Genomic DNA, 132,237 nt, shown 5'->3' with positions numbered 1-132,237 from the left:
TACTTTCACTAAAAGAAAATGTAATGCAGCTGCTCATACATTAGCAAAATTTGGTTGTCAAAATGTTGATTATTATGTTGATTCTGTATCCAAACCTGTTTGGCTTATGGACCTTTGTAAATGACATTACTTAAAAATATATATAGTTTTTTTGCGTTTTAAAAAAAAAAAATTCATTGTTAAAAAGTTGAACGACGTGATAGTGTTTGAACTTTGAAGACACTAAAAAATTATAGGAACTTCCTGGTACCATAAAGTCGAATGCTGCTAATTTTGATTTGAATTATAATAAAATGTTGAGTAATCAAGGAAACACAAAGGGGGACGAAAAGATGTCTCGTCAACATCTAAATTTCTTTGCTTATTTCAAAGAAGATAAATAGATAGATTGTCCCTTCTCTGTATCATATTGTCCCTCAATTCCCACTTTCATCAAACGAACAAAACAAAACCCAAAACTTTTTGTTCTCTCGCCTCTTGATAGACACATATATACATCTATAATTATTTCCTCAAAAAAATTATATACATTTATATTTTGGTTGAAAGATATAAGATTGTTTTTTTTTTCTAAATCTACCTAATATAGTTTAGTATTTTTTACAATTAACAAAAAATGTCTACCTTAATAACAAAATAAGGTTTGTTATGTGTATCAGTCAGTGTATGTAAAGCATGTACGAGCACGTTGAGGACTAATGATCAACTAAATCATCTGCATATATTATTAATTATGTGACAATGAGACTAAAATATAGAAACATGACATTACTCCTTATAATAATAACTTTAAGCTGAACTTGCTAATTACTCAGATTTATTCTTTGGCCATATAAGTATGGACTAATTGCTTATGGCCCATTTGCATATATGGGAGATCCTACCCGTGGGATATCTTCTTCCCAGAAAGATTAGTCTCGGATCCCTCCATAGATCTGGTGATTTACTCTCAGAATTAACAAAAAAAAAACTTGCTAATCAGTGTACACAATTACACAAATCATTCACGTGGAGGAACAGCTAAACACATGCTATTAACCTGAAATCTAGATAGTAAACCATGTGCAACAAATCGAAATTATAAAAAGAGAGTCATCTCCCTTATGGGTTATCAAATAAATCAAATATAAAAAAAAATCATGGTAACTGTAATTTTTTTTATTAGGATTATATATCAAAAAGGAAGTTATGTGCATGCAGGGAATATACAGAACATGTTCTCTGTTCACTTACATGCCTTCTTTCTCTGTCTCCTTCTCCCATGTGCCTTCACATGCCCTTTTCTCTCTTCAAATAACCAAACCGGTCTCGATTCAAGTTCTTGGTGCTCATATCTCAAACCCTTTAAAACAGAAAATAAAAAGTGAATTTTAGTTTTTTTTTTCTTATTCAAAATTCTTGTGTTTGTCCAATGAGTTTTTGCTGGCTAACATGCAACCCATCCATAGTTTTTTTATTCTTCTGAATTTCATTAACTCCTAGAAAATTCTGAGTTTTACAAAAAAAAAAACAAATAAGGCTTGATTTAAATGCGAGGCGTTGTCTAGGATTTAATTATACATATTAAGTTCTTTTTTCAACTTTACTAAGATTATTAGTTTTCTTTTCCTTTTTGATTAATTTCACCAATCAAATATTTTATATAAAAAGATCGACTACGATATTATGTCAATTAAGATATTTTTTTGTCTTAAGATATTATGTCATTTAATATCATGAAACAGACAAGAGTTATCACCCATGTTAAATAAATTGAAAGAAACAAAGTCTTAAAGTAATCAATGGTCCAACCGTGACAAAGGGTGGTCCAATAAAGAAATCAAACGAAAACATTTCTTTGGTCAAATGAATGGAAAACATTTGATTAGAAAAATCGTAAACATCTTTCGTACGTATCATATTAAAGTAAAATCTATGTTAATAAATGGATTATGGATAAAACTGTGGAGGGCCAAAACTGAAAAATAAAGAAAATGATACTGCCAAAACATATGATCATGTGCCGTCACAGATGGAGATAGCTCAGCCTTTTACTGTCATAAGGCAAATGCGCACTCTTCGCCCACTTCTATCTTTGCTTACTTAACCGGCTTCTCACATCTTCAGAAATAACAGATATACCACTTTCTTCATATGTTAAGGCCTGTGATATCTTTTATACTGATCACCATTGTTGGTGTCTTGGTGATATATACATTGATACTATAACCAAAGATTTTGACTAACGACATGTTATTCGTTTCGTAATTGCTCCAACTGTCAACCTAACAATATGTAAATATTCGTAATGTCTCTCAAACATTCATATATTATGGGACGATATGGTTGATTAAATATGTTTCTATCAAATCAGTTTACTGAAAGAAGAAGGGTTAACGACTATTCCCCTGAAACAAGGAGCACGTGATAGTAAGATATTATCTGAGATATTTTATTTTACTTACAAAACCACAAGGGCCCAAGAAAAAGTATAAAACGACAAACGAAAGAATGAAACCACCATGAGTGTGGTACTATCGTAATAACATACTAACTTCAGGGTCGTATAGGAAAGAGCAATCGTACATAAACCCTGATCCTCTCTTTCTTTAGTTTCCTCTACAAACAAAAAAAGAAACAAAAAAATCTAATCCTCTCTTCTTCTATAATTAGCGATGAGAATCTTAAAGACTCAAAGATCCAGAGGAGGAGAAAAAAGAAGAAGAAGCAAGAAACTCGTAAACAAAAGACCGAATGTTTCATCACGTAGCGGAGAAATGTTCTCGGAGAAGCTTCAGGCGCTCAAGAGTCTTCTTCCTCCTCCATCAAAGACGACGGAGAAGAGTTGTCAAGATGCTGAAGTAGAGAATGATTCCGGCAGTGTAGAGACGGAACAGCTCTTTCAAGAAACTGCGGATTACATTGTCAGGCTTAGGACACAAGTCGTGGTGTTGCAAAAGCTAATTGAAATCTATGGATCATCTGGTCAGACCGAAGATAGTTTTGTTTTATAATGTTCATATTTTCAATTATGTAATTTATTTTTTCCTTGTTCTATGATCCAGTTTTTTTCTTCTTCTTGATAATACGTATTTTGAACCTATATGGTTTTAGGTAGTCGATGATGTATAATGTTTGATATTTGACGAAAGAAGAAATGAAATCGGTCACTATAATGCATGTATTTTCTTTTCTTTTGTTCTACGACATGTGAAAAAACTGTTTGTTTCGTTGTCATTAGCGTCATATTATTACTACTCCATACCGACACATTTTTTTGTTCGTTTTATTGTCGTTAGTTATGAACCAACAACGACTAAGTTATGTTCGTTTTATCATGTTGAACTACATATATATTCACAACTGATTGAATTGGTTATGTTAGTTTAAATTAGGCAGCTAAAATTTTCTTTTAGCGGTTGTGCAAAAGACGGATAGAAGTAACTCGGAAAAGTGAAGGATGTTAAACTAGTATAAACGGTTAAAAAACAATATTTAAACATATTTTGTAATTAACAAGACATTGGAATAGTAAAAGATAACATAAAATAAATTTATATATCGGTAACAATGAATATTTTTAGAGAATATATAATACTAACATTAAATTCTAAAAATTTTAAATAAATAAAAATTTCCATCCGCTATGGATTATTAAAACCGTCTTGTTGTTTGGGTGGTTGGCAAAATTGCCTACATTTTCCCTTACAACCAGTCTTTCCAATTATCTTTTCTAACCATATCTTTCCATCGCCTTTTCCAATTGTCATTTTGATTAATAATTATCAAGGCTGTTTATTTGCAAATGAGACAATTAGAGATTTGAATTGGTAATTATCAAGACTGTTTAAATGGTATGAAGGCAAAAAATCTTGCGAAAACAATTATAGATGTGATTTATAAATTAAATTTTTTGAAATAATATATTGGAAGGTAGCCATGTACAGTTTTCAGATTAAAAAATACCAATTAATAATGTCAATTGATATATATATATATATATATATATATATATGTGTGTGTGTGTGTGTGTGTTTCGTCATAAAATTGAGGGTTCTTGTCTTCTTCAAGTGGAGAATTTTTATTGATTTATTGATAGTATAATAATATTTTTATTTTTAAATCATTTGATTAGATTAGAAATTGTTTACATAGTAACAAAACACTCCTTTTAAAATGTTGAATTTTAAAATATGTAGTCGAGAACATTATTGCTTTTCATGTTCTTTTTGAAATTAATTTAAGTCTTTCTTTTACAAAAATTCCAGCAACCGGGAAAAAAAATCACAAAAGAACCTCAAAATCAAAGTAAAAAACATTTACATATTTATATACGAAGGGGACATAAAAGTAAAGAAGGAAGAGATACGTACACGTACATCAGTATGTTTCATATGTCACACAGGCTCACACATTTACATACTTATACACGAATGAGGCTACAACTACATTTATTTCGTCACATCCCCATGTAGATAACGATATAGGTATCATGTATGTATTACATGGTCATGATGATTGTGACTTGTTAGTCCTTTTGCTAATTCTACCATGTGATCTCTCTCTCTTTAAAACTTTCATTTTAATTTAAATATTTTGAAAATATATATTGAAATCCGTAGGTCACTCCCATTATACTACCATGCGCATGGTGCTTTTTCCTCTTTTAAATGTCGTCTTTTTTTTTTTTTTTTTTCTTGGAAAGAAATTATAGCTAAGTAAGAAGCAAGCAATACACGGAAATTAAAGCATGACGAGTTTAGTGTGAAAAATGTGAGTTAGTCATACAAACTTACAGTTCCAAGTTTGATTACTTCTTCTGTGTGCAAACGATCTGCATGCTCCCCCTTGGTCACTTAGCTTGAGTTTCTGCTCAGACGTTTCGTCCTAGTAAATTTTTATTGATGATCTTACTCACTCCAATATTAGTTAAACGATTTTGAGGAACTTTAATGTATAATGTATTACGCATATGTAATAATCACCAAAATCTGAATCTTCTATCTATAATATTTTCAACGATAACTTCTGCTTTTGTATGTATGTGATTCTAATAATAAAAAGAACCTCCCTCATATCTAACAAGTTGAGTTTTATGTCGGTCATATAAAACACCAACACATAGGAAATTAATGGTTGAAGGGACCATCCCAATATTAACATCAGTAGAATGATGGCATATACATGTGTTATTATTGATAAAAGAAAATGAATTAACATGTGCATGTACATGACTTTAACATAGAGCATGACTTAACATCAGTAGAATATATACTATGAAAGATGGCCAACTCTCTCCATTTAAGTATCAGCAGTGGAGAGAGTGCCTGTTTGTCCTCTTTTCTTTTTTTTTTATATCACAAACAGATTCAATATTTACCTAAGATATTTAGAGAGGTTTAGAACATGTCCCAAGAAAATAGATGTATCACCAACAGACAAAAGGGCATCAAGAATGAATCAAAGAGTCATTTCTTCCTCTTGGCGTAAACCATGAATGTATAGACATATAGTTTACACGTTACAATTTTGTCAATATTTTGAAGAATTACAGCAGTGATCGAGATATTGGTTAATATTGTAGAGAAATTCATTAAAGTTTGTCCCTTAAAAATTAAATTTTATATATGAAGAAGAGTAGAGTTTTGTTCACTATCAAATGGAAGATAGTTGAATAAACATGTAGAATGTTGGTTTAGAAAAATACAGAGACAAAAAGGAAGATAGTTGAATAAATTCATGAATATTGGTATCCATATTCTAATATTTATAAGTTGTCAAAAATAAAATTAAATGAAATTCTTATTAAAAAACAAATTCTAGAGTTATATTCAAGAAATTGAAAAGCTAACATGAAAAGAAGATATCTATCTTAATTATATCTAATAAAGAGTTAGCTAAGCTGCAAATCTTGATAAAAGAAAATGTTAAGCTTTAATTGAGAAGCTTAAGTATGAATATATCTAAATACTTAAGGTTTTTTTTAAAAAAAATGGATGTAAAACTTATTCAACCAAAAAACTCTTTGTTACAAAATATGAATCCTTAAATCAAGCTTTCATTTGATATATATTTTTGGAAGTTTTAGACAAGAATTGTAGAATATTTAAATCTCTCAAAAAAAGTTGTTCATGAATGTATCTAATAATTCAATTACAAAATGAGAAAACCTATGTGAAGTATTAAACAAAAATTAACGTCAAATTATATTTTTCAAGATTTATACAATTAAAAAAAAATTACATATATAAAAAACAAAGTAATAGCAAAATTGTTTAAAAAACGGTAAGCTATAAGCCTGCGCATAGCGATATTCGGCTAGTCTTATATAATAAAGAAAGGTTTTTCTAAAAACTTTCAACGAAAAAATGACACATGCCACTAAATTAAAACCATTCATTTTGTTTGAACAAACTTTTAAATGGGCCTTAAAAACACTTCAGTGGACCCAAATGATTATCTCTAGCCACACCAACAATCATGGAAAACAACCGGCGATCAATCAGTTGTCGATTACACTTATAAAATAGAATTCCGTGAGCAATGAACGTACAATCTTACGGTGAAGAGTGAGGAAATCAGCTATTCTTGTAATTTTATGTGGTCTAGACGATCGTCTAGGCGTCTGCTGAGCGCCTAGCACCTAGGCGGCTGCCTAGACCATTTTCTTAAACACTGACTATTCGTTTAGCATATGTAAATCCTCGTAAGACTAGAATAAGTCAATATATGTATATCTTATTATATAAAGCTTGATGTCAAAATTACTCATTAACAAGATCCCTTGTATATCTAAGATTTTTACATATGTCCAGATTACTGCTAAACATGATTGTGACATGTGTTAAATTAACATCTTAGATTTTGTCACATGTCAAATTAATCGCTATAAAAAAAGTTAAAAAGATATTTACCAAACAAAAATAAACTAATTCAAAAGCAAAAAAAAAAAATTTACCTATCACCGTAAGGAAATTGAACATATGTCTTATTATATAAAGATGTATATTAATTGGTATCCCATATCAAATCAAAATCTTAAGCAAGCTAGAAAATCATGATCAAAAAAGAGACAATTTCAAACATGAGGTTGGAAAACCTTGCTAGCAAAAAAAAAAATGGGATATCATGAGTGAATAACATAAGTTGGAAAGAATAACATAAGTTATTTAACATAATCTAAGTCGGATATAAATTGCATTTATCGTTGTATAATAAATTATCATGGTAAGTAAGTACACAAAACCTTGAAAGAATGATGAACTTTAAAAGAAAAAATTTCAATAGATGATGTTTATTAGTATAGTTTTACATGTTTTATTTTAAAGATTTTAATGCATGTAGTAATATGTGAAACTTGAAAAAATATAGAAAAAATGAGTTTGTAGGAATGAATTTTTGATTAATTGATGAAAATTGACAAAAGTATTACTTATGAAATTATGACATATAGAAGAATAATATTTAGGACATTTTTGGATTCCCAAAAATTTTGTGGATGTTAACTGATTATTTTTATTGTTAAATTTAAAACACTAACCAATATACATATTATCTTATATGATGCTCATATTATTTTTGTTATTAAATTTTTAACTCTAATCCATGAAGAAGTAAATTATGGTTTTACGATGAAATAGATAGTTAAATGTGATTACTAAAATAAATGTCTAAAAATTAAATTTATCTTAGATTAAAAAAATTTCAAATAAATCTGTATCATTTAAAAAAACTTCATTTAAGAATATTAGTAATTTTTTATGTTTTATTTTATAATTTCAACATATGTATTTTTGTAATGCATATGTTAAAACATAAGATAATTCGAAATAAATTATAATTTATAGGAATGAATCTTCAGTTATTTGATGAGAATGTCTCTATATCTCTATATATGTTTTTATTTTATAAATTTCGCTCATTTAAAATTGATTATGGCATGAGGTAAAATTAGTACTTATGAGATGACAACATAACAAATATATCTTAAATAATGTTGATTCAGTTTTTTTTTGTGAATTATATTTTGTTAATTTTTATTTGTAGTTTCAATTCTTACTAAGATATAGATTTGATATGACGTATTAATTGTGTTTGATATAAAACATTTAGTTCTATGCATTAAAAGAAATGTGTAATTAAACTTAAATAATGGTTTATTATGATGATATAGATATTTAAATTGTACTCCTTGTACTATAAGAGGTTTTGGATAAAAGCACAAAGATTAATAAACAATAAATATTATGTCATTTATAAAACTTCAACCAATAGGAAAATACACTGCATAGTTCAAATAGTCATAAAACTCTTATATAATGAAATTAAGAGAGTATTAAGATGAAATATGAGAAGTTGATATTCAATATTAAAATGTTACAAGATAAAATCTAAAAACATGTATATTACTATTTAATTATTCAATATATATATTTTGATGTTTACCCGCGTAATAACGCGGGCCTTATCTAGTATATATATATAAAGCTAACTTTTCTCCCTTCTCTTTCCTCTACATCAGCATCCACCTAACCAATGTTACATATTTCTTTTTGCATTAAAAATTACTATTTTTAACTATTCATTCATTGCATATTTATTAGTTATATTTAATAATAGTAAAAAATATATAAAAAATGAATTAAGTAAAATTAATTAAATTTTAAAATAGTAAAAAATAACATAAATTTGTTTTAGTAAATAATAAAAACAATAACTATATAAAAATGAATTAAGTAACATAAATAAAAATAGTAAAAATAATACTATGAATTTTTTTTAGTAATAGTGTTATTATGCAAATTTTAACCAATTTATCATATTCCAAAATTTAGAATGGGTTAATGAGTTTTAGAATGGAAGTAAGATTTTAATGTATGATGAAAGAAAAAAAATTTATGTAATTGTATTTATAAAATTCTAAACATAAAAATAAAATTGAAGTTAAACATTAGTTTCTAAGAAATATTTACTAGAAAGATTTAATAATAAATTTCACTTAAAAGAAAATAAAAGATTAATTAGTTAACTCAACTTAAAAGTTTCGATCTAAGACGAAGACACTATAAGGGTCAAACTTTTTTTGGAAAAACTATGAAAAGAATTTTGCAAAAACAATCCATCTTAAAAACAAAATCAATGGTCACTAAATATAGAAAAAATGATATGTAAGCCGTTACAAAAAGTGACATGCATGTGATTTGTGTACCATATCTCATAAGGCATATTGAAACGACATGACCCGTTTTTTTAAAATAATAAATAATAAATAATAGATAATAAACTACAGCTAGTGGTCCCATACCCACTAGCCACCTAACCACTATCACAACCAACAGCGGAAATTAACCAATAACGATATCCATTAAATAACCAATAAAACTCCAATAATCATAGCATAACAATATCCAAAATGCAACCAACAAGAATCATAGAACCAGCAACCTAGCAATGTTTCTAATGACCCAACTCTAGCATCCTAGCAATGCTAGACAACATCCAATCGAGTTCCTAGAACATCCTCCTCTTCATTGCCTTGATTCCACGATCACACTTTGCTTTTACCTGCACCACAAACACATATTGCAATGCATGAGTATTTTATAAACACTCAGTAAGGCAATCCTCCCATCTACTGGGCTATACACACAAGCAATAGAGACATTTCTAACCATCAATAAACAATCAACAATCAACAATAACAAACCAGGACTCAGCATCGACCGACACCAACATGCATCGACCGACACCAGTTGGAGGTTGCGTCGACCGACGCAAGATCAGCATCGACCGACGCAAGGCTAACTTGCATCGACCGATGCTCCCATTGCATCGACCGACGCATGCTCGACATAACACGAAAAACCCTAGAGTTCACGCGCCGTCCTCGCATTTGCATCGACCGACGCACAGAGTGCATCGAACGATGCAATGCAGAGTTTCGTTTTCCCCCGAAGCTTCTCGCCGGATTTTTGTTCCTGTAACCACAAAACACAATCCCAAGCCACAAGAAAGCTTCCAATCGTCCCAAATACCAATCTAACAAGTCTAACAACACATAACACGCAAATTAGAGAGATCTCTAGCTTAGATAAGCCATGGTCCTGCACTTACCTTTGCCAAGACGAATCTGAACCTCAAACAAGCAAAACAACGCTCCTAGGAAGCTCCTACAACGATCCCAGCTACAGATCTCTACAGGAACAGCCTCAAATCTCCAGAAAATCTCCAAGAACACCAAGAACACTCTTTCTCTCTTTTCTCTCTCTCCAACGCGGCCAAAACAACTCATGAGACAAAAGAAACGACCTAAGAGTTTTTCCCCTTTTCCTTTGCCCAAAACGCAGTGTTTCACTTAAACTCGTCTGTAGAAAACAACCTTGCATCGACCGATGCACATAGTGCATCGACCGATGCAATCCCTAAACCGGGATTTCGGTTTGCGGATGTTACAATTCTCCCCCACCAATTTAGATTCGTCCTCGAATCTCGAACAACCATCAGCCAAGGACTCCCGTGAAACCGTCTCCACGACCCGCACTCCTCCGACCAATCTACGAAAGGTCACCTCTAGGCGATAGACTCACGCTCCAGGCATTATTTGTTCTCGACTTTTGGACTTTCCTTTACTCATAGGCCTAAACCTTGAGTTTTTATTGGCTCCTCATCCGACCGAAGCCTGCATGCCATAATATTGGCTCCTCATCGGGCCTAAGCCCGCATGCCATAATATATAAGGAAAAATCCAATACTCGTCTCTCGGGTTGCCACCCTACAGCGCCCCCCCAGATCTTCATCCGAAGTCGATATACCAACCATACTCCCAAGCCACAAAGTCTCAGAATATGGCAGTACTAGGAGAACCTAAGTCCCCCAAGAGTCGCGAGCAAACAATTCTGAACACGTCTTAGTCCTATCCCTATCCATATTTCCTTCCCGTGGCTCGCGTAAGACAACACGATGCCCTACCAACCACATATCCCCTCACTGGGATACCTCATGACCACATAAGGATCATCTCACTGCCCAATGGGCCGCCACAAAGGCAAAACAAATGTCCTAAACAAGACCGCCACCAAGGCTAAACAAATGTCCTTAACAGGACCGCCACCAAGGCCAAACAAATGTCCTAAACAGGACCGCCACCAAGGCCAAACAAATGTCCTAAAAAGGACCGCCACCAAGGCCACTCGTCCTGAAGGACCGTCACAAAGACCATCTGTCCCGAAGGACCACCTCAACAGGCACTCTGGCTAAACAACCCACCACAAAGGCCACACTCTGGCTAAACAGCCCGCCACAAATGCCACACAATGGCTAAACAGCCCGCCACAAAGGTCACATGGCTAAACAGCCCGCCACAAAGGCCACACAATGTTCCGAAAGACCGCCACTAAGGCCACACAATGACTAAAAAGTCCGCCACTAAGGCCACATAAGCCCCTTCATAAAAATAAGATCTCCAAATCTTTAGGACAAAAACTACAGCACCCATCTCCAAGTCATGAGTAGGATATTTGTCCTCATGCTTCCGCAACTGCCGCAAAGCATAGGCAATCACCTTCCCATGTTGTATCAACACACATCCCAAACCCACTCTGGATGCATCTGTATAAACCACATAGGATTCTCCCTACTCAGGCAAAGCCAACACCGGAGTAGTAGTCAACATCTCCTTCAGGCTTGCAAAGCCCCCCTCACACTCATGTGAACAAACAAAAGGAACATCCTTCCCCGTCAACTTAGTCATAGGACGTGCTCTGCTCGCAAACCCCTGCACAAATCTCCTCTAATACCCTGCCAACCCTAGAAAACTCCTGATCTCCGTGGCATTCTGCGGTCTAGGCCAATCCCTGATAACCTGAATCTTCTCCGGATCTACCGAAACCCCATCTACAGATACAATGTGACCCAGAAAACCTATCTCACGCTGCCAGAAACTACACTTGCTCAGCTTAGCAAACAACTTCTGCTCCCACAGCTTCTCCAGAACTGCCCTCAAATGCATTGCATGCTCCTCAGGACTCTTAGAATAAACCAGGATGTCGTCGATGAAAATGATGACAGACACGTCCAGAAACTCCTGAAACATGCTGTTCATCAATCTCATAAACGCAGCTGGTGCGTTAGTCAACCCAAACGGCATCACCACAAACTCATAACGCCCATACCTCGTCCTGAAAGCAGTCTTCCTCACATCCGCCTCATCTATCGGGATCTGATGATAACCCGACGCCATATCTATCTTGGAGAACCATGTAGCACTCCTCAACTGATCCACAACTCATCGATCCTCGGCAGAGGGTACTTGTTTTTCACAGCGACCAGGTTGAGACCCCTGTAATCAATACACAAGCAAAAACTCCCATCCTTCTTCTTAACGAATAACACCGGCGCTCCTCACGGTGATACACTAGGACGGATGAATTCCTTGCTCAACAAATCCTCTAGCTGCTTCTTCAGCTCTGCCATCTCTGCTGGAGCCATCCTGTAAGGATCCTTGGATAAGGTGTCGTCCCTGGTTCCAGTTCAATCGTAAAAAGATCAGACCGAGAAGGTGGTAATCCCTACAATGACTGGAACACGTCCTCAAACTCCTCTACAACCTGAATACCGCTAACCGTAGACTTCCCCACTGACTCTGGCATAAATATAGTAACCAAATAAGCCTCACGGCCCTTCTCGATCATCTTCCCAGCCTGAATGGTCGAGATCACGAGACTCCCCGAAGTCGGTCTAGTCCCCTGATAAACCAACTTCCCTCCTGAGTGCTCAAACTCCACTCTACCCCGATGACAATCCAGATGAACCATATGCCGATGCAACCAGTCCATCCCTAAGATTACGTCATACAGCTCCACTGGGCTGATAAGCAAATCCGCAGGCCACGACTCCCATGTGATCTGAATATCAATTCCTCTGGCTCGTCCAATAACCCTCAGGAACTTGCCTCCCACAACTCTGACAACTCCTGTACGCTCCCCGGAATCCCCTCTGATTCTCGCGCTCTCTGCACACTCCGGAGTAATGAAGCTATGTGAATCTCCAGAATCAAACATAACATGAGACTTAAACCCTCCCACCAACAAGGTCCCTACACAAACCTAATGTGTTGAGAACCTAACACTTTATCACAAGACAACATAAAATCTGAACTTACTAAGAATTCACAAAGATTAAGTACGAGAAATTATACCTGTGATCGCCCCAGCACTGGTTCCACTAGTCTCTACAGTCGTGTAAACCCGTGGTGCCTGCTCAATCCGTGCCACCTAGCTGCATCTGCTGCAACGCTGCCACTGCTACCGGCTGCAACTTGGGACAATAGGGCCTGATGTGCCCTGGCTCCCTGCAATGATAGCACACACGATCTGCTGCCGTCGGAGCACTCTTCTTGGGACAGCTAGCAACCTTGTGATCCTTGCCTCCACACCCGAAGTAACTCGGACCACCCGGCCTCTATGTAGCCTCCCATCTCCTCTTGGTTCCCTGCGCAGGCTTATCGCCCCTGCTAGAACCTCCTTGATGCCGAGCCTTGCTAGGCTGGACTGTTGGGCTAGCCGCCACTGACTGTGCCCGGATATCCTCCTCAATCCCTGTTGCAGTCTCAACCAGCTCTGCACGCGTAGCATAACTCTGCCCTCTACAGTGAACCCTCAAATCGTCATGTAGGACCCTCAAAAACCTCATGATCTGAGCCTCCTCACACTCCATATCCCGACCCCCATACCTCAAAAGTCGACTGAACTCCAAGTCAAGCTCCCGCACTAACCGAGTTTCCTGAGCTAGCTGAAGGAACTGCACCTCCAACCTATCTTGTGCCTCTCTAGGGACATACTTGCGGTTAAACTCCAAGACGAAGTCAGCCCAAGACATCTCCCTCTTCCACAGAACTCCACCACAACTGAGCATCACCAGTCAAATGGTGGACCCCAATGTCCACCCACAACTCCTCAAGACATCTCAGAGTATGGAAGTTACGTTCCACACTCGTCCTCCACGTCTCCGCAGCGGTAGGATCAGTATCTCCCGAAAACCGCTCGGTACGAATACAGCCCATCTTAGTCAGCATACTGATATAACGAGAATGGACCCCAACATCCGCAGCCATTGGCTGCCGCTCCTCCGCCACCACTGGTGGCACTACCTGAGCCTGAGCCGGTGCCACTGGCGGCAACCGCTCTAACAACTGTGCCAGCAAACCCGCAAGGTCGACACCTGAGACTCCAATCACTGGGACACCCACACCTGGGGCCCTAACATCACCGGCTACTGGAGCATCAACACCGCCCCCTCCGGCCACACTCACGGAATCCCCCTGGACACCCTGCGACTCGCCAACACCCTCTACTGTCACACTCTGGTCCTCGGTCTCACTACCTCTGGGACCCTGCCCCTACCACGACCACGTCCGCGTCCACGACCACGACCACGACCAGCAACAGCACTCCCTCTAACCATTTGCACTACCATGAACAGAAGGCTAAGCACACAATTAACATAACACAAAAACATAAACTCACCGTGCAATCACACAGTAGGCTCGAAGAGGATATTCTACGACTACATGCCACACACAATTGACTAACTCACATAATCAATCAAAGCATGAAATTTCCAAACATCTACAGCACAAAGTCTAGTGAACCCAAACCTAGAACCGTAAAGGCTCTGATACCAAACTGAAACGACCTGACCCGTTTTTTTTTCTTAAAAATAATAAATAATAAATAATAGATAATAAACTACATCTAGTGGTCTCATATCCACTAGCCACCTAACCACAATCACAACCAACAGCGGAAATTAACCAATAACAATATCCATTAAATAACCAATAAAACTCCAATAATCATAGCATAACAATATCCAAAATGCAACCAACAGGAATCATAGAACCAGCAACCTAGCAATGTTTCTAATAACCCAACTCTAGCAACCTAGCAATGCCAGACAACATCCAATCGAGTCCCTCGAACATCCTCCTCTTCATTGCCTTGATTCCACGATCACACTTTGCCTTTACCTGCACCACAAACACATATTGCAATGCATGAGTATTTTATAAACACTCAGCAAGGCAATCCTCCCATCTACTGGGCTATACACACAAGCAATAGAGACATCTCTAACCATCAATAAACAATAGAGAAATCTCTAACCTCCGATGCACACCAGTTGGAGGTTGCGTCGACCGACGCAAGATCGACCGATGCAAGGCTAACTTGCATCGACTGATGCTCCCATTCCATCGACCGACGCATGCTCGACATAGCACGAAAAACCCTAGAGTTCACACGCCGTCCTTGCATTTGCATCGACCGATGCAATGCCGAGCATCGTTTTCCCCCGAAGCTTCTCGCCGGATTTTTGTTCCTGTAAACACAAAACACAATCCCAAGCCACAAGAAAGCTTCCAATCGTCCCAAATACCAATCTAACAAGTCTAACAACACATAACACGCAAATTAGAGAGATCTCTAGCTTAGATAAGCCATGGTCCTACACTTACCTTTGCCAAGACGAATCTGAACCTCAAACAAGCAAAACAACGCTCCTAGGAAGCTCCTACAACGATCCCAGCTACAGATCTCTACAGGAACAGCCTCAAGTCTCCAGAAAATCTCCAAGAACACCAAGAACATTCTTTCTCTCTTTTCTCTCTCTCCAACGCGGCCAAAACAACTCATGAGACAAAAGAAACGACTTAAGGGTTTTTCCCCTTTTCCTTTGCCCAAAACTCAGCGTTTCACTTAAACTCGTCCGCAGAAAACAACCTTGCATCGACCGATGCACATAGTGCATCGACCGATGCAATCCCTAAACCGGGATTTTGGTTCGCGGATGTTACACATATTATCAATTTAATGTATACTATGTTTTTTTGAGAAGACGAAGCTAATGTTTCATCACAAAATTAACATATGAAAATACCATATAAGGGTTTTAGAGAAATATGTAGCTTGGATTATTGAATGGATATTCATTTTCGGGTTTAACCGTTTCACCAGTTAAGCCTTCTTGAATTGGTCGTAAATTCTATTATGGCAGGTGATGCACTTGGACAACCCGTTGTAGAGACATAGTACTAAAAAAATGTTCATGAAACTTTGTAAATTTGGATTTAATGTGGAATATCAATATGTTTAAATGATCATTATAATTAGGCTAACGATCGACATTTGATGTTTTTAAAAATATGTTTTCATGGGATATGAATATGGAATGAAAAGTTCTAGGTATAAAAGGTCAGAAGATTGTCAACAATATCGTAGCCTCTTTCAGTGAGGTTAAATATTATTTTTTTAAATTAAATGCTAAATGGACCAATAAGGAGAGAGGGAAACTGTAACATCCGCGAACCGGAATCCCGGTTTGGAACAAGCATTGATCAATGCAAGGTCGGTTTGGGATGTGCATCGATCGATGCTTGTGATGCATCGGTCGATGCAAGGTCGGTTTGTGCGATTCGAGGTTAAGTTAAACGTTGCGTTTTGGGGTTAGGAAAACCCTGGAATCGCTTATAAAAGTAGAAACTTGTGGGTTGGCCGAGGTTTGGCCGTTTCTTCAGAAAAAGAAAGAGAGAAAGAGTTTTGTGAGTGTTCTTGAGTGTTCTTGAGGTTTTTGGGAGATTGGAGGCTGTTCCTGTAGAGATCTGTAGCTGGGATCGTTGTAGGAGCTTCCTAGGAGCATGTTTTGCTTGTTTGAGGTTCAGAATCTTCTTGGCAAAGGTAAGTGGATGAGCATGGCTTATCTAAGCTGGAGATTTCTCAGATCTGCTTGTTTATGTAATGTTTGACTTGTTAGAATGTTATTTGGGACTTTGGGAAGCTTTCTTGTGGCTTGGGATCGAGTTTTGTTGGTGTAAGAATGAAGATCCGACGAGAAGCTTCAGGGAAAAACGATGCTCGGCATGCGCATCGGTCGATGCACTTTGTGCGTCAGTCTATGCAAATGCAAGGACATCGCATTTGACCTAGGAGCATCGGTCGTGAAACGACCCGACCCGTTTTTTTAATTAATAAATGATAAATAATAAATAATAAACTACAGCTAGTGGTCCCATACCCACTAGCCACCTAACCACAATCACAACCAACAAATGAATTAACCAATAACAATATCCAATAAATAACCAATAAAAACTCCAATAATCATAGCATAACAATATCCAAAATTCAACCAACAGGAATCATAGGACCAACAACCTAGCAATGTTTCTAATGACCTAACTCTAGCAACCTAGCAATGCCAGAAAACATCCAATCGAGTCCATAGAACATCCTCCTCTTCATTGCCTTGATTCCACGATTACACTTTGCCTTTACCTCCACTACAAACACATATTGCAATGCATGAGTATTTTATAAACACTCAGTAAGGCAATCCTCCCATCTATTGGGCTATACACACAAGTAATTGAGACAACTCTAACCATCAACCAACAATCAACAAACAACAATAAACAAACCAAGACTCTGCATCGACCGACACCAACATGCATCGACTGACACCACATGGGGACGCATCGACCGACACAGGGTTGCATCAACCGATACAAGTCACACTTGCATCGACCGACACTCGCACTGCATCGACCGACGCATGCTCGACATAACACGAAAACCCTAAGGTTTTACGCGCCGTCCTCGCACTTGTTCCGACCGACGCACAAAATGCATTGACCAATGCAATATGTCGAGCATCGTGTTTCCCCGAAGCTTCTCGCCGGATCTTTGTTCCTCCAACCACAAAACTTGATCCCAAGCCACAAGAAAGCTTCCTAACGTCCCAAATAACCATCTAACAAGCCTAACCGCACATAAACAAGCAGATCAGAGTAATCTCTAGCTTAGATAAGCCATGGTCCTGCACTTACCTTTGCCAAGACGAATCTGAACCTTAAACCAACAAGAAAACACCTCCAGGAAGCTCCTACAACGATTCCAGCTACAGATCTATACAGGAACAACTTCCAATCTCCAGAAATCACCAACAACACTCAAGAACACTTAGGGAACTTTTCTCTCTTTCTTTTTCTCTCAAAAACGGCCAAAGTCGACTAATGAGACAAAAGAATCGACTTAAGGGTTTTTCTCTTCCCTTTGCCCAAAACGCAGCGTTTCACTTAAGTCAAAACGCAGAAAACTGAACCTGCATCGACCGATGCACCTTCTGCATCGACCGATGCAAACCCCCAAACCGGGATTTCGGTTCGCGGGTGTTACAGTTCGATGCCATGTGGAGGCGTCGGTCGATGCAACTAGGATTTTCGTGCAATATCGAGCATACGTCGGTCGATGCAGTGTGAGTGTCGGCCGATGCAAGCATGTGTCGGTCGATGCAAGCGTAGCGTCGGTCGATGTAGAGTCCTGGTTTGTTATTGTTTGGTTATTGATTGTTGGTTGATGGTTATAGATGTCTCTATTGCTTGTGTGTATAGCCCCGTAGATGGGAGGATTGTCTTACTAAGTGTTTATTAAATACTCATGCATCTCAATTTGTGTTTGTGGTGCAGGTAAAGGCAAAGTGTGATCGTAGAATCAAGGCAATGAAGAGGAGGATGTTCTAGTGGCTCGATTGGTTGTTGTCTGGCTTATGTTAGGTTGCTAGAGTTGGGTCATTAGAACATTGTTAGGTTGCTGGTTGGTTGTCCTATGTTGTTTGGTTTAATGATTTAACGGTTATGAATTACTATTGGTTTATTGGTTTAATGATATTAGTTATTTCCGCTGTTGGTTGTTTGTGGTTAGGTGGTTAGTGGGTATGAGACTATTAGCATGTGTTTATTATTATTATTATTATTACTATTATTATTTATTAATTATTACTTTAAAAAAAACGGGTCGAGTCGTTTCAGAAACCTTATTTTTATGTATATGATTTGTGCGGGTTTTAGTTTAAATTTTTATCAGTAAAAATTATTAAATATAAATATAATCATTTGAAGTTTACTTTATACTTACTTTATATAACATATATTGTCTAATGTCGTAATTTAAATCCACATTTTACTACTAAATTATAACTGAATTACATAAATTATGAATTGACTATTTTTCCATTCATTTTCATTCACACACACTATAAATTATAATTATAACTCTTTTTAGAAATGTAGCTTTCATCCCTTGAAATCCTATAAATAACCATTATCATATCATTATCCACCACATCTCAAATTCTAAATATATATATATATATATATATATTTTTTTTTTTTTTGTTTATGTTCTTGCATGGGTTCAAAACTCATGGTAAGAGTGTGATTATATATTTTTTTTGTTTGATCTTATATTTTGTTCAATTTTACTTATTTGTTTTTATATATTTCTTCATTCCATCTTTGTCTTCTTATTTTTTTTAATTTTCAATTACATATGTATAATAAATTTTGGTTGATGTAAAAAACAATTATCGATGTAGATTCAACAATACAAATTTTGATCAAAGCCCAATGAGAGAATCAAGCTAAAAAAATCATCTTCATTCATGTATATTTATTTTATTTTTAAAAAGTATGTAATATTTTAACAAAATAAACTATTGTAATAGAATTATCAAATAATTTTTTTAACTCTCTCTTACCTCCAAAAAATTTGTAATACATTTTTTTGTATACTCATCGTTATGTTTAGTTCTTGTGATCCAAAATATAATTATATAAAGATCATTATATTGTTTATTTAATTCAAATTTTCTTAATTTAATGATTTTCTATATAAAAAATAATTTCATATTCCATTTCCAAAATTTTACTACAAATAGGAAATCATTAAAATTTAACCTAGAAATATAGCTTAAATTAAGGTGAATATAATCTTTAGGATTTTTTATTGCATTTCATATGATTTTATAAAGGTTTCACTCTCTCCTTATTGGTCCATTTAGCATTTAATTACTAAAAAAATATTTATTGTTTACTAAATAGAAATGTAATAATGTACATTAATCAATACTTTAAATCCACACTTTGCTACTAAATTTTAAGTGAATTTACATAATTATGAATTGACTATTTTTTCCATTCAAACACACTATAAATTATAATTGTAACTCCTCTAATTAAATTATTTTAGAAATGTAACTTCCATCCATTGAAATCCTATAAATAACCATTCTCACATCATCATTCATATCTCAAATTCTAAATATTTTCATTGTTTGATGTATGTTCTTGTATGGGTTTAAAACTTATGGTAAGTGTGTGATTATATATTTTGTTAGATTTATCTTATATTTTGTTCAATTTTATTTCTTTATTTTTTAATGCATTTAAATGATGCACTAGTTTTTACTACACATGTACAATACACAAAAATTATTGAAACTTTTGAAAAATATAAAGTTGACAAAAATAAACAAAATCAAAGAATAACATGAGCAAATGATAAGCAAAACATAAGCATATTGAAGAATCCTGGATTATCTCCATCATTCATGATCTCACCAAAAGCTCTGTTTTTCACCATCTCTCTCTTTCTCCAACCACTCACTCTACTTCTCTCTCTCATATAATGGATCACTCTCTCTTTCTTAATTTTATTCTTTCTTCATATTACCAAATAGAGGAAGCTGTGTTTTGTGACTTCATAGCCACGAAAAAATATCTCAAATTCTATAAATAACCATTCTCACATCATCATCCACCATATCTCAAATTTTAAATATTTTCTTTGTTTTATTTATGTTCTTGCATGGGTTCAAAACTCATGGTAAGAATGTGATTATATAATTTGTAAAAAACAATTATCGATGCAGATTCAACAATACAAATTTTGATCATCTTCATGCATGTATATTTATTTTCTTTTTACAAGTATGCAATGTTTTAACAAAATAAACTATTGTAATAGAACTATCAACTAAATTTTTTTAACTCTCTCTTACCTCCAAAAAATTTGTAATACATTTTTTTGTATACTCATCATTATGTTTAGTTCTTGTGATCCAAGATATAATTATATAAAGATCATTATAATGTTTATTTAATTCAAAATTTTGTAATTTAATTATTTTATATATAAAAAACAATTTCATATTCTATTTCCAAAATTTTACTACAAAGAGGAAATCATTAGAATTTAACCTAGCAGTATAGCTTAAATTAAGGTGAATCTAAAAGAGATTAAAAAATAGATTAACATTTGGGATTTTTTATTGCATTTCATATGATTTTATAGGAAACATATTTAATGATACTTGAAAAATAATTTTGGAATTTAATTATTAGATTTTTTAGGTAAATTTTGAATATTATAGTAAATTTTTATTTTTATCATTGACAATATTTTTAAATAAGTGGTATATTTTGATATTGTATGATTTCAATAAAGAAAGTGTATTATTGACATTTACGAAATTTGTTATATATGTATTTTAGGGAAATTTTAAAAATACATCTTTTTCAATACTACTTTCAGAAATACCAATTGAAAAAACTTTATTAAAAAATGTTCTCAAAAAATTCTCATAGTATTATGATTATTATATACACTAAAATAAATTAACATAACTAATACAACAATCTACGCATATGCGCGGAATATTAGCTAATACTATTATATACATGTGTTTTTGATTTACTAATAGCTATAGCAAATTTTATTTTATTTACATGTGTCATTTAATAAAAGATGGAGTACGCAACAAGCCAAAAACTAATGGAAAACGAAAAGCAGAAGATCACATAAATTACGAGAACTTGAGGCAGAAGAGAAAACTGGTCTTATGCATGGAAGTATTGACGAAGGAAAATTTGAATGTGTTTATAACAAGATTTAGTTACGATATCATATATGAAGGGAGCAAATTAAAATGAAGATTTGAGGTTGTTTGCTCCAACAATAACCCCTCAAAAAAAACTTTAAAAGCTAATTAATTTGCAATATAATCCTTAATGTTTCTAAAATTCACTAATAATGATAGAAACTCATAAATAAATCTATCACATATATTTTCTATATTATACAACATAAAATATTCTTTATTTTATTATACAACACACACTATTACATAATAAAAGTTACATGATACTATAAATTACATACATAATGATTAAAACTTTCATATATATATATATATAAAACACAATAAAAATTATATAAAAGAATAAAATTACTCAATATAATTATTTTCATAGTGCTCCCATATATGATAAATTATTTCATTATTGTTGTAATAATTTTTTTGTAAATGGTATATCTTTTATATATCAATAATTTTAATTTAGTGTGTTTGAATTTATATAGGTATATTTATAACACTTGAATTTGATAAAATTATTTGTAAAATATGTATATTAGAAGGACTAAAATGAAATTTGTAAAAATATTTGAGGGTCTCAATAGTGCACCCTCAAATTTGAGGGTTCACTATTCAAACCCTTAAAAATTGAGGGTTTAAGGTCTGTTGGAATTCAAAAACCCTTCAAATTTAAAGGTTTGAGGGTCTGTTGGAGTTGCTCTAAGTCAAACTTGAAGCTTAAACCAAATACAAAAAAGAGTTAAACTTGATTGCTAATGTAAAAAAAGTATTCAAAGTATTATGTACTTTTGTTTATTACAAATTTTTTTCAATATATTTTTTTGGGACATTCTCAAAAATACCTCTTTTTCTATGTCTCTTTTTTTAAATACCCTTTCATGTTGACAATTTTCAAAACTACCCCTTTTTATGTACAAAATGACCAAATTAGTATTTTTTTAGTGACAGCAAGAATGTACAGTCACCAAAATCGAAAAAATTTCCCGCCAAAATTTTTTCCCTGCACAAATCGAAAAAATTTCCCGTAAAAATTACGAAATTATATTTTTCCGCCAAAAATTTTGAACTAAAAACCTTAGAAAAACCTTGTAAACGTTTTTAAAAACTTTTTAAACGCTTTTACAAGGTTTTTTTAAAAGATTTGTAAAAGCGTTGACAAAGTTTTTCAAAGGTTATAAAAGGTTTTTCAAAAGGTTTTAAAAGGTTTTTTAAATGGTTTTTAAAAAGATTTAAAGGGTTTTTAAAAATATTTAAAGGGTTTTTAAAAGATTTTTTATAAGGCATTTACAAAGTTTTTAAAAGGCTTTTAGAAATCTTATAAAAACCTTTTAAAAGCCTTATAAATACTTTTAAATCGTTTAAAACCTTTTAAAAACCTTGTAATTTTTTTTTGCGGGGAAATTTTTGGCGGAAATTTTTTTTCGAAAATTTTTTGGCGGGAAAATATGTCAGAAATTTTGTTGGCGGGAAAATTTTGTTTTTCATTTTATTGATTAAAATATTTTTCATGTAAGAGTAAAATAGTTATTAAAAATTAACGGAGGGCTAAAATGAAAATAGCCAAAAATAGATATTTTTGAAAAAGTATATATCAAAAAGTATATAAAAAGTATTTTTAACAAATTTTTTTATTTCTTTTGATATTATTATTTGTTTTCTGCAAACAAAAAAAAATGATTTGAAGACCTATTGCAATAAAGTGTCAAGATTTTGGACGTGATACTTGCCAAACAAAACGGACATAGCCAGAGAAGAAGGTTGACATTGATTTACAAATAAAAACATATGATTGTTATTGGATATTAGCGTAGGGATCGGATAGCTAGAAGAGCCAAAAATATTGTGAAGTCGAGTCAATTCTATTTCAATTTATGAATTAAACCAATAAGCAATACTTGATCTACTAAAGCAAACATATCATATTGATTTGACTTCAAAGTGTCGCTACATGGCGGATTCATTACTGGGAATACATTAGTAATGTTTTGATTTCACACAATCTTTTTTGGCTCTCCCCATCTGTTCACCTGTTCTACTAACAAACTTTTTTTTTTTTTTTTTTTTCTGTATATCAACATTATCCTTCTTTCTCTGGCTGTGTTTATTTTTTTTGGCGGGTGTACACTCAAAATCTCGACAAAAGCATATGATTTCACTTTATTTTCTTCAATATGTTTTTATTATTTGTTAGCAAAAGCATGATCAAAATAAATTCATAAATGAAAACTCATAACTAACAAAAATACATATTACTTTGAAAAAATTTTACCTATTTTTTGGAAGCTTTTAAAATATTTTTGAGTTGAATTATTTTAATCTTCATATATAATATGTCAGAACTAAGTCTTGTGATACACAAATCAAAGTATTCCTTCATTAATTCTTCCATGCATTAGACGGATTTTGTCTTCTGTCTCGAGTTCTTGTATGTAATCTTTGGGTCTTATGCTTTCCGTTTTCTATTGGTTTTTGTGTTAACACATGTACATAAAACAAATAATAGTATATTACAATTATTAGCCATACGCTGATCTAATGAACTAGATTAAGACCCGTGCGGTTGAAATTATATTTATATTGTAATTTTTATATAAAATATAATTTATGTGATTGTTTTTAAAAGTTTTTTTAGATAAATCATTATGCAATAAAATCATATGTTAAATATGATGGCTTGAAAAAAGATATCTATTTTGTAAGTTTTATATTATTAATGATTCTAGATAAGTAAGCGTGCTACAATACTGGTTAAATTTTATTTTATACAAAATTTGTATATTTTATATTTTAAAGTAAAATTTTAATATGTTGTATTAGTTTATGTATGTTAAGTTATTTCAAAAATTTATATTCTACATCATGACTTGAATGTCATTATAAGACATAATTTTATAAATTTGGTTTTTTAAAAGCGAATTATTATATTATGAGTAATTTAATATATTGTTATACTTTTTGTTTTAATATACTTGGTTTCTTGAAATTATTTCATATTATAGTGATATATTATTGACATTGCTATAAAAAATCAATTTAGAGTGTTTATAGTTTCTAACTTTTATATCAAGTTTCAATATATTAAAAATATTTCAAAATAAATTATCTAAAGTTTATTATATTATATAAAATTATAAAATTCAACAAAAAAATAAGAAATTGAATTTAAATATTCAAATTTTAACCTGTTACTCAGTAATTTTTTTCATTCAAGAAATATTATTTTTAAAGAATAATATTATTAAAACTTGAATATTTTATAGATTGAACAATTTATATTTTTTTAAAAATTCAACTTATGGTATATTCAGAATAAAACTATTTTTTAATTATAATAAATAATATTATAATTTATTTGTTTCACAAAATAGACTCATATATAAAATGAGAGGTGAAGTATAATGATAATTAACAAATTAATATGTTAAGTTACATATCAAAAGATTTTATTTGATGAATAATTTAATAAAAGAAATTAATATAGTAACTTAGATGATATGATTCTTTTAGAATATTCTGTTTAATATTTTTGGAAACAACGTGCTCTAGTAATAGAATCTTCCGAAAATAAATTAAGGTTTCACTCAATATTTAATTTGTAACCAATTATTCTATCAATTAATGTATAACCTATTTGTAACCAACTTATTAAAATTATATAGTTTACAAAACAAAGTTGTGTACTTCTGTTTTATTATAAAAGAGATAACACATGTTTACGGGTGTTAAGTCATGATCTATATTTAAGTCAAGTGTTATTGTCATGCACATGTTAAGTCATGATCTTTTCAATAATAACACATGTATATGACAAAATTTACCGATGTTAAGTTATGAACTGGTTTTTTCATCCGAGATAAAAACTCGAATTATTAGAGATTAGGGAGGTTTAGTGAGAACCATGCATACATATAAAATCATACGTTATTTTTGAGAACATTATAAAAAGAAAACTGAGATTTTGGTGATTTGTTATTATTGAAAATACATAAAACAATTTTTTTGCAATTTTTTTTAAAAAGCGAATCGTTTAATTGGTTCAGATTTCAATGATTGAGTTGAAAGATGTGTCTCGAGCGTTAGACTTAATTTTATTTTATTTTAGATAACAAATATTAAGCAATATACTTTATAATAATTTTAGATATTGTTTTGTTATTTTTTTATATAATTAATATTTTATTAGAAAAATACTTTAAAATAGCACTAAATCAATTTTTATAGATAATTATAACACACATTCCATAAATTTTCAAAAATAACATTATTTACCACATTAAAATATTTAAAATTAATTTATACAATTTTTTTTTTATGTTTGGATTCTCATTTTCATATTTAGGATATAATTTTGAGAGCTATGGTTTAGTAATTTGAATTAATAATTTAATTTTAAAAAATTAATTAGTACTATTTTTTGAATTTTAGAGATATTTTGCTAAGTTTGGAACAAAAATTTATTTGAATGCTATTTCTGAGAATCTCCTATTTTATTAACATTCTTCCCAAACCGGGAATAGTAATTGATTACATCGGAGAACAGCTGGCTACAAAAAGGTGAGAAAGATTCCGGCGACGATGACCGGAAAATGAGATCTGAACTGCTACAGGTAAAGGGAACACAAGGTTAGAGCAATTAGCACCGGCGGTAACAAAAGAGACTTCTTTGCGGTTACGTTCCGACTCCGAACTCTTTGATCGGAGTTACCGGTTCCTGTTGCCGAGTCATCGCCGAAGCAAACCTGACCCGAAACTTCTTTCCTGGAATCGTCAACCTATAGACACCCCTTCCCTAACCCTTTAACTCCCGTACCTAGCAAGAAAAAAGGTTACAAATCGAACCCTCAAATCCCTGCGTCTCCAACACCGGTTTCCCCACCAGACGACTCCATCTTCAATTCGGTCCATTGAGGACTACAAAAGGTCCAGAAGATCTAAAGCTCAATAGATCTGAACTCTGAAACCCTAGAGTAGCCCTCAGATCCAAAAAAAAAATTGGAATCGCCGAGACTCGCAGCGAACACCCACCGATCTTCTTAGGACTTCCGCCGCAACCACATCGAGACTCTCGAGAGGCTGAGCTGCGCGGAGACACCACTCCGATCTAACGGGCAGTCTTCAAACCCAAGATCGGAGAAACCCCGCTAACCACCAAGAAAAAGACCAAGATTGCATCCACCGAAGATCCACCACGCCTCACCACTGCTGGAGAAGAAGGAGAGCCCACTACCATGCGTCTCTGCGTAACCAACTACCGGCGATGAAGATCTATAACTCATAAGTATGTTAGTTTCCAGAAAAAAAAAAGACTCTTCCTTTAATTATTAGTAAATTTCAGTGAAGCTATTTTAGTAATTATATATATTTCCTATATTAAAAATAGTTTTTGTTTCTCTTTTAAAGCAAAAACATAGAGTTTATTTCAAAACTAACATATTTCAAAAAAAAATATTAAAACCAAAGAGAAAATTACTAACAATATGAAATTAGAATATTAGTTCTCGCCTTAAGATACAAGGTAAGTTTGAGCTGATCCTCAGGGCTCGCGACTTCCGTAGCCACTCAGCAGAACAATATATTAAACTTCACGATTTATAAGCCCCAATTTGCAAGTAAAAAATATATATTAACATAGCTCACAAATAATTTAAATCTTAAATAGTTGAAATTTCTGAGTCACCTTCAATATCGGCTTCAAAGACGACATGGTAGATCACTGAAAACCTGATAATTGGGAGATGCTGCTCTTGTAATATAATACATCAACCGCAAGTAAACTGCAAGGCAATCAAATCTCACAATAACTTGGCTAAATATACCTAAATTAAGTATACAAACAATGCATATATAATAATAATTAAATAACTACTAATTAATAATCAAATTGGCCTTCTTTTTTTTTAAACTTAGCTCCTCAATCAACCTCGTGTGATGGCCTTCTAGCAGAGCTTTATGACTCGAGCAAGACGGTGATGAGACCCTCTAGCTTGTGGTGGAGGCTTTGTCAACGAGATTAGGGTTAGGGTTCCTGAGACCCTTCGTGCCCACCTTAAGTTTGGTCCTGATGGGAGAGGTCATATGTGAGATATTTCGGTCAAAATAGTCGACAATGTAATGTAATGGGAATCAAGGATGAGACCACATTCTATGCAGATTGTATCCCCGGACAGATAGTCGATCACTGTATCGGTTTGTTTCTTGCAGTCCTAGCAAGTAATTACCTCCATTGCGACTTGTACAAATACCCTATGGCGACTTAGCGTGGTCCGATGGGTTTTTGTGGGGTTTATAAGTTTATTATATATACCAAAGGAAGGATATGGGAAAATTAAAAAAAATAAAAATAAAAAAAATAAAAAAAAATAATAATCTGATAAGATTTGGCTTTATCCTTTTTTAAGATTTGATTATTATTCAGTCTAAAGTTGCCAATTAGATTTCCATAATATGATTTGGTTTGCTTTCGTTCCTTTATGAACTACTTTTAAATATATACTAGGTTTTGATATATTTTGATAAAAATTATATATGATTGATTACGGTAATAAAATATTATCTCATAAAAAAAATTAAAATTAGTACTAAGGAAAAAAATTAAATTTCAGATACACAATTTTTTAAAATATAAAAATCAGTTGTGTTATAAAATCAAATCTGATAAAAAAAAAATCATAAATTTAACGTCCAGACGAGGCAAATCAAACTGATGACCTCACATATCCTAAACAATTTTCTTTGACCACCAGAAGAACGAAACAATTTTATAATCATGAATTTAACTCGTTTTCATATTTAATTGATCGTTACCATCTATGTTTTCGTGTTTTTTATTCAATGTTTTCTTATTCTTCATATTCTTTCTTATCGTTTTCATTGTCAAATTTTGTGTTAATTGTCATCGTAACTTTTACGGTTTGGTTCTTCGTTATACTCTTTTTCTTCTTCTTCCTCGTCAACTTCTTCACATTCTTCCACTGAAAAACATTTTTTTAGACTACCACACAACTTGTTAACCCATCAAACTCCAAGAACAAAATCATTTCTTTTCTCGTAAAATTTGTGAAATTCATGATTACCAGTCAACACATACACCTAATTATTGACAATTTTATCTATATACTTATTTGGTTTTAGATCAACGCGTTTAGAAACTTCTCAAACCAAAATCCTTACTTGGTTTATAATATTTTAAAAACATAATAAAATATACTAATAATTATTTATTTAATATGAATCATATGATATATAGAAATATGAGTACACTATAAGAACATATTAATTATAAATAAATAATATCAATTATATTATATCATCAAATAATATCAACCGTATCATATTATCAAATAACTGTAACCGTATATAACAGTAACCGCTTGAACCGTAACCGCATTTAAACGTAACCGTTTAACCGTTTGTTAAACGGTTTTGGTTAAGGTTACAAAAATTTCTAACCATAACTGATGGTTAATAAACCTTAATCGTGACAACCGTAACCATGGTCATGCCTATGTATAGCTAATAAAACATGTGTGTTTGTCGTCCATCTTTCTTCTTTAAACCTCAAAATTTGAGTCAAACATCAAATTAAGGTCTTGCGATGTCAATCCTTCTTCCTTAGACCCAAAAATCAACTCATCTATAAAATCATACACAAAATATGTTTTACAGCTCATAAGAAATAAAAAGCACAAATGTAGATAAATAAGATAATTTATGTTTTGCATTAATATTTATAATATTTTAAACTATTAAAAGGTTTCGAAATATAAAATTTGAACCTTTTAAAAAATTTCAATATTTATAATATTTTAAACTTTTAAAATTTAAAAATTATAATATTTAAAAACTTTTAAAAAGCTAAGAACTTTTAAAAGTTTCAATAATTATAATATTTAAACTTTTAAAATTTTTAAATATTATAATATTTTTTGAAACTGTTTAAAGTTTTAATTTGATCAAATAAAAAACCAGATCAAACCAAAAAAAACTTTTAAACTTGGACGCCTGATAAATCAAGCTTTCCTGCTCATACGTTGTTGGAAGCATATTAATCTTATTTATACTGGTTCTGAACCATTGTCTAAAAAACTTCTAGCCGATGTGGGATATTGTGCTTAGTTCTTTGATTTTCATAAATTTTAAATTTTTCTTTTTCTAAAAAATTCTGTAAATTTAAAAAATGTTAATGAATGACATGTCAAATCATGATAGGTTGTTTAAAATAATTCTTAATATAGAAAATTCTGGAAATTGTATAAAATCTTAATAAGTGATATGTCAAATTTATATTGGTTATTTAAAATCCTATGTGGACGGCTTTAGGAGCTTATAGCTTCTACTTTTTATTAGTATAGACTAGATGAGTACATGCACTAACTGCTGGTTTGTTTATATCTATATATACATTTATTGCAATACTTTCTTTGCTTCTTATATTTTCACATTTGAAAGATTAAAAATTATATATTAACAAATAAAACTAAGATTTTTTTTGGGAGGAGGCAAAGAATACTAAATTTTGTTTAAAGCTAAATCTTATTCTAAAATGATATTTGTAGATAAAAACATTTAAACATCCTACATTCTACAATTCTTGTCTAAAACTTAGGTATTTAGATATATTTGTATTTAATACCATGGAACTCTCAAATTCTCTTTTATCAAAAAGATTTTCATGCAGGTTGGTTAACTCTTTAATGATTATAATTAAGATAGACAACTTCATTTCCTGTTAGCTATTCAATTTCTTGAATATATCTCTAGAATTTAATTTAATTTCCTTCTTTTTTCTCTTGTATTTTTCTCAACCAACATTATATCAATGATTTAACTATCTTTCATTCCATAGTGAACAAAACTCTGATCTTTTTTATATACAAAAATTTCTTTCTCTAAGGACATACTTTCATAAAATTTTCTACAATATTAACCAAATTCTCAGTCACTGCTGCAATCCTTCAAATTGTTGAGAAAATTATAACGCCTAAACCATATGTTCATATCTTCATGGTTTACCCTAAGAGGACGAAGCAAATCTTTGGTTTTACTTTCGATACATTTTTATATTAAGATGATGCATCTACTTACTTAGAGAATACATCAACATGTTCTAAGCCTCTCTAGATTTTTTATATAAATAATAAAATTGTTTGTGATATGAAAAAGAATAAAAGACATGGAAGATGTTTCAAATTCCTCTTTAATTTTGAATACAGTATATTTGTTTTAATTTAGGTGCTTTTAATTTGGGTTGACATGTGTCACTTTCTCCACTGTTGATGTGTCACTCATATGAAGAGAGTTGAGCAACTTTCATAATATATATTACAAGTACAATTTTTAGAGATTTGACAATTAATAAGCCTAGATATTTCCATTATTGTATCTCCAAATCAAGTGGGAAATGGACAAGGCTTTTGTCGTTAATATATGATCCAAGAACTGGTTTTAAAATTCATAAACAGTACTAAGTACAAGTACTTTTTAATCATATACATAAAAGTAAGCTTCTACTCTCTCCTTATTGGTCCATTTGGTTTTTTTTGTTTATTTTTATTTTTTTGTCTAATTTTTATAGTAATAAATGTACAAATTAATTTTCTTATTAGTAGTAATTTACTAATTTGTATAACTGAAATTTGATTTTTTTGTAATTAAGTCGTAAGAGAAGGAGACATTAATTTCATAATTACTCCTAATTTAAGTTATTGTTTTCTTTTAATTGGGATGCACTAACCTTGAAGACCAATCCATTAACAATTCTGAACGTTTCTATCCGTTTGTAATTTTTCTCATTAGTCATGCATTAATTCCGAATGCTTTACATTATTTAATTATAAATAGTAAGTAAACATTAAGACATCACCACATTTCGTTTGCTTAACCAAAGTAAACGAAATGTTTCCACCTCTAAACGAAGAAACCATCAAATGAGCTAAGTCAGATTTTCCAACTAAACAAAATACATAGTCCACTCATAACAACAAGCAGAGAAACATGGCTTCTTTTGCAACAAACACCTGCGGTTCAACCTTCTGCTGCCTTGAAAGGATTGGGGGCAGCTCTTTCGCCGGAGCTAAGCTCTTCATTGACCCTTCTTGTCAAAGCTTCAGACCCAAATCCACAGGTAAAATCTAAAGCTTTTAAATTTGGAATCTTCGATTGAGATTGATGAAAATAGGTATTAAAAGGTTTGGGTTTTTTGTAGAGCTGGTGTTGTTGTGGCTATGGAGACAAGAGTGTTTACTTTGTTTTAGAAGATTTGGGTAACACAACAGGAAAATGGGATGTATGTGGATATGATGCTTCCTCTCTACAAGTTACAACCCACTTCAGGTTTATAACAACACTTAATCCTAGATCTATATGCTCTTCAAATTCTGAGACTTTTAATTTTGATTGTTATTCTGTTCTTTGCTTGCTTGCAGAGCAAGTTCTTTTAAGACACTTGCTGCTCCTCACAAAGAGGGGTTTGCTTCTCAAGTTTTTGATTATTGGACGAGGCTTTTTGCTTACTTATGCATTGTGAACTCGACCGTATAAGAGAGGTCCTCAAGAGATCGTTTCATATAGATAAAGAGATATGTGGCAGAGCTTTGAGGTAAATCATCATTTAGCTTTCAATATTTTTCTCAAATTATAAATTTGAAAATAACATGTGGAAATTTGTTTTCCTAAGATCTCAATATTCTTACCTTACTCTTGCTCACATTTTCCAGTATGTTAATGAGGTTTTTAATATGTTATATGACGTATGTTTTGACTTTTGAAGAAGGGGATGGTTGTCAAATTTGGGGTCAAGAAGATTCAGCAGTGGGGAGATGAAAAGTTGCATCATAGTTTAACAGATAAATATCATCTAAATGATTAGTTCAGATGAGCCAATAATGGAATTAATATCCGTTTACATATGTAATAGTATAAATAATGGTAATCTAATAATACAAGATGTTATTTATTGTAGGACATTCGGAAGTAAAGAAAAATTTATAATCCATCTATCATCTATGGCATTTGCATATAAAATTATGTTTGTTAATGGTTCAATTGCTATGGTAAGAGTAAGTGTATTTGACAATATTACATTCATGAATTTTACTCTTTTTATGTCTTGAAATATTTCAAATTTAAAACTCTAAGTGTAATACAAACATACTAATTAATTTTGTTTTTTTTTGTAATGCAACATATATTTTAATAAAACATTACAATTACTTTTAGATGACTTTAGTACTAATGAAATAGTGTGGTTAGGATTCTTTTTTTTTTGTCAGAAAAATGAATTTAATAAAAAAATTTAGATAATTGGTGATCCAAAATCTTGGAATTTTGAGATCCAGAAACCTTACTATTTCATTAGTACTAAAGTCATCTAAAAGTTAAATCATTGATATGAACTTACCACTATAACTTAAACTACATCAAATATAACAAAAAAAGAGTCAAAACGCAACATGCCGCGAGTATCGCGGCTAAACAACCTAGTGTATATTAATCTATACTTTAAATCTACACTTTACTACTATATTGTAACTGAAATTATATTAATTATGCATCCACTATTTTCCATTCATTTTCATTCAAACACACTATAAATTATAATTATAATTCCTCTAATTAATTTATTTTAGAAATGTAACTTTTATCCCTTGAAATCCTATAAATAACCATTCTCACATCATCATCCACATATCTCAAATTCTAAATAATTTCTTTGTTTTGATTATGTTCTTGTATGGGTTCAAAACTCATGGTAAGAGTGTGATTATGTATTTTGTTAGATTTATCTTATATTTTGTTCATTTTTAGTTCTTTGTTTTATGCATTTCTTTCTTCCTTCTTTGTCTTCTTATTATTTTTAATTTTCAATTACATATGTATAATAAAATTTTGGTGACTGTAAAAAACAATTATCAATGCAGATTCAACGATACTAATTTCTATCAAAGCCTAATGGGGGGGGGAATCAAGCTAAAGAAATCATCTTCATTCATGTATATATAGTAGAATTATTATCTCAAATTATTTAACTCTCTCTTACCTCCAAAAATTTTGTGATACATTTTTTTTGTATACTCATCATTATATTTAGTTCTTGTGATCCAAAATATAATTATATAAAGATCATTATAATGTTTATTCAATTCAAAATTTGTAATGTTTAATGATTTTCTATATAAAAAACAGTTTGATAATCCATTTCCAAAATTTTACTACAAAGAGGAAATCAATAGAATTTAACCTAGCAATATAGCTTAAATTAAGGTGAATATAAAAGAGATTAAAAATTAAATTAATCTTTAGGATTTTTATTGCATTTCATATGATTTTATAAGGTTTCACTCTCTCCTTATTGGTCCATTTAGCATTTAATTTCTAAGAAAATAATATATATTTTTAATTAAATAAAAATATAATAATGTGCATTAATCTATACTTTAAATCTACATTTTACTACTAAATTGAAACTGAAATTACATTAATTATGAATTGACTATTTTTTTCAGTTCATTTTCATTCAAACACACTATAAATTATAATTGTAACTCTTCTAATAAAAGTATGATTATATATTTTGTTAGAATTTTTTTATATTTCGTATGATTTTATAGGAAATATATATAATTGATACTTCAAAAATAATTTTGGAATTTGATTATTAAATGTTTTAGGTAAATTTTGAATATCAAAGTAATTTTTTATCATTAACAATATTTTTAAATAAATGGTATATTTTGATATTGTATGATTTGAATAAATAAAGTGTATTATTGATTGTTTGCATAATACATCAAAAATACATCTTGTTTGTTATGTATGTATTTTTAGGGAGAATTTCAAAAATACATATTTTTCAGTACCACTTTTCAGAAATACCATTTTAAAAAACTTTAATAAAAAAATATTCTCAGAAAATTCTCATAGTTTTATGATTATTACATAAACTAAAATAAATTAACATAACTAATAAAACAACCCGCGGATATGCGTGGATAGTACCTAGTATCTACCAAAAGTTTCATTCAATGTGAGGAAAGCTTTGTTTGTGGTGATTCATGAAGCAAATTTTTTACATTATCCTAGAACTGGCAACCACAACGTAAACAAAAAAATAACAACGTAAACAAAAAAAATAAGTTTACTTTCCGTTTGCGTGTATAACTAGAGAAAAAAAAATGAGTTTTCATGTAGAAAAAAAAACACACCTAACCACGAGGTGGTGGGCTATTGGTTCTAGCCTTGATGGAAGAGTCGTCCTGTTGGTCTAGGCCAGGAATCGATTCTCCCCAAGCGCAAAATTACTCAGCTTTATCTGTGATAGAAAGATTCAAATCCAAAAATAAAACAGGTTACTTCAAAATACATATGTTTTGATTTCCATTATTTATAATTCTACATTGATTTAGAAATCAAATATCTAATAATAGCCCTTTGACCTAAATTGGCTTTTGAAAAAAGAAATATCTAAACAGCTTTTAAGTTACCATCTCTTTGACTCTCACGATGAGCCCAGCCCAAATGAAGCCAGTAAGTAAGTTTCCAAAGAATAACCTCAGTTTGTAAGGCTCATTCACGGTCCAATAATTTAGTTCGATATTTGAAGAGTCTTTACCAAATACAATTCCCAATTAGATTCAGTTTAAAGATTTCGACCCCAATTTTTTTTCATCAAATCTTGAAATTAAACCAATACTCTTATAACTTAGCTTACGAAAATGATGTAAAAATTATACTATGTAGCTTCTCTTTTTGGCCATCCAATGGTCATCAGGCTAAACTAATCTATCTATATTTTAATACATAATACATAAGTTCAAACTCCTTCCTCTGTAGCCACTCCACTCAACGAGCTTCAACCATAGTTGCAGACTTGCAGTATACGGAATCAATTGATCTTTCCACTGGCGAAATCTGATATCAGCTTCACAATGTGTTTAGGGTTCTCAACGTGTGGAAGATGACCGGAATCTGGTACTTCTCGGAAAACCGCATTTGCTAGCTCACACAACAATTTCTGCATTTTGTTTGATAACATTAAGAAACTGTTTAACTGATTTTTTGACGTTTGGATTAAAGGAAACTTACAACTGAGAGCTGGTTGCTGACAATCTGATCGTTCTCACTGCATACAACAAGCGTCTTATGTTCGATCTGTGCGCGTGTTACATCCAAAAAACACAAACAAAATCAGAAAATATGTAAGCTGATTTGCCTTTTTGTTAATTTTAATAACTATGTGAAGTGTTTTTTGTTACGAGTTTGATGTGTGACGCAACGTTATAGCCTCCGCTAGTCATAAAATCGACCATAGCATCCTCCCACCATGGCATTTGACAATGTAACCGGCTAATCTACACAAAAGCAGATTCATTTCTAAATCATTTTGATATATGAAAAAAAAAAAAAAAAAAAAAAGGAGTTATGATCTTACATTAGTCCAATCTATGTTCTCGGATAAGGGTGACGAACAAAAGGCTAACACGTTGGCCAAAAGGCGAAGAGGGAATGACTTCAACAACTTAACCTGAATGAACAACAACCATATTATAATACAAACGTTAAAGATCGAGTATAATAACACGAGTTTTCGGACAAACCCCGGCGTAAGCAACGGATATTGGTAACTCTTTAAGCCGACCAGTTCCTTCGGAATATGCATTGGCGTTAATGAGAACTAATTTATCAACCTGAAAAGCGTGGGAATAATCAGATTTAGTGAGTGAGCTTTTGAGATGATGTTTAATCCAAAAGAGTTTGATTGTGATAATTAAACTGCTTGAAACTTACAGCTTCGGGGTAAGTAGCAGTAAAATCAACAGCTACGGTTGCTCCTAAGCTTGGTCCAACTAAAATCATTGGTCGTTTGATATATGTTTTCCAAAGCTAAAAATTCAAACGAAATAACAGAATCAACCACCGGGGAAAATCCATACCACATATAACATCAGGTAAGTATTACAGATAATAGGCGACAGAGAATCACTAAATTAACGATCACATACTAATGGACCAAGTGCATAGTCGCTAATTTGACATTGTATCACTAATTAGTTACTAAGCAACAAAATATATCTCCAAAATCATGGAGAAATTTTCAAGGACTAGACAATCCCAACGTGCCACAACTTTATATCCTGTTGTCATTTAGTGAAGAGACAAATTTGTATTCGTCGATAATATCTAATTTAGTGTATAGTTATAGACTTATAGTTGTCCCCAAACAAAAATATAAATGATTTAGCAAATTCATTTTTTTATTGCGTAACACAGTTTTTTTTATTTAAGTAAATAAAATTAATTTAATAGTACTGACCTCGAATAAATGATGTCGCTTAGTTGCTGCATCACATGGTGGAAGTACCTCTACAATGCCATTAAACTAGTGAGTTCTTGACTGATTGTGACTGATTCTTTTTATATATATTTATATCAGTCAAAAATCGATTAAATTATTAAAAATAATTATTAAATTAGTGAGTTCTCTACAATTCATATATATATTCTAAAATCCATTTCTCAAGAATCTTGATTAATTTGTGTAAAAATAGAAATCTTACGAAGATCTGAGAAGCCCCAACCAAGAACATCGACAGCCCAAGTCTCAAGACAAGCTTGTTCAAGCAGAGGATAAGTCCTTCTCCATTCTAAACACGAACTAAGTACCAAAGAAACAAAACAAAAAAAATCCAACAAAAAAGAATTAAAATCTCAGTAAAATTCAGATACAGTGAGTTCGTAAAACTTTATATTGCCGGTAAAAAGATTCAAAAAAAAAAAAAAAAAAAAACCTGTCGAAACAGTGGAGAAGAACAACGGGACTTTTGTCGTGTAATTGAACAAGTGGTTTGATGCAGCTACTCATTACATTGCCTCTAAAGTTTCCCATCTGCAACAGACGTTTTCATTTTCTTTCATAACAAAACGAGAAATTGCACTTGAGAGAGAGAGAGAAAAGAAGAAGAACCTGAAGAGGAACAGGAACTCGTACAATCCTTTGAGCTAAAGCTCTTGCAAATGGGTCTCTTATGTTCTGTACCTCCTTCGGAAGAAACGCCGGAAACCCATCTCCGTTCGCCCTTACCCGTTGCCGGAATTTCGTCGCCGGGGGTGGTGGAGAGACCATGTTCAAGCTACCCATCATGTCTCACTCCAAGAAAGTTGTGTGTTAAAATCTGTGGTGGTTATTTGATTTTTTTCTGTGACATTAAAGAGAGTAACTATTTATAGAAAAGAGTGCTACTGGACAATAACCAAAATGCAATTGCAACTACCCAACTTCCTTATATTTTTTTCTTTCTTTCCTCTCATTAAGTACAAATCTTGTCATTTAAATTTACTTTTTTTTTTTTGTTCTTTCCTTCTGAAATGACCACACAAGTTTTTCTGACAATTCACACGTTTTCTAGTAACGAAGGCTTAAAGACAAAAGAAAGTAAAACCACAGAACTTTTGTTTAATCGCCGTGCATAATAATAATATCTTCCAAATGGTAATTTCTCGCCGTAACTTTTTTTTTTTAACATAAAAAAAAAGATTCATCCAAAATATTCCCTAGTTACATTTACACAACAGCAGAAGTTTAATCTAATTCACTAACAGACCTGTTAACGTTACCTCAACTTGTGTAGTAAAAATAGGAAAAAGATAAAATGCTGAAAGAGAGAGAATGAAGCAGTGTCTTTTTTTTTTTTGTCAAACAATGAAGCAGTGTCTCTGCGGCTGACATTTCATAACCAGTTTTAGACCCCTTTCATCTAGCTGTTATCATCTGATAGGTTTGTTTTTAAAAAAAAAAATTAATTAATTAAATAAAACTTGTATAATAAAATACTAATAAAGAAAATGACAGAACCCCAATTATAGAGTATCACTAAGCCCTGGGCAAAATACCCGGACCCGAAACCCGAATCTCGAACCCAATCCGAAAAATCCGAACCGAATCCGTATCCGAAAGAAAAAAAACCCGAATGGATTTAGGATTTCTGAAATTTGGATACCCGAACCCGATCAGATTTTACCCGAAATCCGATCAAAATCTGATCAAAACCTTATGAGTGTTGAGTTGTTTTGCATAACCCCTATCCCTACGATCTCTCACTATAACGAATAAATTTGTTTGGCTTTGTTGCTTTTACCTCTCACCGCCGGTTCGTTTTCCAGTTACAAGGTCTATAAACACTATTTATCAGGATTTAATCCCCATTCTTCAAGTTGGAAAACCTAAACTGCTACTCATCTCCTCCGTCTGAGACTTCATGGAGACATTCACAGGTGATTATTTTTGTTGTATCTTGTATCAATTTTTGTCTATTGAGTTCTACTCTGTTTCAAATTCTATTGTATCTTGTATCAATTTATGTGGGTTTTTGGATTTGTTTATTCGGTTGATCGATTTGCAAATCATGTGTTCTGCAATGTTATGTGTTTTATCGCTATTATCAATCATGTGTTCTGTTGTAACATCCACGAACCAAAATCCCGGTTTAGGGATTGCATCGGTCGATGCAAGGTTGTTTTCTGCGGACGAGTTTAAGTTAAACGATGCGTTTTGGGTTAAGGAAAAACCCTTGAGTCGTGTTTTTGTCTCATTCGACGAGTTGAGCCGTTTTTGAGAGAAAAGAAGGGAGAAAAAGTGTTCTTGAGTGTTCTTGAGCGTTCTTGGAGATTTCTGGCGTTTGGAGGCGTTTTCTGTAGAGATCTGTAGCTGGGATCATTGTAGGAGCTTCATAGGACCGTGTTCTTGATTGTTTAAGGTTCAAAAACTTCTTGGCAAAGGTAAGTGCATGACCATGGCTTGTTAGAATGTTGTATGAGGCGTTAGGAAGCTTTCTTGTGGCTTGGGATTGTTTCTGGTGTTTGCAGGAACGGAGATCCGGCGAGAAGCTTGGGGGAAAAACGATGCTCGGCATGTGCGTCGGTCGATGCAGTGCGAGGACGGCGCGGCTTGACCTAGGAGCATCGATCGATGCCATGTGGGGGTGTCGGTCAATGCAACTAGGGTTTCCACGTATTGTCGAGCATGCGTCGATCGATGCAAGTGGAAGCATCGGTCGATGCAAGTGGAAACATCGGTCGATGCAAGTGAACCTTGTGTCGACCGATGCATACCTTGTGTCGGTCGATGCTTGTCCCTGTTGGTGTTGGTCGATGCAAGCCTTGTGTCGGTCGATGTAGAGCCTGGTTTGTTTGTTGATTGTTGCTTGATGGTTAGAGTATCTATATTGCTTGTGTGTATAGCCCAGTAGATGGGAGGATTGCCTTACTGAGTGTTTATAAAATACTCATGCATTGCAATTTGTGTTTGTGATGCAGGTAAAGGCAAAGTGTGATCGTGGAATCAAGGCAATGAAGAGGAGGATGTTCTAGGGACTCAATTGGATGTTGTCTGGCATTGCTAGGTTGCTAGAGTTGGGTCTTTAGAACTTGCTATGTTGCTGGTTCCATGTTTCCTGTTGTTTGATATTGGAGTATTGTTATATTTGATTATTGGTTATTAATTATTGGATTATTGTTTTGTATTGGTATCTGTTATTTCCGCTGTTAGTTGTGCTTGTGGATAGGTGGCTAGTGGATATGGGACGACTAGTTGTAGTTTATTATTATTATTCATTATTTTTTAAAAAAACGGGTCAGGTCGTTTCATCTGCAAATCATCTTGTATCAATTATTAAAAACGGAGATATGTGTTATGCACCCAGAATTTGTTTTGACTTTATTCATCATTTGTTTTGACTTCTTCGGAAGAAGTAAGACTTGATATTGGGTTTTCTTTACTTTATGTAATGATCTAGTGATATCTAATTTGGTTTCTTTATCTAACTAAAAATAGATATGTGTTCTTCCCATTTCTGTTCTAATCACATATTCTTCACTTGTTTGCTCAATGTTGTTCCTTCTTCCCATTTGAATCTGAACTGTGTTCTGCACCCAGAATTTGTTTTAGCTTCATGATTTATTTGAAATTCTATGTGTTTTTGTCTTGTATTGTTGAGTAAAGCATGATTGGGTTCTATTTTAGTTTAGCTTCATGTCTTGTATTGTTTTAGTTTGATCATTTGATTGGGTTCTGTATTAGTTTAGCTTCATGTTTCATGTGTGATCGATGGGTTTTGTTTTTGTGATCGATGGATTTTGTTTGTGTGATCAATGGTGGTCTTGTTTGTGTGATCGATGGTGGTCTTTGATGTGTGATCGATAGTGGTCTTGTTTGTGTGAGCATTTGTTTTGTGTGATCAATGGTGACATGGTGTTTTCTTTCACTAACTTTTTTTTTTTTTTTTTTACAATTAGCAGATGGATTCATCATCTCCACATCAACATGATCGAGATAATGATGCAGATGGATTTGAGTTTGATGACCAAGGAAAAGGGTTTCAGACTCCAGAAGCAAATCAATGGGGAAAAAGAAAACAAAATCATAAAGATGGAGATGAACAACCAAAAACTCTGAGGCAAATCACTCCAAGGTCAGGTGTATGGGTTCATTTCACAAGGCTACCAAATAACCGCAATATATGTACATGCCACTATTGCAAGAGAGAATACAAGTGTCCATCAAAGTCAGGGACTAAAAATTTGTGGAATCATCTTGAAGTCTGTAAAGAACACAAGGCGTGGCTAGAAGGAAAAGATCCAAAGTTGAGTCAACATGTCATTAATAAGGATGGAAATCTGCAAAATGCTAAAGTTCCAGAGAGTGTTTTCAGAGAAGCATCCAATGAGATGCTTGTGATAGGGGAGTTGCCATTATCTTTAATTGAAAGTATGGCTTGGAGACACTTCTGTAGCAAGGTATAATATTTTTTTTTTTCTTTCCTTTTTTTTTTCTTCTGGATTTTATTGTAATGATACTAATATGTTTTTATATGTTATGGATGCAGATGAATCTATATAAACCACACTCCAGAAGGACTGCCACAAGGGACATTGTTGAGATGTTTATTCAGAGAAAATCGACAATGAGAAAGTGGTTCGTTGCTAACAAACAAAGAGTCTCACTCACAACAGATATATGGGTTAGTGATGTCATAGGTAATGTCATGTATCCTTCTTTTTACTCACAAATGGCTCGTTTTTGAGTTCACTTATCTATTCTAATCTTATCTTAAAATTGATTGCTACTCACAGGTGCAAGTTATATGGTCATAACAGCACATTATATTTATCAGTATTGGCGACTAAAGAAGCTTATAATAGGATTCAAGTATGTGACATACCAAAAAGGGAAGACAATTGCAACTACTCTTCTTGATTGTTTAGCTGATTGGGGTATAGAGAAGGTCTTCTCTATTACAGTGGACAATGCAACGGCAAATACAAATGCTTTGAGTAAGTTTGAGACTGCTTTCTCTCTCGTTACTAATGAGTCTTTAGTTATTAAAGAAGAGTTTATGCATGTGAGATGTGCTGGTCATATCATTAATTTGATAGTGAGAGACGGGTTGACTGAAGTTTCTGAGAATGTACTTGCAATCAGGAATGCTATCTCTTATTTTAGATCCCACACAAATAGGCAAAACACATTTGACCAGAAGATAGATTCTGTTAGGATGACAAGGGGTAGTTTGCCTTTGGATGTTAAGACGAGGTGGAATTCGACTTATTTGATGTTGTAGAGGGCAATTAAGTACAAGGTAGCATTTGATAAGATGGAGACAGAAGACAAGCTATACAATGATCATTTCTTGGAGATTGATAATGGAAAAAAGAGAGTTGGACCTCCTACCTTCAATGATTGGCGTGCGGTTGAAAGGTTAGACAAGTTTTTAGAGATTTTTTACAACTCAACATTGATTGTCTCGGCTTCTACTAGACTGAATTCTCATAAGTGTTATGGAGAGATTGTCAACATATCAACCAATCTTGACCTGTTGTGTTCTAGTTATGATTCTGAGTTGAAGATAAAGGCTGAGGAAATGTATAAGAAGTTTGATAAGTACTGGGATGGGCTTAGTAATATCAATCTGATGTTGAGAATAGCAATAGTATTTGATCCTAGTAAGAAGTTGCATTTTGCTAAGATTTGTTTTGCCGAGTTGTATGGTGAAGAGACTCCAACATATAAAGAGATGTATGACAAGGTTTACAATCTTCTGGTTGATATGTTCAAGGAGTATAGTGACCGGTATGCTAAATCTCAGCCTTCTCAGCCTTCTCAGTCATCTCAGTCTCAGCCTTTTCAGTCATCTCAGCCAGATGTGAGTGAAGCAGATAGTGTTCCTCGTCTTTTCACAATTGATAAAAGGTACAAAGCAGCGTTAAATGATATTGGAGTTCAAGTAACAAAAGATGAGTTGACTACATACCTGAAAGAGGCTGTTGAGAATCCAGATGTGATGATGGGGACTGAGTATGATGTTCTATCTTGGTGGAAATTCAATTGTGGTAAGTACCCTATTCTATCAAAAATGGCTCGTGATGTCTTTGTTATGCAAGTGTCATCTGTATCATCTAAAAGTGCTTTTAGCACAAGTGGTAGGATAATAGAACCATGTAGAAGTTGCCTAACTCCCTATATGGTTGAGGTTTTGATGTGTACTGCGCAGTGGATGAAACAAGACATTGCAATTGAATCAAGAGTTCTTACCAATGCTCAAATTCTGGCAGAAGTAGAATATGAAGATCGACTTGAAAAAGGTTTGTATATCACTAGATCTTGTTATTTTTTTGTTTTTGCCTCTCTTATAGTTTATGTTAGCTCATCCAATTCTTTTGTTTTCAGAGTTCTGCATTGAAGATTAAGGTCTCCACTACTTGAAGCTACAAGGTGTTTTGTTGTTTTGTTGTTTTGGTTTTACAATCGGTGACAATTCTACAAGAACTATCGCCTATCGGCTAGTACTTGGTTTTTAATTTTGGTTTACTTTGTTGTCTCTCTCGTTTAGTACTTGGATTTGTTTTTTTAACAATCTTGTTATGTGGTTGTTTGAACGAGATTATTGTTTGAATTTTGAACATTGGTCTCTTTCTGTTTATGGTTATTGATCGGTTTATTGAATGAAATTGAGTTTGGTTTACTTAATTTCGGATTCAGATCGGATATCCGATCCGAACCGAACCAGATGGGTGTTTATCCGAAATCCAACCTGAATATTAGAAATACCCGAATGGGTCTAGGACCCCTTAATCCAAAATACCCAAAAATCCGAAATACCCGACCCAAACCCAATCGGGTCACCCGAATGCCCAGGGCTAGTATCACCAGTCAATAGTCACTATAACATTACAATATTCACACATACATGGCACATCACTGTTTCTTAGATCAACTAGGACATAAAATAAAACATTGGGTCGAACTCTTCTTTGGTGTCAAGGTAATAGCTATGAAATTTCTATATATTATAAATTTTATTCTAAATAAGCTATAATAAATTGCCCCATTTGCTGCATTGTAATTCTGCCACTTCTTTACATATTTTAAAAAATAATTTATATATTAATTAATTATTAAATAAAAAGTATTCAAATCTTTAATTTCATTTTCTTTAATTTAACCAAGTATGATTCCTTCTAAAATGTTTTAAGTTGCATTTTTTCTAAGTATTAAAAGTCATTGATCAAGTCATAGCATATCAAATTTTAGTTTTGCTCTCACCCTATTGGTGTGAAAATATTTTATTTAATATTATTTATCAATATTAAATATTAAAGTTTCACTGATAATTTTATTTTTACTATATAAGTAGCCTACATTGATCTCTCTGATATTTTTTTCTATAAAAATTATTTATCAATATTAAATATGAAATTTTCACTGCTAATTTTATTTTAACTATATAAGTAGCCTTAATTGATCTCTCTCATATATTTTTTTTCTATAAAACACCAGTAAATCACTAACAACAAGATTAAATCAAGTAAAATCCACAACTTAAAATTTTAAATTATGATTTAATTTGTGAATTTAAATATTTAAGAATATGTAATTAAAAATTATGACAGCATTAAAGCATTTATTATTTGAAATATTATACAAGGAATCTAGGTGGTATATGAATGAGATTTGAATACATTTTATATTTAATCAATAAATGATATATAAAGTGAGTTTTAATAGCAAATAAATTGTTTAAAAAGAATTTTTTTTTTAGCCAACAAATCTTTCTAAGAATTTTCTTTTACAAAAAGAACATAATTATCTTTTTTGGTCAAGAAAGAACATAATTATATGTATTAACAACACAATATATGTATAACCTATACGATCAACTCACTATTTTTTGAATAGAAGTTTCTTTGTTATTATAAGACCAGAATGAGAAAACTGTTTTATTTTTTTGGGCATAAACGATGAGGAAATTTAAGTCTCATTTTTTTCATTCTTTTACTGATCAATATTATTTAAGAATACATTACTCCATATAGAATACAAAGCTTGAAGGGAATAACAACCAAATTAAGTAGTTGTTGATTTAATTATTTTCTTCCATTTTGCATATGTATTTGCTCAAATTATTTAAATAAATCATATACAATGGCATCAAAGTGATGAGAGAAAAATACAAATTCCAAGAAAACAAACCAATACAAATTAAGGCTAATCATTTTGGCTTCTACAGGTAATCATTAAAAGAACAAAAATACAATGAGAAAATTATATGTATTAACATAAGTATAACCTATACGATCAACTCACTAGTTTTTGTATAGAAGTTTCTTTGTTATTATAAGACCAAAATGAGAAAACTGTTTTATTTTTTTTGGGCAGAAAATATGAGAAAAACTTAAGTTTCATTTTTTCATTCTTTTACTAATAATTATTACTTAAGAATAAATTACTCCATATACAATGCAAAGCTTGAAGGGAATAACAAACGAATTAAGTAGTTGCTGATTTATTTATTTTCTTCCATTTTGCTTATGTATTTGCTCAAATTATTTAAATAAATCATATACATTGGCTATCAAAATGATGAGAAAAAATGCAAATTCCAAGAAAACAAACCAATACAAATATAAGGAAGAATCATTATGGTTTCTACTGGTAACAATTAAAAGAACAAAAGAAAAATGAATAAAAAGAACAATGCGGAATGGAATAAACAATTTTTAAAAAAAATAAAAGGAAAAGATGAAGAGAATGAACAAAATAAAAATTGGTGACCAAACAATAACCATATATTTGAAATATATTAATTATTAAATAAATTAATCAATAAAAATACTAATTCCAATGTATATAAAATGAATTTTACATTTGGTTTTAAAATAAAATTTGTGAATAAAATTTTGTATATGGCATGTTAAATATTAACCTACAGTAAAACTTTAGAAGTAATTTAAAATATTTTTTAATTTTTATTTACAACATAAAACATTTTTTAAATCTATTTTACTATTCATATAATATTCAAATAAAGGCTTCAGATTAATTTAACATGAAATGTGTATCAAAAATATTTTTCTACCAATATACTATAAAAATATGAAGATTATTGTATTATAAAATTCAAATCTTATTAATAAATGATAAATATAATTTTATCTATATATACATTTTTGGAGGCATTTAGCAAATAAATCCTAAAGTTGGAATCTATTTACAAGCATGCCATTAACATTAATTATTAATTTGTTTTTCATTTAATTATTTAATATTAAATTTCTATTTTGGAAAACAAGATTTCTCATTCTAATAAAATTTCCAAAAAAATAGGAACCCCCGTTTAACATTAAATATTAAGTTTATGATTAATTTAATTAATATTAAGTTTCCAATTTTACAAAACAATAGGAATTAATTCTATAAACACACACAATATTTTCCTTCTATAAATCACTACTTATTTAATTGTATGTTATAGTTCCTATAATATAAAACAATAAACCTCAAACAAAATACTTTTTACACTAACTAATATTTATCTATATTTGTAAGATTGTACATTTAAAAAAATACAAATTAAATATTAGTTATATATATAGTTAATCTACAAAACAAATAACATTTTATTTTTATTAATCCGCGGTGTACCGCAGGTGAATATCTAGTTTATTTTAAAATGGAAAACAAATTTTAATATTTGTTCCTTTTTTTGTTTCATTTGTTCCCCATCAATTTAGGGGAGGGACATTTTTGTTCTATTTTTTTTTTTAAGATAAATATAGAGTAATGATTTGGATATAATATTACTTGTAAATGTAAAAGTTTTGAAGAATGAAGAAGAATATCACATTCATTCTCATTTTTTCCTAAATGATGGTTACCAATTAAAGCCTTTATATACAACATAGCAAGTAATCAAATTCTATAAAAAAAATTATGTGCGTCTTGATGAAACTAAACGACCTATAACGTTTTAAATCACAAAATGAAATTATAAAATCAGTGATGAAACTAAACAACATATACATTTTGATTCAGACGGACTATGATGGATGACAACTTTGAACTTTCACCACTCATTTTTCTCTGGATCTTTTTTTTTTTCTTCTAAATTTGCGTATTATTTAGCATGACCAAGTGTCTTATCTACGAAAGGTTTGACCATAATTCTTTTCTACGATTATATTAATAAACACACCGAATTTAACATCCAGAACAACAACAATTATGTATTAAAGAACCAAAAGAACTACTAATTCAAGGAAATGTGCTTATTACCTTAAAAAGATAAAACATACATACATGATACGTTTATTTATTTACTCAAGACGAACTTGGTACCATTGAACAGAACCTACTTCTCCATGAATTTCAAGTTCACATACAGCTTTAACCAAGAAATCGACCGCATCATCAAGGTCATCGAACCTAGCCAGGTCTGGTGGCAAAAACTCCACCGGCCAATTCTCGAGCCACCCTCTGAGCTTAGCCTTGAGTTCGTCTTCCGACACAAACTGCTCATCTTGTCCTGCCTCTAATAGTACGTACGTCTCCGAGTTCGAATGCACCCTTCTTCTCCTTGTTGCACAAACCTAAATTATTAATTAAATTCGTTTGATTCAATGTAAGATGAATATAATGAAATCGCAATTTAGAAAATTTTGTTGGTTAAATTTCGCGTACAAATGAAAATTTTCCATGGCCACCAATCAAAACGTAAATTTTTTTTCTTTTTTTTTGTTTTGGGAATTTTCAGTTAATTTACTTATTTACAAAACTGTAACTATTAACCAACACTTACTGTCGAATGGTTTTTCCTCCTTCTTGTAGACAATACTGGAAAACCTATAGGATTATGAAACATGTTTATTGAGTTTGAGAGAAGAGAATCTGTTACATGAAATTGTTCTATTGAAACCCATCGGTCTTGTCGACCTGAAAGCAAAGATAAAAATTTGAATAATTAAGATCGATCGGTTAAGTAATTCTTGATTTGCAGTAGTAGAGCCGGTGAATACGAGGGGAGAAAGTGTAAGAAAAATAAGTTAGCTTACAACTAAAGAGCTTGTCTCCAATGTTGAAAAGCTGCTTCTGCAGCGAACACTTCATCTGCAGAAAGCTTGTGTAGGAGCAGTATAAGCTTCTTCTGGTTGTAGATAAGATGATATATTACGAGGAGCATACACCAACTATTTTTTTTGTTTTCCCAATTTACGAAAGTAACTCATATGTCTTTAATGGGCCATTGAATATCTAAACAGAGCTAGGTTTAGTTGGCCCAAATAGTCTCTTGTTTTGTTTTTGACCTACAACATTCTGGTATGTACACTTTATGTAGTTCATTTAGCTTAAGCTATAAGCCTATATCGTTACCGTTCACTACCGTGGGTAGATTTTCGGTCTCGGATTCTTCTTCAACATCACTTAGTCCTTTTAAGTCTTTGATAGTGACCACATTGTCATCCATTGATCCGTGACTAACCGTGATCTCATATGTGCCAACAAATTATCTAGTTTTTGTTTCAAAGCTTTTATGAAATTTAGTTTGATCTATTTTATTTATCCTTGTTTGACATTAAGAAATGCCTTTTTCCTGTTTTGTATTAAATTTTGGGATCTTTGAATCCTTTGCAATCTTTATACTTGTGTTTCTTTGATAAAATGAAAACAAGGGTTTGTCCAAAAAAGAAGAAGCTATAAGCCTATATAAGTATGAATAAAATTAATTACTAACTCGATCAGCTTTGTAGAAGTATATGTTAGGATTAAATTCAGTTTTTATCAATATTGTATTCTTGTTCCGAATAATTTATTAAAACTCCAAAAACAATTTTTGTTTTCAGTTATTGATTTAGTGTTGGTTGCAAACTCGCAATACGTGTTTTTAGCTTATGTTTTAAGAGTACCTCCAATGAAAATCTCTTATAAAATATTTAGAAATTAAATAAATAAAATATATTAGAAATGTTATAAAAAGGATCAGATACGTCTCTTAATTGAAGGATTTGAGAGACCGTATCTCAAATTTATTAGCCACTTGATTAGTGAAATCTATTTTTTTATAATTTAGAAATCAAATAAATAATTTATTTATTATATATTGATTAAATTATAAGAAATAATTTATTTATTATATATTTGTTAAATTATTTATTATATATTGATAAATAATTAAATTACACGGTGGTATCTATCGTTGCTCATGCTCTAAACTTATATGTTAATGTTTTTTTGCCAATTTTAAATTTTTATTGTTGCTATATAAATATATTAGTATTTGGGATTGGCATGCAAGTCATACACGTGCTTGTACAAACTTAGATTTGATGTAGCGAGCCCAATAATTTGAACCTGATTACAAATATTTTTTAGTATCACACATTTTTTTGGCGCCTTAATTATCTCGTCCATAGTTACCGACAACATGAAAATGAAAAGTTAAAAAGTCCCTTCGACCCTTACTGCTCAATTTTGTTATTTGTTGATATGTGTGGACTAAACAATTAAGACACAAAGACAAAATTGTCCTATATACTTATTAGGCATACCAATTTTTTTTCTATTTTGAAATCGAAGAGAGGCAAATGAAAGTCTTATCATGTGATTTAATTTCCCAAAAATTTACAACTATGGAACAGTAAAACTACCAAGAATGCAAATGAAATTAATTCAAAACTTTAAAAGTGATTAGTTTTTTTTGTTGTTTTTAATTTCTTTCGAGAAAATTTACCTTTTAATTTTTATTTATCTATATATATATATAACTAGATGAGGACCCGCTCGATGTGCGGCTATAAATTTTTGTAAAATTAAATTAAATTTAACAAAAATATATTAAAATTTGTTGTACGTTATTTATAATACACTGATTTTTATATATTTACAAATCTTTTATGTATGTTACCATTAAAATTGTATTTTTTACACCTAAATATACTCTATACTACAAATATATTCTTTACCACCACCTAGAAAATATTTATATGAACACATTAAGCCAACTATTTTACTTTCACTTATGCACAGTTTTTTAATTACTAAAATTGTTGATTCAAAAAATATTTTGAATAAAAAGTATATTACATAGTATACTAATCAATGATGTATCATCACAATAATGTATTATCACTATAGAGAAAACCTCGGCTTCGCCCTCCTCCTTTATGGAGAGAACCTTGCATCCAACCTTCTCCACCATAGAGAGAGCCTTGCTCCGTCTTCCTCCTTTGGGGAGATAACCTTGCGTCCAACCTCCTCCATCTTCCTCCATTGGGGAGATAACCTTGTGTCCAACCTTCTTCACCATAGAGAGAACATCGGTTCTGCCCTCCTCCTGTGTGGAGAGAACATGTTCACGTCTTTCTACTATCTCAAAATGGCTTGCTCGAACAACCAATGAAAGTAAAAACCTTTTTCTAACGTCACAAAATCTTTCGATAATAACTAATATTAAATTTTCTAATGTATTCGTGGAAGTGTCTTTGACACACCATAATGTAGCCTCTGTCTCTGTAACGCCCCAACCGTCACCTTGCTTAGTGAGCCCATATCCACTCTCAATGCATGGGCCCACCTTCCTAAGTAGGCCCTATATCTATTCTCGTCTCGTGGACCCACTCATATTCGATAACTAGTTTGTTACGTGTGGAAGGTTTTAAAAACTTGTTTACTGACCCTACAAATCAACAAATGATATTTTCATGTGTTTTGTCCCCACTCGCACAGTCCCGACAATCACTTCCAGGAAGGGAAGGTCACCCATCATGAAGTTCTCTCAGGACTATGAATGAAAAGATAAGTGCATTTTGGTGATATAGGTCGTCAAATTATTTCTTTTAAACATTTTTGCAAACCAGGGTGTCACAATCTTCGAGCTCCTATGGATTTATCAATAACGATTTATGTTTTTCCAATCTATCTATTTATATTTGTTGTAAGCTTGTGTTTGATTAGCCTATTTTATCCATCCATTAGGTTGATGAGCTTCTACTCGTTATCTCCCTTTGGGATTGAATGAAAAATGGTAATAATTATGTTTGCAAAAAAAAAGGGTTTACGACTAACCAATTCAAAGTTGAAAAATTAGAAGAAAATTAATTTGACATTATAAAAAAATAATTGAAAATTATAAGCATCGTAATATATGAATCCCAAATATTCAAAGATGAAAATATATATTAAAGAAAACAATCTAAAAATACTATAATAAATTTTAAAATATAGTATTAGGAAAAGAAGACGCATATATTAATCTTTTTTTTGGGTCAGCACAATCTTACATGTTCCCAACTGAAAAAGGAGAAAGTACGAGAAAATTTTGGTTTTTTTTAAATAGAAAAATTTACCTTCCCATTAAAAAAAAATTCCCAATTAAACAAAGTTGAAAGCAGTATTTTTGAACAAATTATTTTGTTAGATGAAAAATATGAGACGATCTATGTTTATATAGAAGCGAGTATTTACAAAATTTAGAATTAATAATTAATTGTATATTTTCCTTACTCCTTTTTCTATTTTTTTGTAGAATTAATAACTTAAAATTAAAAATAAGTAAATAATATTATATTTTCAAATTTTATAATATATATAATCTCCTTATAATTATTTTAAAAAACCTTTGTAATTTTTTATAATTTTTGATAATTATCTTTTTACATTATTAATATTTTTTAAAATAAAATATTTTGTTTTTGTTGTAATCAAATTCTTTCTATTAAATATTAATTTTTGCACATGTTAAAATTTGAGATTATAACTTGACACATGTCAAAATTTTATTAATGGCTAATTTTCAAAACCTAACTTTATATAATAAGATATTATATCTATACATAACTATTTTCATATGAAAATAAACCTGTGCATTACTTAAAAAATTTGTAATATTAAAGAGTTCCCAATTACAATAAACTTAACTCTTTTTAAGAGAACAAAAAAAAAGAGTTGTAAGATTAAAATAGCAGAAACACTTTCTGATGCAATATTATAACTAATAAGTAATAACAGCTCCGAGTTAGGCTCCCAGCCTTTAAATATGTCCAAATCTTTAACAAACATTTTTTAGTTATAACTTAGAACTTATAACTGAAGTCCAAATTGTTTTTCTTAGTAATTAACTTTGTAATGGAGATTAGTTAGTCAGTTTAATTACGTTTGTTATCCAACGAAAAAATAGACATTATTAATGAGGACACAGCTTTGCTTTAATTTTCCACACGTAACTTTTTACAAAGAATTAAAGAAATTGTTCTTTTCAGCATTTTGGTTCTTGAAGAACTCTCAGCTTCAGCTTGATCAAAGGTGATGAGAGTTCTTTCTTTGGTTACAAGATCTAAACACATACATTGATATCTAATATTTTTATTTTTATTTTGTAGACAGATACAAAAATGGACCGGGAAACAAAATCAGGATATGAACCGGACCGGATTCCACCTTCGGTTTTCGCATCTACGATAACTCCTAAACAAGATTGGAGTGTACAATCGAATGAATCTTTGTTCAGTATTCACATGGGAGACCAAAGTTTCTCCACAATGTATAAATCTGGAGAACTCACCAATTTCGAATATTCTGCTTCCTATATCAACAACAACAACAACAACTACAACAACACCAACATCGATCACAAAATCACTTCCACAGACGCTCGACCAGGAGAAACCATACCAAAAACCGTTCCTAAACAAGATGAACCTCAACAAATTTCTCCGGCCAAATCTTATCGGCCCGACACCAGTAATAACAGCGGAGCTTCATTCGCATTTCCCACGTAAGTTGTTGTTCAATCCTCCATACCGGTTTACTTAGTCAGAACCATGACTTGTTGGACCGAAAACTCGGTTTTGAATGAGTTTTGCTTATAATGAGCTCTGTTGGTTTTAGTTTTTTAAACCTGTTCTCTCTCTTTCTGTAGATTACCAGAGTACCAACAAGACCGTAAGAAATCACTAAACGTGAAAAGTGAAAGTGGTAAAACAGATATATCAAGACCCGACTCGAAGCCTGGTTTGTACCCGGATGATTCGAAACGAAATGGTGGTGGTTGGCTTTCTTGTTTTTTCTGTTTCCCTGTGAAAAATTGAGATTATATCTATTTTGTAAAGTCAATTATTTAGGTCGTACCTGTCCAAGATACGCGTGACATTAGACAAGGTACTGATTGTATCCTGTGTAACAATTTGTTACTAACAAAATTCAGATACTATATACGTAATTTTAATATGCCAACTGAAGGAAAAAGAAAATGGTATTCTGTAAACTATTCTTTATAAATCCTTTAGCTAATATATTCTTCATTAATTTGGTCGTACCCAAAAACAGTATAATAATTATAAATTAACATTTGGTCGTGCAACATAGATTCTCCCTATGACACTTTTGGTCGTGTGTTACAGAATAATACAAATCCGATTTTATCTAATAGGTCATTTAAGTAATCGTGGGACTCTCTCTCTCCTAACGTTATGGCTTTTATGTTCTTTCACATCTACTCATCAACATTTGGCCCAATCGTCCTAATGGGATTCCAACTACCAGTCTTTATTTCTGTAAAATGCTCTCAGCTTGTAACTAAAAGTCCATTAAACATTTATTTTCACTGCATTCCATGTGTACACATCCATAAAAAAAATGTCGAGAGAGCATTAACATAAACCTTCTGTTTGAAAAAAAACGAGGGTTTCTCAATCTCTCATCCCTATTGCCATAATTGCTCTGCTCATCTCCTTTGCCAATGCTTATGATTAACTTGTGACTCTCAAAGGCTAGGGTGAGCCTATTTTGCATTAGAACACCCACAATGGCGATATCTGAAGCATCAATGTGTAACTCGAAGGATAGCGTAAAATCAGGCAAGGCAAGGATGAGTTCCTGGCTTAACGCGATTTCCAACTCCTTAAATGCGCCTTAGCAATTTTCGGACCACTGCCATGGCTTCCCCTTCTTTTGTAAGTCTGTTAGCGGTGCCACCTTCTTTGAGTATCCCTCAATGAACCGTCGATAGTAGTTTACAAGACGAAGAAATGATCGTACCTCCAGAACCTTTGTAGGAGCTTCCCACTCGGTAATGGCTCTTACTTTAGCATCGTCCATCTTGAGCCTCCCATGTGAGATGATATTTCCTAGGAATTGTACTTCTTCAGTAGCAAATGTGCACTTCTCCCTCTTCACAAAGAGCTCATTCTCGCGAAGTACCCAAAAAACCGTTCGTAAGTGCTCGACATGCTCCTCCATCGAGTTACTAAAGATGACAATGTCATTTAAGTATACCACCTCAAATCGGTCCAAGTATGGCTGGAGGATCTGGTTCATGAGAGTGCAAAGTGTCGCTGATGCATTTGTGAGGCCAAATGGCATCACTAGCCACTAGCCACTCGAATGACCCATACCGAGTAATGCACGCGGTTTTTGGATCATCTCCCTCCACAATCCAAACTTGGTAGTACCGCTTCTGTAAATCCATCTTCATCACCTTCGCCCCTCCGAGCCTATTGAAAAAATCAGCAATCAATGAGAGAGGATTGTCACCTTGTTACATACCCGGTAGTCAACACACATCCGAAGAGACCCATCATGTTTCTTATGGAATAACACCAACGCACCATAGGGAGCTTTCGACGGTCGTAACTTCCATGTCGCCAATACCTTATTGAGTTGTTTCCTCAATATCTCAAGTTCATACGGAGCCATCCGGTAAGGTGCCATCGATGGTGGTTTTGTTCCAGGTTCCAACTCGATCAGGTGGTCACCTCCCCTTCTTGGTGGTAGCATAGATGGCAGTTTTTGGGTATCACATCACAAGACTCCTTGAGAACCGCATCAATGGCCGGTGGGATAGTCTCTACCTTCTCTAATATTTCCTTTACCTTCAGCACCACCAAGAACATTGGTTCGCACTTCTTTACACCCTTGGTGAACTTATTACCGATAGTTGTTCCACACTTTCGGACTTCTCTTTGATGGTTGGAATCATGCGTGAACCTTTCTCCATGATGCAAAAAAAGCTAAGTGTGGGCATCAGTATTACCATATATGACAACCCGTCCTGTGGACCCCATTAGCCCCCCACTAGCTTGCCCCCATAGGCCCCAAGTTGGCCCTGCAGGGCATCGATCCTAACTCCTCACTGTAGAATGGAACTAATCATCCAAATCCACCATTAGGTTATTGGTGCGCTAGGCGTTCCTCGAACCCTGGTCCCCACCCCTTAACAACCTTCCCACAGGACAAGCTGTCACCAATTGATCTATAGACTTTTCCCCTACTCTTTTGCTGGGGAAGCATCTCATTTGCTGAGGCAACTCAAACCAGGATCTCTAAAGACCTGGTATAAAATCATTTGCTGCTAGTAATGGGAACTTTAAGACAAGGTATCCAGATGAGGCTGAACAGTTAATTGAAAGGCTTGCTCCAAGCAACAATACGAAGAATGCAGATCTAGAGCAAAAGAGATTGCATGAAGGCTATGATTCAAATCAGTTAGCTAAGGTGAATGCCAACCTGGATACCGTGCACAATCTTCTGGTGGTTAAGAAGTTTGTCCATTTTGCTGCAGAAGTTGAGACATTTGAGCCAGATCCAAAGACTATTGAAGAGGATGTGAACTATGTGTATGGAGCTGGGTATCAGGGACAGAAGTTCGGCAATCAGCAAGGCAACATGCCTTACCGTGTGAACTCTTCAGGCTACACTCCTAAGCCGGATTACCATAAGCATCAACAGAACATCGGTTTCACGAGAACTTATGGTAATTCTTCTTATCATTTTCATCCTCCAAATACTTTTGAGAGTTGGATGGAAGCAATGCTTGAACATATATTGCAAGGTCAAGATAATTTGACAGTGGACTTCAATGGGAAGATAGATAATGTCTACACTGAGGTGATTGGAAGTTTGATGCATTGAATGTTCATGTTAAGAATCTGGAGAGTCAAGTTTCACAGACTGTTGGGTTTGTTAAACGACGAGAGGGTTTTATTAAAGGAAGAACTGATCCAAACCTAAAGCATGCTTGTAATGCAATTGTGGTAAAGGAAGGAGACAACGATGATACTACGGTCGTGGAGCGAGCATCGATCCATGCCACCCCAGTATATCGATCGATGCAATCACCATCCATCAAAGAATGTTTACTTCAGAATGGCATTGTCGATCGACATACCATCAGTGTCGCTCGACACACCTCACAAACAGCTCCAGTTTTTTTTCCAGTTTCACCATCTGACTCATAACAACTTTATAAGCCTAAGGTCCCTTTTCAAAACCTCAGAAGTCCAAGCAGGAGATCGAGGAAGCTAAATGCAAGGCAATGATGGATAAAGTAATGGTTTGATACCATTCTCTTAACAAACCATTTGATACCATTCTCTCCTTCCAGAGGGCTCAAACCATTTGATACAATTCTCTTACTAGATGCAGTAAAACTTTCACCGCCATGATATGCTCAAATTAAACCCTAGAGCTACTCTCTCAAATTAAGAGATCACTGCAGTACTTAGGGGGTCAAATTCCACAAGAACTCAAGTCTACACAATAAATTATTGAGTTTTGTTATTACGCTAAACAGATTAAGTTGAATTAAAAATTAAAAAAATGCAATGCAAAATATTAAATAAAAGTGTTGTAAATTCAGAGGATCAAAAAGCTAGGCCTAGGAAATTTCTCAGGAAATTATGGAATATCAAATCAATCAATTAATTAGGATTCAAACAATTAAAAATCAGATCTAGAACTCTAAACTCTTTTGTTGTAAAATAAATCAGTTCTCACTGCAAATATTATCTAAATTTAAAACCAGAAAATTCAAATCTCTTTGTAAAATTCTAGGTTAAAAATCAGCTTTAAATTCAGGTTTTAGATTTGCTCACAAAATTACTAAATCAAATCTCTTTGCAATAAGTAATTTTGCTTATCAAAAGGTTTTATCAGGAAAATCAATTATATTCTCATATCAATTTTTTTTCCTAGAGTATTAATTCTAGATGGCCAATCAAGGAATAATATGAAGAACAACCTATGATGAGGATCTAGAAAGATAATGAATCCTAAATAAACAGATCTAATAAACCATAAAAACCCTGTGAAAAACCCTGAACCTAACAAGCAAACTACTCAGACATAATCAATGAAGAACAAAACATAATTCTGAATAATAAGCAATTAAAATTAAAAGAGTAAAGTGGGAGTTTATGAATTCTTCTCTCAAAGCAGTCCAAATCTCTCTCTCCCAAAAGCTCTCAAAATCTCACAGGTTGCAGAAAATAAAACTTGCTAGAATAAAACTTCAGGGTTTCTAAAACCCAAAAACAATATATATATATATATATATATATATATATGTCCTAAAACACGTCCAGAGACTAATGATGCAAATATGGAAAACTTTGGGGGCAGATTTGTAAAACTTCCAAAACTTGGGTCTTCTTGCGGTTAACAAGGGTGGTGTCGATCGACACCCTTCACTTCTGATCGGCTCCAAGTTCTCTTCCTTAGCTGAATTGCTCCAAAAATCCCTCTAATTGCTCCATTTTGCTCCTTTCATGCCAAAATCCTATAAAACCTCTAATGACTCTCAAAGAACCTAAAAACAAATCAAAAGACTCAAAAAGCACACTTTTATCATGGTTAAAAACTGTAAAACCCATGATATATCAACTCCCCCCAGACTTAGCATTTGCTTGCCCTCAAGCAAAACAGAAACTTAGACCTGTGAAAGAGGTTTGAAAACATGAAAACTCCTTTTCTTTTTAAAGTAATGCCATGATCATCCAAACCATAATCCATATGCTTAGCAGACAAATCCAAATCGAACCACCATATACTTCTCCGTTGACTTTCATAGCATCCCAAATTCAAACCAAATTTCACTACATCATCCATTAAACCTTCATCGGTGGGTCTCATCAATTTGATCAATGTCAAGAACCTTCTAGACTCATTCCCGTACTATACCATAACAAGCAAGATATAATTTTACAATACGTGGTACTCTTTCTCTCCCACAGACTTGTTCTATTCTTATCTTCCCTTTGAACTTTGCTGGTTTTTTTATCTTCTTCTTCAAAGGTGTAGGCGAATAATCGGGTCATCGGTAATTTACCTACCTCTCGCTTCCAAACTTTGTGTGATCATTTGAATCAAGAGTAGAATAATGAGGTCACAGGTAATTTACCTACCTCTCTAAACTGATCAAAATCATTTCATCTTTTATTCACTCTTTTTTTTTTTTTAAACAAAGCTCTCAGGGACTTTTTTTTTTTTTTTAACTAGAAAAAGGGAGAGGAGTACCATTTTCTTTTAAAAATCTTACTTTTCAGGTATGAACAAGGAGTCAAGCTCTATGAACATCAATCTCCTTGATGAGGTAAAAAGAAAAGTGCAGAAATTACCTCATGCTTTTATGGACTCTGTTGGAAATTTGGATGTCTCTCGTTTACTGATCAGCCATTGGATTTTTCATTAGTCGGATTTGTGGATTCAATCTGCAGCATTAATCAACCAAGGCAGTACACTAAAAAGAAAAATCATAGTTTCCAACCAAATTTTTTGACTCAATAAAAATAAAAACACGGTTTTGACAAACAAAAACTAAGTTAGTAGTTAGTACTATCCTCCCCCAGACTTAAACAACATTGTCCCCAGTGTTATCAAGTAAGAGGAAAGGTAAAGAAAAATAAACAAAATGAAATAGTTTTGAAAGTATGAACCAAAATCGGAATAACTCATCTGATGGTGGTGTCGAGCGACACCAATAATGGTATCAGTCAACACCCTCTGCGTCTGCAGAGTGTTACTTCCATAAATCCCATAGTTAGTTGCTGTTAATTTGTGTCCCTCTCAATCCTTGGATGTTAGCACTGCTAAGAATCACTCAAACACAAGATTAAACGCAACATGATAGATAGAGGTTCATAATTCAACACTAATTCAAACTGACTCAAAGCAAAAATAAAAATGACTCAAAGTGGAAAAGAAAAACGTAAGAGTGGGTTGCTTCCCACTAAGCGCTTGTTTTCAGTCATTAGCTTGACTATGCTGAAGCTCAGACATCGGGTGGAGCCAAAAGTGGCATTGAATGCTGCCGAGAGGAATGTCTCATCATCCAAGGTGGTGTATAAGGTTTAGGTGCATGAGGTCTGTCAAGGATGTGAGGAAAAAGACCAGGGAGGGATTTAGGGACGAGTCTTCTTTTATGTCCTGCAAAATCATCAACAGAAGAAACAAGCGCTCTACGATAATCTCGTAGCTTGGTTAACTACAAAACAGTTTTTGTATCTTTGAAGGTCTTATTGATGATAGGAGGGGGATTAGGTGAAGAAGATGCATACCTTGGCCTTACCTGTGGACTCTATAGTGTGGAGTGGTGACTTTTCTGTCTTAGAACAGCATTCTGACTTGAAGCATAGAGAATGTCCTGCAAGCTCTCAGTTCTGGTCAAGTGTGGGCTCGGTCATGGAGGGGTGTCGACCGACACTGATGGTGTGTCGATCGACATTGAGCCTGATGCTCGTGTAGCAGAAACCTTTTCAACAGAAAAAGTCTGTCCATCAATAGTAGGAGCCCTCCTCAGCTTATCCATCTCAAAGTTCATACTAAAACCTTCCACATTCAGTGCTATGTTTCCCTTTTTCACATCTATGATGGCACTAGCTATTGCCAAGAAAGATCTTCCTAAGATGAGAGGGTCTTTAGGCTCTTTATCATACTTCAGCACCACAAAGTCAGTGGGAATCATGAAGTTTCCAACCTTAATTGGAATATCCTCTAAAACACCTTCAAGGATTCTTCGGGATCTATCAGCTAAGATAAGAGATAATCTAGTTGGCTTGAATTCTGTCATCCCAAGTTTCACAGCAACAGAATGTGGCATCAAGTTGATACTAGAACCAAGATCACATAGTGAGTGAGCAAACTGTTCTGCAGAGATAGAGCAATGAAGTACAAAGCTTCCAGGGTCTGGTAACTTCTCAGCAGTCCTACACTGAAGTATTGCACTCACTTCCTTAGAGACAACCACCTCTTGCTTCTTCTCTTTCTTTTTCTGTGAGAGCTGGTTCAACAGAATCGCACTGACATCCTTAGATAGCAAAGCTCCTTCCTCAGGGCTCAAACAATTTGATACCTTTCTCTTCACATAGCGCTTAAGTGGTGGCGAAAGATTTACTGCATCAATCAAAAGCATCTCAATCACCACCTTGTCCATCATTGCCTAGCATCTAGCATCTTCAATCTCCTGCTTGGACCTTTTTGGCTTAGGAAAAGGGACCTTAGGCTTATACACCCTCTCAACAGCTGATGGAACCTGAGATTTTGTAACTTCCGCATATGTCTGAGATGAGTGTCGACCGACACCCAGTTGGTGTCGATCGACACCATCATCTAGAGTCGACAAATTTGTCGATTTCTCTCCCTTTTCTGTAGAAACAATTTCACCATCATCTTCATCTCTCAGTGATATGGCATTGCAAGCATGCTTGGGGTTTGATTCAGTTCTTCCAAGAAGAAAACCCTCTTGCCTCTTCACAGACCCAGCAGTCTGCGCAATCTGATTCTCGAGCTTCTTAACATGAATATTCAATGCATTAATTCTCCCAATAAGCTCATTGTAGACATTATCAATCTTCCCATTGAATGTCACTGTTAACTGTTCTTGATCCTGAAGAAGCTGCTCAAGCATGGCTTCCATTCTACTCTCCGAAGAAATCTTAGGAGGTGGAGATTGATATGATGAGTTCCCATAGGTTCTTGTATAGTTGTTGTTCTGCTTCTGATAATCTGGGTCAGGAGTGTAACCTGAAGAGTTCCCACTGTAAGGCTTGTTGCTTTGTTGATTACCGAATCTCTGTCCTTGATACCCAGCTCCATACACATAGTTGACATTCTCCTCTGTATTCTCTGGCTCTAGCTCAAATGTCTCAACCTCAGCAGCAAATTGGACCGACTTCTTACCCACTAGAAGATTGTGAACTGAATCCAGCTTGGCATTAACAGAAGCTAGCTGTTTTGCATCATATCCTCCATGCACTCTCTTCCTTTCAGCATCTGCTCTCTTAGTGCTATTGCTGGAGGCTAGATTCTCAATAAAATTCTCAGCTTCATTTGGATATCTTGTCTTGAAGTTCCCATGGCTGGCAGCATGCAAAGCTAACTACTATTCCCAATCAATTCCTCTGAAAAAGATACTCAGCAGTTGCACCCTTGAGAAACCATGGTGTGGACAGTCCCTTTGATAAGCTTTGAATCTCACCCAGGCTGCCTTGAAAGCTTCATCTGGTCTTTGCTTGAAGGAGGACAGCTTCATCATCATAAAAGTAATTAAGGAAAGCCACCTTAATTTGTTGCCAAGATGTCAAAAGATCCAGCTGGCAACTGGTTTAACCATTGAGATGCTTCTCCTGCAAGTGAATATGGGAAGAGCTTGCAGTAGATGTAGTCTTCAGTCACACCATTGGCTTTGATGCTGGTCACCAGATCTTTAAAGTGTTCAATATGATCCAGAGCTTTCTCATTTGGCAGGTTAGAGAAGGGTCTCTGTCCAACTAGCTGGAAGTATGCAAGCTTCAGCTCAAAGTCATTCCTTGGGAATGAAGGTGGAACAATTGTAGAGCGGTTTTCATACATCAAATCAGCTCTGTTGAAGTCTGCAATAGTCCTGATCAAATCTGGGTTTTGATCTTGTCTTCGAACTGGGTTATGGACGTGGTTGGCAGCTCCACGCACGTCTGCTACAGGTGGGTGTCGATCGACACCCTGTTGGCGTTGGTCGACACCATCGGCTTGCCCGTCAACGACAACAGCTTGCTTGTTGACAACAACAGCTTCAGCAATCACATTGCCTTCTGCATCAAGCTTTTGGCCCTACTCATTGCGCAACCCTCAAAGCACCGTCTTCATCACGAATCAAAATGATTGTGTTAACCATCTTCAAGGATTTGGCTGCTTTTCTGTTCTCACGCTCAAGTTTTCCCAACTCTTGGTTTGAAAGCTTCACAGTAGGACCAGTCTTGTTGTCCTTTGTGTTAGGCTTATTAGGTATGTACCTGAAACACCAAAGAGAAGAAAAACAAAAAAGTGTAAGTAGAAAATAAAAAGAAAAATTTAAACAAAATTAAAAACTCAAATCTAATGGTAGATCAAAGAGTCCCCGGCAACGGCGCCAAAATTTGATATGCTCACATTAAACCCTAGAGCTACTCTCTCAAATTAAGAGACCACTGCAGTACTTAGGGGTCGAATTCCACAAGGACTCAAGTCTACACAATAAATTATAGAGTTTTGTTATTACGCTAAACAGATTAAGTTGAATTAAAAATTAAGAAAAGCAATGCAAAATATTAAATAAAAGTGTTGTAAATTCAGAGGATAAAAAAGCTAGGCCTAAGGAATTTCTCAGGAAATTATGGAATATCAAATCAATAAATTAATTAGAATTCAAGCAATTAAAATTCCGATCTAGAACTCTAAACTCTTTTGTAAAATAAATCAGTTCTCATTGCAAATATTATCTAAATTTAAAACCAGAAAATTCAAATCTCTTTGTAAAATTATAGGTTAAAAATAAGCTTTAAATTCAGGTTTTGTTGTAAAACACCTGGAGTGGACTTCCATAACCGGTCCATATACGGTCCCTACACAGCCCATGTACGTCCGAGACAATAAGGCCTATCGGCCACCTCCTTTGTACTTAGTCGGTTTTAGTGTTTCCTAAAGTGATAAGGCTTTGTCCTTGGCTATATATATGTATGATTATCGATTCATTAATAATAATAAGAAGAGAAAACCTCCTTCGAGTTTCTCTAGTTTACAACACGTTATCAGCACAATAGCCCTAAACTCCAACTGAGAAAAACCCTAAAAACCTAAACCGCCGCCGCTCACAAGTTCCTGTTCGTTCTAAGCTCAGCGGTTGTTCAAACCCGTGACCAGTTTGTGATCGTTGCTTGTTCGTGACCAGCCCGAGGTTCGCTGCTAGTTCGTGATCATGCTCAAAGGTACATCCGAGGTCTTTAGCTCCCGGATCAATCCATTCAACCCCAAATCGGTGGAAGGTAAACAATAATCAAACCTTATTAAGAGCATATGAATCAAATATGGTCCTTAATCTTATAAGAACCCTAAAATCTGCAAGTAAACAATCAACAAACAAAAATCCCTAAGCTTTGAAATCCTAAAACCCTAAAACCCTAAAACTTTAAAATCCGATTGTTGAGGTTTAGGATTGCTTAGATTGTTTGCAATTGAACTAATGATGATACGTTTAAAATCCGGTTGTGTTTGATTGTTTGTTTGTTGCATGAGAACCTTAGAACTGGAAACCTAAAATCGACATTCATAGAGAAAATATTAATCTAGTTGTTCTAGGTTGTTTTAAATCTGATTGTTCTTGATTGATTGTTTAAAATCGGAATTGTCTTATGTTTTGCATGAAAGATCAAAACAAAATTAGGATAACTCCCAAATTAATTCTAGACATTATCCTAAAAGCCTAGAAAATATTTCCTAAAATTTTGTCATTATCCTGTTTTAAGAAAAAGGAATTCTTATCTAAGAAAAAGGAAAATTGCTAAAACCTGGATTATGTGCATATTTCCTGTTCATACTAGAATTTGTCTAGGATTATATTTTCATGCATGTTAAGCCACAAAATTAAGCATAAAGGCAAGACATGTTTCGGTCTCAAATACCGCATGGCCTAGACGAAATTAACTCCATGGTTCGGTCTTAAATACCGCATGGCCTAGTAATTCCATGGTTCGGTCTTAAATACCGCATGGCCTAAGACTAAAACGATTGCATGGTTTGGTCTCAAATACCGCATGATAATAATCGGGTGCTTGTTTTCTATTTTATAGATGTCAAAAATCAACAATCTCAAATATGCTGCACTTAATGTCTCTGGAGATAACTATTTACAATGGGCATTGGATACTAAGATTACCTTGAAATCAAAGGATCTATGTGAATGTATCGAGGATGGTAATGATACCACCGAAAAAGAAAGATACAAGGCGATTTTGCTTTTACGCCATCACCTTAATGAGAGTCTCAAGAACTAGTACTTTACCATTGAGAATCCTCTTGACCTTTGGACAGAGTTGAAAAACAGATATGGACACCAAAAGACGGGGCTCCTACCAAAGGCTCAATTTGATTGGAAAAATCTAAGGATCCAGGATTTTAAATCCGTGCATGAGTATAATTCAGAGCTGTTTAAGATAGTCTCGATCTTGAAATTATGTGGTAAGGAGGTTACTAAGGAAGACTTGCTAGAGAAAACATTCTCAACCTTTCACACCAGTAACATACTACTTCAGCAACAGTATCGTGAAAAGGGTTTCAAAACATATGTAAGTCTTATCTCTTGTTTGCTGCTTGCTGAGCAAAACAATGAGTTATTGCTAATGAATAGTGCAATGAGACCTCCTGGTTTTGCCCCATTACCATTAGCCCACAAAAATGAAGTGAACCAAAAGGAGCCTAAAGAGCCCAAAGAGACTAAAGAGTCTAACTACGTCCATAGAGGCAAGCATCACGGTCGTGGAAATTACCAAGGGAACCACTATGATGGTTATGACCGTGGGAACCGGTCCGACTTCGGTTGTGGCCGTGGTAGAGGCCGCGAAATTTTCAAACCGCAACATAAGACAAAATCGGTTTGCCACCGATGTGGTATGGAGAACCACTGGGCTAAGACGTGCAGGACATCTAAGCATCTTATTGATCTCTATCAAGAGAGTTTGAAAAAGAATCCAAAAGCTAACTTGGTTCATCTCGATGGTGAAGGAGATTTCGACCATGAGAATGATGACCAATTGGATTATGAGACTTCGGATTGTCTAGGAGAGGATAATTAAGTTCAAAAATTGTCTTGATTTAAATTCTATGTTTTATGCTTTGAATTTTATTAAATTATTATTTTGGTTTAAATTCAATTATTTTATTTCCTTCAATATATATTTGCTTCTTTTATTACTTTAAAGTTTAAAACATAAATTCTTGTCTATATTAAAAATGACTGAGGACAAGAATATACTTGTGGTTGATAGTGGATCAAGCCACACAATTTTGAAGGACAAGAGATATTTTGTTAATCTCATAATGAAAAGTACCAATATTAGTACAATTGCGGGTATAGCAAGCCTAATTGAGGGCTACGACCAGGCTCATATTTTATTACCTAATGAAACACATATTGAAATAAGTGATGCCTTATATTCACCCAGCTCAAAGAGAAGTTTATTGAGTTTTAAGGACATTCGTTTGAATGGTTTCCACGTTGAAACAAAGGGTGAAAGAAACAAAGAGTTCCTATATATTACTGAAATCACCCAAGGACATAAGAAAGTCCTAGAGGCTATACCTGCACTAGCCACTGGTCTTTACCATGCTAAGATTAATATGATAAAAGCTAATTTGGCAATAAATAAAATGTTCAATGAACAATTCACTATATGGCATGACCGACTTGGCCATCTGGGTTCTAACATGATGCGTAAGCTAATTATGAATTCAAATGGGCACACTCTTAAAGAGAGAAAAGTTATCTCTAAACATCTCATGTGTGTAGCATGTGCACAAGGGAAACTTATTAGAAGGCCATCACCAGTCAAAGTAACTAAAGAGACTTTAAATTTTCTGGAAAGGATACAAGGAGACATATGTGGACCAATACACCCACCTTGTGAGACGTTTAGGGATAACATAAATCAATATATGTCGTTTCTTATTTTAAGAGTGCAATTTTAAGACGTTTAAATTTTAAGACGTTTAAATTAATATATTTTAAGACGTTTAAATTTTCTGGAAAGAAATGATGACGTCGATAACATAAATCAATATATGCTCTCTCAACTTCCAGGTATATTAAGAGTGCAATTTTTTTTTGGTAAACAAAATTCAATATAAACGGTTTCTTATTTTGGTTTTATTATATCCAGGGGAAGAGAGACAGTATTTGAGTTTAGACAGCATCGAGACTTCTGATACAAGTGCATACGGCGATATGATCTACACTCAGGAATTCTTAAACAGTATTCACGTTTCTGGATTACCTAACCATGTTCTGACGCTGAGAAAGGGAGCACCTATCATGTTGCTTAGGAATATTGATCCTAAGGGAGGTTTATGCAATGGTATGAGATTGATTGTCACTCAAATGGCTAATCATGTTATTGAAGCAAGGATCGTAACAGGTAAAAGAAACGTCAACGATAAAGTTCTTATCCCTAGGATGTTTGTGTCGCCACCAGATGCAAAGTTTCCCTTTCATATGAGGCGTCGTCAGTTTCCTGTTGCTCTTGCATTTGCGATCACTATAAACAAAAGCCAAGGTCAGACGTTGGAACATGTTGGATTGTATCTACCCAAACCCGAATTTACACATAGACAACTATACGTTGCATTTTCTAGAGTGACAAGCAGAAAAGGATTGGAGATTTTGATTACAGATGAAGAAGGGAAATGTCAGAACAAAACCCTTAATGTGGTTTTCAAAGAAGTCTTTGAAAATTTATGATTTTCTTTTAAGCATCTAATATCTACTATTGTCATCCGATTTTCAGTTTTTCCCCTTAATAATATTACCTTTTTACATATCAATATCTAAGTGTTAAGTTTTTAAAAAATTAAAACATGAGAACATCTTCAATATGTTAACATAAATTATATTTTCTACATACAAGTGTGACAAACCTTATATTAAAACTGTATTAATTTATATAATATTAGTATTTGTATTAATCCGACTAAAGTGAGAAAATAAAATAATTAAGACGCAACGTTTAGTCGTGACTCTTTGTATTCTTACAAATCAAAAATCCCCTTTCTGTTTTCGATAACAGAGAAGAATAAAGAAAAAAACCTAATTTGATAAAATCATGAGATTTGATTATATTGCTGATCTGCTTCCCGGAAAAACTAATTGGTGTATCAACGCCAAGGTCTTTACCAAACGAGTTCTGCTTCTTGTGGATGAAAAGGTTAGAGTCGTTAGTTGAATGATTTTTACTTAAATTTCAAGTTCTAACAGTTATTGTATATAAGACTTCTTACATAATTGTTGCTGAACTGTGAAGCGTGACACAATTGAAGCTCCTTATTTACCCGATACACTCGCTAACCTTCCTAAATATATAGACGATGGTGAGTGGTACAGTATTAGAAATTTCAAAGTGATCAGTCCAACCATGGAGGAGAGGAATACTCATCATCCCTATCAGATTAAATTTACGGGTAAAACCACAATGACGCTGCTCGAATCATTGAGTCCTAAGAATTACTTTCGGTTTGAGGATTTGGATGACATAAATCATTGAAGAATAGATCATCCCATCTCTTTCGGTAAGAATCTCTTTAATTGATTTTAAATTATTTTGGAACAATCCGTCAATATAGTGAATTGGTATCTTTGTGTTAAAAAAACTAGATTCTTTTTAGTATTTATGAAACTTTGTGTATTGGTCCTTCACATATAAAAGTACGACTAACACTTTACCAAAATAGATGTTTGTGCGTGTATAATGGAGATGGAAGATAGAAGAAGGCCTGCGAGTATCATTGATATCAATGAAGTTGTTCTCATGCTGTTGAATGGCAGGTAAAACATATTTACTCTACCTTTATGACTGTTATATTTTAAAGTTGTCTCTATTAAGATTTTTATTTGATTTGATAAATATGTAGGTGTGAGACTGTGAAGTGTCGTCTCAAAGAAAACTTCGCTTCTCAATTCATGACCATATGGTAATCAAGCAGGTGCCATCTCATATACAGATCCGAACCTGTGTTCTGTGTAATGCGGTTTATGAGGGTTGGAGAATATGAAGGTATATAACATTAATTAGTTCTGATATAATCATCATAAGGTAACCAATATATTCACTATAAATTCTAAATGTCTATAGGTGCACCATGTCTTGAAAACACCTTGGCCTCTTCGAAGATCTTCATAAAACCAGAGTTCGAAGGACTGGAGCATCACCAGGCTATGTAAGATGTAATTATGTATATGAAATCAAGTTCTGTATGATGTTAAAATAAAATTTCTTTAAACACTTATATATTTACATGACTGAATTTGCTGGACGTTATTACATAAACCATGTGATAAAGCAACAAGGTGAAAGCTCAGGGACTCAAGTGTAAAGAATGGTCGTCGGCCGTTATTTTTTTCTTTTAGAATGTCTATAAAATTTAGTATGTTTGTATTAACCGCTACTTGAAATCTAACTTTGCATTACTCTCATTTTATTTTGTAGCTGAGATAATACATTATAATATATAATTTTGAACTATTGAAAATTGCTTATGCTTTTAAAAAATTGAAATGTACTTATTGAATTTCAATATCTGTTTTCTACAGTTTAGTAGTTTATTTTAAAGACTCAATTAATATTTCACATTGAGAGTATTATTTATATTTGGTAAAATAACATTTCCGTATATATGCAAATACAAAAACTTTCCGTATATATGCAAATACAAAAACTTATTGACAATCCAATAAAACATTTAAAACTTTTTCAATACATAAAACACTATATTTAAATATGTCAATTAATACATATTAAGTCATAAAAGCAACATATTTGAGAGTATTATTTATATATGGTAAAATAACATTTCTGTATATATGCAAATACAAAAACTTTTTGACAATCCAATAAAACATTTAAAACTTTTTCAATAGGTAAAACACTATATTTAAATATGTCAATTAATACATATTAAGTCATAAAAGCAACATATCATAAAGTTTAAAAACAGTTGTTATTAAAATCTTAATACCGCGCTTTAAGCGCGGATACCTCCCTAGTATTTTATTATATAAAGTTGAGTTTCGAAAGGTAGCCATTAACAGGATTTTGACATGTGTCAAGTTATTAATCTAAGATTTTTACATGTGTAAAAGTTAATATTTAACTAGGAGATATCCCGTGCTTAAAGCACGAGTCAACATTTTTAAAAATAATTATAATATAATAACAAAAATTATTATTATATTTCTTATGAAAAATTATTTTGTTTGAGATAGTATTTAGTATGTGGGTAGTAATTTTAATATTATAATTGTGAGCAAATAAAATTTATTAATTTATCAACTATACAAGCTTAGTTTTACCAATCCGCCAATGTGGTAATTAAAACAAACATTTTTTTCCATAGATTGAGTAATATATCTTTTACATTAAAAAAGAGTAATATATCTTCGTTTTTAAAAATTCAAATCACAACATATGTAGAAAAAAATCCTGCATATTTGTTAATCATAAGTATTATCTGAAAATTCTAAACAATTGGTAAATAAAATAAAAGAAAGATGATAGGAGAATCATAATTTGAAATCTTAATAAAATCTTTGAAATCTAGTTAAAACTAATTTTATTATTTACGTGGATATAAAATCTTAGTTTTTGAAATTCTGATTGGTTTATATTTTTTTAAAAAAATATTTAGTAATTATCGTCCATAATTTTATGAGGGAGAGAAAATATTTTTTTTTAACTAATAATTATCTGTATTTTTTAAAAATCTTGGCTGTTAATTTTTTAAAGTACAAATTAGTTTTGATTTGAATAGATTTTGTTTTTACTTTTCTAGATTTTTTAATTTTTGATCTGTCAGCGTTTTTTATTTTTAATGAATTATATTTTTTAATTAATTAATTAATCTTAATTAAAAAATTTTAATGGCAATTGAATGTAATCTTCTTACACATTTTAAGGTTAGTTTCATATTTGTACTTACTAATTAATATAGTAGGATATGAAATATTTCAGATTATGACAAAAAAACAAAAAAACAAAAAAACAAAAAAACAAAAAAAACAAAAATAATTTTTACGTAATATTGATAATGTAAAAAGATAATTATAAAAAAATTAGAAAATTAATCAGTTTAAAAATAATAATTAAGAAGATTATATATTTCATAAATTTCAAAGTTATAACATTATTTAATTTTTTTTTTTAATTTTAAGTTATTAATTCTAACAAAAAAATAGAGAAAGAATTGAGGAAAGTGTAGAGTTAAATATTAATTCTAAAAAATGTAAATACTCAATTTTATATAAACATAGATCGTCTCACATTTTTCATCTAACAAAATAATTTATTCAAAAATACTGCTTTAAACTTTGTTTTATTGGTAAAAAAGTTTTAATGGGAAGGTAAATTTTCTTTATTTTTTTAACCATAACTTTGTTCTACTTTCTTCTTTTTTCAGTTTGGAATATGTAAGATTAATATATGTCTTCTTTTTCTAATACTGTATTTTTAATTTTATTGTAGTATTTTTAGAATGTTATATTTAATTTATATTTTCATCTTTGATTTGAGATTCATATATTATTGTCCTTATAATTTTCTATTATTTCTTTAATTAAGTAAAATTAATTTTCTTCAAATATCTCAACCTTGATCGGTTGGTCGTAAACCTTTTTTTTTATGCAAACATAATTGTTACCATTCTTTCAATCCCAAAGGGAGATAAAGTATAGAACTTTATCAACCTAATGGTTGGATAAAATAGGCTAATTAAACAAAAGCTTACAACATATATAGATAGATAGATTGGAAAAACATAAACAGTTTTTGATAGATCTATAGGAGTTCGGATATAGAGGCTACATCATGATGTGTTAAAGACACTTCCACAAATACGTTGGGAAATTTAACATTAGTTACTATCAAAAGATTTTGGGACGTTGGAAAAAGGCTATTAGTTTCATTGGTAATCGTAGTATGCCATTTTGAGATAGCTAAAAGACGTGAACATGTTCTCTCCACACATGAGGAGGGTAGAGCCAAGGTTCTCTCCATGGTGGAGGAGGTTGGACGCATGCAAGGTTATCTCTCCAAGGGAGGAAGGCGGAGCCAAGGTTCTTTTCATGGTTGAGGAGGTTGGATGCAAGGTTTTCTCCATAAGGGAGGAGGGCAGAGCCGAGATTCTCTACATGGTTGGTCATACACTATTGTGATGATACATCATTGATTTGTATACTATGTAATATATTTTTATTTGAGAAGTTTCTTGAACCAACAAATTTAGTGATTAGAGAAAGTATGCAAAAGTGAAAAAAACTAGACATATAATAGATGACTTAATGTGTTTATATATATATATATTCCTAGGTGGTGGTAAAGAATATATTTGTAACATACAATATACTTAGGTGTAGAAAAATACACCTAATGGTTGAATAAAATAGGCTAATCAAACACAACCTTACAACAAATATAGATAGATAGATTGGAAAGCCATAAACCATTTTTGATAGATCTATAGGAGCTCGGAGCCAGAGATGACATCATGATGTGTCAAAGACACTTCCACGAATACGTTGAGAAATTTAACATTAGTAACTATCAAAAGATTTTGTGACGTTGGAAAAGAGCTTTTAGTTTCATTGGTTGCCGGAGCATGCCACTTTGAGATAGCGAAAAGACATAAACATGTTCTCTCCAAACATGAGAAGGGTAGAGCCAAGGTTCTCTTCATAGTGGAGGAAGTTGGACGCATGCAAGGTTATCTCCCCAAGGGAGGAAGGCGGAGCGAATGTTCTCTTCATGGTGGAGGAGGTTGGATGCAAGGTTTTCTCCATAAGGAAGGAAGGAGACAGAGCCGAGGTTCTCTCCATTGTTGGTCATACGCTATTGTGATGATACATCATTGATTAGTATATTATTTAATATATTTTTTATTCAAGAAGTTTCTTGAACCAACAATTTTAGTGATTAAAAAATATATGCAAAAAGTGAAAATAAATAAAATATAATAGTTGGCTTAACGTGTTTATATAGATATTTTTCTAGGTGGTGGTAAAGAATATATTTGTAACATACAATATACTTAGGTGTAAAAAAAATACACTTTTAATGGTAACATACATCAAAAATTTGTAAATAAATATAAATCAGTGTATTATAGCAAAACAAATTCATAAAAAATCACAACAAATTTTAATATATTTTTCTTAAATTTAATTTTATTTACAAAATTTAAAAACCCGCACATTGGGCGGATCCTTATCTAGTAATGAATAAAACTTGTATACTTTAATTTCAGGAAAAATATACTTTCAGATATCAAATTCAATAAAGTCTTAACTATAAAAGAAGAAAAAATCATATTTGTATTTACCTTCATACATTTATTTATATTTTTTTATATATTATAACAATTATTACAATAATATAAAGCTAAATTATACCCCACCAAAATAATATTTGTATTTACCTTCATACACATATTTATATTTTTATATTTTTAATATATTATAACAATTATTACAATAATCTAAAGCTAAATTATACCCCTACCAAAACTTTTGCCAAATACTCATCATTAAAAATATTATTACTGTCAAATTTCAAAAACGTTTCAAAACTTATTACAAAATATTTTACATGCAAAGAATTCATCAAAGCAACATATAATGTAGTAACCACATACAATTTTACTGTATGTTTCACCATGAAAAATATGCTCTTAAACCCTAGATTATTTTATTGTTAAAGTATGCTATTTATGTTGCTTTGTATAATTATAGTTCTTATAATTACTAAAATTGTATTGTGACATAATTTCTTTAACCATTAATTTTTTTTAACTCCAAAGATATTTTGGATGAACAACTGGTGAAAATTATCTACTCTATTACAATGATTTTATGACCAACCCAATTAAAGTTGAGAAATTGAAAAAAATTTAATATCACATAATAAAAATAAAAATTTGAATATTATAATCATGATGGTATATATAAAGCCTTAGATAATTCAAATATACAAAATAAAAACTTTATAAACAGCCCAAAACATGATATATGTCATAATCACGTTAAGGATCGATGCCTTATTTACTTCTCAGAAGTATCGCATTGTACAAAAACTACTTAGAACTATGATCTCATCTCAGATATTTTCGAATCGTAAGTTCTCAACTTATTTCTATTCGAATCAAAATTTCTCATATATTTCTCTATATACCTGGATTTGAACGGTTTACGAACCAAATTCGACAGAAAACCACATAAATCAGGTTTGAAACCAATTTTAAAACGGTTTATCGTTCCAACTTCCCAAATTACAAAATCGCTACCAAATACATCAACCACCGACTAATCTTTGAAACTTATAACGCTACTAACCGTAGAATTACTTTTGGAACCTCCATCAGTGTCTCCATCCTCGATTAATTTAGCGGGCTTTATATACTTTGATTCTATTTCATTGCATCTGATAGCTTCCATTGAAGAGCCCGCACGAATAAAAGACCCAAAATATATGGAAAAATTATATCAGAAAAAAAAATCAATGATTAAAGCTTTGATATAAACATGTAAATTTTATGTAGATACAATGTTATTTTCTTAATTAGATGTTCCTATTATGTTTCAAAAATTATGATTCTTTTGACATAAATTATGTTATTTTTTAAGATTTGTTATTCACTATTTATTGATGAATAATATATACATGCTCAATAAATTGTTTTTTTGTAAAAATTTCTGATCGTTAAAATTGACACATGTCACAATCTGATGAGTTACTAACTTTGATATTTAATCGTTAAAATTATTACATGTCACGATCCGGTGAGTTTTTAACTTTGATCTATGATCGTTAAAACTAACACGTGTCATGATCTGGTTTGATATTTAATCGTTAAAATTGACACGTGTCATGATCTGATGAATTTTTAACTTTGATCTCTAATCGTTAAAACTGACACATGTCACGATCTGGTGAGTTACTAACTTTGACAACTAAGGTTTATAAAATAAGATAAGTAATTAAAATAAAAACCCTAAAACTAGTAGACAAACGCCAACATAACCGATAATGCAATAAGACGACCCAAATAAAAGCCCATCAAGAAGAACATACACACTGCATCAGGTTCATCTAGGTGAAGAAGGATTTGGCCCCAAATCTAAGGCCTCATTGTCGCAGTGAAAAGGAACACATTTGACGTGTTTATGTGTGGAGGAAGATACACGCAATAGACATTGGCGTTGATGCGTTCCAAAAATTCAACAAGCCAATTTTCCTTGACTTACGATCTTTCGTCAAATAAATCCACACAGAGCACCGGGTACAAACTTGACAACGATCAGCGATTGTTTTCTATTTGTAGGAAGACGTCGTCAAGTTGTTGATTGCTTGCTGATGTACCACTTGGAGTTCTTCCACAAAGTCAATGCCCTGCCCATGCAAACGTGTGTTCAATCAAGAGGAAACGAGGCAAAATGCCATAGGCGACGCGAAAAGGACTGAACACAAGGTTCCGGTTAAAGGCATAGTTATGAGCAAACTTGGCTTGACAATGCTTTGCATCCCAGATTTTAATGTTATCACCTAAAAGACAACGCAAGAGATTACCAAGAGCACGATTAGTGACCTTTGTATGACCATCAGTCTGCGGGTGTTACACAGTGCTCATGTCCAAGTTCATATGGAGAAGCTTCCATAATGACTACCAAACCAAAAAAATAGAATCAAAACCCTGCTGTGTTTGTGGGAGACCCAAAGAAAATTCCATGCTAAGGTCATTCCATGGCTGCGTTGGTATCATCAACAATAGATCCAATATGCATTTAGAAGCTTTGCCTTTAGCCTGTTGGAAAATATGACAACGTTCATCAAAACGAGCCACATCACGTCAAAAAGATGACCAAAGGTAAGAGACAGAAAGCAACTGAAGCGTTCGATCCCGGTCGACGTGTCATTCATTGTGCAATTCATAAATAATTTGAGGCAGAAAACTACATTCAGGCACACAAAGACGAAGGTACTTAAAAAGAAACTGTCTTGGATCGTATAGTCATCTGTGATACCTTGTTCATCATCCGAATATACTCCCGTAAAAACGGAGCAGACTTCTAAAGTTCCGCAAAAGTGGCAAAATTGGGAACCAAAGCATGAACCGTTGCAAGCAAAATATGGTGAAGGCTGAGAGCATCCGCCACACGGCTTGTCTTACCGGATTGATGTCGAATAGAAAAGGTGAACTTGGATTGATATATCATGGTTTTTACGGTTTTTAACCATGATATAAGTGTACTTTTTGAGTATTTTGATTTGTTTTCTAGGATGTTTTTGAGTCTTTACATGTATTCTAGGATTTTGGCATGTATGGAGCAAAGTGGAGCAATTTGGAACATTTTGGAGCATTTAACCGAAGAAAATCAACTTGGAGACAATCAATAGTGATGGTGTCGATCGACACCACCCTTGGTGTCGATCGACACCCCACTAAGCCGACAGGAGAAGGCCCAAGTTTGAAGTTTTACAAATTGACCCCGAAGTTTTCCATATTTTCATCATTAGTCCCTAGACGTGTTTTAAGAATATAAATAGGTTTTCTAGCTCATTGTTTAGAAAAAAAAAGCTTTATTTTTTCCTGCAACTTTTGAGAGAGAACCCTGAGAGATTTTTGAGAGCTTTTTGAGAGAAGAATCAGAACTCATTCATAGAAGATTCATAATTCCCTTACTTCTTTATTCTCTTTCATATATAATTTATTCAGTTATTGATTTGTGTTCTTACAATGATGTCTGAGTAGATCTCTTGTTAGGTTCAAGATTTTTATAGGGGTTTTATGGATTATTAGATCTAATTATTTTTACGGTTCATTATCTTCTGTGATTTACTTTGGTTGTTCTTCATATTAATTCTTGATTGGCCACCTAGAATTAATAACCTAGGAAAATAAATTGATATGAAAATATAATTGATTTTCCTAGATAAACCTTTGATGAGCAAAATTACTTCTTGCAAAAAGATTTGATTTAGTGATTTTGTGAATAATCTAAACTTGTTTTCAAAGCTGGTTTTTACCTTGAATTTTACAAAGAGATTTGTGAATAATCTAAACTTAGATAATATTTGCAGTGAGAACTGATTTATTTTACAGTTGAGTTTAGAGTTCTAGATCTGATTTTAATTGTTTGAATCCTATTTATTTATTGATTTAATATTCTGTAGTTTTCTGAGAAATTCCCTAGACCTAGCTTTTTAATCCCTTGAATTTACACAGTTTAATTTAATATTTTGCATTGCTTTTTATTTTAATATAAATTATTCTGTTTAGCTTAATCATAAAACTCTATAATCTATTGTGTAATCTAGAGTCCTTGTGGATTTCGATGCTGAGTACTACAGTGATCTCTTAATTTGAGAGAGTAGCTCTAGGGTTAATTTGAGCATATCAAGAGGCATGTCTCAAAGATACCTTAACTTGACTATCAAGGTGTCACAGAGCATCATGGTATGTGAAGAGAACAAAATCGCTTGCACAATAGCATAAAACTTATACCATAGGTAATGTACCGTCTTCGCGAACCTCACAGTTTCTTTCTAAAATAAGCCAAAACTGCACCAATCTCAAGCTTAGATGCATCACAATGCAGCTCAAAAGTAAGGGAAAATTTTGGAAGGACTAATATCGGAGCTGTAGTGAATTGAATCTAGATGAGTTCAAACGCTAATGTCGCCTCCACAGTCCACTCGAACCGGCCATTATTCACACAACTAGTGATAAACGCCATGATAGAGCTAAATTTTTGCATAAAACAACGATAAGAAGTAGCTAGTCCGTAATCGAGCATGGTTGTCGCCAAGAATTTATCGCTTCTACCTTATCACCATCAACAAACAAGCCTTTATTAGAGACCACATAACCCAAAAACTTAACCTCCATAGTACCAAATTCACACTTATGTTTGGCCGCATACAACTTCTCCTGTTGTAAACCAGCAACACGTCACGTAAGTGAGACACATGAGCCAAAAGAGAAGAATTGAAGATAATGATATTATTGAAATAAACCACCACAAATTTGCTGATAAAAGGACACAACGCTTGATTCATAATCCGCATAAACGTACTTGGAGAACTAGATAATATAAAGGGCATTAGAAGCCTTTCAAAGAGACCATCCTGCATTTTAAAAGCGGTTTCCATTCATCCCCTCGATAAATATGAATCTGGTGATAGCCACTCTTGAGATTGATCTTGGAGAAAACCGTAGCTTTATAGATTTGATCGAGATGATCATCTAAGCGAGGAATGGGAAAACGATAACGAACTGTAATCTTGTTATTAATGCGACTATCAACAGACATACGTCACGATCCATTCTTCTTGGGAATGAGTAAAGTGGGAACAACAGAAGGATTAAGACTCTCGCGTATGTGTCCATTACGAAGTAGATCATTGACGTTTCAATGTAATTCTTCATGTTCTGAGGACTCATTTGATGTTGTATATCACCGAACGGTGGTAACTCTAATGGAAAATTGGGTGGAAAGATAACCACAAACTTGTGGAGCACGACATTGAGTTCTGGAGGGAAGATGAACTTCGAGGCGGACTATGGCATCTTGCTTGGGAGTAGAGCAAAAGCAAATCCTTCAGCCCGGAGTTTGTGTTCAAAAGTAGCTTGGGAAGACAACGTTTAATTTGGTTGTCGTGGAAGCAATTTTGGGGAGGTTGTGGTTGCTCGTCGCTTAATGGTTTGATTAATGAATACTCTTGTGATGGAGAAGGCACAATATTATGTACCTCCTAATAGAACTAATAAGTATTCTTCACACCATCATGAATAATGTTGCCATCATATTCCCAAGGTCTTCCCTAAATAATATGGCTAATATCCATGGGAGCCACATCAAATAAAACCGATCCTTATAAAGTGGACCAATGAAAAAAGGCACCAATTAGCGATGGGAGACACAGGTTGCAGCGCCGTCTTGAAACCATTGATGCAAATATGGTATGGGGTGAGCTTGAACAGGTAAGACAAGCTTTTTAACGACCGACCCGACAATGATGTTACGACAGCTCCCTGAATTGATGATAAAAGTGCAATTCTTCCCATGGATGGTACAAGTAGAACAAAAAATAATGGTTTGCAGCAAGTGGTCTTCTTGTTGTTGTGGTGTGAGACAAACATGATGTAGCACCAGTGAAGTACCCTACGTCACCTGTCATATGATGAATGAGCTCCTCACGATCATCATCCTCATTCTTAGATCCCTTAGACTAACATGCCAATTATTTTTCATCAGCAAGAAGGCCCTGACGTGTCTGTGATATATCAAGGTTTTTGTGGTTTTTAACCATGATATTAGGAGTCTTTAGAGTCTTTATTTGTGTGTTTTAGGTTCTTTGTGAGTCTTTTCAGGTTTTATAGGATTTTGGCATGGATGGAGCAAAATGGAGCAATTTGGAATATTTTGGAACATTTAACCGAAAGAAATCAACTTGGAATCAATTCTGAGAGATGGTGTCGATCGACACCACCCTTGGTGTCGGTCGACACCCCAGTAAGCCGAGACAAGAAGACCCAAGTTTTGGAAGTTTTATAAATCTTCCCCAAAATTTTCCATATTTGCATCATTAGTCCCTGGGCGTGTTTTAGGAATATAAATAGGTTTTTCTAGGTCATTGTTTAGACCTAAGCTTTATTTTCTCTGCAAGATTTATTTTTGCAGAACTCTCAGAGATTTTTAGAGAGCTTTTGGAGAGAAGAAGCAGACTCATTCAGAGAAGATTCAGAACTCCTTTATTTCTTCTTTATTCTCTTTATTAATGCAATTTATTCAGAATATGACTTGTGTTTCATTAATTATGTCTGAGTAGATCTTCTTGTTAGGTTTAGGGTTTCTCATTAGGGATTTCATGGATTGTTAGATCACTACAACACATATGGGTATTGATAGTAGACGATTAATGCTATGATATGGTTATTATAGCGTTTTCATGAATGCTATTAAATGAGACGCTATAATAGAGGGGCTATATACGATAGCGTTTCTGGGCTGGTGCTATCGTAGGGTATCCTTTAATAGCATATACTAAAATGCTATATTTCAATTTTTAATAACACATATATCGTGCTATATTTAAATATATAATAGTACTTTTTGCCTGCTATATATACGGTAAACGTAACTATCTTTTCTTGCTATGATTTAATTTTTAGTAGCTCTATGTTAATGCCATTTGATTATTTAACTTAGCATCGGTGTTGAGCTATTTGTATCTGAGTTGTAGCTTTTATTATGTGCTACTAAGTGAGTGTACAATGACTTCATCTGCCTGCTATAACGATCAATTAGGTTGGTCTTCTGATTACTATTAACGTTCCCTATACAACATATTCAAATGAAGTTACAATTTGAAAGTATAGAAACCTGTGATAAAGCTGAAATTGTATTCCATAATAGAAAATATCAAACAACGAACACAAGTCTCATGATACACAATGAGCATACGATCCAATTCCATAAATCCCAAACAAAGAACACAAGTCTCATGCATTTGCCACAACAACGAAAGTAGAAAATCATACGGTTCTTACTCAACATCAAATGATGACAACTTTTTCTTCAGGCGATGCTAATAGTATCCTCTATACACTCAATAGCAGAATTAGGCCTCCAAACCTTCGCATCAGGCACCTTGACTACATCAATCCACACACAGACTGCATCATGACCCAAGGGAACAAAATGCACTAACTGCTCTAGGTTGTTTGAAGACCAGCGTCCTTCTGCAACAACCCTATTCTGACCGGTAATGTCCAGCAGTCTGCACTTCTGATCCTCCTTGACAATCCGTTTCGGAGAAGTATGCTGCATAGTATAAATAATATGCAAGGTTTACCAAAGGCATCAGTGCTAACGATCATAACATATTTTATAAGTAACAAAAACGTTGAAATTTACTTGCTGAGATGAACTTGAAGGAGATTGTGAAAGTGGTTTTAAACTCTTCACAGGAGCTGCTGGAGTGAGTACTTGTGACTGCGTGCAAGGAGATGCTGTAGCTGGTGTCTATGTACTTAAATCTTTGATTAAATCTTTGTTGAACGGCCATGCTACAAACAACTTCAAAGAGTCATGAAGATTTGAGAGTTCTTCTGTTGGCCGCCAAAGAAATGTCTCAGGTTCATTAACCGCATCCACAACAGCTTTAATGGCATTTGGTCCAAGAGGAAGGCCATTTACCAAAGCTTTGGGATCACGAGTCTGCCAACGGCCTTCAGCAACAAGTTTATCATCATTTGATAGCCAATGTAGAAGTTTGCACTTGTTCATGGAAGTTGTATTTGGGCTCTATTAAACAAAATAATTCCAATATAGAAAAATATTACTAGATTTAAGAACACTAAAACGTAGAGATCAAATCCTAAATACAATCAATCAGATTAAGAAAACATTACCTTAGGCGGAATGTCTTCTAGTCCTAACTCCTGCTCAATAGCATCAACACAATCCTAAGGCCACACAATAGTTTCTCCTACAACTTGACCAATACTAAACATATTTGCCGCATGTCTCCAAAGGAATGCATCTTCTTGAAAAGCCGTCTCAACCAACACCTTCACTGAATTAGGTACATTGTTGACGAAGTCCATGTGATCAAAAGACAGAATACAACTCTCGGCTACTTTAAATTTAGAGCCAGACCAATCATACAAAATGCACTTAGGCTGCGGTTTTTGGTTTACACTCTACAAAGGTAAATAATAGTTAGAATCTGTTAACCATTCAGTGAACAACCTCAACAAATCTCATTATATATTAACACTTACTCATGGTGCTAAATGTTCACCAACTTCCGAAAATTGACGCTGGAAAATGAGAAGGAATATAATTAGTTACCATTTTCTTAGACCATTAATCTAATGATATGGATTTCCAGACTTACAGGACTATCTAGTTTTGCAAGAGCATCTTGTAATTCATTGACCTGCTGCTGCAACTGAATTTGGGTATGTTGGATTTGAGTCACATACTTGCTTTTCATCTGGAAACAAGCAAGTTTGGTCATACTCATTCCTCTACCCATTGCCCTCAGGCGTCTAGGATTGTCAGGTCCTAATATCTAAGCAAGAGTGTCTTCTTTTTGGTTTGATGATGATGATGATGGAGCATCAGACAGAACGAACTCATTTGCCATTTCCTAGTAAATGTCGGACTTATGTTTATAGAGGTAAATTATAATGAAAAACATAGAAGAGAGGATCATAAAAGAATGACTTACAATCTTTGCAGCAGCATCCGTGTTCACTGCTGTCCCATCCTTTTTAGTTCGTGACTTGACCCACACATTCAGTCTAGTCACTTCATCTGTGCTCTCTTTTCTCTGTGTAATTATAACACACATTCAGTGACATTAAGAAACCGTTGTCATAACTGGTAGCCAAAATATATTGATAATCACTGACTGACACTTACTGAATATTCGGCCAATCTAACCATTCCTTTCCGGCTACATGTGTGAGAAATCTGCTTACATCTTCTTTCCTTGTATGAATCACTAACAACCTATATAAAAGTATTAGCATAGTAAATGTGGGAAATAAATTAAGTAAAAGTTAGTACCTTAAACTCTTGACTAGTCTTCTCTTTGACAAACTTCCTCCACTCTGCCGTAGGAATATTGTCTGGTCGCAGCTTCATTCTTCCTACGTTGTTCGGACCTTTCCTAATCTGATTAACCAAACGTGACTTAGAGGCCCTCCATAAACATCCCATTTGCTTCAAAACAGCCGCTTTCTCATATTCTCCATCTAGTTCAAACCGTATCTACAATAAAGTAAAAAAGAAAAAAGAAAAGATAAGAGTACTTAGAGCAAATTAAGTGTTATTGTGACTGAAATTCAAATACCTGAACAGATTTCCATAGAACTGTCTTCAGCTCCTCACCAATTTTCCTCCAATCATCTATCACAACAGGAACATGTTCTCTTACCAAGGGACCTAAGTAGGAAGAAAACTTAACCTATCCTTCTCCAAACGGTTCTCCAAATTCAGTGAACTGTACTCTTATTCGTGTATTAGGATCCTTGGCAATATCTTTCATCTTTGTTGGTCCTCTGTGTTTTTTAGTCTGGGGCGGAACCGTATCAGTAGCATCCTCAGAGACAGCAGCTGACTCTTTATCGGCTCCTTGTTCTGTAACGTCCTTAGCAGCTTCATCAACCATATGGCTATTGACAACAGTCTGATCCGGTTGTGGTTCATCAACCTGTGTGTCTTGAGGCTGTGTGTCATGTGGATATATGGTGCCAACGAATTCAGGTTCTTCTTCTTGTACGTTGGTCTTCCTTTTCCTTGCACCCTTTTTCCCCTTACCCATCTGCTACGCCTGTAAAACTAAAAGGGAAACTCAAATATAGACTCAAAGACAGACCAAGTATCCAAAAACAAAATATCAATAACAGTCATGCAAAACCAATCAAATATAGACTCAAATGAACGCGATCACACAAAAATTCCTTCACAATCATCTCTGACATTTTGAGCCTCATCTGCTACGTCTTCTAGAGTCATATCAATATCCGAAGGTAATGGTCCAACATCTGCATACCCATCTTCCACATTCTCATCACTGTATCTTCTAGATGGACCGTTCAAAACTACATACCAACTAGATTCATCATTCTCCCTGGAATAAAATATTTGTCTCGCTTGAGAGGCTAAAATGAATGGGTCCTTCGCAAATGACACTTGGCTCTGATTCATATTAACCAGCGTAAAGCCATCTTCTACCTTACCACTGTTACCTTTAACAGCCCACTGACACCGAAATATTGGGACGTAGAAGACATTGTAGTCTAACAAGATAATATCAATGATGTTCACATATTTTACCCTGTTTTCCCTTAATATATTCACATCTTTTGCATCCTTTGCTATCATTTTTGACCATTATTGCATAGTTTTAGGATTGTTCTTGCATTAGAGTATAGTTGCATTGCATTTGCATCTTTTCTTGCATAAACAGGTGATTTTGGAGCCTAAGGAGCATGGAAGCAATGCTGAGGAGAAGTGAAGCAATCATGAGGAGAAAGCAAAGGATTTAAGGCTGGAGAACCAAGGTCCGGAGTCCCACTCGACTGCCCACTCGACCAGGCACTCGACCGTGTGCTGAGAGTGACTCGACCGAGTGGAAAGAGCACAAGAGAACCCAACTCGACCGGTCCATCGACCGAGCACCTGGTCGAGTTGGCCGAGCCGCCTGGCTATTTTGTCTTTTAGCATTTTTAGGGCTTCCCCTCCTTTTTCCTATTTAAGGACCTTGTACCCTGCAGCCACCAGGGGCAGCTTTTTAGATATTCTCAAACCTAGTATTTTACCCTTTTTGGGATTTATGCTTTTTGCATTTTTATTTTATTAGATCTTGTACCTCTTTTGAAGGAGAAAACACAAGATTCTTCATACTTGTTTGTTTCATAACTTTCAAAGTATCAAGAATTCGAGTTTGATTCCTTCTCCAATATTGTAGATCTTTGTTTTATCTTTCTAATCATGCAAGTTTCGTGTTTTTCTGGGTTTATGACTTTGCTGTTCATCATGTGTGATTGTGAGTAGTTTCCTTAGCTCTTAGGGATGGTTTAGGCTAGATGGATGTTGTGGTTATTTGATTTGGTCAAGCTTGATTGTTGTAGATCTCTTCTAGGCTAGATGTTCTTAATGCTGATCCTATAACTGAGAGGGTAGGGTTTGATCTCAAGCTTCTTAGCATCACACCAATGTCTAAGGTGCATAGATAAGGTTAGATCTAGAGATTATCATTAGGCTTGCTAAGAGATTAGAAGTCTTGTTTGATTCTTGACATATTGCTTAATGCTTGCTTGTATAGATTATTTACTTTGTGAGAACAAGTCTAGAAATATATGAGCTTGATTGTTTTTGCCATGAGAGTGGATTAACATGTTCTTAGAGATTAATGTCTAGAGATTAGCTCATGTTGATTGAGGTTTTTTGATCAAGTTAGATAACCACAATCTAAGTTCAGCCCATGAATCCATCCCTAAGACCTTCCTTGTCTATTGATTTCTTAGTCTAAATCCTGTTGTTTGATCGTTGTTTGATTTACTTTTGTCTTGCTCTGTTTTGTCTGCATTGCTCTGTTTTACGTTTTTGTCCAGCTCGACCCTGCACTCGATCTACACTCGATCGAGTGCTTGCTCGAGTTCATTCCCAGAACTCTTGTTTATGATTCCCATAACTCTTGTTTATGATTTCCGGTCCTGTCTTGTTTCTTACTTCATTCTAGTTGCATTTCTGTTGCATTCATTTAGTTTCCTGTTCATTACTTTCCTTGAATTAGTTCATTACCTGCATTACTATAGTTTGATATCTGTTCTAGTTTCATTACTACCATAATCATTCTGTTCCATTACATTTAGTATCTTGTCCATTCAGCTATTACATTCTGCATTTTACATTATGCAATAGGTTGTTAGTGACAAACACCCTCTATAATTGGCTTAACTTAGACAAGTATTGCACACCCTGATCGCTTGCATTCACTCATTGAAACACCTTGCTTTCACCATTGTTCATCATCATATCATTCATTCACATTCCATTACACACACACACAAGAAAGATACTAGTTTCAATTTGACGCCGTTGCCCATTTGAGTGTTTATTTGTGACAATTAGGGTCTATATTAGTCTAAGATTAAGTTCCTTTATCCCCTTGTTTGCTACTGATCTCGATTCTTCTACTGCTTGTTTGTGATTGAGTTTCAGGTACCAACTCGACATTCAACTCGACCGCCACTCGACCGAGTGAGTGCTCGAGTTCGTGATCGAGTCAGAAGCCGTATACAAATAGACCTCACCTCCCAGTCGACTCGACCATCCACTTGAGCATGCGCTCTACCGAGTGCCTGTCCGAGTCCGTACTCGAGTCTGTTGATGCAAACAAGATCCAAGGGCCATCACAATCTTTATAAACTCCTTGATCACATCAACCGACCACCAAGGGACCTGAGATAGCAAAGAACAAGAATCAATCAGGAACAAGAACAACAAGTGCTAATGGAGCAACAAGATCAACAAGCTCCAAGGGCAAGGAACATTGGTGCTGGGGATGCACCTAACACACACAACCAAAGAGCTGGTATTGTGCCTCCTGCAGTTGTCAATAATAATTATGAAATCAAGAGTGGATTGATCTCCATGATACAAGCCAACAAATTTCATGGGTTGCCAATGGAGGATCCTCTAGATCACCTTGATGAGTTTGACAGGATATGTGGACTCACAAAAATCAATGGAGTAAGTGAAGATGGCTTCAAGTTAAGGTTATTCCCATTTTCCCTTGGAGACAAAGCTCATCTATGGGAGAAGACTCTTCCTACTGGAGCAATAACCACATGGGATGCATGCAAGAAAGCTTTTCTGGCCAAGTTCTTCTCCAATGCAAGGACTGCTAGGTTGAGGAATGAAATCTCAGGTTTTGCACAGAGAAATAATGAAAGTTTTTGTGAGGCATGGGAGAGATTTAAAGGATTCCAAACTCAGTGTCCCCACCATGGATTCAGCAATGAGTCTTTGCTCAGCACTTTGTATAGAGGAGTTCTACCGAAGATTAGAATGCTACTTGATACAACCTCCAATGGAAACTTTCTCAACAAGAATGTAGAAGAAGGCTGGGAGTTGGTAGAGAATCTTGCTCAATCAGATGGTAATTATAATGAAGATTATGATAGAACCATAAGGATCACCTCCACTGATCAAGAGGACAAGTACAAGCAGGATTTAAAGATGGTCAATGAGAAGCTTGACAAGATTCTCCTAAGCCAATCAAAGACCATCCAATTCATTGGTGAAGAAGAAGCTCCAGTCCAAGAAGGAGATAGGGAGTTTGCTGAGTTGCGCTACATGCAAAACCAGGGAGGATTCAAAAGTTACAACCAAGGAGGATTCAAGAATAACAATCTCTCTTATAGGAGTAACAATGTGGCTAACCCAAAAGATCAATTCTGCCCCCTTCAACAGCCTCAACAACCTCAACAACAACAAAACTATATACCCAAGCAGCAACAACAGGTGTTCCAGCCCCAATTGTGTCCCCCACCAGGGTTTCAGACTAACCAAGGCCAGGAACAAGACTTAAGAGCTATGATGCAACAATTGTTGGTTGGGCAAGCCAATGGAAAGCTTGAGGAGGCTAAGCAATTTGCTGAGTTGAATGAAAGGTTAACATCACAGTATAATGATCTCAATATGAAGTTTGAAGGTCTGAACTCAAGAGTGAAGTATATGGAGAGCAATATAGCATCTACTTCAGCTCCCAAACCCGCCCAACTCCCTGGAAAAGCTGTTCAAAATCCAAGGGAGTTCACAGCCAAAGCCATTCATGTCTATGAAGAAGAAGTCACTGAGGACAGTGAAGTCCAAGCTGGGGAGGATTCATCATTTGTTGAAGCCCAGAGTGAAGTATTTGCAAAGCAAACTAAATCCGGCAGTGAACTCGACCCACCACTCGAACACACACACGATCGAGTGGGTGATCGAGTGACTGATTGAGCTGAAGTCTCCGAAGCTGATAAGCCCATTAAGTTCATTCCTCCCCCTTACAAGCCTCCACTACCATTCCCAGGGCGTTTCAAGGCACAGAAGCTTAAGGAACTAAGGGAGATCATTGAGAAAAAAGAAATGATGGCTTTGAAACAAGAGGAAGTGCAAGCTTTGAAGGAAGAAGTTGTGATTGAGAAGAAGGAAGTGATGGCCATAAAAGAGGTTATCATTGCTTACCAAGAAGAAGAGAGAGGACCTGCCTTGGAACAATATGATCCATATCCTCTCTATAAGGATTTTTTGCTTGAATTGTCAAAGAAGAAGGCTCATGCTCAGGATGAGAAGGATCTTGAGGACCTTGGAGGGGTTATCATCCCAATTAAACTTGAGGATCCAGGTCCATTCTATCTGCCTTGCTCACTTAGCTATCTTCACTACAACCAGTGTTTATGTGACTTGGGAGCATCTATCAGTGTGATGCCCTACTCTATAGCACAAAAGCTTGGGCACACTGACTTCAAGTCCACCAAACTTCACATATGCCTAGCTGATGGGTCAAACAAGGATGTAGTTGGTAAGCTGGAAAACATTCCAGTCAAGATAGGAAAGGTAAGAATTCATACAGATTTTGTGGTTCTAGAGATAGATAAGGAGCCTGAAGATCCTATCATTCTAGGGAGGCCATTCTTAGCCACTGTTGGAGTTGTTATAGATGTTAAGGAAGGTCTTGTGACCTTGAACATTGCTGACGGGATAACCATGAAGTTTAACATCTATAACCCAACCAACCTACCCACCATTGATGATCAACCTTTCACTATCAAGGACAAAGGAGGTCATGAAGTTTTAAGTGAAGTGGCAACTCCAAGGGCTAAGCTCTCTTTACAAGAGGAATCAATGGAAAAGCTTAAGGGTTCAGTTCAAAAGCTGACTGAATTGGTGAAGGATCTCCAAGTCAAGCTAAACAAGAGGACTTTGAGGAAGGCAAGACCAAGGCTCAAAATTAAGAAGAAATATGGTTTGTGTGTTAAGGGTGAAGTGATCAAGAATCAACTTCTCAGTGATCAAGAGGTGCCAGGGAGGACTTCATCACCTCCTTGGTATCTAAATCAAGCCTGAAAAGGCATCAAAAGTCAAGCTTAGTGACTCTAAACAAGCTCACTAGGGAGAAAGTCCCTAAGGTATCATTGTACATATGCTTTATTTTCCTTGTAATTTTGATCTGTTTTCTTTTATGTTTGTGTTGGGCTTCCCCTCCTTTTTCCTATTTAAGGACCTTGTACCCTGCAGCCACCAGGGGCAGCTTTTTAGATATTCTCAAACCTAGTATTTTACCCTTTTTGGGATTTATGCTTTTTGCATTTTTATTTTATTAGATCTTGTACCTCTTTTGAAGGAGAAAACACAAGATTCTTCATACTTGTTTGTTTCATAACTTTCAAAGTATCAAGAATTCGAGTTTGATTCCTTCTCCAATTTTGTAGATCTTTGTTTTATCTTTCTAATCATGCAAGTTTCGTGTTTTTCTGGGTTTATGACTTTGCTGTTCATCATGTGTGATTGTGAGTAGTTTCCTTAGCTCTTAGGGATGGTTTAGGCTAGATGGATGTTGTGGTTATTTGATTTGGTCAAGCTTGATTGTTGTAGATCTCTTCTAGGCTAGATGTTCTTAATGCTGATCCTATAACTGAGAGGGTAGGGTTTGATGTCAAGCTTCTTAGCATCACACCAATGTCTAAGGTGCATAGAAAAGGCTAGATCTAGAGATTATCATTAGGCTTGCTAAGAGATTAGAAGTCTTGTTTGATTCTTGACATATTGCTTAATGCTTGCTTGTATAGATTATTTACTTTGTGAGAACAAGTCTAGAAATATATGAGCTTGATTGTTTTTGCCATGAGAGTGGATTAACATGTTCTTAGAGATTAATGTCTAGAGATTAGCTCATGTTGATTGAGGTTTTTTGATCAAGTTAGATAACCACAATCTAAGTTCAGCCCATGAATCCATCCCTAAGACCTTCCTTGTCTATTGATTTCTTAGTCTAAATCCTGTTGTTTGATCGTTGTTTGATTTACTTTTGTCTTGCTCTGTTTTGTCTGCATTGCTCTGTTTTACGTTTTTGTCCAGCTCGACCCTGCACTCGATCTACACTCGATCGAGTTCTTGCTCGAGTTCATTCCCAGAACTCTTGTTTATGATTCCCAGAACTCTTGTTTATGATTTCCGGTCCTCTCTTGTTTCTTATTTCATCCTATTTTCATTTCTGTTGCATTCATTTAGTTTCCTATTCATTACTTTCCTTGCATTAGTTCATTACCTACATTACTATAGTTTGATATATGTTCTAGTTTCATTACTGTCATAATCATTTTGTTCCATTAAATTTAGTATCTTGTCCATTCAGCTTTTACATTCTGCATTTTACATTCTGCAATAGGTTGTTAGTGACAAACTCCCTCTATAATTGGCTTAACTTAGACAAGTATTGCACACCCTGATTGCTTGCATTCACTCATTTAGGATTGATACCTCTTATACTACAACTGCATAAGGGGAATTGAAACACCTTGCTTTCACCATTGTTCATCATCATATCATTCATTCACATTCCATTTCACACACACACAAGAAAGATATTAGTTTCAGCACCTGAGGCCATACAAACTTAGGTGGCTTGAAGACAACACCGAGCTGAAAATTTCTGAACAAGTTACTGTATCATTCAGCGTCGGGAAATACCAGGATCAAGTCATTTGTGATGTAGTTCCAATGAGGGCCAAACATCTTCTTCTTGGAAGACCATGGCAGTTTGATCGAGCTACAACTCACGAAGGTCGAACAAACCATTACACTTTCACGCACAATGACCGTAAGTTCAACCTTGCCCCTCTAAGTCCTTCTGAAGTTCATGAGTTGCAAAAACACATGAACAAAGAGGTCGAGGTAAGGACTTCTAACCTTTATTTGAGATCCAATGAAATTTGTAAAACCATGAGTGCCGAAGGCACCGTGCTACTAATGTTTTTAAAAGAATTTTTAAGTACAAGTCCAAGTGAGCTTGAGCTACTCGCTGAAGTAAAAGCTGTACTAGATCAATACAAGTACGTGTTTCCGGAGGAGATACCCCTAGGATTACCCCCTATTTGTGTCATTGAACATCAGATCGATCTTGTACCAGGTTCTACTCTACCTAACAAACCAGCTTACATAATGAATCCAGAGGAATCTAAGGAGTTAGAGAAGCAAGTGCATGAACTCATGGATAAAGGGTACATCAGAGAGAGCCTCAATCCGTGTGCAGTACCAGTTCTCTTGGTTCCAAAGAAGAATGGTACATGGAGGATGTGTGTAGACTGTCGATCAATCAACAACATCACCATCAAATATTGACATCCTATCCCGAGGCTAGATGACATGTTGGATGAGTTAAGTGGTGCAATCGTCTTCTCCAAAACTGACTTGAGGAGCGGCTATCACCAGGTCCGAATGAGGGAAGGCGACGAGTGGAAAATCACGTTAAAACCAAGCAAGATCTCTATGAGTGGCTTGTCATGCCATTTGGGTTAACCAACGCCCCAAGCACCTTCATGCGACTAATGAACCAGGTTATAGGGTCATTTATTGGTAAATTTGTTGTTGTTTATTTTGATGACATACTTAGTTACAGTAAGTGCCATTCTGACCACATTAAATATCTAGGGTTAATTTTGAAAACGCTTCGGAAGGAAGGCCTTTATGCTAACCTAAAGAAGTGCTCCTTTTGTACTGATAAGTGTATTCTTAGGTTTTGTAGTGAGTAAACAGGGCCTAGAGGTGGATGAGGAGAAGATTAAGGCAATAAAAGATTGGCCTCCTCCAACTTCGATTGGACACATTCGTAGCTTTCATGGTCTCGCAAGCTTCTACAGGAGGTTTGTCAGGGATTTTAGTACAGTGGCTGCACCAATGATTGTCGTGATCAAGAAAAACGTGCCTTTCTCATGGGGAGAAGCTCAAGAACAGTCCTTCAACACGTTGAAAGAAAGGCTCACACAAGCACCGGTCTTAGCCCTCCCAGATTTTGAAGTACTACATCAGAGAAAAAGACCCGTGGCTTTTTTCAGTGAGAAGTTGAGTGGAGCTACATTGAACTATCCGACCTACGACAAGGAGCTTTATGCCTTAGTTCGAGCACTGGAAACGTGGCAACACTTTTTTTTATCCAAGGAAGTTATCATTCACACCGATTATGAAACCCTCAAGCACCTCAAGGTTCAGACTTCACTCCAGAGGAGACAAGCGAAGTGGTTGGAGTTCATTGAGACGTTCCCATACGCAATAAAGTATAAGAAAGGCAAAGAGAACATGGTTGCTGATGCTTTGTCAAGGAGGCATGCTCTTATACCTACTATGGAGGCTAAAGTAATGGGTTTTGAGCATATCAAGGAGTTGTACAAAGATGATCCAAAATTAGGAGAGTGCTACAAGGAGTATGGCAAAGGAGCATATCAAGCATTCTATATACAAGATGGGTTTCTATTTCAAGACAAGTGGTTGTGTATTCCTCAAGGTTCCATGCGAGAATTGATACTTACCGAAGCACATGGTGGAGGTTTGATGGGTCACTTTGTTGTCGACAATACCTTGGCCGTGGTAATGGAACACTTCTTTTGGCCCCATCTCGAGAAAGACGTTGAGAGATTTTCTGCTCGATGCATTGTTTGTCACAAAGCAAAATCCAGGTTACATCCTAATGGTCTTTACTTACCATTACCTATTCCTAACGCCCCTTGGGTAGATATTTCTATAGACTTTTTCTTAGGATTGCCAAAGGTTAAACACAAGGATTTAATCTTTGTTGTCGTGGACCGGTTCTCCAAGATGGCACACTTCATCCCATGTGACAAGACCAATGATGCGACTCAAACCGCAAATTTGTTCTTCAAGGAAGTGGTGCGCTTCCATGGAATTCCAAGGACAATAGTCTACGATCGTGACACCAAGTTCTTGAGTCACTTTTGGAAGACACTTTGGAGAAAGTTAGGTACCAAGCTTCTATTCTCTACGAGTTGTCATCCCCAAACGGATGGACAAACTGAAGTGGTAAACCGAACTCTTTCTACTTTCCTTAGAGGCACTCTGGGTAAAAATATGGCAACATGGGTTGATTGCATTCCTTTTATTGAGTTTGCTTATAATCATGCTGTCCACTCGGCTACAAAACTATCTCCTTTTGAGATAGTCTATGGAATTAACCCTTTGTCTCCATTAGATTTATCACCCTTGCCTCAGATAGAACAGGTTTGCCAAGATGGGCTAAGAAGAGGAAAAATCATCAAGAAGTTGCATGACAAAGCCAAAGCAAATTTGGAAAAGAAGAATGCCGACAACAAACGCAAGGCTGATCGGGGGAGAAAGGAGATGTTGTTCAAACTAGGAGATTAGGTCTGGTTGCATATGAGGCCTGAAATATTTCCAACACAACGAGCCTCTAAGTTATCACCAAGAGGCGATGGTCCATTTAAAGTTCTTGAGAAGATCAATGACAACGCCTACCGTTTAGAGCTACCAAAGGAGGTAAAAATTTCTCACACTTTTAATCTAGCTGACTTGTCTACTTATGACCCAGGAGACTCATTTTTGAGGACAAAACATTCCGAAGAGGGAGGGAATGATGTGGACATCGATCCTACCAACCATACCATTGAACCAGATCCTATACCACATCCTGTACCAGAAGTACGAGAAGGCCCTATGACACGATCAAAGGCTAAACAGCTAAGGAATAAGTTTAACCTAGTCGTTCAAGTCATCGTAATTTCCCTAGATCTGAAAGACGGCAACTGGTCCGTACCACCATCATGCCGCCAGAACAGATATGATCACATTGCCGAGTGATAACATCATTATTTTACTCATATTAGCTATAGTTTTCATATGCATTTAGGAAAAGTTTGATGAGATTTCTAGTGTAAAAGGTCTATTATCAAGTATTTTAGGTTTCAAAAAGGTTTTATAGGTTTTATAGCAATTTGGACTAAAAGACAAGGAAAACACGTTTTAGGAAAGATTCAGAGCTTTACAGTACGGGTTACTTTTGAAGAGATTTCAGAACTCAAAATATATCATGCTTGGTGTCTATGTAAATCTGGAAGAGTCATCTTTTTCCTCGAAGTGGAATCAAGTCAATCCATTCATTCATCCGGAAGTTATGCCCGATTTACCGAGACATGTTACAAACCGGCGTGAAGAGAACCAACCAGCCGATGGGCTTTTATTCAAGGCCTGACCAGCGACCATCACTGCAGCCCAGTCCAAGCCTCCTTCACGGTCTAGAAGCCTCTTTCGCCGTCCCTTGTCCTGCACTTAAGAAGAAAAGACGTTTCTGCCCTTACAAAACCCTAACCCTAAACAAAATCCTATAAATACTCTTAAGACCTAAGGTTTTGGAGAGTGCATCTCTACAGCTTTTGGAGCCGCCCTAGCCTCGACCAGAGAATGTCTCTCTCCTGCTCGCCGTCTCTCTTGAAGCTTGAAGATCTGTCATCAATCTTTCTTTCTACTCTTTCTAGTTCTTTCATACTATCATTACTTTTGGGATCAAGTTACTTTTGTGACAAATAGAGAAGTTTCCTTTGAACCTCTTTTTGTTTATTGATTCACTTTTGATGCTATATTTTATAATATCAATGTCGTTACTTTGCATCATGAGCGAGTAGTTTTATTTGTTGGGTTTTATGGGGTGATTCAAGGGGAATTTATGGTTCGCTTCAATTAGGTTGTTAGATCTTATTTTCGGTTTTATATTAGAGTTCTTTTGGAACATCTTTATCTTAATGCATGTGCTGGAATTGATCACCAAGTGCTGATCTAGAGAACGGAAGCGCTAACCGCGTTATCCTACTTCTCCAAACTAGTGTTATACCGAAACCTCGCGTCGTAACCTGCGTAAGTTGAGTTGCGGAGTTTGGTGAATGTATCGAACTTGTTTTACTAGCTGGTTGACATGCGTCGTTGCCTACGAAAGTTGAGTAACGGAGTGTGAAGACTTTAGACTTTCATTCTATGAGAATAGCTTGTTAGTTCATTAGTGTTTCGTAGTTGAGAACCTAGACCGAAAATTTGTATTTACTCGCCCAACGCCTTAGTCTTATAGTTTTAAACCATTTTTATTTATTTGCAATAGATATTAGGAAAACCAAAACCCCAATCTCTTCTTTAGTCTTAGCCATAGTTCTTTCTCTAAAAATTCAATTTGTGCTTGCTATTACTCTCTCTGGGATCGATCCTAAAATACTACACTGATTAACTGTGCACTTTCAGTAGTTGTGTAGTCTTTTCAGGTAAAATATTTGGAGTGAAATTCTACACACATCACCGAGGAAGAGCTTGCGGAAGCCTTCACCCAAATGAGCCTTGATCAAACTAGTTCCCTAGGTATGAAATCTCTTTTGGCAGGTCAAGGAACCTCAAGAAGCCAAGAGAAGACATTGGAGCTGCAAGAGACGTGTGATACAAGCTACACCTCCGAAAGCGATCAAGATAGTGAAGATCAAGACCAAGACATAGAGGACATGGACGAGCATCAAGATACTGATCAAGATACTCTAGAAGAACTCCAGGAAGACCCCTACTTCAATAAACAAGCCAACAAACAAGTACAAGACAAGAACCCTGAAGTAGCTCATCGAGTAGTACAAGAAGTGGTTCAGAGAACGTCTGTTGGGCCTAGATCGTATCCAGGTAATTCCTATTCAATATTTTCGATCCTTGCAGGTTCCACCAACCCCAACAATGGCTAGAAGGCGTGCTCATCAAGAGAGATCAAGTCTACTTTAGTATTTTCTTTAATTAGTTTATTTACTTTCCAAAAACATTGTTTTTGTGTTTGATTTTATTTGCTTTCCTTTGTTGCATTATTTTGCATTTATTTTTGGCCTTAGGGCTAGCTGAAGGACTCTTATAAAGTCCCCCTGCAGCAGTTGTACGATTTTTCACCTTTGATATTAATGAAACGCTGAATTTTCTTACTTCTTCTCTTTAATTGTTCTTAAGAGAATAAGCTTATTCTTTGTGTATTGTATCAGAGACCAATCACATCTCTGTGGTGTACTTCGTTCCGCCAACACTTCCCTTTACCGATCCCACACGAGAGAAGCGACCGCCATCGTGTCAGATCTACATCATCGACCATCTTTCCTTCACAAGAGAAAAGCGACCGCCAGCTTGTGAAGCCATCATCTCTATCCCGGTACAAGTCTCACCACTGAGTCTTGTATCATTGATGGAGAGATCTGCGGTGCAGAGGGATTCTCTGATGAGTGAGAGATCGGTGGGTTCATGCAGTGGCCGTGGCATGGGTCGTCTTTGGTAACTAGGTCCACTGGGGAAAATCCTAGTATCATAAGCAATTGCCGAGATGAGAACTGCCTGAGGCGGCTGTCCGAAGTGAACAGAGATGTTTGCGAAGCAGGAAGCATCTTCGGTGAGTGAAAGTTCAGCGAATCTATCGGTGGCCTCAGTTTGAATCGACGATAGAAGCTAAGTCCACTTGGGAAAATCCTAGCTTCATAGTAAATTTCCACAGTGAGAGATGAGAAGAATGGTTTCCCAAGATTTGCGAAGAGAGTCTCTCCAGTGAAGTGGAGACTGGCGGGAGCATATGGCGGTTTTGGTTTGGATCGGAGGGAAATTTTATTAGGGTTGGAGTAGGGTAAAAAAAGGAGAAAAACTGGGGAATAAACTTGGAAAAAGATACACTAGAAAAAGCAAATATTAATTGAGCAGGTAGATGAACGGATGGATCCCGACCCCAGCAAGCAGAAGCCTCACCGGCGCCAGAAAAATTGGTTGAAAGGGTCTCCTCGATAGCCCTGGGCATATTACCTTGAACTCGAAACCCAAACCCAAACCCGACCCGAAGTAGGGGGTTCGGGTCGGGTAGTGTATAAAACCCGATCGGGTGTAATACATTTAAGGTTCGGATACCCGATCGGATTCGGATAATACCCGAACCCGAATGCCCACCCGAACTAATCCGAATTAAATGTAAAAATATGCATAGAAAGGGATTTGAACCAAAAATTTTGAGCATTTAAGGATTCATTTTTAACCATTTTGCCATCTTATTTTCTCAGTCTTAACGTAAAACGTTAAATATTTATATATCTACAAGTGTTTTAAAATTTTAAAAAAATAAAAATTAGTTTTTTTTTTTTGTTCATGGTTTTGGTTTAAGTTCGGGTATACCCGGTGAAAGGAAATCTCATCTTAGCCAAACACCATCTCCACAGATCAAACGTATACGGGCATCTTAAGAGGAGGTGGTCTCTTGTTTCAAAATATATCTCGCAGAGAGAACAGGTATCATCCTCCACGATTCCCCAATTTCTTAGTCTGGTTAAAGTTGGCATTCTATCGAGACAACAAAACCACATTGTGAATGAGTATTTGGGGATGGCACCTGGGAACCAGACTTGCTTTTGCCATGGGACCTCTGGTGAAGGGGTCTTGCAAATCTTCGAGGTATCTGAGAAACTGAACCGGTCTTGAGGTTCTCCTGTAGATCGGGCCCATTGATAAACATCTTTCTCATTGTCATTCAGGTTAAGTTCGGAGAGGTAGCTATAGAGGAGCTATGTGTTGCGGCAACAAGCACCCCTGAAGTTCCAGCCATTATGAGTTCTAGCCTTTGCCACAGTGGAGTCTAAGGGAAGACCCAACCTTTGATGACCTTCAGTTCCCAGGAAAGTAGAAAGATCTCCAAAAGGAGTCCAATTGTCAAACCAGAAAGAACAAGAGTGACCATCATCGACGCTGCAGGAAAGAAAAGGTTTGGTTGTACCTCTAAGCTTTAGCAATTACTTCCACATAGAGGAGTCGTTACTGTGACTTGAGATTCTCCAAAAACTTTTCCTTCGCAGCTTTTTTCTTTTACACAAGGCGACCCAAAGAGAATCTGAGGAAGAGAACAATTTCCAAATCAGCTTCAAGCCGAAAACTTTATTCCAAGCTCTCAAGTCTTTTAGGCCTAATCCTCCTTCTTCCTTAAGGGAACAAACTTGTTTCCAGCTGAATTTTGCTTGCTTTGGGACTTCAGCAGAGCCAGACCATAGGAACTTTCTGCAGAGTTTGTCAATATCTTTTATGCATTTTACTGGTAAGATGAATGCCACACACCAGTAGGCGACAATGTGCTGGATTAATGAGTTCAGTAATTGTAGTCTTCCTACATAAGAGAGGTGCTTGTTTTTCCATGAACTCAGTTTCTGTCGGATTCTTTGCACCAATGGTTCACAATCGGATCTATTAAGAGGATTCGGGAGCAAGGAGAGGCCAAGATATCTGACTGGGAGAGTTCAAGGAGAGAAACCAAAGCTAGTGCTGAGCGCTGTTTGATCCGAGGGAGATGTTCCAGCTAAGGAAATCTCTGTTTTATTCCTGTTCAGGATGAGACCAGAAATATTAGAGAAGTAATCAAGCAAGGACACAAGAGCCTGTAGGGATGATTGTTCGCCGTCAAAGAATACCATCACATCGTCGGCAAATATAAGGTGAGTGACATCAGGATTTGTTGCCTTGGGATGGTATCCTATTTGACCATATTGAAAAGGCAGATCAAGCAACTGGGAGAATATCTACATGCCTATCACAAATAGATAAGACGAAATAGGATCTCCTTTGCGCAGACCTTTTTGACCTTTGAAGTATCCGCAGAGATCCCCATTGACTGAGATTGAGAATCTTATTGTCTTTATACATTGACTGATCCAATTGATGTACTTTGGGGGAAAATTTGTCGCAACCAGGATGTCAATTATGAAAGACCACTCAATGGAGTCAAAAGCTTTCTGCAGATCAATTTTAAGCATTCCTCTCTTGGAGATCCCAAGTTTATTATACCCCTGCACAAGCTCGGAAGCCAGTAAGACATTCTCCACAATTTGCCTCTCCTTGATAAAAGCTGTCTGGTTTTCCTGAATCATATTTGGTAAGAGGTTTTGGATACGTCTAGGAAACAGTTTAGAGATGACCTTATAAGCCGCATTAACGCACGAGATAGGCCTATACTGTGAAACCATTTTTGCATCCGTAACCTTGGCAATCATCGTGACCGCTGTTGAGTTCCAGCTTGGCTCCATTTTTCCTTGAGTAAAGAAGTATTGGACTGCAGCCGTGATATCTTCACCCACTATATCCCAACAATGCCTGAAAAACTCACTGGTTTACTCGTCTAGACCAGTAGCTTTGTTACTCGGGAGAGCAAAAAATTCTGCTTTGATTTCAGCGGGAGTAAATGGTCTCGTCAAACTTGCTTTTTGAAGATCGTTGCACCTGAATGGGTGAATCGACTGGATACAGGCTTATAAGCATGGAGTGCGTCTTGAAGATCCAAAGAGCAATGTATAGTAGGCTACACAAGCGTCTTTAATGGAGCTTTTTTCCGTGATCACCGAACCACCATCATGTCGTAGTCTCTTAATTCCGTTGAACGCCTGGTTTACCACCACAAATTTGTGGAAGAAACTTGTGTTTTCATCCCCATCTGAGATCCATTTAAGCCCTGATTTCTGGTGGAGGAAAGTAGCCTCTGCCTGCGAAAGCTTTGGCCAGGTTAGGTAAGTTTGACGTTCATAGACTGCAGCTGCCGGGGTTGGTGCTGAGAATACGATCTCCTGAGCTGCTTTTAGGTCTGCGAGGGCCACTCTGACTCTATTTTCAATCCCAGAGAAACCTGATATATTGAGCTCACACAGTTTACCTTTTAGCTTTTCCAATTTCCTACTGATCTGCATCATTTGAGAGCTTGATTCCTCATAGGAAGATCAGTTTTCTTGCACAAGGTGGAGAAAACTCTCGTGTTGCATTAGGTGATGCTTGAACCTAAAAGGTCTAACAACCCTTGGCCCCCTTTCCTGGAAACGAATACAAGAAGAAGCGTGGTCGGAGAAGAGAGGCTCCTCGAAAGTGGCTAGTGAGTTAGGATATGCTGCTATCCATTGAAAATTTCCCAACATTATGTCTAACTTCTCTGCGACTGGGGAGCTTTGTTGGTGGTTCCACCAGGTATAGATGGGTCAATGATGAAACGACCTGACCCATTTTTTTTTTTAATAATTAATAATAAATAATAATAACTACAACTAATGGTCCCATACTCACTAGCCACCTAACCACAAGCACAACCAACAGCGGAAATAACAGATACCAATAACCAAACGATAATCCAATAACTAATAACCAATCATCAAATATAACAATACTCCAATATCAAACAACAGGAAACAAGGAACCAGCAACCTAGCAAGTTCTAAAGACCCAACTCTAGCAACCTAGCAATGCCAGCCAACATCTAATCGAGTCCCTAGAACATCCTCCCCTTCATTGCTTGATCCCACGATCACACTTTTCCTTTACCTGCATCACAACCACAAATTGCAATGCATGAGTATTTTATAAACACTCAGTAAGGCAATCCTCCCATCTACTGGGCTATACACACAAGCAATAGAGATATTCTAACCATCAAGCAACAATCAACAAACAAACCAGGCTCTGCATCGACCGACAAAAGGCTTGCATCGACCGACACCAACAGGGACAAGCATCGACTGACACAAGGTATGCATCGGTCGACACAAGGTTCACTTGCATCGACTGATGCTTCCACTTGCATCGACTGATGCTTCCACTTGCATCGACCGGCGCATGCTCGACAATACGCAGAAACCCTAGTTGCATCGACCGACGCCTCCACATGGCATCGACCGACGCCTCCACATGGCATCGACCGATGCTCCTAGGTCAAGTCGCGCCGTCCTTGCACTGCATCAACCGATGCACATAGTGCATCGACCGACGCACATGCCGAGCATCGTTTTTCCCCGAAGCTTCTCGCCGGATTTCTGTTCCTGCAAACACCAGAAACAATCCCAAGCCACAAGAAAGCTTCCTAACGCCTCATACAACATTCTAACAAGCCTAACAACACATAAAACAAACAGATCAGAGAATCTCCAGCTTAGATAAGCAATGTTCATGCACTTACCTTTGCCGCAGAAGAAAACGACCAAAACACAGGAAGAAAACGACCCTAGGACGCTCCTACAACGATCCCTGCTATAGATCTCTACAGGAACAACTTCCAACTCCAAGAAATCACCAAGAACACCAAGAACTCTTATTTTCCTCTTTCGTTTCTCTCAAAAGCGTCTAAACACGCCTAATGAGACAAAACTCGAGTTTAAGGGTTTTTCTAACCCCAAACGCAGCGTTTAACTTAAGTCAAAACGCAGAAACTCAACCCTGCAGTGACCGATGCACAACCTGCATCGGCCGATGCAATCCCTAAACCGGGATTTTGGTCCTCGAATCTCGAACAACCATCAGCTAAGGAATCCTGTGCAACCGTCTCCACAGCCCGCACTCCTCCGATTGAACTACGAAAGGTCACCTCTAGGCGATAGACTCACGCTCCAGGCATTATTTGCTCTCGACTTTTGGAATGTCCTTTACTCATATGCCTAAACCTTAAGTTTTTACTGGCTACTCATCAGACCTAAGTCTGCATGCCATAATATTGGCTCCTCATCGGGCCTAAGCCCGCATGCCATAAATAAAAAACTAATACTCGTCTCTCGGGTTGTCACCCTACAGTGCGCCCCCGGATCGTCATCCAAAGTCGATATATCAACCATACTCCCAAGCCATAAAGTCTCAGAATATGGCAGTACTAGGAGAACCTAAGTCCCCCAAGAGTCGCGAGCAAACAATTCTGAACACGTCTAAGTCCTATCCCTATCCAGGTTTCCTTCCCGTGGCTCGTGTAAGACAACACAATGCCCTACCAACCACATAACCCCTCACTGGGATACCTCATGACCACAAAAGGATCATCTCACTGCCCAACATGTCGCCACAGAGGCCAAACAAATGTCCTAAACAGGACCGCCACCAAGGCCAAACAAATATCCTAAACAGGACCGCCACCAAGGCCAAACAAGGTCCTAAACAGGAGCCCCACCAAGGCCAAACAAATGTCCTAAAAAAGACCGCCACTAAGGCCACTCGTCCCGAAGGACCGTCACAAAGACCATCTGTCCCGAAGGACCGCCTCAACAGGCACTCTGGCTAAACAGCCTGCTACAAAGGTCACACTCTGGCTAAACAGCCCGCCACAAAGGCCACACAATGGCTAAACAGCCCGCCACAAAGGCCACACATTGTCTCGAAAGACCGCCACACACGGCGCAAAGACTCAAAAGTCCGCCACTAAGGCCACACAAGCCCTCTCTCAGACTCTAAAGATCCTCAGCAATCTTAGCTAACAATTGATCATCCTCACGGAGACACTTCCTCAACATAGAAACATGGAAAACCTTATGGAATGCACGCATAACCTCAGGTAACTCCAGTTTATAAGCCACTGGTCCAACACGCTCAATCACTCTGAACGGACCCATATACCTCGGACCCAACTTAGTCTCAGTCAATGACCTGTTCGGACCCCGCAACATGGCCATCTTGAGGTACACTCTATCTCCAACTTGAAACTCAAGATCTCTCCTCCTCCTATCGGCATAACTCCTCTGCCGATCCTGAGCTTCCTTCATGTTCAGCTTGAGAACCCGAACCTGAACAAATCTGCCCCGTACATGCTTCTCTCCCCCACCTGAGTCGAGCATAACGGTGTACGACACGACCTCCCATACAAAGCCTCATAAGGAGCCATGCCAATACTCGCCTGGTAACTGTTGTTATAAGCAAACTCTACCAAGCTCAAATGATCTGCCCAGTGGCCACCCCAATCCAGCACACACATCCTCAGCAAATCCTCCAATGTCTGGATCGTCCTCTCTGACTGTACATCGGTCTGGGGATGATAAGCTGTACTCATATGCACCTTAATGCCCATCTCTGCCTGAAATGCCCTCCAGAACACCGAAGTGAACTTGGAATCCCTATCAGACACAATGCTCGCTGGCACCCCATGCAACCTGACTATCTCCTTCACATACTTCTTAGTCAAGACTGGTGCTCCATCAATCTTCCTAGTGACCAGAAAATGTGCCGACTTAGTCAACCGGTCCACAATGACCCAAATAGCATCAAACGTCCTGGACACTGGCAACCCAACCACAAAGTCCATAGTAATCATATCCCACTTCCACTCTGGAATGGGAAGACTCTTTACCAAACCACCTGGTACCTGATGCTCAGCCTTCCCTAGCTGACACTCATCGCACCTCGCAACCCAACTAGCCACATCCTTCTTTATCCCGACCCAGTGATAGTACCTCTTGAGATCTCGGTACATCTTAGCCGCTCCTGGATGAATAGAGAACATGCTAGCATGAGCCTCTCTCAGAATCTCCTGCCTCAACTCCTCATCCTAGGGCACACAGATCCGCCCATGCACCAGAATAGTACCATTAGCCGAAACCTGATACTCAGATTCAACATCCTTTGAGGCATTCACCAGCCCAAATCTTTCTCATGTGCCAACCAAAATCTGCTCAACAAATCTGCTCTATCAGCTGCAACCAAACCCAACGGCTCCAGAGAAACTGCACACAAACTCAATGCACTGATCTTCCCTACCAGAGACTCCATATCCTGCTCCTGAGCCGAAGCCGCCCGCTTCTGACAAGGCATCTACAACCAAGTTAGTCTTACCAGGATGGTAGCCTATCTCCAAATCATAATCCACCACCAGCTCCATCCACCGCCTCTGCCTCAAATTCAGCTCGGGCTGAGTGAATATATACTACAAGCTCTTATGATCTGTAAATACTTGTACCTTTGCACCATAAAGATAAGATCTCAAAATCTTCAGGGCAAAAACTACAACACCCATCTCCAAGTCATGAGTAGGATAGTTGTCCTCATGCTTCTGCAACTGCCGCGAAGCATAGGCAATCACCTTCCCATGCTGCATAACAACACATCCCAAACCCACTCTTGATGCATCTGTATAAACCACATAGGGTTCTCCCTGCTCAGGCAAAGCCAACACCGGAGCAGTAGTCAACATCTCCTTCCGGCTTGCAAAGCCCTCCTCACACTCATGTGACCAAACAAAAGGAACATCCTTCCCCGTCAACTTAGTCATAGGACGTGCTCTACTCGCAAAACCCTGCACAAATCTCCTGTAATACCCTGCCAACCCGAGAAAACTCCTGATCTCTGTGGCATTATGCGGTCTAGGCCAATCCCTGATAGCCTGAATCTTCTCCGGATCTACCGAAACCCCATCTGCAGACACAATGTGACCCAGAAAACCCATAAACGCAGCTGGTGCGTTAGTCAATCTCATAAACGCAGCTGGTGCATTAGTCAACCTAAATGGCATCACCACAAACTCATAATGCCCATACCTCGTCCTGAAAGTAGTCTTCCTCACATCCGCCTCATTTATCGAGATCTGATGATAACCCGACGCCAGATCTATCTTGGAGAACCAAATAGAACCCCTCAACTGATCCAACAACTCATCGATCCTCGGCAGAGGGTACTTGTTCTTCACAGTGTCCCGGTTGAGACCCCTGTAATCAATACACAAGCGAAAACTTTCATCCTTCTTCTTAACAAATATCACTGGCACTCTCCACGGTGATACACTAGGACGGATGAATCCCTTGCTCAACAAATCCTCTAGCTGCTTTTTCAGCTCTGCCATCTCTGCTGGAGCCATCCTGTAAGGAGCCTTGGATAACGGTGTCATCTCTGGTTCCAGTTCAATCGTAAAAGGATCAGACCGAGAAGGTGGTAATCCCTGCAATGACTGGAACACGTCCTCAAACTCCTTTACAACCTGAATACCACTAATCGTAGACTTCCCCACTGACTCTGGCATAGATATAGTAACCAAATAAGCCTCACGGCCCTTCTCGATCATCTTCCCAGTCTGAATGGCCGAGATCACGAGACTCCCCGAAGTCGGTCTAATCCTCTGATAAACCAACTTCCCTCCTGAGCGCTCAAACTCCACCCTACCCCGATGACAATCCAGATGAACCATATGCCGATGCAACCAGTCCATCCCCAAGATAATGTCATACAGCTCCACTGGACTGATAAGCAAATCCGCAGTCCACGACTCCCCTGCGATCTAAATATCAATTCCTCTGGCTCGTCCAATAACCCTCAGGAACTTGCCTCCCGCAACTCTGACAACTCCTGTACGCTCACGGAATCCCCTCTGATCCCCGTGCTCTCTGCACACTCCAAAGTAATGAAGCTATGCGAAGCTCCAGAATCAAACATAACATGGGAGTTAAACCCTCCCACCAACAAGGTCCCTACACAAACCTCACGTGTTGAGAACCTAACACTTTATCACAGGACAACATAAAATCTGAACTTACTAAGAATTGACAAATATTAGGTACCAGAAATTATACATGTGATCGCCCCGGCATTGGTTCCACCAGGCTCTACAGTCGTGTAAACCCGTGGCGCCTGCTCAATCCGTGTCACCTGCTGCCCTCCCGGCTGCACCTGCTGCAACGCTGCCACTGCTACCGGCTGCAACTTGAGACAATAGGGCCTGATGTGCCCTGGCTCCTTACAATGATAGCACACACTATCTGCTGCCGTCGGAGCACTCCTCTTGGGACATCTAGCAACCTTGTGATCCTTGCCTCCACACCCGAAGCAACTCGGACCACCCGGCCTCTGCGTAGCCTCCCATCTCCTCTTGGTTCCCTGCGCAGGCTTGCCGCCCCTGCTAGAACTTCCCTGATGTTGAGCCTTGCTAGGCTGGACTGCTCGGCTAGCCGCCACTGACTGTGCCCGGATATCCTCCTAAATCCCTGCTGCAGTCTCAACCAGCTCCGCACGCGTAGCATAACTCCGCCCTCTACAGTGAACCCTCAAATCGTCACGTAGGGCCCTCAAAAACCTCCTGATCTGAGCCTCCTCAGACTCCATATCCCGACCCCCATACCTCAGAAGTCGACTGAACTCCAAGTCAAGCTCCCGCACTGACCGAGTTCCCTGAGCTAGCTGAAGGAACTGCACCTCCCAACCTATCCAGTGCCTCTCTAGGAAAATACTTGCGGTTGAACTCCAAGACGAAGTCAGCCCAAGACATCTCCCTCTGCACCCTCCTGGCTGCCACAGAACTCCACCACAAATGAGCATCACCAGTCAAATGGTGGACCCCAATGTCCACCCAAAACTCCTCAGGACATCTCAGAGTATGGAAGTTACATTCCACACTCGTCCTCCACGCCTCCGCAGCGGTAGGATCAGTACCTCCCGAAAACCGCTCGGTACGAATACGGCCCTTCTCTGTCAGCATACTGATATAACGAGAATGGACCCCCACATCCGCAGCCACTGGCTGCCGCTCCTCCGCCACCACTGGTGGCACTACCTGAGCCTGAGCCAGTGCCACTGGCGGCAACCGCTCTAACAACTGTGCCAGCAAACCCGCAAGGTCAACACCTGTGACTCCAACCACTGGGACACCCGCACCTGGGGCCCTAACATCACCGGCTACTGGAGCATCAACACCGCCCCCTCCGGCCACACTTACGGAATGCCCCTGGACACCCTGCGACTCGCCAACACCCTCTGCTGTCACACTCTGGTCCTCGGTCTCACTAACCACTGGGGCTCTCCCCCTACCACGACCATGTCCGCATCCACGACCACGTCCGCATCCACGACCACGACCACGACCAGCAACAGCATCCTCCCTAACCATCTGCACTACCATGAACAGATTGCTAAGCACACGATTAACATAACACAAAAACATAAACTCACCGTGGAATCAGATTGTAGGCTCGAAGAGGATGTTCTAGGATTCCATGCCACACACAATTGAGTAACTCACATAATCAATCTAGTCATGCAATCCCAAACATCACAACAGAAACCTAGAGAACACAAACCTATAACCGTAAGCGCTCTGATACCAAACTTAAAAGACCTGACCCGTTTTTTTTTTTAAATAATAATAACTACAACTAGTGGTCCCATACTCACAAGCCACCTAACCACAAGCACAACCAACAGCGGAAATATCAGATACCAATAACCAAACGATAATCTAATAACTAATAACCAATAATCAAATATAACGTTACTCCAATATCAAACAACAGGAAACAAGGAACCAGCAACCTAGCAAGTTCTAAAGACCCAACTCTAGCAACCTATCAATGCCAGACAACATCCAATCGAGTCCCTAGAACATTCTCCCCTTCATTGCCTTGATTCCACGATCACACTTTGCCTTTACCTGCATCACAACCACAAATTGCAATGCATGAGTATTTTATAAACACTCAGTAAGGCAATCCTACCATCTACTGGGCTATACACACAAGAAATAGAGATACTCTAACCATCAACCAACAATCAACAAACAAACTAGGCTCTACATTGACCGACAAAAGGCTTGCATCGACCGACACCAACAGGGACAAGCATCGACCGACACATGGTATGCATCGGTTGACACAAGGTTCACATGCATCGACCGATGCTTCCACTTGCATCGACCGAGGCATGCTCGACAATACGCGGAAACCCTAGTTGCATCGACCGACGCCTCCACATGGCATCGAAGAATGCTCCTAGGTCAAGCCGCGCCGTCCTCGCACTGCATCGACCGATGCACATAGTGCATCGACCGACGCACATGCCGAGCATCGTTTTTCCCCGAAGCTTCTCGCCGGATTTCTGTTCCTGCAAACACCAGAAACAATCCCAAGCCACAAGAAAGCTTCCTAACGCCTCATACAACATTCTAACAAGCCTAACAACACATAAAACAAACAGATCAGAGAATCTCCAGCTTAGATAAGCAATGTTCATGCACTTACCTTTGCCGCAGAAGAAAACGACCAAAACACAGGAAGAAAACGACCCTAGGACGCTCCTACAACGATCCCAGCTACAGATCTCTACAGGAACAGCTTCCAACTACAAGAAATCACCAAGAACACTCAAGAACTCTTCTTTTCCTCTTTTGTTTCTCTCAAAAGCAGCTAAACACGCCTAATGAGACAAAACTCGATTATAAGGGTTTTCCTAACCCAAAACGCAGCGTTTAACTTAAGTCAAAATGCAGAAACTCAACCCTGCATCGACCGATGCACAACCTGCATCGACCGATGCAATCCCTAAACCGGGATTTCGGTTCACGGGTGTTACACATGAGCAGGGAGATACATCAAACCGATGGAGTCCAAGCAATTCTGGAGCTCTCTGCAACCCCCTGAGTGTACTTCGAAGTATTGACGACGCTCTGACGGCAGCATAGCTTCGGATAGGGGTGTTTGTTGCCATATCCTTGAGATTGTTCTAGAGACCGACTCTTTCGTGTTGCAGGTTTGCTCCATAGACAAAAGAGGTTGTGAATTGAATTTCCTTGTCCGGCCAAGAGATGCCATAGGTGATATACTACTGTCTAGACTACTTATAAGTCATTACCTTGACTGGTTTACTACTGACAACCCAAATTCTCCCAATAGGGGTGTTCATAATTTGAGATTAGACTCTATCCTGGGAGGATCTTGTTCAAAACAGTCTGAGCATTATGCTCCAAGACATGAGTCTCCAAAAGACAACCAAAAACAAGTAAAAATACAAAAGGATTTTTCCTCTCTGGCGCTCTTCCCGAGGTAGTTTTTTTCTTTAACTCCTCCCTCCCCTTCTTTGTCCTCTGAGTCAGTGGCGGCCACCGGCGGCGGCTCTCTTCTGACATGGCCAAGAAAAACCGCAAACCCAAGTTACCCTCTATGCCGACCTCTTTGGTCTCCCCCCAGATAAGTAACCCCTCTTCTCCGCCTGCGGTGGATTTGGGACCAGATCTAAAATTGGATGTAGACAATCACTCGTCTCCATCTCCGATACCTACTTCAAAAGCTGAACAAGGTCCCCAACTCACTTGGGCTGAAAGGACCTACGGTGGCTCTTGTACCCTCAAGAAATGTGTCTTTCCCTTCCGATTGGATTCTGGGGAGCTCTGTGTGAAAATCCCAAATCAGGTTATTGAGAACAGCAAACCTCTTTGGAAGAACTTTGCCGTTGGTCAGTTCTACCGCTAAGCTCCACCTTTCAGGAAAATTCGAGCAATTGTAAACCTAATCTGGAGTAAATGGCATCAAGACATTATGGTCAAGAAGCTCGACACTCCGAATACCTGCCTGTTCAAGATCCCCAATGTCTCCACGAGACAAAGAGTTCTTAAAGAAGGTATTTGGTCAATTGATGGCTCGACTATGTTTGTAGCTGAATGGACTCCCGGAGTCCAACCTTCCAAGCCGTCGTTAAAGAAAGCTCCGGTATGGATTGAACTTAGAAACATCTCGTATGAATTCTACAGTCCGCTGGCCCTTAGTCATATTGCGAGCTTGGTGGGACACCCAATCTGCCTCCACAAAGAGACTGAGCAAATGACGAACTTCGAAGTGGCAAAGGTATTACAGAGATTGACTTACACACACCTTTACCAGAGAACGTTTTTGTCCCGTTCGAGTCGGGAGTTACACGTAGGGTTTCAGTGTCCTGTCTGCACCTGCCTCATGTGTGTCCTTTGTGTGCTGAAGCAGGTCATACTTCAAAGCATTGTACCAATGCTCCACCTCTCTGTACGTGCTGCAAGAAAGCGTACCACTCAGAGTCTATTTGTCCTTGGAGGAAAGGTAAAGAAAAAGTTGTCGCCCCTGATCTTGCTCCAAGCGCTCCTCTTCCAGAAGTCGTGCAACTTAGAACAACTTCAAAGATGTGGGTTAAGCGAACCACAAAAGAGGCTCCCTCTTCCTCACCCAGCCCTGAAGAGCACCCTCCTTTATCCCCTGTATCAGAGACACAACCTTAACAGGTGGATTCTGCTACTCCTATGACGAGCCCTCTGGTTATCCTTTTGGAGAACCCTATTATGGAGAAGGACATCGGCCAACATCTCGGGACCACATCTGCCAGTCCTCTCGAAGATGAACTAGAGGAGAAACCACCCGAAGATTCTAACGGTGGCTTCATCAGAGTCCTATCCAAGAGTCAAAAAAGAAGATTATAGCCAAGCTTAGAAAAGGCTCTATCCAAGCAGGAAGGTTTTCCTTGCGCCACTAGTTACCCAAAACACCTCTTTTCACTACAACAAATTTCTCCATTCTTAGCGTACGATAAATGCTAATATATGTGATACACAACAATTTTGTAAACACTGTCTCTGCCCAAGATATAATAGACCCCCCATACAATAAAGTTTTTTACTCCTGCTATTATATCGTTATATATAATAGCGTAATGTTGGCCTTATAAATGTTTTAAATATAGCCTCTGTAAATGCTCTTAAAACTTATTCAATAAAATTATTGCACTGCTGTTATAATTTATATTGTTGCAATATTTTATTGCTGTTACATTTCCTATAATGTCTTAATATTTGTGCTATGATTTAGTGTTTTTTTGATAATATTAAAATCCATTGTGCTATATTACCTGTTCATATTAGAGCTATTATATGGTTACATTTTAAAAGTGGAACTGTTTTATATGAAAATATATATAATATAAAACATCCAACAAATACACTTTAATCCAAAAATACATAAGTCTCAACATACATAAGTTTCAATATCATAAGTTCCCATAAGCTAAACTTCATAAGTCTCAATACCATAAGTTCCCATAAGCTAAACAACACAAGTCTAAATAGCATAAGTTCCCATAATCTAGATAAAGGTACTACAGTTCAAACCATTACCACTTTGTCCTCTGGCCATTCGATTGTTGTACCAATTGCATCTTCCATACACTCGATAGCAGAAGTACGCCTCCAAACAGCGGCATCATTAACCTTCACCACATCTACCCAAACACGTACTGCATTAGGTCCCAATGGAGCACAATGGACAACTTGGTCTGAATTGTTTGAAAACCAACATCCTTCAGCAACGACCCGCTTCTTCCGGTAATATCCAACAATTTGCACTTCTGATTTTCCTTGCTAACTGACTCTTTCTTTTTACGCTGACAATATAACAACATATTTTAAGCAACAACAACAATACTAAACATCAACAATTTATATATTGGCAGGCCATACTATTAGCAATAACATAAATAACACTTAAAGGAGTGAAGTACATTACCGGCGATCTCCGAACAGGTGAGTCTATAACATTTTTAGCTTTCTTGACAGGGGCTGAAGGAGTTGCTTCAGATATCTGATTATGAGATGAGATTGTTTGCATATTAGGAGTTGGAATCTGAGACTAAGACAGTGGAGATTCATCTGTGGTTGTTTCAAACACAACTCTACTTGCAGGCCATGCTACGAAAGTCTTCAAACAGTCATCAATGATACTAATTTATGTTGTATGTCTCCATAGAAATGTCTCAAGTTTCAAGACCACATCCACAAATACATTTACTGCATTAGGTCCGATTGGAAGTCCATTAACCAATACATCTGGTTCTTTTGACTGCCAACGCCCTTCAGCAACAACCACTTCTTCATTTCCCCTCCAATTTAGTAGTATACACTTGTTTGCAGAAGCTGTATTTGGACTCTAAAACATGTGAAAATATATGTTATTGATTATCAAAATACCCGGTTATATACATATATGTTATTATTACCTTTGGCGCATTGTCTTCTTGGAGAATACAATTGTCATCTGGCCAAGCAAGCATTTCTCCAACAGCTTGTTCCATATTCAAGATGTTAGTTGTAGGTCTCCATAGGAATGCATCTGGTTTGATTGCAGTTTCTACCAATACTTTATAGGAGTTAGGCCCTAATGGAATCCCATTCACAAAGTCTTGAGGATCAGAAGACATCACACTTGCTTCAGCAACAATCTCACCAGTACCATTACAATCCAAAAGCAAACACTTAGGATGTGCTCTATTAGTGACACTCTACAAATATTTTCATCGTTAAAAGTTAAATGTAAGTTAAAATCAATGATATATGATCTACTGCCAAAAAAAAATAACATGATTACGTACCCTTGCAGCTGAATTTTCCCCGACCTCAGGTTCTCCTCTCTGTTACATAAAAACAAAAGGTAACTTAGAACTGATGAATCAATACCATTTCACTCTAATAATGCTTTAATGTTAAAAGACTACTAACCTTCAAATGTTCAATGACAGCTTGTAAGTCATCTACTTTTCTTTGTAAACTAACTTGCTTTTCTTTCATTTCAGCCATACACTTACTGTTGACTTGGAAAAAACACAGTTTTGTCATACTCATCCCTCTGCCCATAGCCCTTAACCGACCAGGATTATCAGCTCCTAACAATTGTGAAAGACCATCTGACTTTGGATTTGTTGTTGTTGAATGAGGAACACTCTCCAACGCAGTTGCCTTTCTCTGAATAACAAATAAACAAATGCATAAACAAGTTACATTATTTGACTACTAATTCATAAACATTCAAACAGAAAATATAGAGTATAGTTTAGACTGACAATCTTTTCAGCGGCAACAATATTAACCGGCGTTCCATCTTTTTTAGTTCTTGACTTTACCCAAACTTTCAGCCTTGTGACCTTAGATGGTTCAGGGCATTCCTTTTTCGGAAATTAAAATAAGAAATGACATTACAAGTAATTATTTGACAATATAGCTAAGATCATACGATTAAAAACTCACCCTCTCTTCTGCTAGTCTAACCATTCCTTTACGGCTACAAGTGTGAGGAATCTGTTTACGCCTTCGTTCCTTGAATTTATCACTAACAACCTGCATAGAAATGTTGTTAAAATATAGCAAGCAAGAAATGTTATAATACAATCACCAAACTTATAACCTAAATAGAAATGTTGTTATATTATTCGGTCGCATTTTCATCCTGGCTTGGTTATTAGAAGCTTTTCTGATCTTAGTTACAAGACGTGATTTAAAGCACCTCCACAAACATCCCATCTGGCTCATCACAGAAGTCTTTTGATACTCTTCATCAAGTTCTAATCTAGCCTGCATTTACATTGATAAAAACATTGTGAAAAATGAGTGGTAATTAGAATAAGCTATATTTAACATATTTATAGTGGAAAAAATGCAACCTGAATGGATTTCCAGAGAATGTCTTCAAGTCTGCACTAACCATCCTCCAATCATCAACTAATACTGGAACATGTTCCCGGACCAAACATCCTACATAGGATGCCAGCTTCACTGACCCAGGACCATAAGCTTCTCCCATCTCATTGTACTCAACTTTCTCCTGTGTATTTGGATCCTTTGCAATGTATTTCATTTTGGTAGATCCTCGCTTTTTCTTACGATAAGGCTGATGTTTTTCCACCTCATTATCAGCAGCAGGCAATTCAGACTCATTGTCATCCACTGGATTATCATTTATACCTTCGTCAGCATTTTCAGCAGCAGACTTTTCGTCTTCTCCATCATTCTGAGTCGCAGGCAGTTCAGATTCCTCATGATTCTGAAGCTGTTCAGATTGATGCTCAGTATCCTCTAAATGATGTTGTTCAAATTGCAGCTCAGGTTCTATTGTACACACAAACTCTACTGCACTTTCTTCCACATTCTTCTTCCTTTTAGTTGCTTTCTTATTCTGACCCATTTTAGTTCACCTGAAAACATAAGATAAATAGTTAATAAAAATGGTAAACAACAGTTAAACACAAATCATACTTAGTAGACAACAGTTAAACACAAATCATACTTAGTAGATAACAGTTAAACACAAATCACAACATTATTAACAACAAGTGATCAATCAATATAACATAACTAAATGAAGCTTCCATTACTGAACGAGAAGATCCAAAGATACATTAGAGTAAAACTAAATTTTTTTAACTAAAACATTTCTTTCAAACATAAATGCCTTCACAGTCAGCTCTGGCATTTTGTGCTTCATCATCTAAGTCATCATCGGTCATGGACACAACTGATGGCAATGGCCCACAATCTAGATTTGCATCTGCTGAATCCTCCTCACTGTCTCTCCTGGGAGGACATTTCAGAGCAACATACCAATTAGACATATCATCTTCCCTTGAGTAAAATATTTGCTTTGCTTGAGAGGCTAATATATATGGATCCTTTGAGAATGTAACTTGGTTGTGGTTGAGGTTAACAAGTGTGAATCCATCTTCCACTTTGACACCATTACCTCTAACTGCCCATTGACACCGAAACAAAGGGACATAAAAGACATTATAGTCCACCAATATTATGTCAAGAACTCCACCATAGTATGACACTAAATCAACTACTTGTGAAGTGTCTCTTGCACTGGATCTACACATTTTTGTTGCCTCATAAAAGACCCTACAATTCTGACTTTGCCTTTGAACTGAGACAGTATAAAACCTCTGCCCATTTACTATATAATCCGTGTATGCCCTGGCTGTACTACGCGGACCATATGCCAACTATTTAAGAGTTTCTCCATGTGTTTCTGAATCAATATGCACCTACAGTTGACAGAAGTCAGCTTAAATTTTTGGGCCGCCAAATGTATATAAATTTCACTAATAAAAGATACTTGCCTATTCCTTTAACCATGATCCAAAAATTTTAGTATGAAACTTCCACAACAATGTTCCATCACGTCTAGCTCTTGCATTAGTGTTTTGTAAATATTCCAGGTGCATGCTTGTAGATAGAAAATACATGAAATATTAGACTGTTGTTAATAAGTAGTCCTGGGCATTCGGTTTAATCAAGTTATTCGGTTCGGTTTAATCGGTTTTTTAAAATTTCGGTTATCTAAAAATCTTGCCAAAATAACCCGAATTAAATTTCGGTTCGGGTTATTCGGGTTGGTTTTTGAGTTTTAAATCAATTCCGAATTGAACTGATATTTTTTCTATTTCGGTTAATATTAACCGAATTACACCAAAACAATGTTAATGAGCTCAAAAAAACAAATCTAATTACAAACTAATTAAAAACCCAATTAACAAAAAATTACAAAAAACAAAATAACAGGCCCAGCCCATTAACAATTAGGGTTTTCGATACATTGCTCATGGTGAGCAAGCGGCAGGAACGGCGATGCCAACCACAACGGCGGCGGTAAACTTCCCTCTCTCTCTTCGAGATGAGATCCACTTGTTGGACTGGAAGGACTAGGTCATGCTATAGTCCAAATGCGCAAACTGAGAAGATCACAAACTGAACCAGTAAATCACGAACTGAACCAATAAATCACGAACTGAATCAATAAATGGCACAATAAGAGAGGTCTGAGACCAATTCTTCGGCTATGTGATCGGGTTGGATGTGAGTCTGTTCGATATCCATTTGCGGTACAAGAAGAACAAAGAAGAAGGACTGAAACGATTGCTTCAAGTGGTAAGAAGAACGAAGATGAAGAAAGTAAAAGGAGGAAGAAGAAGAGGGTTTCTTTGTGAGGAGAAGCGGAATACGGAAGAGATTAGAAAACATAGTTGCATTAAGAAATATAGGGTTTTGTCTTTTATATGTTGTTCCCTTTAACCAAGAAAACCGATCGGTTATCGTCTGCCGAACCGAACCGAACCGATAACCGAACTCTAATTATAAATCCGCCTATCGGTTTATAACAGTAAATCGGTTCGATACCAAAAACTGAAATCGTCGGTTTATTCGGTTTGGTTTAAACAGTTTTTGCCGATTGCCTAGGACTATTAATAAGTGACAACTAACAAGTGAGATTAATCGGGAAACAACAACTTACTCCACATATGGCTCCACCACAGCGGTGTTTTGTATCACTGCAAGATGGATAATCTGTCTCTCTGATTCAGTAAGCTCCATAGACGTTGCTGCTGATATTGGACGACCCTTTAATATGGACTTGCTTTCATATTCTGTATTTCTATCAAGCTTCTCTTCTACTTTTGTTGTCTTCTTCAGAAATTCACTGCAAAACTTCATGCTTTCATCTGCAAGGTATGACTCAGCTATACAATCTTCTGGTCTTGCTCGATTTCTTACATAGTCTTTCAAAATTTTCATGTACCTAGTCAGAACGAAAACTATGAATATCTACACATAATCATCCAATTTTATGAATTTAAGTATAAATCTGAAAACAGTACATTTCAAAAGGGTACATCCAACGAAAATGTATTGGCCCTCCTAGTCTTGCTTCTCTTCCTAAGTGTACCGTCAAGTGCACCATAATATCAAAGAAAGTTGGAGGGAAAAATCGTTCAAACATGCAGAGTGTTTCCACAACTTCAGCTTCCATTACTGAAATTTCCTCTCTATCAATCACACGCTGACACAAATTGTGGTAGAATGTGCACAATCGTGTGATACCCAACCTAGGACCTATAGTTAATAAACCTCTAATTGCAACTGGGAGAACTTGTTGCATTAAAACGTGATAATCGTGAGATTTGAGTCCTGTGATCTTGCAATCATCTAAGGTTACACCTCTCGATATATTAGAACAATATCCATCCGGTCCTTTGAAGTCAAATAGTCGTTGACAAAAGATTTTCTTCTCTGCCTTTGACAAAGACCAAGGTGTTGGGGCAAGGTACGTTCTTTTACCTTGGGATTTAGGGTGTAAATCCTTTCTGATGCCTAGAACTTCAAGATCTTTCCGAGCATTAATACCATCTTTTGATTTTCCACAATGTAACAGTGTCGAGACAATACTTGCAGCCACGTTTCTCTCCACATGCATTACGTCTAAATTGTGTCTTACTGGCAGCTCCTAACCAAATACAAATACACAGTTAAGGAAATTAATAAAAACCTGAATCGAGAAACTAATTTATATTCAAGCAATCAACATACCTCCCAATAAGGTAGCTTGAAAAAAATTGATCTTTTTTTCCATCTTCATAACTCATCCAAGTCAATTTCTTCTTCTTCCTCTTCCTCGGATTCAAAATCTTCATCCTCACTGTCAGCTACTGAACCAACACATTCAGTCCTTTTTCTTTTCTTTCCAGGTTCTCTACCATTTCCAAAATTATTTCTGTAATTTTTCAAGAGTTGAGCAATATTACGGCCACTTAATATTCTGTCCTTTCTCCCATGTTCAGCATGTCCATCAAACCATGTTTTTTAACTCGATACATATGTGTTGGAGGTAGAGATTTTCTATGGCACATAAAGACATGTTTTCTGCTGTGACTCAACCACAAACTATCTGTGTTCTGCCCGCATATAGGACAGCCCATTTTTCCCTTTACTTTGCAGCCAGCCAGATTCCCGTAAGCTGGAAAATCACTTATAGTCCAAAGAAGCATTGCCTTAAGTGTAAACGTCGTTTTACTAAAAACATCATATGTCAATTCTCCATTGCTCCACAAATGCACTAGATCCTCAATAAGAGGTTCTAAGTAGACATCAATGATATTTCCCGGTTGATGTGGACCTGGAATCAACAAGGTAAGCATGATGTTCTCCTTCGTCATACATAGGTGAGGAGACAAATTATAGTTCACCAGCAAGACCGGCCAAGAGCTATACCTTGTATTCTTCATGATAAACGGATTAAATCCATTTGTGGACAGTCCAAGATGGATGTTCCTTGGTTCAGAAGCAAATGATGGGTATTTATCATTCATTTGATCCCACGTCACAGAATCTACTGGATGATGTATCTTCCCATCGTTGATCTTGTTACTGAAATGCCACCTTAAATCTTTAGCCATTTCTTTAGACCTAAACATCCTCTTCAGACGAGGAATTATCGGAAAGTACCATAATACTTTTTGTGGGACACCCTTCTTGATTTCACCAGTGTGCATATTGCTCTTCCATCTTGAAGCCTTACATTTGGGACAGTTGTCCAGCTTCTTGTACTTCTTTCTGATTAGGCAACAATCATTTATGCAGGCATGAATCTTTTGATAACCCATATCAAAAGACTTCAGAAATTTCTTCACATCATTCAGTGATGTGTGAAGTACATTACCATTGATATATCATGGTTTTTAGGTGTTTTTAGCCATGATATAAGTCTTATTTATAGAGTGTTTTTGGTATTTTTAGAGTCTTTTGAGTCTTTATAGGATTTAGCATAGATGGGAGCATAATAAAGCTAAATAGGAGGATTTGGCATACAATCAAGCATTGAGGCTGAGCTACGAAGTTGGAAGACAAGTTCAGACATAAGCATCGGTTGATGCTAGTGATAGCATCGATCGATGCATCATCCAACAGTAGAATCGGAAGTTTTCCCACAAGTTTTGAAGATTTACAAAGCTGCCCCAAAGTTTTCCATATTTGCATCATGAGTCGCTAGACGTGTTTTAGAAATATAAATGGGATTTTATGGTCATTCTTTAGACCTAAGCTTTATTTTTCCCTTCAATTTTTGAGAGAAAAAACCCTGAGAGATTTAGAGAGTTTTTGGAGAGAAGAATCATGACTCGTTCCAGAGAAGATTCAGAACTCCTCTTCTACTTCTTTTAATCTCTTAATGCTATCTATTTTATTCATTATTTGTGTTTCATTGATCATGTCTGAGTAGATCTCTTGTTAGGTTTAGGGTTTTCAAAGGAATTCATGAATTTTTAGGTTATCAGATTGTTAGGTTATTATCTATAGAATTCTTCGTCTAGATTGGTTTATTGTGTATTCTAGAGTAGCGAGAGCAACCTAGAATCTGATCTTAGGTTAATTGATAGACATGAGAGTGTTATTAATTTCCTGAAATAATCTTAGATGAGCAAAATACCTATTTACAAAGAGATTTGATTTAGGGATTTTGTAAACTTATCAAACCTGAATTTAATGCTAGTTTTATCATTAAAATTTGCAAAGAGATTTGGAATTCAAGTTTTTAGACTTAGATAATATTCGCAGCGAGAGCTGGTTAATTTTACCTTTGTGATTTGAGTTCTAGAATTGTTCTTAATAAATCCTAACAATTATTTTAACTGATTTGTATGAATTCCTGAGAATTTCTCTGAACCTATCTTCTCTTTTATTGAATTAACTCTTATTTTTATTGCTTTTCTTGCTCTTTTGATTTTAATACAATTTATTTCTGTTTAGCTTAATTAAAAGATTAATAAATCTATTGTGTGATCTAGAGTACTTGTGGATATGATCCCTAAATACTACAGTGATCTCTTAATTTGAGAGAGTAGCTCTAGGGTAAATTTGAGCATATCAACCATCCGGTAACATTTCTGACAATGTCTCAAGGAGATCATTGAAGCTTTTGTCGCACCAGCCATTCTGTGTCTTCATTCTAAACAATGTCACAATGGCTGATAGCTTGCTATGGGAAGAACAGCTTGGATATAAAGGGGTTTCTGCATCAGCTAGCTTTGCGTAGAACTCATCATTTATCTTGTCTTCCCCCTCAGCATTCTCACAATTTCTTAACGGCTCTTCATCCATAAACTCAGCATCTTGATATAAACCACAAATCTCATCATTCCACCGATTTAATTTCTCAACGAATTCAGCCCATGAGTTCACTTCACCGTGATGATACCAATCTTTCCCCAGTCTCATCCATGCCTCTAGTTACTAGATGAGCAACCACAACACTACACGAATGACGATCTACATTTCTACAGTCAACGCATGGGCATATTACCATGCCACTATCTCCTAACTCAGCAGCCACCATCCGGACAAATTTCCAAGCACCTATTTCGTTTGCTAGATCAAGTCTTCATTATATTTGGAAGAAAGAACGACACAAACGAAGATAACTTAATGTCGATATTCCTTTATTGAAATCCTAAAAGTATGTAATCAATTACATACCTGCTAAGATGAACCCATTCCTTGTCCAGCATTTTAGTTTTTAAACAGTTGAATCTAAAACTAATCATAAGTTTTTAAACAGTTAACAAAATTCAATACAGTAATCTAAATAAAGCAGATTTGAGAAATCAAGCACATGAAGAGGACACAAACAAGATTAAAAGTGAAATTTACTTTCGACAGATTTCAGAAATCAAGCACATGAAGAGGACACAAACATGCAATTTTCAGATTCGACCAAAATCAAGCAAAAATCAGTTCAAGCACATGAAGAGGACACCTCACAAAACCTAAAACGTGAACAAACTTACAGATTTGTTGTTTAGGTTTTAGATTTCTCTTCTTTCAAGTTTGTCTTTGTTGTTGGACGAGCTTGACACCTCACAAAACGAGATTAAAAGTGAAATTTAGGTTACTGATTGAAGATTAGAATGAAATTGAAAAAAAAAAACAATTAGCTGTCTAATTTTAGGCTACTTTCGTCTGAGAAATCGAAGCGGAGAAGATATAGCTCGACGGAGAAATCAAAGAAGAAGATACAGACCACGCGCGACACAGAGACAGAAGGAAATCGAAAAAGAAGATACAAAGATAGAAGGAAATCGAAGACGTCGGAATCAAAAATTTCGTCTGCGACGGCGACGGTGGTAGATTTGGTCTAGGTTTTGAGACTTAGTCAAATATCGAGACTTTTTATTTTTTTTGTTCTAAGTGTTTGAATAAAAAATTTTGAGACTTAGTCCAATATCGAGCGGTTGAATAAAATTTTTGGCTAAGTGTTAGATCAATTGAATAAAATTTTGGGCCGTCAAAGTGATTTTCGCTTCCCGCTTATGCTATAAATGGGCTTAACACTAATAAAGTGCTGTAATATAATTGCTAAAATCCAAAACTATTCTTTAACATCAGTTACAGAATTAGTGCTATCAAATGGTACTATCAATGAGCAAATTTGTTGTAATGTTTTGTAATACTGATGTTTTGTTGGAATGTTAGAGGGATCAATGATCCAGACAAGCAGCAGAGTTTTAGATCTTGGTGCCAGCGACAACGTCCAATTTTTAATGTTCTTTGACTTCTACTCATAAACATTTGGCCAATCTTCCTAATGGAATTTCAAGTTTCCAACTACTAGTCTTTATTTCGGTAAAATACTCTCTTCTAACTAAAAGTCCACCACACTCTGTGTAATGCCATTAAATATTTGGTTTTAGTTCCTCCATGTCAAATATGACTTATGCTCTTGTCCTATAAATTTTAAACCACTGACCATTCACCATCAACACATGCATAACAAATTTAGAGAGAGTATTAACATAAACCTTGTGCTTGAAAACAAAAATGATGGTTTCTCAATCTCTCATCCCTATTTCCATAATTGCTTTAGTCATCTCCTTTGCCAATGCTTATGATCCAAGTCCACTACAAGACTTCTGTGTGGCCACTGATGATCTAAATGGCAGTACGAAATGAAACTTCCGGTTAATATTTTTCTACTTTTCTTCTTATGACTAACTTTGATGTTGTGACGACACTTAAACTCCCGGGAACACCAATAATCAAGTTGGCTCAAATGTGACGACAGTTAATGTTGATCAGATCCCAGGACTAAACACCATGGGAATATCATTGGTCCGCATAAGATTAAATTTCTAATAATCTTACGTTTTAGTATTGTCGGCATATTAAATTTCTATGCATACCAAATTAACCTTGAGAAGAATAAGTGTTGAGCTTTTCAAGCCCAATTCAACTCTCCTATTATGATATTGTCCGCTGTGGGTCCAAATGGCAAAGCCCGCACGGATTTCTTATTGGGCTCCTTCCCAAAAGGCCTCATACTAATTTGAGTTGGTCTTGGCTTATATATTAGAACATTATTTTCTAATTTTCAGATGTGGGACATTGTTTGTATCCCAACAAACCTCCCCTCAAACCATGTACCACAATCCTATCGCCTCCCCTTCAGCGAAATCCAGGTACCTAGGCTTCGGTATCCCTTTATTCCTGAAATATTCTTGAGGCACCCTTCATCATGTCATCTTTTTGAGAGATCCTCCCACACCGAACATAGAGCCCACACCCACTCCCCTAGGTTCATTTTTTGACCTAGGCTCTGATACCAATTGTTGGGCTTTCCAAACCCAAGCCAACTCCCCAATTAGTATGATATTGTCCGCTTTGGGCCCACGTGGCAAACCTCCACGGATTTCTTATTGGGCTCCTTCCCAAAAGGCCTCATACTAATTGGAGTTGGTCTTGGCTTATATATTAGAAACTTATTTTCTAATCTTCATATGTGGGACATTGTTTGTATCCCAACAAACCTCCCCTCAAACCATGTACCACGATCCTATGGCCTCCCCTTCAGCGAAACCCAGGTACCAATTTGCGACTCCGATCTCCGAAATTGAGAATGACGAAATTAAGCTCCACTTTCTTCTTAGAACCCAGGTCCTCTAAACAATTTGTTCTCCTTGCTTAGAAATTAATTCCGTTAATTTCTTTGAAACACAAGCTAACCCACTTTTTGTTTCACTCCTTGCAATTTCTCACACTGAATTCTTCACCGATGTGTAGCACAGGTAAACGATTTTAAACTTAGTTTCAGCTTTGTTTAGACTCATAAATCTTCACTTTACAGTACCTAAGATATAGGCTGAAACTCAATATCTTCTTACTGTTTTGCGAGATCCAAAACCACCGAGCAACAATTTCTAGTCACTCATCAGACTCTTTCACAGATTCAGGTAACCTTCCAAGACTCTTTATCCTTAGTCTTAGAACCTGTTTAGTACATCAAATAGAGCTCCGCATGATTTTGCCTTGTCTACTGTCTTTGTACTCTGAATATTGAAGACATCTGTGATTTATCTTCAACATCATCTCACTGTTTTTTTTTTAATACCTTAAACCTCGCAGCTCAACAACAAAACACTAGTAAACCCGTCTTGATGTCTACACCACTGCAAAAAATGCTCAGGTAACTTCCAACTACATGTCACCGTAGTTTGCTTGTCTGAGGAACCCACAACTTCAGACGACTCTGAGCTGTAGCAGACCTTCTTCAAATCGATTAGCTGGTAATGATTTAGTAAGTAGATCTGCTGGATTGATTGATGTGTGAATCTTCTCAACCAAAATTTCACCTTGTTCAACCATATCTCTGATAAAATGGTGCTTCACAGCTATATGTTTTGTACTCTCATGGAATACACTATTTTTCGCCAAACATATAGCACTTTGTGAGTCACAAAATACTTTAACCTGAGATTGAACAAAACCCAATTCAGAACATATTCCTTTCAGCCAAACTGCTTCCTTAGCTGCCTCTGTTAGTGACATATATTCTGATTTTGTGCTTGAAAGTGCAACAACTTGTTGCAAACCCGATCTCCAACTTACTATGTTACCTCCAACTTGAAATATGTAACCAGTAATAGATCTTCTTCTGTCTAGATCCTTAGCATGATCTGCATCACAAAACCCTTGAACCTGAAAATCCAACTGCTTTGTAAAAGTTAGATTAAGATCCAATGTACCTTTTAAGTACCCCATGATACATTTTACTGCTTGCCAATGAGATCTTCCTGGTTTTCCCATAAATCTACTGACTAAACCCACTGCATAAGCCAAGTCTGGCCTTGATCCCACCATAGCATACATTAAACTACCAACTGCACTTGCATATGGAATTTTCTCCATGAGTTTAGCCTCTGTTGCTCCTCCTCTTGACTTAAACTCTTAAGTTTGAATTGACAACCTATGGGAGTAGCCACAGGCGTTGCCTCAAACATATTAAATGTTTTAAGCACTTGACTTAGATACCTTCCTTGTGATAGTTTCAGAATTCCCTTCTCCCTATCTCTGATAATCTCCATACCCAAGATTCTGTTTGTAGGGCCTAAGTCCTTCATTTCAAACTCTTCCATCAAACTGTTTTTCAACTTCTGAATTTCCTTCATGTCCTTGGAAGCAACCAACATATCATCCACGTAGATTAGTAAGTACACTTTATTTGTTTTATCCAAGCCTTTGAAATAAACACATGGGTCATATTCACTTCTATGGAACTCTTGACAATGAATCTCTTGTTCCACTGTCTTGGACTTTGCTTTAAACCATAAAGTGATTTAACCAGGCGACACACTCTATCTTCCTTCCCTTTAACTTCAAATCCTTCAGGCTTATGCATGTTGATTTCTTCTTCCAATAAACCATGTAGGAAGGATGTTTTAACATCAAGTTGTTCTAACTCCAGGTCTTGATTAACTACAGTTGATAAGAGTAGTCTAATCGACACTTGTTTCACCACAGGAGCAAAAACTTCATTGTAGTCTATGCCTTCCACCTGTGAGAATCCTTGTGCAACCAACCTAGCTTTAAATCTAGGTTCTTCAACTCCTGGAATTCCTGGTTTCCTTTTGAAAATCCACTTACAACCAATAATACTCTTATCTGGTGCTTTAACCAGATTCCATGTCCCGTTCTTCTCATGAGATTCCATTTCCTCATCCATTGCACCATCCCATAACTTCCGGTCTTTATTTTCCTTAGCTTCTGAGTAGGATGCAGGCTCATCTAGATCAACAACTCCTGCTCCAGATAATGCATATGCTACAAAATTTGAATCCGCAAACTTTGTAGGTGGTTTGACCTGTCTCCTTACTCTATCCCTGGCTAGGAGATAATTATCTAAGTTTTCTTGATCTTCGGTAGCTTCATTACTCTCATCATTGTCAATTTCTGGAGATTCTGAATCTGAACTTTCGATATAGCCACCTTCAGCTGAATTTTCTGTTTCTGAGATAACTCCACCTTCAACTGAACTCTCTTCTTGCAGATTTTTATTTGAAGTACCCTGAATGAGATCTTTGCAGAAAGTTACTTTCTTAGTCTTCTTTTGTGTATGTTCTTTAGGTTCCAAAAGACCTTTGTAGACTTCCTCCTCATTAAACACCACATCCCTACTAGTCTTACACCTTAGTTCCTCTGGAATCCACACTCTATAACCTTTCACATTTTGAGGATAACCCATAAAGACACCTTTGATGGCTCTTGATTCTGTCTTACCTTGAGTAATGTGAACATAGGCAGTGCATCCGAACCTTCTGAGGTGTGATAAATCTGGTTTCACTCCTGACCAGACTTCTTCAGGTAGCTTGTATTCTATTGAAGAATTTGGTGACCTGTTAATCAAGTAGACTGCTGTAGATGAAGCTTCTGCCCAAAACTTTTGCTCCAGACCAGTTTCAGAAAGCATGCATCTTACTTTATCCATGATAAACATATTCATACACTCAGAAACTCCATTTTGTTGAGGAGTGTATGTACAAGTTCTATGTCTCTTGATACCAGATTCCTTACATAACTCATCCATCTGATTGTTATAGAACTCCAAGCCATTATCAGTTCTTAAACACTTGATTTTCTTCACAGATTGATTCTCAACTGCAATCTTCCATTCCTTGAATCTAGAGAATACTTCATTCTTTGTTCTTAAAAAATAGATCCAAACCTTGCTTGAATAATCATCTATAAAAGTAACAAAGTACTGACATTCTGCAAGGCTCATGGGAGTTGAAGGAGAACCCCATAAATCTGAATGTATGTAGTCTAAAGTCCCTTTTGAAGTATGTTTTCCCTTTGCAAAGCTCTGCTTGTGTGACTTTCCTAGCACACAATTCTCACAAAAGCCCAAAGTCTTCACTTCCTTGTCAGACAGATAGTCATTCTTTACTAACAATTGCATACTCTTTAGACTCATATGTCCCAGCCTTGAATGCCACCTTGCTGTCATTTCAATGTCCAGTTTAGCCACTGAAACTTCATTCTTCGTGACAGTTCCTTCTAGGTAGTGTAGCCCATCCACGTACTTTCCTGAAATCACCTTTTGATCCCCTTTATAAAACTGAATTCTGAAATCCTTACCCTCATATTTGCAGCCTGACTTCTCAAGAAGTCCATATGATATTAGATTTCTGCCAACAAATGGCATATATCTAACTTCACTTAAGATCACTTGTGTGCCATTGAGATTCACAATCCTTATCTTCCCCATTCCTTTAACATCACTGTGTGTGTTATTAGCCATTAACACTTTTTCTCCTTCAAATTCTTTAAGATCAAACAACATATCTTTGATAGGAGTGATGTGGAATGTGCATCCTGAATCCATGACCCATTCATCTTTAGGATCTTGTATACTTGCTGTGAGAATAAGAGGTTCAACACTACTTGATGCAATGTTGGCAGATTCCACTTGGTTCTTCTGGTGATTATTGTTCTTCCTCTCGAGACAATCTCTTTTCCAGTGACCATCTTTTCCACAAATCCAGCAACCTTTGCTATTATTATGCCTTTGTCTTGATTGTGATCTAGCCTTGCTTTTAGATCGTCCTCTACCTTGATTATTGTTTCTTTGATTTTCTCTGCCTCTGGAACTGACAAACAAACCTTCTGCTGGAGACTTTGAACCAGACGTTTCATTAAGATCTAGCTCTTTAGATCAAGTCGCACTAGCTACTTCTTCAAACGTTATGCCTTCTAGACTATACTTGAGAGTTTCTATTAAGAGTTCATACTTTGCTGGAAGTGAACTCAAAAGATGAACAGCTTGTACCTCGTCTGGAACTTCAATATTCAGATTGCTTAGGTCTGCAATCATCTTCAAGAACTCATCGATATTCTCATCGATTGTCTTTCTCTCTTGCATCTTGAACTTGTATACCTTTAGCTGAAGATATACTCTGTTTGGTAAGGTTTTTACCATGAACAGGCGCTCTAGCATCGTCCATGTCTCTGCAGCAGTAGTGCACTTTTCAATCTTTCTCAGCACCTTATCTCCAACATTTAAGAAGATAATGTCCATTGCTTTTTCACATCGTTCTTTCCTTTCTGTTTCATCTGCGATTCTCTTTTTCTTGTTAGCAGGATCAGCTTCTTCTACTTCTGTTAATGGTGGGAGCGGAGCTTGCTCAACCAATACATCCTTCAACCCAAGTATTCTCAGATGTGCAAACATCCTTGTCTTCCACAGGGAGAAGTCTCCTGATCCGTCAAATCTCTCAACCTCAAGCTTTGAATTCGTCATCTTTAATCAAGTAAGTCCTCCAACAAAACTTGTGGCTCTGATACCACTTGTTGGGTTTTTCAAGCCCAAACCAACTCTCTTATTAGTATGATATTGTCCGCTTTGGGCCCAGATGGCAAAGCCCACACGGATTTCTTATTGGGGTCCTTCCCAAAAGGCCTCATACTAATTTGAGTTGATCTTGGCTTATATATTAGAACATTATTTTTTAATTTTTAGATGTGGGACATTGTTTGTATCCCAACATTAACAAAGAAAGAAAACATGAGCAAATAATGCGAAATTGATGTTCAAAGTATCTTGTTGAAAGAAGATACACACAAATTGAACCCGGTTTCTTGTTTTCTCGATGTTGCGCATTAATTCAAAATAGGGAATATTTATTCACCAACTAGTTATTGCTTTCCACGTAAATTTGATATTTTAGTAGTAACTTTACCTTTCTTATATTGATTCAGTCTTACATTTTCGTAAGAGAAAATAATCCTTATTAATTAAGTAGGAAAATATATATTTTAAATAGCTAAAATCATCAACTTATTATATAAACATATTTTCCTATCCCACTAACCTAAATTGTTATTACCGTTTAAGTATTTGTTCGTCACATTCCACTTATTCAGTTCATTTTTTTTTTTTGGTCGGAAAAGGGGGCAAGCCCCCAACTTTATTCAACAAAAATTAAAGAAACTACAACTGGAGTTGTCGTGGAAATGCAGTTCCACAAACATCTTCCAACAAAATAAAACGGACACAATCCGGTACAACATCAAACATATTAAAGTCTAAAGGCTGAGAAAACGTATAGTTCGTTAACCGTCTGCCTTCCTATACACGTGCGAGATCTGGACTATTCAATTTTTTGAAAAAAAGTCATGACACAGACGTACCAGGAATGACAGCGGATGGGACTCACCGATCCCTGTCGTCAAAAAACCAACCACAATTGCTGAGTCCACTTCTAACTCCAATCTCGAAACTCGATTCTCCCAAGCAATAAACAGACCATAGTATACACCCCATAGCTCAGCTAACGGAGCTGAGCAGATACCAATATTCAGGATAAAACCTCGGACCCAGTCACCAGCACTATCACGAAGAACACACCCAGTAGTTGCTAATCCCAGGTTCCCTCTGGATGCCCCATCTGTATTCAACCGCATCCAACCCTCCTGAGGACGTAACCATCGTACCATTCTCTCCACCCTCGGTACTCTATTCTGTTGCATCACCCCAACCTGTTTGCTCGCCACATAAAACTCTTTCGCCAAGTCTCTTAAGAACTGCACTCTATCCCGGCATTTACCATTAACTCCAAAAACATCTCCACATCGCCACTTCCAACCCCACCAAACAGATATAGCAAATAAGGTAGACCATAAACTCTCGCCCACCAGAGTATTGTTCCCCAGATTACTATACAACCACTCCAGCAAAGACATGGAAAAGAACTCTCGACGTCTCCCCAACGGTACCAAACGGTCTTAGACACCCGCCATTGCAGGACAGTCCCGTAAAATATGAATGATTGTCTAATTACCACTCTTACAAACCTGGCAGAGCCCTGAATCACATAGATGTCTCCGACATTGCTCCACATTTGTCATTATAATCTGATTCATAGCCTGCCAGAGGAAAACACGAATTCGCTCTGGTCCCGTAACTTGCCAGCATTTGTCAAACAACAAACTCACATTCTGTCGCGGTGTACTATCTCGCGTAAGCATCGTATAGGCGGAGCTCACCGTGAACACCCCATCTGGCGTTTCATTCCACGATAAGCAAACCTTGGCCCCCGTAACAGTATCCAAAACCACAGCTCTCAACCACAAAATAATGCTCTCATCAACATAAGGATCAATTTGATCCATTAACCAGCCCAACCCATTCTGCCAGAGATCATGAGCTGTTAGCTCCATGCATTCAGCAGGTAAATCCACTGACACGACCTCCAACAACGGTCTATTCAGTAGCCACTTATCATACCAGAACTTGATGGACCTCCCATCCCCGATTACCCAACTCAAGCCAGGGACAATCACCTCTCTTAACCCCACAACCACACTCTGCCAGGTCGAAGACCAGCTACCTTTTGATATCAACCAAGAAAGGTCATGAATATCCTTTACTTTGTATTTGCTCCTTAAAACTCTGGCCCAGAGACTATCATGATCCCTGAGTAGTCTCCACCCAACCTTAGCTAGGAGAGATTTATTCATTTCTAGAGTAGAACGAATCCCCGACCCACCTTCCCTTTTAGGACGACAAACCTTCTTCCAATTCAAGAGATGTTGCTTCTTCCTCTCGGCACTATTACCCCACAGGAAAGAGCGGGATAGCTTGTCTAACCATTTAAGAGTAGACTGAGGCATAGCAATAGTGCTCATTGTATGCACTGGGATCGACGCTAACACTGCTTTGGTGAGAGTGATCCTACCCGCAAAACTCAAACACTTCTCCTTCCACCCTGATAACCGAGACGACACACGTTCAAGGACATCCCCAAACGTATTGTTTATGAAGAACCGACATCCCTAAGTATTTGCCCAAATTCGTAGTGGACTGGATACCACTTTCAGTGCTAATCATTCCCTCCAACTCCCGACTCATATTACTTGAGAAGAAGATCTTTGACTTAGCTAAACTCACTTTTTGTTCTGATGCCACACAAAAGGTTTCTAACACTCTCTGTATTATCTTGATCTGTGATACAGATGCCTCCGCAAACAAGATCAAGTCATCAGCAAAACACATATGCGACAGTTTAGGCCCTCCACGCGACAAACTGATCGGTTTCCATTGTTTCAAACTAATAGACTTGTCAATCATATGGCACAACCTCTCAAGACAGAGGACAAACAAATATGGCGACAAGGGATCTCCCTGTCGAAGTCCCCGCAATGATTTAAAGGGCTCTGCTTTCTCACCATTCCACAATAACGTCATTGATGGTCCAGTAACACAGCACATGATCCACATAACCCAGTTCTCGGGGAACCCTGCAGCTGTTAGCGTATCCTCGAGGAAATCCCATCGCATGCTATCATACGCCTTCTCCAGATCGAGTTTTAACAACATCCAACCAGTGCATCATTCGTCCCCTCTGGAAATTCTCCTGTCTCAAAGAATTTCAGACCAAACCGGCGAACTGAATCCCCGACCACATCCCAACAATCCTGGTAGAAGACTGGTTGAAACCCATCCGGACCAGGAGCTTTGTACTTCCCCATACTCTTTATCGAGCAATCTACTTCCTGTCCAAAGAAAGGTTTCGAGAGATCATTAATCTCAACTGGAGATAACACCGAAAAACCCTCCTGCGGTAGCTTCTCCACTACCACATTTACATCATCTAAAGTGTATAGACGTTGGTAATACCCAACCGCCAGCGTTTCCAGTTCCTGTTGATCGGTTAACCATCTGCCCTTATCATTCATTAATGCCTCGATCCTATTTTTCCGTCGCCGTATAATTGTTGAAGTGTGGAAGTACTTTGTATTTCTATCTCCAAGGACCACCCACTTCTCGCGTGACTTTTGGAACCAAAGAACCTCTTCTTGCTCCAACACCACATCAAGCTCCTTAATTAACAAGTCCTCCCTACTTAACAAGTGTCTGAGTACACTCCAGCTCATCCTGAACAGCTGTGATCTCAGATAACAAATTATCCTTGCGACGTTGTATATGCTTAAAGACTTCCCTATTCCACTTCTGAAGTTTCTGCCTGAGCCCATCCAAAGTTTGAGGTGTTGATAACTTCCCACTCCAAGAATTCACCAACAACTCCCTAAATCCCTCATGCTGCATCCAAGCAGCCTCAAAACGAAAAGGCCGTCTACGCGGGTTACCTCTCACCACCGGACAAAGCTGAACATACAGTGTAGCATGGTCCGAAGACAGGAATGGCAGATGAGTTACTGATGCCTCCTGCCACTTCAGACACGTATATGCGTTGCAAAAAACTCTATCCAACCGTTTTGCTACGTATGTAGTCTCAACTTTCCCTCTTCTCCAAGTAAACCGATTACCCCTGAATCCCATATCAATGAGAGACAAATCGTTCACCCATTCACCAAAGGCCAAAGAATCTGGAGAGCGCTGACCATTACCTCCAGTTCTCTCGTCCAGTAGAATGATGGTATTAAAATCACCTCCCATTATGACTGGCCCATCCACATCATGAATCACATCTCACAACTTAGTCGATAAGCCACTTCGTCGGCTCACCGTTGGCGCCGCGTACACGACCACCAAATGACTAAGCTCCAAACCATCCCCAATTGTGGCATAAATTAACTGGTCTCCAGACTCGAGAACCGAAACCGTACCAATTCCGGACCGCCACAATAGCCATAAACCCCCGCTTTGCCCTACCGCATCCACCTGAAACGACTGATCAAAACCCAGTTCTTGACAGATCCTACCCGCTCTATCACTCCCAGCATGAGTCTGAAACAGAGCGAGAACATCAACCGGAAATTTCTTCAACATATACCGAATAAACCGTCTAAAATTGGGTTTATTCGCCCCCCGGCAGTTCCACATTAAAAATTCATTTGTATCCACTTATTCAGTTCATTACCTACTGCTTATTCTACTTATTATAATTCCAAACATAATTGTTTTCCTATAACACGCGGTGGTGTGTCATGCAAATAATCCGAATTAATTAACGATAGACTTGTTAAACATTCTAACTGCCACTTTGAAACATCCTAGATACAAATGACTCTGGACCACGTCAAACATAACATACGTTCTTGCCCTATAAATAGTAAGCACTCATGCTTCATATAGCAAATCATAAAAACGCATTAGCATAAATAAAAATGAAGGTCTCTCAGTTTATTATCTCTATTATTACTTTGGCATTGATCATTCCCTTTTCCAATGCGTATGATCCAAGTCCACTCCAAGACTTCTGTGTGGCCGTTGGTAAACTCAACAATGGTGGTATGAATAATATAAAAAGACAACGTTTCTTTAATTCTCTACTTACTGTTATCCTTTATTATGATTAAAATCGAAGTAGTAATATATGCTTTCGAATCAATATTTCTGCTTGCATTTTTTGTGAATGGTAAGCTTTGTAAGGACCCGAAGCAAGCAAAGGCAGACGATTTCTTCTTCTCAGGCCTCAACCAGGCAGGAAACACTGATAATGACGTCAAATCCAACGTTACAACGGTGAACGTCGATCAGATTCCAGGGCTAAACACTATGGGAATATCCTTGGTCCGCATAGACTATGCGCCCTATGGCCAAAACCCGCCTCACACGCACCCTCTTGCCACTGAGATCCTTGTCCTTATCGAGGGAACTCTATATGTCGGGTTTGTCTCTTCCAATCAAGATAATAATCGTTATTCGCCAAAATTTTGCACCCCGGAGACGTGTTTGTTTTCCCCATAGGGATGATTCATTTTCAAGTGAATATTGGGAAGACCCCTGCTCTTGCCTTTGCGGGACTAAGTAGCCAGAACGCTGGTGTCATTACAATTGCAAACACAGTGTTTGGATCGAAGCCTCCCATTTATCCAGAAGTTCTGGCTCAGGCGTTTCAGTTAGATGTCAATGTCGTCAAAGACCTTGAGGCCAAGTTTGCATCCAAGAATTGAGTCTATATATTTTAAGAGTCTTTGTCATTGTAACAGTTAAATAACAATGTAATACGTATCATGAAAATGTTATGCTTAACAAAATAAAATAAAATGATTTGGTTCAGCTAATTTTATATTTAAACTGTACTTTTCTTATATTGATTTTGTCTAACGTTTTCCGGTGTCAGCAATGCATAATCAAGAGGTAGATACTTGATAAAATCTTATGAGTTGTTAGAAAGATACACACACTCAAGGAAAATGACACTTTAATTGAAACAGCATATTCCAAAACAAAGTATGCCATCCATCTGATAGTTTATGTGTACATGTATGAATGTGCCAAATGGAGTATTTTATGGAGTGAAAATAATTTTTTAAAGTATGAGATGAAAGTATTAGAAAAGGACTGGGGCAAGAACATAAACGATTACAAAAATGATTAACACATTGCTATGATGACGCCACTCAATTCAAACCATTAATGTGTATTTAAGATATATATTTAAAAAACTTACAAGGATAAATCCAGTCAATTTAAAAATCAGGTCGTTACGATATTGCTTATCATGGATACCTAATGAGGTCTTTATTAACTTTAAAGTTGCTACAAAAGATAAAAACTACTCCAATCAAATAAGGTTAGCGTAAACAAACCAGAAAACAGAAATATTAACTTTCATAAAGATGCACCATGCATCAATTTTCTACTAAAATTACATCCAAAATCATAAACTGCTAATGAAGGGAAAATAAGCTTTTCAACTGTCAAAAACAAAAAAAACTTTCATGATTAAATAAAACCATAAATCCAAAAAAAACCCAATTGAATCACCATGCGATCGGAAGAATTGGACATAATCAAAGTTTCATTTTTTCCCAAAACAAAGTATCATTCTGATTGAGAGTTGTATGAAGCGTATCTATATATAAATTTTTGAAATACATTTTGAGTTCTACTCTTTTATTTGTACTTATTTACAAAATGAATCCCTAAAAAATTTCTAAAGATAGCATTACTTCAGATTTTGTTTCCTAAATATTTTACATAACATTCCAACTTAAAAAAATACAGCATAATCAATATGGAAACAAAAACTATGATATATTCAACCACACCTTCTATTTTGTATTGAAAATATTCTATCTCGGAATCCTTTTCAAACAAAGAAAAAAAAAAAAAAAAAATTTAATGTTAAATTATATTCAAAGAAAAAATAAACGTTTTACAAAGCTTGTGGTGAAACCTTTCTTAAAGTTTGTAAAAAACTCTTAAAAACAATTGAAAAAAAAATTAGTAAAATCTTGCAGAAAACCAGATTTGGATGCCTGTTCCTTCTCTATCCCCAATGGTACTGAGCCTGTTTCTGATATTTTTATCAATGAGTTGTATTAGCCTCGCCTTCGTAGTAGGTTGCTCGCCATGACGCCGTGTATTCCTCTCCAGCTAGATAGAATGTATAAAGTTTTGAAAAACAT

General features: G+C 36.1%; 6 protein-coding genes, 1 non-coding gene and 5 pseudogenes across 10 annotated transcripts; 7 read left to right on the top strand and 5 right to left on the bottom strand.

The window, feature by feature from the left end:
• Window positions 1-2,585: 2,585 nt before the first annotated feature.
• Window positions 2,586-3,163, top strand: LOC104724278 (uncharacterized). The gene has a single exon (XM_010442738.3). The coding sequence runs from the start codon at window positions 2,655-2,657 to the stop codon at window positions 2,991-2,993; it is 339 nt and encodes a 112-aa protein (XP_010441040.1). The 5' UTR covers window positions 2,586-2,654; the 3' UTR covers window positions 2,994-3,163.
• Window positions 3,164-26,845: 23,682 nt separating this feature from the next.
• LOC104728353 (uncharacterized) lies at window positions 26,846-27,968 on the bottom strand (annotated as a pseudogene).
• Window positions 27,969-35,416: 7,448 nt separating this feature from the next.
• Window positions 35,417-38,472, bottom strand: LOC104724277 (alpha/beta hydrolase domain-containing protein VTE7-like). 4 transcript variants are annotated; one of them, XM_087474204.1, is made up of 11 exons: window positions 38,356-38,472; window positions 37,706-37,937; window positions 37,530-37,627; window positions 37,299-37,396; window positions 37,055-37,104; window positions 36,529-36,624; window positions 36,339-36,428; window positions 36,173-36,265; window positions 35,997-36,092; window positions 35,827-35,892; window positions 35,417-35,755 (listed from the first exon to the last, which is right to left on the bottom strand). In XM_087474204.1, exons 2-11 carry the CDS (start codon window positions 37,880-37,882, stop codon window positions 35,627-35,629), a joined length of 993 nt encoding a protein of 330 aa, XP_087330330.1. In that variant the 5' UTR covers window positions 37,883-37,937; window positions 38,356-38,472; the 3' UTR covers window positions 35,417-35,626. The 4 variants fall into 4 exon arrangements, 3 of the variants coding, with proteins under 3 accessions (XP_087330330.1, XP_087330331.1, XP_087330329.1); XM_087474205.1 differs by having other exon boundaries at window positions 38,343-38,450; XR_015571902.1 differs by lacking the exon at window positions 38,356-38,472 and having other exon boundaries at window positions 35,997-36,087; window positions 37,706-38,114.
• Window positions 38,473-42,332: 3,860 nt separating this feature from the next.
• On the top strand, window positions 42,333-43,475 carry LOC147934541 (zinc finger BED domain-containing protein RICESLEEPER 2-like; annotated as a pseudogene).
• Window positions 43,476-47,225: 3,750 nt separating this feature from the next.
• LOC104724276 (protein CHLORORESPIRATORY REDUCTION 7, chloroplastic) lies at window positions 47,226-48,396 on the bottom strand. The gene is made up of 3 exons (XM_010442737.3): window positions 48,124-48,396; window positions 47,871-48,004; window positions 47,226-47,661 (listed from the first exon to the last, which is right to left on the bottom strand). Exons 1-3 carry the CDS (start codon window positions 48,176-48,178, stop codon window positions 47,389-47,391), a joined length of 462 nt encoding a protein of 153 aa, XP_010441039.1. The 5' UTR covers window positions 48,179-48,396; the 3' UTR covers window positions 47,226-47,388.
• A 4,058-nt stretch (window positions 48,397-52,454) lies between these two features.
• LOC104724275 (uncharacterized) lies at window positions 52,455-53,154 on the top strand. The gene is made up of 2 exons (XM_010442736.2): window positions 52,455-52,841; window positions 52,986-53,154. Exons 1-2 carry the CDS (start codon window positions 52,459-52,461, stop codon window positions 53,152-53,154), a joined length of 552 nt encoding a protein of 183 aa, XP_010441038.1. The 5' UTR covers window positions 52,455-52,458.
• A 10,767-nt stretch (window positions 53,155-63,921) lies between these two features.
• On the top strand, window positions 63,922-64,923 carry LOC147934540 (uncharacterized; annotated as a pseudogene).
• A 157-nt stretch (window positions 64,924-65,080) lies between these two features.
• Window positions 65,081-66,584, top strand: LOC147934539 (uncharacterized). Its single transcript, XM_087472669.1, has 2 exons — window positions 65,081-65,198; window positions 66,007-66,584. The coding sequence occupies exons 1-2, from the start codon at window positions 65,081-65,083 to the stop codon at window positions 66,582-66,584; spliced, it is 696 nt and encodes a 231-aa protein (XP_087328795.1).
• Window positions 66,585-66,945: 361 nt separating this feature from the next.
• LOC147934538 (uncharacterized) lies at window positions 66,946-67,383 on the top strand. The gene is made up of 2 exons (XM_087472668.1): window positions 66,946-67,047; window positions 67,144-67,383. Exons 1-2 carry the CDS (start codon window positions 66,946-66,948, stop codon window positions 67,381-67,383), a joined length of 342 nt encoding a protein of 113 aa, XP_087328794.1.
• Window positions 67,384-79,441: 12,058 nt separating this feature from the next.
• LOC104728351 (uncharacterized) lies at window positions 79,442-118,112 on the bottom strand (annotated as a pseudogene).
• LOC147934537 (small nucleolar RNA R71) lies at window positions 85,314-85,420 on the bottom strand. The gene has a single exon (XR_015573332.1). It is a non-coding gene; the product is annotated as a small nucleolar RNA R71 (small nucleolar RNA).
• Window positions 118,113-130,142: 12,030 nt separating the features above from the next.
• On the top strand, window positions 130,143-130,858 carry LOC104728350 (germin-like protein subfamily 1 member 13 pseudogene; annotated as a pseudogene).
• Window positions 130,859-132,237: the final 1,379 nt, after the last annotated feature.

The sequence above is a fragment of the Camelina sativa genome, chromosome 11 (genome assembly GCF_030686135.1).
Source record: "Camelina sativa cultivar CO46 ecotype springtype chromosome 11, ASM3068613v1".
In the NCBI taxonomy this organism is placed as follows: Eukaryota; Viridiplantae; Streptophyta; class Magnoliopsida; order Brassicales; family Brassicaceae; genus Camelina; species Camelina sativa.
Note: the sequence above shows the minus strand (reverse complement) of the source record. Positions and strands in the feature narration are given on the sequence as shown.

Coding starts and splice junctions, on each gene's coding strand:
- LOC104724275 (XM_010442736.2), top strand. CDS start 52,459: ATGGACCGGGAAACAAAATCAGGATATGAACCGGACCGGATTCCACCT. Junction 52,842..52,985: donor GCTTCATTCGCATTTCCCAC/GTAAGTTGTTGT, acceptor CTCTTTCTGTAG/ATTACCAGAGTACCAACAAG.
- LOC147934538 (XM_087472668.1), top strand. CDS start 66,946: ATGAGATTTGATTATATTGCTGATCTGCTTCCCGGAAAAACTAATTGG. Junction 67,048..67,143: donor TGCTTCTTGTGGATGAAAAG/GTTAGAGTCGTT, acceptor TGAACTGTGAAG/CGTGACACAATTGAAGCTCC.
- LOC104724278 (XM_010442738.3), top strand. CDS start 2,655: ATGAGAATCTTAAAGACTCAAAGATCCAGAGGAGGAGAAAAAAGAAGA.
- LOC104724277 (XM_087474204.1), bottom strand. CDS start 37,882: ATGATGGGTAGCTTGAACATGGTCTCTCCACCACCCCCGGCGACGAAA. Junction 37,105..37,298: donor TTGGGGCTTCTCAGATCTTC/GTAAGATTTCTA, acceptor ATGGCATTGTAG/AGGTACTTCCACCATGTGAT. Junction 36,093..36,172: donor AGAACATAGATTGGACTAAT/GTAAGATCATAA, acceptor GCTTTTGTGTAG/ATTAGCCGGTTACATTGTCA.
- LOC147934539 (XM_087472669.1), top strand. CDS start 65,081: ATGACTGAGGACAAGAATATACTTGTGGTTGATAGTGGATCAAGCCAC. Junction 65,199..66,006: donor CAATATTAGTACAATTGCGG/GTATAGCAAGCC, acceptor TATTATATCCAG/GGGAAGAGAGACAGTATTTG.
- LOC104724276 (XM_010442737.3), bottom strand. CDS start 48,178: ATGAAGTGTTCGCTGCAGAAGCAGCTTTTCAACATTGGAGACAAGCTC. Junction 48,005..48,123: donor TGGAGACAAGCTCTTTAGTT/GTAAGCTAACTT, acceptor CTTTGCTTTCAG/GTCGACAAGACCGATGGGTT. Junction 47,662..47,870: donor GGAGGAAAAACCATTCGACA/GTAAGTGTTGGT, acceptor TTAATAATTTAG/GTTTGTGCAACAAGGAGAAG.